General features: G+C 49.5%; 1 protein-coding gene across 1 annotated transcript; it reads right to left on the bottom strand.

Moving 5' to 3' along the window:
- Positions 1-30714: 30714 nt before the first annotated feature.
- Positions 30715-111694, bottom strand: LOC144497597 (netrin-G1-like). The gene is made up of 3 exons (XM_078219042.1): positions 111452-111694; positions 62370-63013; positions 30715-30895 (listed from the first exon to the last, which is right to left on the bottom strand). The coding sequence occupies exons 1-3, from the start codon at positions 111692-111694 to the stop codon at positions 30715-30717; spliced, it is 1068 nt and encodes a 355-aa protein (XP_078075168.1).
- Positions 111695-144179: the final 32485 nt, after the last annotated feature.

Here is a 144179-nt window from a genome sequence, read left to right as displayed (position 1 = left end):
TGTTCACAACTATACCAGTTCACATTCACTCCCTGTTCACAACTATACCAGTTCACACTCACTGCGTGTTCACAACTATACCAGTTCACTCTCACTCCCTGTTCACAACTAAACCAGTTCACACTCACTCTGTGGTCACAACTATACCAGTTCACACTCACTCCCTGTTCACAACTAAACCAGTGCACACTCTGTGTTCACAAGTATACCAGGTCACACTCACTCCCTGTTCACAACTATACCAGTTCACACTCACTCCCTGCTCACAGCTATACCAGTTCACACTCCCTGTTCACAACTATACCAGTTCACACTCATTCTGTGTTCACAACTATACCAGTTCACACTCACTCCCTGTTCACAACTATACCAGTTCACACTCACTCCCTGTTCACAACTATACCAGTTCACAATCACTCTGTGGTCACAACTATCCCAGTTCCCACGCACACCCTGCTCACAACTAGACCAGTTCACACTCATGCCCTGTTCACAACTATACCCATTCACACTCACTCTGGTTCACAACTATACCAGTTCACACACACACCCTGCTCACAACTTTACCAGTGCACATTCACTCTGTGGTCACAACTATACCAGTTCACACTCACTCCCTGCTCACAACTATACCAGTTCACACTCACTCCTTCTTCACAACAATACCTGTTCAGACTTACTCTGTGTTCACAACTATACCAGTTTACACTCACTCTATGTTCACAACTATACCAGTTCACACTCTACCCTGTTCACAAATATACCAGTTCACAATCACTCTGTGGTCACAACTATACCAGTTCACACTCACTCTGTGTTCACAACTATACCAGTTCACACTCACTCCCTGCTCACAGCTATACCAGTTCACACTCCCTGTTCACAACTATACCAGTTCACACTCATTCTGTGTTCACAACTATACCAGTTCACACTCACTCCCTGTTCACAACTATACCAGTTCACACTCACTCCCTGTTCACAACTATACCAGTTCACAATCACTCTGTGGTCACAACTATCCCAGTTCCCACGCACACCCTGCTCACAACTAGACCAGTTCACACTCATGCCCTGTTCACAACTATACCAATTCGCACTCACTCTGGTTCACAATTATACCAGTTCACACACACACCCTGCTCACAACTATACCAGTGCACACTCACTCTGTGGTCACAACTATACCAGTTCACACTCACTCCTTCTTCACAACAATACCTGTTCAGACTTACTCTGTGTTCACAACTATACCAGTTTACACTCACTCTATGTTCACAACTATACCAGTTCACACTCTACCCTGTTCACAAATACACCAGTTCACAATCACTCTGTGGTCACAACTATACCAGTTCACACTCACTCTGTGTTCACAACTATACCAGTTCATACACACTCTGTATTCACAACAGTACCAGTTCACACTCATACCCTCCTCACATCGATACAAGTTAACACTCACACCCTGTTCACAACTATGCCAATTCACACTCACTCTGGTTCACAACTATACCAGTTCACACGCACACCCTGCTCACAACTATATCAGTGCACACTCACTCTGTGTTCACAACGATGCCAGGTCACACTCACTCCCTGTTCACAACTATACCAGTTCACACTCACTCCCTGCTCACAACTATACCAGTTCACACTCATTCTGTCTTCACAACTATACCAGTTCACACTCACTCCTTGTTCACAACTATGCCAGTTCACATTCACTCCCTGCTCACAACGATACCAGTTCACATTCACTCCGTGTTCACAACTATACCAGTTCACTCTCACTCCCTGTTCACAACTAAACCAGTTCACACTCACTCTGTGGTCACAGCTATACCAGTTCACACTCACTCCCTGTTCACAACTATACCATTTCACACTCACTCCCTGTTCACAACTATACCATTTCACACTCACTCCCTGTTCACAACTATACCAGGTCACACTCACTCCCTGTTCACAACTATACCATTTCACACTCACTCCCTGTTCACAACTATACCAGGTCACACTCACTCCCTGTTCACAACTATACCAGTTCACACTCACACCCTGCTCACAACTATACCAGTTCACACTCCCTGTTCACAACTATACCAGTTCATACTCATTCTGTGTTCACAACTATACCAGTTCACACTCACTCCCTGTTCACAAATATACCGGTTCAGACTCACTCCCTGTTCACAACTATACCAGTTCACAATCACTCTGTGGTCACACCTATACCAGTTCACACTCACTCCCTGTTCACAACTATATCAGTTCACAATCAGTCTGTGGTCACAACTATACCAGTTCACACTCACTCCCTGTTCACAACTATACCAGTTCACACTCACTCCCTTTTCACAACTATACCAGTTCACACTCACTCCCTGTTCACAACTATATCAGTTTACAATCACTCTGTGGTCACAACTATACCAGTTCACACTCACTCCCTGTTCACAACTATCCCAGTTCACAGGCACACCCAGCTCACAACTATACCAGTTCACACACACTCTGTATTCACAACAGTACCGGTTCACACTCATACCGTCCTCACATCGATACCAGTTCACACTCACTCCCTGTTCACACTCACTCCCTGTTCACCCCTACACCTGTTCACACTCACTCCATGTTCACACCTACACCTGTTAACATTCACTCCCTGTTCATTCCTACACCTGTTCACACTCACTCCCTGTTCACTCCTGCACCTGTTCACACTCACTCCCTGTTCACTCCTACACGTGTTCACACTCACTCCCTGTTCACACTCACTCCCTGTTCACTCCTACACCTGTTCACACTCAGTCCCTGTTCACCCCTACACCTGTTCACACCTCACTCCCTGATCACTCGTGCACCTGTTCACACTCACTCCCTGTTCTCTCCTACACCTGTTCACACTCACTCCCTATTCACACTCACTCCCAGTTCACCCCTGCACCTGTTCACACTCACTCCCTGTTCACACCTACACCTGTTCACACTCAGTCCCTGTTCAATCCTACACCTGTTCACACTCACTCCCTTTTCACACTCACTCCCTTTTCACTCCTACACCTGTTCACACTCACTCCCTTTTCACACTCACTCCCTGTTCACTCCTGCACCTGTTCACACTCACTCCCTGTTCAATCCTACACCTGTTCACACTCACTCCCTGTTCACACTCACTCCCTTTTCACACTCACTCCCTGTTCACTCCTACACCTGTTCACGCTCACTCCCTGTTCACTCCTGCACCTGTTCACACTCACTCCCTGTTCACTCCTGCACCTGTTCACACTCACTCCCTGTTCACTCCAACACCTGTTCACACTCACTCCCTGTTCACTCGTGCACCTGTTCACACTCACCCCCTGTTCACTCCTACACCTGTTCACACTCACTCCCTGTTCACCCCTACACCTGTTCACACCTCACTCCCTGTTCACTCGTGCACCTGTTCACACTCACTCCCTGTTCACTCCTGCACCTGTTCACACTCATTCCTTGTTCACTCCTGCACCTGTTCACACTCACTCCCTGTTCACTCCTACACCTGTTCACACTCATTCCTTGTTCACTCCTGCACCTGTTCACACTCACTCCCTGTTCACTCCTACACCTGTTCACACTCATTCCTTGTTCACTCCTGCACCTGTTCACGCTCACTCCCTTTTCACTCCTACACCTGTTCACACTCACTCCCTTTTCACACTCAATCCCTGTTCACTCCTACACCTGTTCACGCTCACTCCCTGTTCACTCCTGCACCTGTTCACACTCACTCCCTGTTCACTCCTGCACCTGTTCACACTCACTCCCTGTTCACTCCTACACCTGTTCACACTCACTCCCTGTTCACTCGTGCACCTGTTCACACTCACTCCCTGTTCACTCCTACACCTGTTCACACTCACTCCCTGTTCACTCCTACACCTGTTCACACTCATTCCTTGTTCACTCCTGCACCTGTTCACACTCACTCCCTGTTCACTCCTACACCTGTTCACACTCACTCCCTGTTCACTCCTGCACCTGTTCACACTCACTCCCTGTTCACTCCTACACCAGTTCACACTCAGTCCCTGTTCACTCCAACACCTGTTCACACTCACTCCCTGTTCACACTCACTCCCTGTTCACTTGTGCACCTGTTCACACTCTCTCCCTGTTCACCCCTACACCTGTTCACACTCACTCACTGTTCACAACTATACCAGTTCCGACTCACTCTGTGTTCACACCTATACCAGTTCACCCTCACTCCCTGGTCACTCATGCACCTATTCATACTCACTCCCTGTTCACACTCACTCCCTGTTCACACTCACTCCCTGATGCCTCCTGCACCTGTTTACACTCACTCCCTGTTCACTCCAACACCTGTTCACACTCACTCCCTGTTCACTCCTGCACCTGTTCACACTCATTCCTTGTTCACTCCTGCACCTGTTCACACTCACTCCCTGTTCACTCCTGCACCTGTTCACACTCACTCCCTGTTCACTCATGCACCTGTTCACACTCATTCCTTGTTCACTCCTGCACCTGTTCACACTCACTCCCTGTTCACTCCTGCACCTGTTCACACTCATTCCTTGTTCACTCCTGCACCTGTTCACACTCACTCCCTGTTCACACTCACTCCCTGTTCACTCCTGCACCTGTTTACACTCACTCCCTGTTCACTCCTGCACCTGTATACATGTAATGATGGAGGTTTGAGGTGATCATTTGGTTCCCAATACAGGAATGGATTCTGGGTCAGCAGGTTACAGGTCAAAGATCGTTGGTTTTACTTACGGCCACTCGTGTTGGTGTCAGGATGGCCTGGAGAGGGAAACAGAAACACAAAGAGTTCGAGAGACACCTGATTAACAATCTTTATTTTTAAACACAGTGATGCAAGCAAACAGAAGGAGAGCCGCCAGATTCAAACTCAAAAACCTCATCAGATATGAACTTGCTGCAGCCTCTGAGAGGTAGCAGCAGCTCAGGGTGAGATGGAGTAGGGCCCATTAGGGCCAAGGGGGCAATCAGTGCGTGGAGCCGGAGAGCATTGGGTCGGGGGTGAAATGAGAAATTCACGTCTGTCCTCACTCAGGGGAAGGAGGATATAGGTATAGAATTCAGAGAGAGGGACTGTGAGGCTCTGGAACAATTTGACAGAGGGAGTGAGGAGATAATGGAAGTTTAGGCAGATTAAAAATGGACAGAACCCCAGGTCTGGATGAGTTGTGTCTCAGACTGCTGTGGGAGGCAAAGGAGAGAATTACAAGGACTCTGACCCAAAGTTTTAATTCCTCTGTGGCCACAGGGAAGGTGCCAGTGGATTGGAGGATGGCTAATGTGCGATTGAAGAAGGGTGGGACAGATAATTCAGGGGATCTCACATCAGCGGCAGGGAAACTATTGGAGAAACTTCTGAAGGAGAGAATCTATCTCCACTTGGAAAGGTGAGGTTTGACCAGGAATAGTCAGCATGACTTTGTCAGAGGGAGGCTGTGACGGAGGTCATGCCTAACAAATTTGGTTGAATGTTTTGAAGAGGTGATCTGGTGTGTAGACGAGGGGAGTGCAGTTGATGCAGTTTATATGGATTTCCGTGAAGTTTTCGACAATGTCCCACATGGGAACTTATAAAGAAGGTTGAAGCACATGGGATCCAGCGTAACTTGGCAGGTTGGATCCAAACTGGCTTACTGGTAGGAGACCAATAGGAAGTGGACGGTAGGAGGTGGTTGGTAGAAGACTGTTTGTGTGAGTTGGGGCAGGTGTCTGGTGGTGTACCACAGGGATCAATACTAAATCACTTATTGTTTGTGATATATATAAATGATATCGATGAGAATGTTGTGGGTGGGGGAGTGGGGGCAGGGGGATGATAAGTAAGTTTGCAGATGACACAAAGGTTGGTGGGGTAATTAATAGCGAGGAAGAAGGTCTTAGGTTGCAGGAAGATATAGATGGGTTGGTCAGATGGGTAGATCAGTGGCAGATGGAATTTAACCCAGAAAAGTGCAAGGTGCATGTGAGGACGTTCCCGCTCCGTGTGATTAGCGTGTGAGTACATTCCCACTCCGTGTGATTAGCGTGTGAGTACATTCCCACTCTGTGTGATTAATGTGTGAGGACATTCCCACTACATGTGATTAGTGTGTGAGGATGTTCCCACTTCATGTGGTTAGCGTGTGAGGATGTTCCCACTCCGTGTGATGAGTGTGTGAGGATAAAGCCGAGCTTTATCTGAAACCAAGATCAAGCTATCCCACTCCCTACCATCCTGGTGTGCTCCATGTGCCTATCCAATAACCGCTTAAATGTTCCTAAAGTGTCTGACTCCACTATCACTGCAGGCAGTCCATTCCACACCCCAACCACTCTCTGCGTAAAGAACCTACCTCTGATATCCTTCCTATATCTCCCACCACGAACCCTATAGTTATGCCCCCTTGTAATAGCTCCATCCACCCGAGGAAATAGTCTTTGAACGTTCACTCTATCTATCCCCTTCATCATTTTATAAACCTCTATTAAGTCTCCCCTCAGCCTCCTCCGCTCCAGAGAGAACAGCCCTAGCTCCCTCAACTTTTCCTCATAAGACCTACCCTCCAAACCAGGCAGCATCCTGGTAAATCTCCTCTGCACTCTTTCCAGCGCTTCCACATCCTTCTTATAGTGAGGTGACCAGAACTGCACACAATATTCCAAATGTGGTCTCACCAAGGTCCTGTACAGTTGCAGCATAACCCCACGGCTCTTAAACTCCAACCCCCTGTTTATAAAAGCCAGCACACTATAGGCCTTCTTCACAGCTCTATCCACTGGAGTGGCAACCTTTAGAGATCTGTGGATATGGACCCCAAGATCCCTCTGTTCCTCCACAGTCTTCAGAACCCTACCTTTGAACCTGTAATCCACATTTAAATTAGTCCTACCAAAATGAATCACCTCACATTGAACAGTGGGAAGCTTTTTCCCAGGTCGGACGTGACGTTCACGAGGGGTCACGGGCTCAAGGTGAGAGGGGCGAGGTATAACTCAGATATCAGAGGGACGTTTTTTACACAGAGGGTGGTGGGGGCCTGGAATGCGCTGCCAAGTAGGGTGGTGGAGGCAGGCACGCTGACATCGTTTAAGACTTACCTGGATAGTCACATGAGCAGCCTGGGAATGGAGGGATACAAACGATTGGTCTAGTTGGACCAAGGAGCGCCACAGGCTTGGAGGGCCGAAGGGCATGTTTCCTGTGCTGTACTGTTCTTTGTTCTTTGTATTTGTCAGGGTTAAACTCCATTTGCCATTTTTCAGCCCAGCTTTGCATCCTATCTATGTCTCTTTGCACCCTACAACAGCCCTCCACCTCATCCACTACTCCACCAATCTTGGTGTCATCAGCAAATTTACTGATCCACCCTTCAGCCCCCTCCTCTAAGTCATTAATAAAAATCACAAAGAGCAGAGGACCAAGCACTGATCCCTGTGGCACTCCGCTAGCACCCTGCCTCCAATCCGAAAATTTTCCATCCACTCTCGGTCAGTGTGTTAAGTTACGGTCACTCTCGGTCAGTGTGTGAGTTATGATCACTCTCAGTCAGTGTGTGAGTTACGGTCACTCTCGGGCAGTTTGGGGGTTACGGTCACTCTCGGTCAGTGTGAGAGTTACGGTCACTCTCGGTCAGTTTGCGAGTTACGGTCACTCTCAGTCAGTTTGAGAGTTACGGCCACTCTCGGTCAGTTTGAGAGTTACGGTCACTCTCGGTCAGTGTGTGAGTTACGGTCACTCTCGGTCAGTTTGCGAATTACGGTCACTCTCGGTCAGTTTGGGGGTTACGGTCACTCTCGGGCAGTTTGGGAGTTACGGTCACTCTCGGTCAGTTTGGGAGTTACGGTCACTCTCGGTCAGTTTGGGGGTTACGGTCACTCTCGGTCAGTTTGGGAGTTACGGTCACTCTCGGTCAGTTTGGGAGTTACGGTCACTCTCGGTCAGTGTGTGAGTTACAGTCACTCTCGGTCAGTTTGGGGGTTACGGTCACCCTCGGTCAGTTTGGGGGTTACGGTCACTTTCGGTCAGTTTGGGGGTTATGGTCACTCTCGGTCAGTGTGCGAGTTACGGTCACTCTCGGTCAGTTTGGGGGTTACAGTCACTCTCAGTCAGTGTGCGAGTTACGGTCACTCTCGGTCAGTTTGGGGGTTACGGTCACTCTCGGTCAGTGTGAGAGTTACGGTCACTCTCGGTCAGTTTGGGGGTTATGGTCACTCTCGGTCAGTTTGGGGGTTACAGTCACTCTCAGTCAGTGTGCGAGTTACGGTCACTCTCGGTCAGTTTGGGGGTTACGGTCACTCTCGGTCAGTGTGCGAGTTACGGTCACTCTCGGTCAGTTTGGGGGTTATGGTCACTCTCGGTCAGTGTGTGAGTTACGGTCACTCTCGGTCAGTTTGGGGGTTATGGTCACTCTCGGTCAGTTTGGGGGTTACGGTCACTCTCGGTCAGTTTGGGGGTTATGGTCACTCTCGGTCAGTGTGTGAGTTACGGTCACTCTTGGTCAGTTGGATATGGATTTGGGGAGGTCAATGTGTGGATAGTTTGGGATGAATTGGGCAGCATGCGAAGGGTGAATAAACAGGAATTAAAGGTGAGCAGATTGAGACCCGAGTTACTCACCCAGATCCCATTCCTGTACCTGGGATATCGAGATTACAACAGGATCCCACTGATCCTGGACTCAGCCTTTCCACAAACATTCCCTCCACTTCCCACTGAATGTTTTCCGTGAGAGCCAGTTCAGAAACTTTTTCCTCTCAGCTAAAATGTGAATTGTCAATAATATAAATTCCTTGCTTCATATCTGCTGCTTTGTTTGACTAGCTTCTACTCGACCCCAGAGTAAATCAAACCTCAGACCCTGTTCACAACTATACCAGTTCACACTCACTCCCTGTTCACAACTATACCAGTTCACACTCACTCCCCGTTCACAACTATACCAGTTCACACTCACTCCCTGCTCACAACTATACCAGTTCACACTCACTCCCTGTTCACAACTATACCGGTTCACACTCACTCCCTGTTCACAACTATACCAGCTCACACTCACTCCCTGTTCACAACTGTACCAGTTCACACTCACTCTGTGGTCACAACTATATCAGTTCACACTCACTCCCCGTTCACAACTATACCAGTTCACACTCACTCTGTGTTCACAACTATACCAGTTCACACTCACTCTGTGTTCACAATTATACCAGTTCACACTCACACCCCGTTCACAACTATACCAGTTCACACTCACTCTGTGTTCACAACTATACCAGTTCACACTCACTCCCTGTTCACAACTATACCAGTTCACACTCACTCACTGTTCACATCTATAACAGTTCCGACTCACTCTGTGTTCACACCTATACCAGTTCACCCTCACTCCCTGGTCACTCATGCACCTATTCATACTCACTCCCTGTTCACACTCACTCCCTGTTCACACTCACTCCCTGATGCCTCCTGCACCTGTTTACACTCACTCCCTGTTCACTCCAACACCTGTTCACACTCACTCCCTGTTCACACTCACTCCCTATTCACCCCTACACCTGTTCACACTCACTCCCTGTTCACACTCACTCCCTGTTCACTCCTACACCTGTTCACACTCACTCCCTGTTCACTCTTGCACCTGTTCACACTCACTCCCTGTTCACTCGTGCACCTGTTCACACTCACTCCCTGTTCACTCATGCACCTGTTCACTCATGCACCTGTTCACACTCACTCCCTGTTCACACTCACTCCCTGTTCACTCGTGCACCTGTTCACACTCACTCCCTGTTCACACTCACTCCCTGTTCACTCCTGCACCTGTTCACACTCACTCCCTGTTCACTCGTGCACCTGTTCACACTCACTCCCTGTTCACTCCTGCACCTGTTCACACTCACTCCCTGTTCACTCCTGCACCTGTTCACACTCACTCCCTGTTCACTCGTGCACCTGTTCACACTCACTCCCTGTTCACTCGTGCACCTGTTCACACTCACTCCCTGTTCACTCCTGCACCTGTTCACACTCACTCCTTGTTCACTCCTGCACCTGTTCACACTCACTCCCTGTTCACTCCTGCACCTGTATACATGTAATGATGGAGGTTTGAGGTGATCATTTGGTTCCCAATACAGGAATGGATTCTGGGTCAGCAGGTTACAGGTCAAAGATCGTTGGTTTTACTTACGGCCACTCGTGTTGGTGTCAGGATGGCCTGGAGAGGGAAACAGAAACACAAAGAGTTCGAGAGACACCTGATTAACAATCTTTATTTTTAAACACAGTGATGCAAGCAAACAGAAGGAGAGCCGCCAGATTCAAACTCAAAAACCTCATCAGATATGAACTTGCTGCAGCCTCTGAGAGGTAGCAGCAGCTCAGGGTGAGATGGAGTAGGGCCCATTAGGGCCAAGGGGGCAATCAGTGCGTGGAGCCGGAGAGCATTGGGTCGGGGGTGAAATGAGAAATTCACGTCTGTCCTCACTCAGGGGAAGGAGGATATAGGTATAGAATTCAGAGAGAGGGACTGTGAGGCTCTGGAACAATTTGACAGAGGGAGTGAGGAGATAATGGAAGTTTAGGCAGATTAAAAATGGACAGAACTCCAGGTCTGGATGAGTTGTGTCTCAGACTGCTGTGGGAGGCAAAGGAGAGAATTACAAGGACTCTGACCCAAAGTTTTAATTCCTCTGTGGCCACAGGGAAGGTTATGATGTGGAGATGCCGGCGTTGGACTGGGGTAAACAAGTAAGAAGTCTCACAACACCAGGTTAAAGTCCAACAGGTTTATTTGGTAGCAAATACCATAAGCTTTCGGAGCTTGCTTACAGGGAAGGTGCCAGTGGATTGGAGGATGGCTAATGTGCGATTGAAGAAGGGGTGGAGAGATAATCCAGGGGACCTCACATCAGTGGCAGGGAAACTATTGGAGAAACTTCTGAAGGAGAGAATCTATCTCCACTTGGAAAGGTGAGGTTTGACCAGGAATAGTCAGCATGACTTTGTCAGAGGGGGGCTGTGACGGAGGTCATGCCTAACAAATTTGGTTGAATGTTTTGAAGAGGTGATCTGGTGTGTAGACGAGGGGAGTGCAGTTGATGCAGTTTATATGGATTTCTGTGAAGTTTTCGACAATGTCCCACATGGGAACTTATAAAGAAGGTTGAAGCACATGGGATCCAGCGTAACTTGGCAGGTTGGATCCAAACTGGCTTACTGGTAGGAGACCAGTAGGAAGTGGACGGTAGGAGGTGGTTGGTAGAAGGCTGTTTGTGTGAGTTGGGGCAGGTGTCTGGTGGTGTACCACAGGGATCAATACTAAATCACTTATTGTTTGTGATATATATAAATGATATCGATGAGAATGTTGTGGGTGGGGGAGTGGGGGCAGGGGGATGATAAGTAAGTTTGCAGATGACACAAAGGTTGGTGGGATAATTAATAGTGAGGAAGAAGGTCTTAGGTTGCAGGAAGATATAGATGGGTTGGTCAGATGGGTAGATCAGTGGCAGATGGAATTTAAGATGTGGAGATGCCGGCGTTGGACTGGGGTAAACACAGTAAGAAGGTTAACAACACCAGGTTAAAGTCCAACAGGTTTATTTGGTAGCAAAAGCCACACAAGCTTTCGAAGCTCTAAGTCCCTTCTTCAGGTCAGGTTAACCCAGTGAACACACACACTCATCACACAGAGTGGGAACATCCTCACACACTCATCACACGGAGTGGGAACAGCCTCACACACTCATCACACGGAGTGGGAATGTACTCACACACTCATCACACGGAGTGGGAATGTACTCACACACTCATCACACGGAGTGGGAACAGCCTCACACACTCATCACACGGAGTGGGAATGTACTCACACACTCATCACACGGAGTGGGAATGTACTCACACACTAATCACACGGAGTGGGAACATCCTCACACACTCATCACACGGAGTGGGAATGTACTCACACACTCATCACACGGAGTGGGAATGTACTCACACACTAATCACATGGAGTGGGAATGTACTCACACACTCATCACACGGAGTGGGAATGTACTCACACACTAATCACATGGAGTGGGAACATCCTCACACACTCATCACACGGAGTGGGAACATCCTCACACACTAATCACACGGAGTGGGAACATCCTCACACACTCATCACACGGAGTGGGAACATCCTCACACACTAATCACACGGAGTGGGAACATCCTCACACACTAATCACACGGAGTGGGAACAGCCTCACACACTCATCACACGGAGTGGGAACATCCTCACACACTAATCACACGGAGTGGGAACATCCTCACACACTAATCACACGGAGTGGGAACATCCTCACACACTAATCACATGGAGTGGGAACAGCCTCACACACTAATCACACGGAGTGGGAACATCCTCACACACTAATCACACGGAGTGGGAACATCCTCACATGCTAATCACATGGAGTGGGAACAGCCTCACACACTAATCACACGGAGTGGGAACAGCCTCACACGCTAATCACACGGAGTGGGAACAGCCTCACACACTAATCACACGGAGTGGGAATGTACTCACACGCTAATCACATGGAGTGGGAATGTACTCACACGCTAATCACATGGAGTGGGAACATCCTCACACAGTAATCACACGGAGTGGGAACAGCCTCACACACTAATCACACGGAGTGGGAACAGCCTCACACACTAATCACACGGAGTGGGAACATCCTCACACACTAATCACACGGAGTGGGAACATCCTCACACACTAATCACATGGAGTGGGAACATCCTCACACAGTAATCACACGGAGTGGGAACAGCCTCACACACTAATCACACGGAGTGGGAACAGCCTCACACACTAATCACACGGAGTGGGAACATCCTCACACACTAATCACACGGAGTGGGAACATCCTCACACACTAATCACACGGAGTGGGAACAGCCTCACACACTAATCACACGGAGTGGGAACAGCCTCACACACTAATCACACGGAGTGGGAACAGCCTCACACACTAATCACACGGAGTGGGAACAGCCTCACACACTAATCACACGGAGTGGGAACATCCTCACACACTAATCACACGGAGTGGGAACATCCTCACACACTAATCACACGGAGTGGGAACAGCCTCACACACTAATCACACGGAGTGGGAACAGCCTCACACACTAATCACACGGAGTGGGAACATCCTCACACACTAATCACACGGAGTGGGAACAGCCTCACACACTAATCACACGGAGTGGGAACATCCTCACACACTAATCACACGGAGTGGGAACATCCTCACACACTAATCACACGGAGTGGGAACAGCCTCACACACTAATCACACGGAGTGGGAACAGCCTCACACACTAATCACACGGAGTGGGAACATCCTCACACACTAATCACACGGAGTGGGAACATCCTCACACACTAATCACACGGAGTGGGAACAGCCTCACACACTAATCACACGGAGTGGGAACATCCTCACACACTAATCACACGGAGTGGGAACATCCTCACACACTAATCACACGGAGTGGGAACAGCCTCACACACTAATCACACGGAGTGGGAACAGCCTCACACACTAATCACACGGAGTGGGAACAGCCTCACACACTAATCACACGGAGTGGGAACAGCCTCACACACTAATCACACGGAGTGGGAACAGCCTCACACACTAATCACACGGAGTGGGAACTTCTTACTGTGTTTACCCCAGTCCAACGCCGGCATCTCCACATCTTAAATTCCCTGAAGAAGGGGCTTAGATCTTCGAAAGCTTGTGTGGCTTTTGCTACCAAATAAACCTGTTGGACTTTAACCTGGTGTTGTTAAACTTCTTACAGATGGAATTTAACCCAGAAAAGTGCAAGGTGCATGTGAGTACATTCCCACTCCGTGTGATTAGCGTGTGAGTACATTCCCACTCCGTGTGATTAGCGTGTGAGTACATTCCCACTCCGTGTGATTAGCGTGTGAGTACATTCCCACTCCGTGTGATTAGCGTGTGAGTACATTCCCACTCCGTGTGATTAGCGTGTGAGTACATTCCCACTCCATGTGATTAGTGTGTGAGTACATTCCCACTCCGTGTGATTAGCGTGTGAGTACATTCCCACTCCATGTGATTAGCTTGTGAGTACATTCCCACTCCGTGTGATTAGCGTGTGAGTACATTCCCACTCCGTGTGATTAGCGTGTGAGTACATTCCCACTCCGTGTGATTAGCGTGTGAGTACATTCCCACTCCATGTGATTAGTGTGTGAGTACATTCCCACTCCGTGTGATTAGCGTGTGAGTACATTCCCACTCCATGTGATTAGCGTGTGAGGATGTTCCCACTCCGTGTGATGAGTGTGTGAGGATGTTCCCACTCCATGTGGTTAGCGTGTGAGGATGTTCCCACTCCGTGTGATTACTGTGTGAGGATGTTCCCACTCCGTGTGATGAGTGTGTGAGGATGTTCCCACTCCATGTGGTTAGCGTGTGAGGATGTTCCCACTCCGTGTGATTACTGTGTGAGGATGTTCCCACTCCGTGTGATTACTGTGTGAGGATGTTCCCACTCCCGTGATGAGTGTGTGTGTTCACTGGGTTAATAGATAAGGGTGTCTGTATTCACATCAACCCCTCGTCAATGTCTCTTCCTGTCATTATCTGTTTTCTGATCTTGGACAATCCACAAAATTGACTATAAATGTCTCTCACAACCTTCACATCCTGACCTGCTTCAGATATTTATTACAGGGAAGTTGATTCACCTCCCACCCTCCCCAGCTGTTACCCAGATGTTCATTCAGCTATTAACATTCTATTCACAGCCCTGTCACCAGCTCACTGCTGCCTCTCTATCTGTGTGTGTGGTACAGAGAGAGATTTCATCACATTTAACACACACATCGATTCTAATCTCATTCTCTACATAACGCCAGCAAATGCACCTTACTCACTGACTCCAACATTACACAGATAAAAGAGTTCAAATGATTGAGGAGTTTAGATAGAGTAATTCAGGAGAAAGTGTTTCTAGTGACAGGAGGGTGGGTAACCAGAGGGACACAGATTGAAGAGAATCGGGAAAAGAAGGAGGGGTGGATGGAGCGCCTAATCCCACCTGAGAAGCTGGCAACAGACTGCTGAGGGGCCAGAGCGCATGCACCGACCTCCCAATATACTGGGAGATCCAGTAGAGGCGGCTGAGGGACTTCACTGGTGCATTCTGGGAGAAGTCAGACCAGCAACATCTACCAAGAAGTGGGAAGCGGAAGATCGGGTGTCAAGGATCGGGAAGCCCGAAACACGACATCAGTGTTTCCCACCCTCCCTCCTCCTCTGACCAGAAAAAAAGCCACTGTGAGAAGGTAAAAGTGAAGGTAAGAGTTTTATAAATTTTTCAAATAATTTAATTGGTGCTGGAAATGTCGGTCGGTGGGGTTAAGTGTTGCATTTGTGAGATGTGGGAGATCCGTGATGCTTCCAGCGTCTCGGACGACTATGTCTGCAGGAAGTGCACCCAATTGCAGCTCCTTACAGACCGCATGGATAGGTTGGAGCAGCAGCTGGATGCATTTAGGAGCATGAATGAGGCAGGAAGTGTCATAGATAGGAGCTGTAGAGACGTGGTCACACCCAAGGTTACTTCCACTCTTGGCAGAGTGGAAGATCAGAAGGATCTTGGGGTCCGAGTTCATAGGACGCTCAAAGCAGCTGTGCAGGTTGAGGCTGTGGTTAGGAAGGCGTATGGTGTACTGGCCTTCATCAATCGAGGGATTGAGTTTAGGAGTCGTGAGATAATGTTGCAGCTAGTGGTTTTAGCTGGGGGAAGGGTAATTATGAGGCTATTAGGAGAGAATTAGGAAACATAGGTTGGACTAGGAGATTACAGGGACTGGGAACGTCCGACATGTGGAGTTTTTTCAAGGAGCAGCTACTGCGAGTCTGTGATAGGTATGTCCCTGTCAGGCAAGGAGGAATTGGTAGGGCTAGGGAACCGTGGTGCACCAAAAAAGTTTCTTTGTTGGTTAAAAAGAAAAAGGAGGCTTATGTTCGGATGAGACGTGAGCACTCGGGTAGTGCACTAGAAAGCTTTAGATTGGCTAAGAGGGAGTTGAAGAGCGAGCTTAGAAGGGCTAAAAGGGGACATGAGAAGACTTTGGCGGATAGGGTTAAAGAGAATCCTAAGGCGTTCTATAGGTATGTCAAGAACAGAAGGTTGGTTAGGGCAAGTTTAGGGCCAGTTATAGATGGCAGAGGGAAGTTATGTGTGGAACCGGAGGAGATTGGTGAAGCATTGAACCAATATTTCTCTTCGGTGTTCACGCAAGGGGACATGAATATAGCTGAGGAGGACACTGGGTTGCAAGGGAGTAGAATAGACAGTATTACAGTTGATAAGGAGGATGTGCAGGATATTCTGGAGGGTCTGAAAATAGATAAATCCCCTGGTCCGGATGGGATTTATCCAAGGATTCTCTGGGAGGCAAGAGAAGTGATTGCAGAGCCTCTGGCTCTGATCTTCAGGTCGTCGTTGGCCTCTGGTATAGTACCAGAAGATTGGAGGTTAGCGAATGTTGTCCCATTGTTTAAGAAGGGGAACAGAGACTTCCCCGGGAATTATAGACCGGTGAGTCTCACTTCTGTTGTCGGCAAGATGTTGGAAAAAATTATAAGGGATAGGATTTATAGTTATTTGGAGAGTAATGAATTGATAGGTGATAGTCAGCATGGTTTTGTGGCAGGTAGGTCGTGCCTTACTAACCTTATTGAGTTTTTTGAGAAAGTGACCAAGGAGGTGGATGGGGGCAAGGCAGTGGACGTGGTATATATGGATTTTAGTAAGGCGTTTGATAAGGTTCACCATGGTAGGCTTCTGCAGAAAATGCAGATGTATGGGATTGGGGGTGATCTAGGAAATTGGATCAGGAATTGGCTAGCGGATAGGAAACAGAGGGTGGTGGTTGATAGTAAATATTCATCATGGAGTGCGGTTACAAGTGGTGTACCTCAGGGATCTGTTTTGGGGCCACTGCTGTTTGTAATATTTATTAATGATCTGGATGAGGGTATAGTTGGGTGGATTAGCAAATTTGCTGATGACACCAAAGTCGGTGGTGTGGTAGACAGTGAGGAAGGGTGTCGTAGTTTGCAGGAAGACTTAGACAGGTTGCAAAGTTGGGCCGAGAGGTGGCGGATGGAGTTTAATGCGGAGAAGTGTGAGGTAATTCACTTTGGTAGGAATAACAGATGTGTTGAGTATAGGGCTAACGGGAGGACTTTGAATAGTGTGGAGGAGCAGAGGGATCTAGGTGTATGTGTGCATAGATCCCTGAAAGTTGGGAATCAAGTAGATAAGGTTGTTAAGAAGGCATATGGTGTCTTGGCGTTTATTGGTAGGGGGATTGAATTTAGGAGTCGTAGCGTTATGTTGCAACTGTACACAACTCTGGTGCGGCCGCACTTGGAGTACTGTGTGCAGTTCTGGTCCCCACATTACAGGAAGGATGTGGAGGCTTTGGAGAGGGTGCAGAGGAGGTTTACCAGGATGTTGCCTGGTATGGAGGGGAGATCCTATGAGGAGAGGCTGAGGGATTTGGGATTGTTTTCGCTGGAAAGGCGGCGGCTAAGAGGGGATCTTATTGAAACATATAAGATGATTAGAGGTTTAGATAGGGTGGATAGTGATAGCCTTTTTCCTCTGATGGAGAAATCCAGCACGAGGGGGCATGGCTTTAAATTGAGGGGGGGTAGTTGTAGAACCGATGTCAGGGGTAGGTTCTTTACCCAGAGGGTGGTGAGGGATTGGAATGCCCTGCCAGCATCAGTAGTAAATGCGCCTAGTTTGGGGGCGTTTAAGAGATCCGTAGATAGGTTCATGGACGAAAAGAAATTGGTTTAGGTTGGAGGGTCACAGTTTTTTTTTTTAACTGGTCGGTGCAACATCGTGGGCCGAAGGGCCTGTTCTGCGCTGTAATGTTCTATGTTCTATGTTCTATGTTCTATATAGGACCCTGGTCAGACCCCACTTGGAGTACTGTGCTCAGTTCTGGTCGCCTCATTACAGGAAGGATGTGGAAGCCATAGAAAGGGTGCAGAGGAGATTTACAAGGATGCTGCCTGAGTTGGGGAGCACGCCTTATGAGGATAGGTTGAGTGAGCTCGGCCTTTTCTCCTTGGAGAGACGAAGGATGAGGGGTGACCTGATAGAGGTGTATAAGATGTTGAGAGGTATTGATCGAGTGGACAGTCAGAGGCTTTTTCCCAGGGCTGAAATGGTTGCCACAAGAGGTCACAGGTTTAAGGTGCTGGGGAGTAGGTACAGAGGAGATGTCAGGGGTAAGTCTTTCACTCAGAGGGTGGTGGGTGCGTGGAATGGGCTGCCAGCAACGGTGGTGGAGGCGGATTCGATAGGGTCTTTAAGAGACTTTTAGATAAATACATGGAACTTAGTAAGATAGAGGGTTATAGGTAAGCCTAGTAATCGCTAAGGTAGGGACATGTTCGGCACAACTTTGTGGGCTGAAGGGCCTGTATTGTGCTGTAGTTTTTCTATTTTTCTAAGGTGCAGGCAGATAGATGGGTGACCGCTAGAAGGGGCAGGCAGTCAGTGCAGGAATCCCCTGTGGCCATCCCCCTCTCTAACAAGTATACCATTTTGGATACTGTTGGGGGAGATGGGCTATCAAGGGATAACAGCAGCAGCAGCCAAAGCAGTGGCACCATGGCTGGCTCTGTTGTTAAGCAGGGAGGGACAAAGAGCACCAGAGCAATAGTTATACGGGACTCTATAGTTGGGGGTGCAGATAGATGCTTCTGTGGATGTGAAAGAGACTCCAGGATGGTCTGTTGCCTCCCTGGTGCCAGGGTCCAGGATGTCTCTGAACGGACAGAAAGCATTCTGAAGGGAGAGGGTGAACGGCCAGAGGTCGTGGTACATATTGGTACTAACGACATAGGCAGGAAGAGTGATGAGGTCCTGCAGCAGCAGTTTAGGGAGTTAGGTAGAAAGTTAAAAAGCAGGACCTCTAGGGTTGTAATCTCAGGATTACTCCCTGTGCCACGTGCCAGTGAGGCGAGGAATAGGCAGATAGTGCAGCTCAACACGTGGCTAAACAGCTGGTGTAGGAGGGAGGGTTTCAGATATCTGAACCATTGGGGTCTCTTCCGGGGCAGATGGGACCTGTACAAGAAGGACGGGTTGCATCTAAACTGGAAGGACATAAATATTCTGGCCGGGAGGTTTGCTAGTGTCACACGGGAGGATTTAAACTAGTTTGGCAGGGAGGTGGGAACCAAAGCAAAGGTGAATTAGCTGAAGGGGAACCAGAGAGTCGGGCCAGTAAGACTCAGAGAAACAGCAGGCAGAGTGGGATTGCTAATCAGAGAGGGTCTGGTGAACTGAAGTGCATGTGTTTCAATGTGAGAAGTGTAACGGGTAAGGCAGATGACCTTAGAGCTTGGATTAGTACCAGGAACTACGATGTTGTTGCCATTACAGAGACTTGGTTAAGGGAAGGACAGGATTGGCAGCTTAACATTCCAGGATACAGATGTTTCATAGAAAACTAAAACTAAACTAAAACTACAGCACAAAACAGGCCCTTCGGCCCCACAAGTTGTGCCGAACATATCCCTACTTTTTAGGCCGACCTATAACCCTCCATCCTGTTAAGTCCCATGTACTCATCCAGGAGTCTCTTAAAAGACCCTATTGTGTTTGCCTCCACCACCACTGACGGCAGCCGATTCCACTCGTCCACCACCTTCTGTGTGAAAAACTTCCCCCGAACATTTCCCCTGTACCTACCCCCCAGCACCTTAAACCTGTGTCCTCTCATAGCAGCCATTTCCACCCTGGGAAAAAGCCTCTGAGAGTCCACCCGATGTATGCCTCTCAACATCTTATACACCTCTATTTGGTTTCCTCTCATCCTACGTCTCTCCAAGGAGAAAAGACCGAGCTCCCTCAGCCTATCCTCATAAGGCATGCCACTCAATCCAGGCAACATCCTTGTAAATCTCCTCTGCACCCTTTCAATCTTGTCCACATCCTTCCTGTAATGAGGCGACCAGAACTGAGCACAGTACTCCAAGTGGGGTCTGACGAGGGTCTTATATAGCTGCATCATTATCCCCGGACTCCCTCGATTGATAAAGGCCAGCACACCATACGCCTTCTTAACCACCTCCTCCACCTGCGGGGCCGATTTTAGAGTCCTATGGACCCGGACCCCAAGGTCCTTCTGATCCTCGACAGTACTAAGAGTCTTTCCCTTTATATTGTACTCCTTCATTCCATTTGACCTGCCAAAATGGACCACTACGCATTTATCTGGGTTGAAGTCCATCTGCCACTTCTTCGCCCAGTCTTGCATCCTATCTATGTCCCTCTGTAACTTCTGACATCCCTCCAGACTATCCACAACCCCACCAACCTTCGTGTCGTTGGTAAAATTACCAACCCATCCCTCCACTTCTATAGGTATGTTCTATAGGTATGTCAAGAACAGAAGGTTGGTTAGGGCAAGTTTAGGGCCAGTTATAGATGGCAGAGGGAAGTTATGTGTGGAACCGGAGGAGATTGGTGAAGCATTGAACCAATATTTCTCTTCGGTGTTCACGCAAGGGGACATGAATATAGCTGAGGAGGACACTGGGTTGCAAGGGAGTAGAATAGACAGTATTACAGTTGATAAGGAGGATGTGCAGGATATTCTGGAGGGTCTGAAAATAGATAAATCCCCTGGTCCGGATGGGATTTATCCAAGGATTCTCTGGGAGGCAAGAGAAGTGATTGCAGAGCCTCTGGCTCTGATCTTCAGGTCGTCGTTGGCCTCTGGTATAGTACCAGAAGATTGGAGGTTAGCGAATGTTGTCCCATTGTTTAAGAAGGGGAACAGAGACTTCCCCGGGAATTATAGACCGGTGAGTCTCACTTCTGTTGTCGGCAAGATGTTGGAAAAAATTATAAGGGATAGGATTTATAGTTATTTGGAGAGTAATGAATTGATAGGTGATAGTCAGCATGGTTTTGTGGCAGGTAGGTCGTGCCTTACTAACCTTATTGAGTTTTTTGAGAAAGTGACCAAGGAGGTGGATGGGGGCAAGGCAGTGGACGTGGTATATATGGATTTTAGTAAGGCGTTTGATAAGGTTCACCATGGTAGGCTTCTGCAGAAAATGCAGATGTATGGGATTGGGGGTGATCTAGGAAATTGGATCAGGAATTGGCTAGCGGATAGGAAACAGAGGGTGGTGGTTGATAGTAAATATTCATCATGGAGTGCGGTTACAAGTGGTGTACCTCAGGGATCTGTTTTGGGGCCACTGCTGTTTGTAATATTTATTAATGATCTGGATGAGGGTATAGTTGGGTGGATTAGCAAATTTGCTGATGACACCAAAGTCGGTGGTGTGGTAGACAGTGAGGAAGGGTGTCGTAGTTTGCAGGAAGACTTAGACAGGTTGCAAAGTTGGGCCGAGAGGTGGCGGATGGAGTTTAATGCGGAGAAGTGTGAGGTAATTCACTTTGGTAGGAATAACAGATGTGTTGAGTATAGGGCTAACGGGAGGACTTTGAATAGTGTGGAGGAGCAGAGGGATCTAGGTATATGTGTGCATAGATCCCTGAAAGTTGGGAATCAAGTAGATAAGGTTGTTAAGAAGGCATATGGTGTCTTGGCGTTTATTGGTAGGGGGATTGAATTTAGGAGTCGTAGCGTTATGTTGCAACTGTACACAACTCTGGTGCGGCCGCACTTGGAGTACTGTGTGCAGTTCTGGTCCCCACATTACAGGAAGGATGTGGAGGCTTTGGAGAGGGTGCAGAGGAGGTTTACCAGGATGTTGCCTGGTATGGAGGGGAGATCCTATGAGGAGAGGCTGAGGGATTTGGGATTGTTTTCGCTGGAAAGGCGGCGGCTAAGAGGGGATCTTATTGAAACATATAAGATGATTAGAGGTTTAGATAGGGTGGATAGTGATAGCCTTTTTCCTCTGATGGAGAAATCCAGCACGAGGGGGCATGGCTTTAAATTGAGGGGGGGTAGTTATAGAACCGATGTCAGGGGTAGGTTCTTTACCCAGAGGGTGGTGAGGGATTGGAATGCCCTGCCAGCATCAGTAGTAAATGCGCCTAGTTTGGGGGCGTTTAAGAGATCCGTAGATAGGTTCATGGACGAAAAGAAATTGGTTTAGGTTGGAGGGTCACAGTTTTTTTTTAACTGGTCGGTGCAACATCGTGGGCCGAAGGGCCTGTTCTGCGCTGTAATGTTCTATGTTCTATGTTCTACTTCCTCATCCAGGTCATTTATGAAAATGACAAACAGCAAGGGTCCCAGAACAGATCCCTGGGGCACACCACTGATGATCGACCTCCAATTGGAAAAAGACCCATCTATACACACTCCCTGCCTCCTTTGGGCAAGCCAGTTCTGGATCCACAGGGCAGCAGCCCTTGGATCCCATGCCCTCTCACTTTTTCTAGAAGCCTTGCATGGGTGACCTTATCGAACGCTTTGCTAAAATCCATATAAACCACATCTACCACTTTCCCTTCGTCAATGTGTTTAGTCACATTTTCGAAGAACTCCACCAGGCTCGTAAGGCACGATCTGCCTTTGACAAAGCCATGCTGAGTATTCTTGAGCATACTAAACCTCTCTAAATGCTCATAAATCTTGTCCCTCAGGATCTTCTCCATCAGCTTACCAACCACTGAGGTTAGACTCACCGGTCAGTAATTTCCTGGGCTATCCCTATTCCCCTTCTTGAAAATAGGAACCACATCCGCAATCCTCCAATCCTCCGGCACCTCTCCCGTGTCCATCGACGACGCAAAGATCATCGCCAGAGGCTCTGCAATCTCTTCCCTCGCCTCCCACAGAAACCTGGGGTACATCCCATCCAGACCCGGCGACTTATCTATCTTGATGCCATTCAAAGATTCCAGCACAACCTCTCTGTTAAAGTCCACATACTCAATCTTTTCAGTCCACCACAAGCCCCCAGTACATCCACCCATGTCCTTCTCCTCTGGCGGGATAGAGGGGGATGTAAAAGGGGTGGGGGAGTTGCACTACTGGTTAAGGAGAATATCACAGCTGTACTCCGGGAGGACATCTTGGAGGGCTCATACAGAGAGGCAACATGGGTAGAGCTCAGGAATAGGAAAGGTGTAGTCACAATGTTCGGGGTGTAGTCACAATGTGAGTGGAGGGAGCATTAAGCACAGGTTAAAGAGATGTGTATTGAAATGCAATACACTCACATTGTCTGTATCTTTAAGATCTGGCTGGCTGTAGGGATTTGCATTCTAATCAGTATTCTGTAACTTGATTTCTGTCTCTGTGCCCTGTCTGAGAGCAGATTTCCACTCCATCTGATGAAGGAGCAGCGCTCCGAAAGCTAATGGTATTTGCTACCAAATAAACCTGTTGGACTTTAACCTGGTGTTGTGAGACTTCTTACTGTGTTTACCCCAGTCCAACGCCGGCATCTCCACATCATGACGACAGGGGAGGTTCCAGAGGATTGGAGAATAGCCAATGTTGTTCCTTTGTTTAAGAAGGGTAGCAAGAATAATCCAGGTAATTACAGGCCGGTGAGCCTTACATCAGTGGTAGGGAAATTATTGGAGAGGATTCTTCGAGACAGGATTTATTCCCACTTGGAAATAAGTGGACGTATTAGTGAGAGGCAACATGGTTTTGTGAAGGGGAGGTCGTGTCTCACGAACTTGATCAGGTTTTTCGAGGAAGTGATGAAGATGATTGATGAGGGTAGGGCAGTGGATGTTGTATATATGGACTTCATTAAGGCCGTTGACAAGGTCCCTCATGGCAGACTGGTGCAGAAGGTGAAGTCGCATGGGATCAGAGGTGAGCTGGCAAGGTGGATACAGAACTGGCTCGATCATAGAAGACAGAGGGTAGCAGTGGAAGGGTGCATTTCTGAATGGAGGGCTGTGACAAGTGGCGTTCCTCAGGGATCAGTGCTGGGATCTTTGCTGTTTGTAATATATATAAATGATTTGGAGGAAAATGTAACTGGATTGATTAGTAAGTTTGCGGACGACACAAAGGTTGGTGGATTTGCGGATAGTGATGAGGACCATCAGAGGATACAGCAGGATATAGATCAGTTGGAGACTCGGGCGGAGAGCTGGCAGATGGGGGCGGCACGGTAGCACAGTGGTTAGCACTGCTGCTTCACAGCTCCAGGGACCTGGGTTTGATTCCTGGCTCGGGTCACTGTCTGTGTGGAGTTTGCACATTCTCCTTGTGTCTGCGTGGGTTTCCTCCGGGTGCTCCGGTTTCCTCCCACAGTCCAAAGATGTGCGGGTTAGGTTGATTGGCCATGCTAAAATTGCCCCTTAGTGTCCTGAGATGCGTAGGTTAGAGGGATTAGCGAGGGATATGGGAGTAGGGCCTGGGTGGGATTGTGGTCGGTGCAGACTTGATGGGCCGAATGGCCTGTTTCTGCACTGTAGGGTTTCTATGATTCTATGGAGTTTAATCTGGACAAATGTGAGGTAATGCATTTTGGAAGATCTAATACAGATAGGAAATATACAGTAAATGGCAGAACACTCAAGAGTATTGATAGGCAAAGGGATCTGAGTGTACAGGTGCACAGGTCACTGAAAGTGGCAATGCAGGTGGAGAAGGTAGTCAAGAAGGCATACAGCATGGTGACCTTCATTGGCCGGGCATTGAGTTTAAAAGTTGGCAAGTCATGTTGCAGCTTTATAGAACCTTAGCTCGGCTGCACTTGGCATATAGGGTTCAATTCTGGTCGCCACACTACCAGAAGGATGTGGAGGCTTTGGAGAGGGTACAGAAAAGATTTACCAGGATGTTGCCTGGTATGGAGGGCTTCAGCTATGAGGAGAGGTTGGAGAAACTTGGTTTATTCTCACTGGAGCGACGGAGGTTGAGGGGAGACCTGATAGAAGTCTACAAGATTATGAGAGGCATGGACAGAGTGGATTGTCAAAAGCTTTTTCCCAGGGTGGAAGAGTCAATTACTCGGGTGCAAGGGTTTAAGGTGCGAGGGGCAAGGTTTAAAGGAGATGTACGAGGCAGATTTTTTACACAGAGAGTAGTGGGTGCCTGGAACTCACTGCCGGGGGAGGTAATGGAAGCGGATACGGTAGTGAGTTTTAAGGGGCGTCTTGACAAATACATGATTAGGATGGGAATAGAGGTATACGTCCCCGGAAGGGTCGGGGGTTTTCGTTGAGTCGGGCAGCACGGTCGGTGCAGGCCTGGAGGGCCGAAGGGCCTGTTCCTGTGCTGTAATTTTCTTTGTTCTTTGTTCTTTGTTATCAGTTGACATGAGCGTCAACCGCCCCCCCCGGAGATCGCTGGCCCCCTGATCGCCAGTCCCGAACCTCCCTCCAATTGCCCAACTGCCGGCCCTGAACTCCCCCTCCAGTCGCCGGCCTCGAACCCTGCCCCACCCCCCCGTCCGTGGTCCCAAACAACTCAGACACCGGTCGCGATTCCTGAATTTGGCAACGCGCTGACATTTCCCAGCCCGCTATGCTCCTTGAGCAATGCAGCGGGCCGGGAAAATCACACCCCAGTTATCCTGCCACAGGAGGAGGTTCTTCAGCCCATTGTGTCCATGCAAACTCGCTGTAGAACAATCCATCTCGATTCCATTCTCTGCTCTATCCCTGAAATCTGCTGGTTAATTCCTGTCAATTTCCAATCGAATTTCCTTTTGAAATCATTGACTGTCTCCACTTCCATCTCCAAATAATTCAATCTTTGTGGGGCTATGGGGGAAGGAGCAGGAGGGCTGGGACTAACTGGATAGCTCTTTCAAAGAGCTGGCCGAGATACGATGGGCTGAATGGCTGTAAGATTTGATGATTCTGGGTGAGTACAAGTTCTCATTGTTCCACTGGAGCAAGCTGAGAGGGAGTGATTGGAGGCAGCAGTGCTGGTGAGAGATTAATTGAATTGTTTATTTATTTAATTAGTCAGCTAGTGTGTGGTTTTTTTTGGCCTTTACTTTTGCAGTAGAATTTTAAGTTTAAAGTGAAAACTGGAAGTGGGCTGCTAAGGAGTCTGGGAAGGGTTTTTTAAGCGCGTGAAGTATAAAAGGTAGGCTGCAGTATACAGCGGGCAGCGTCGGGAGCGGGCAGGGGAGTGTGTGGGAAGCAGAGTGTGAGCTATAAGGCTTTGGCTCACAGGGCTTAGGCAGTAAGGGCGAGCAGGGGTGAGTTTAATTCATTTCTGCACTTTCTACCTGGTACTGGCAAGGTATCTAGAGGGGATGGGTGTGCAGGCAGTGCTATGTTCCTCTTGCACTATGTTTGAGGTGAGGGACGACGACAGTGTCCCTGCTGATTACACCTGTGGGAAGTGCACCCATCTGCAGCTCCCCCAAAACCATGTTAGGGAACTGGAGCTGGAGTTGGATGAACTTAGGATCATTAGGGACGCAGAGGTGGCCATAGACAGAAGCTTTAGGGATACAGTTACTCCGAGGAATGAAAACAGATGGGTGACAGTGAGAGGGGCTGGGAGGAAGCAGTCCAAAGTTTAACAACACCAGGTTAAAGTCCAACAGGTTTATTTGGTAGCAAAAGCCACACAAGCTTTCGGAGCTGCAAGCCCCTTCTTCAGGTGAGTGGGAATTCTGTTCACAAACAGAGCATATAAAGACACAAACTCAATTTACATGAATAATGGTTGGAATGCGAATACTTACAACTAATCAAGTCTTTAAGAAACAAAACAACGTGAGTGGAGAGAGCATCAAGACAGGCTAAAAAGATATGTATTGTCTCCAGACAAGACAGCCAGTGAAACTCTGTGGGGGTTACAAATAGTGTGACATGAACCCAATATCCCAATATCACGGAAGCAGTCCGTGCAGGGATCCCCGGTGGTCGTTCCCCTTAGCAACAAGTATTCCGCTTTGGATACGGTTGAGGGGGATGACATACCAGTGGTGAGCCGCAGTGAGAGGATCTCCAGCACTGTGTCCGTCTCTGTGGCTCGGGAGGGTAAGGGGCAGAGCGGGAGGGCAATAGTTATTGGGGACTCGTTAGTTAGAGGGATAGATAGGAGGTTCTGTGGCAGCAAAAGAGACTCATGGATGGTATGTTGCCTCCCGGATGCCAAGGTCCGTGACGTCTCAGACCGTGTTTTCCGGATTCTGAAGGGGGAGGGGAAACAGTCACAAGTCGTGGTACACATTGGTACCAATGACATAGGTAAGTGAAGGGACGGGGATTTAAAGCAGGAATTTCTGGAGCTGGGCTGGAAGCTGAGAGCCAAGACAAAACATGTGGTCATCTCTGGTACGTTGCCGGTGCCACCTGATAGTGAGTTGAGGAACAGGGAGAGAGTGCAGATAAACATGTGGTTGCAGGGATGGTGTAGGAGGGAGGGTTTCAGATACGTGGATAATTGGAACACATTCTGGGGAAGGTGGGACCTGTACAAACAGGACGGGGTGCACCTGAACCAGAGGGGCACCAATATCCTAGGAGGGAAATTTGTTACGGCTCTTCAGGGGGTTTAAACTAATTTGTCAGGGGAGTGGGGAAAGGAGTTGTAGTCCAGAAGTCAGTGAGGGTGGTGAGGTATTGGGGAAGGTATCAGGGTCAAGGGTGGGTACCGGTAGACAGGAAGGTGTGTTGAAGTGTGTCTACTTCAATGCAAGGAGCATCCGGAACAAGGTAGATGAACCTGGGGTGTGGATTGGTACTTGGGACTACGATGTTGTGGCCATTACGGAGACGTGGGTAGAACAAGGACAGGAATGGTTGTTGGACGTTCTGGGGTATAGATGTTTCACTAAGTATAGGGAAGCTGGTAAAAGAGGTGGAGGAGTGGCATTGTTAGTCAAGGATGGTTTAACGGCTGCGGAAAGGCACTTCGAGGGGGATCTGCACACTGAGGTAATATGGGCTGAGGTGAGAAATAGGAAAGGAGCGGTCACGTTGTTAGGAGTTTACTATAGGCCCCCAAATAGTAATAGAGATGTGGAGGAAGAAATTGCTAAGCAGATTATGGATATGTGGAGGGGTCACAGGGTAGTTGTCATGGGGGACTTTAACTTTCCAAATATTGATTGGAGCCTTTGTAGGTCAAATAGTTCGGATGGGGCAGTTTTTGTGCAGTGTGTGCAGGAGGGTTTCCTGACACAATATGTGGATAGGCCGAAAAGAGGTGAGGCCACATTGGATTTGGTACTGGGAAATGAACCGGGCCAAGTGTTAGATTTGGTTGTGGGAGAGCACTTTGGAGATAGTGACCACAATTCGGTGTCTTTTGTTATTGCAATGGAGAGGGATAGGGCCGTACGGCAGGGCAAGGTATACAATTGGGGGAGAGGTAATTATGATGCGATTCGGCAAGAATTAGGGGGCATAAGTTGGGAACAGAAACTGTCAGAGAAAGGAACTAATGAAAAGTGGAACTTTTTCAAGGAACAAATACTGGATGTCCTTGATAGGTATGTCCCTGTCAGGCAGGGAGGAAATGGCCGAGTGAGGGAACCATGGTTCACGAAAGAGGTGGAATGTCTTGTGAAAAGGAAGAGGGAAGCTTATGTAGGGATGAGGAAACAAGGTTCAGATGGCTCGATTGAGGGTTACAAGTTAGCAAGGAATGAGCTGAAAAAGGGGCTTAGGAGAGCTAGGAGGGGACACGAGAAGTCCTTGGCGGGTCGGATCAAGGAAAACCCCAAGGCTTTTTACTCTTATGTGAGGAATAAAAGAATGACCAGGGTGAGGTTAGGGCCGGTCAAGGACAGTAGTGGGAACTTGTGTATGGAGTCAGTAGAGATAGGCGAGGTGATGAATGAATACTTTTCTTCAGTGTTCACCAAGGAGAGGGGCCATGTTTTTGAGGAAGAGAAGGTGTTACAGGCTAATAGGCTGGAGGAAATAGATGTTCGGAGGGAGGATGTCTTGGCAGTTTTGAATAAACTGAAGGTCGATAAGTCCCCTGGGCCTGATGAAATGTATCCTCGGATTCTTTGCGAGGCAAGGGATAAGATTTCAGAGCCTTTGGCTTTGATCTTAGGGTCCTCGCTGTCCACGGGGATGGTGCCAGAGGACTGGAGAATGGCGAATGTTGTTCCTCTGTTTAAGAAAGGGAATAGAAATGACCCTGGTAATTATAGACCGGTTAGTCTTACTTCGGTGGTTGGTAAATTGATGGAATAGGTCCTTAGGGATGGGATTTACGACCATTTAGAAAGATGCGGATTAATCCGGGATAGTCAGCACGGATTCGTGAAGGGCAAGTCGTGCCTCACAAATTTGATAGAATTTTTTGAGGAGGTAACTAAGTGTATTGATGAAGGTAGGGCAGTTGATGTCATATACATGGATTTTAGTAAGGCGTTTGATAAGGTCCCCCATGGTCGGCTTATGATGAAAGTGAGGAGGTGTGAGATAGAGGGAAAGTTGGCCGATTGGTTAGGTAACTGGCTGTCTGATCGAAGACAGAGGGTGGTGGTGGATGGAAAATTTTCGGATTGGAGGCAGGTTGCTAGCGGAGTGCCGCAGGGATCAGTGCTTGGTCCTCTGCTCTTTGTGATTTTTATTAATGACTTAGAGGAGGGGGCTGAAGGGTGGATCAGTAAATTTGCTGGTGACACCAAGATTGGTGGAGTAATGGATGAGGTGGAGGGCTGTTGTAGGCTGCAAAGAGACATAGATAGGGTGCAAAGCTGGGCTGAAAAATGGCAAATGGAGTTTAACCCTGATAAATGTGAGGTGATTCATTTTGGTAGGACTAATTTAAATGTGGATTACAGGGTCAAAGGTAGGGTTCTGAAGACTGTGGAGGAACAGAGAGATCTTGGGGTTCATATCCACAGATCTCTAAAGGTTGCCACTCAAGTGGATAGAGCTGTGAAGAAGGCCTATAGTGTGTTAGCTTTTATTAACAGGGGGTTGGAGTTTAAGAGCCGTGGGGTTATGCTGCACCTGTACAGGACCTTGGTGAGACCACATTTGGAGTATTGTGTGCAGTTCTGGTCACCTCACTATAAGAAGGATGTGGAAGCGCTGGAAAGAGTGCAGAGGAGATTTACCAGGATGCTGCCTGGTTTGGAGGGTAGGTCTTATGAGGAAAAGTTGAGGGAGCTAGGGCTGTTCTCTCTGGAGCAGAGGAGGCTGAAGGGAGACTTAATAGATGTTTATAAAATGATGAAGGGGATAGATAGAGTGAACGTTCAAAGACTATTTCCTTGGGTGGATGGAGCTATTACAAGGGGGCATAACTATAGGGTTCGTGGTGGGAGATATAGGAAGGATATCAGAGGTAGGTTCTTTACGCAGAGAGTGGTTGGGGTGTGGAATGGACTGCCTGCAGTGATAGTGGAGTCAGACACTTTAGGAACATTTAAGCAGTTATTGGATAGGCACATGGAGCACACCAGGATGATAGGGAGTGGGATAGCTTGATCTTGGTTTCAGATAAAGCTCGGCACAACATCGTGGGCCGAAGGGCCTGTTCTGTGCTGTACTGTTCTATGTTCTATGTTCTCACTGACACACTCTGTTTGTAACACAATCAGGAAGTTTCATTGGGGTGTAATTTGGAAACGATGTGTTGGAAACAATGAGAATGGAATATGAAATGCATCTTGTGTTGACTTTGGGCTGTGCCAGACAAGCACTCGTTACTCACAGACATTGGCTGTCCCTTTGGGGATTGGGAGGTACGAGCCTGCTCTCCATGGTCGCCCTTGAAAACCTTTCTTGCATCTCTCACAGTCCAGCCCTGTCGTGTTGTGCTCACACTCACAACTCAGCTTCCCATTTTCCAAGACACAGTCGTTAGCGTGAAGATTACACCTACACCTGGGAACAGACAACAGCAAACTCATTTGAAAACACCGGGGAACTCTGTTCAATCCCAGATTTTCTGCTCAGGAATATTCAGCAAATGAGAAGCAGAAGGAGGCCATTCAGCCCCTCAGGCCCACTCTGCTATTTCACCAGATGATGGCTGATCTATCTCCACACTGTCTTCCCACACCATCCCCGTATCCTTTCATGTCATGGATATCCAGAAATCTATCGACTTCGGCTTTGAACATACTCAATAACTGAAGCTCTACAAGCCTCTGGGGTGGAGAATTCCAAGGATTCCCACCCTCTGAGTGAAGGAATTCCTCCCCATCTCCGTCCCCAATGACCTGCCCCTTATTCTCAGTTAATGGGAACATAAAAACTGACTGTAAAGGTTGCTATAGCTGTGTGAGGAGACGAAAATTGGTGAAGACAAATGAAGGTCCCTTACATTCAGAAACAGGGGAATTTACAATGGAGCAGAAAGAAATGGCTAACAAGTTGAATACATATTTTGATTCTGTGTCCAAAAAGGACACAAATAAAATACCAGAAGTGTTGGGAAGACAGGGTTTAGTGAGGCCGCACCTGGAATATTGTCTATAGTTAAATTTAAAATGCAGATGGAGCGTGAGAAGGTAAAATCCAATACCAGTGTCTTGTGCTTAAACAAAGGAGACTACAAAGGGATGAGGGAGGAGTTGGCGAAGGTAGACTGGGAGCAAAAACTTTATGGTGGGACAATTGAGGAGTGGAAGAGTTTCAAAGTGATCTTTCACAGTGCTCAGCAAAAGTATATACCAGTGATAAGGAAGGACTGTAGAAAAAGAGATGATCACCATGGATACAACAAAGAACAAAGAACAGTACAGCACAGGAAACAGGCCCTTCGGTCCTCCAAGCCTGTGCCGCTCCTTGGTCCAACTAGACCAATCGTTTGTATCCCTCCATTCCCAGGCTGCTCATGTAACTATCCAGGTAAGTCTTAAACAATGTCAGTGTGCCTGCCTCCACCACCCTACTTGGCAGCGCATTCCAGGCCCCCACCACTCTCTGTGTAAAAAACATCCCTCCGATATCTGAGTTATACTTCGCCCCTCTCACCTTGAGCCCGTGACCCCTCGTGATCGTCACCTCCGACCTGGGAAAAAGCTTCCCACCGTTCACCGTATCTATCCCCTTCATAATCTTGTACACCTTGATTAGATCTCCCCTCATTCTCCGTCTTTCCAGGGAGAACAACCCCAGTTTACCCAATCTCTCCTCATAGCGAAGATCCTCCATACCAGGCAACATCCTGGTAAACCTTCTCTGCACTCTCTCTAACGCCTCCACGTCCTTCTGGTCGTGCGGCGACCAGAACTGGACGCAGTACTCCAAATGTGGCCTAACCAGCGTTCTATACGGCTGCATCATCAGACTCCAGCTTTTATACTCTATACCCCGTCCTATAAAGGCAAGCATACCATATGCCTTCTTCACCACCTTCTCCACCTGTGTTGCCACCTTCAAGGATTTGTGGACTTGCACACCTAGGTCCCTCTGTGTTTCTATACTCCTGATGACTCTGCCATTTATTGTATAACTCCTCCCTACATTATTTCTTCCAAAATGCATCACTTCGCATTTATCTGGATTAAACTCCATCTGCCACCTCTCCGCCCAATTTTCCAGCCTATCTATATCCTGCTGTATTGCCCGACAATGCTCTTCGCTATCCGCAAGTCCAGCCATCATCGTGTCATCTGCAAACTTGCTGATTACACCAGTTACACCTTCTTCCAAATCATTTATATATATCACAAATAGCAGAGGCCCCAGTACAGAGCCCTGCGGAACACCACTGGTCACAGACCTCCAGCCAGAAAAAGACCCTTCGACCACTACTCTCTGTCTCCTATGGCCAAGCCAGTTCTCCACCCATCTAGCCACTTCTCCTTGTATCCCATGAGCCTTAACCTTCTTAACCAACCTGCCATGAGGGACTTTGTCAAATGTCTTACTGAAATCCATATAGACGACATCCACGGCCCTTCCTTCATCAACCGTTTTTGTCACTTCCTCAAAAAACTCCACCAAATTTGTAAGGCACGACCTCCCTCTTACAAAACCATGCTGTCTGTCACTAATGGGATTGTTCCGTTCTAAATGCACATACATCCTGTCTCTAAGAATCCTCTCCAACAACTTCCCTACCACGGACGTCAAGCTCACCGGCCTATAATTTCCTGGGTTATCCCTGCTACCCTTCTTAAACAACGGGACCACATTCGCTATCCTCCAATCCTCAGGGACCTCACCCATGTCCAAAGAAGCGACAAAGATTTCCGTCAGAGGCCCAGCAATTTCATCTCTCGTCTCCCTGAGCAGTCGAGGATAGATGCCATCAGGCCCTGGGGCTTTGTTAGTTTTAATGTTCCCTAAAAAACCTAACACTTCCTCTCTTGTAATGGAGATTTTCTCTAACGGGTCAACACCTCCCTCCGAGACACTCCCGGTTAACACACCCCTCTCCTTCGTGAATACCGATGCAAAGTATTCATTTAGGATCTCCCCTATTCCCTTGGGTTCTAAGCATAATTCCCCTCCTTTGTCCCTGAGAGGTCCGATTTTCTCCCTGACAACTCTTTTGTTCCTAACGTATGAATAGAATGCCTTAGGATTCTCCTTAATCCTGCCTGCCAAGAACATTTCGTGACCTCTTTTTGCCCTTATAACTCCCCGTTTGAGTTCTTTCCTACTCTCTCTGTATTCCTCCAGAGCTCCATCTGTTTTCAGTTGCCTGGACTTAACGTACGCCTCCCTTTTCATTTTAATCAGATCCTCAATTTCCCTGGTTGTCCACGGCTCTCGAATCCTACCTTTCCTATCTTTCCTTTTTACAGGCACATGCCTATCCTGCAGCCTTATCAATAGTTCCTTAAAAGACTCTCACATGCCAGACGCGGACTTACCCTCGAACATCCTCTCCCAATCAACATCCACCAATTCCTGCCTAATCCGGCTCTAGTTAGCCTTCCCCCAATTTAGCACCCTGCCCGTAGGACAGCACTCATCCTTGTCCATTACTATCTTAAAGTTAACAGAGTTGTGGTCACTATTTGCCACATGTTCCCCTACCGAAACTTTGACGACCTGACCGGGCTCATTTCCCAGAACTAGGTCCAGTATAGCCCCCTCTCTAATCGGGCTATCTACATACTGTTCCAAAGTACCTTCCAGTACGCATTTTACAAATTCCTCCCTGTCCGGACCCCCAGCTCTAAGCACTTTCCAGTCTGTGCCAGGGAAATTAAAGTCCCCCACTACAACAACCCTATTTTTTCTGCACCTATCCAGAATCTCCTGACATATCCTTTCCTCCACTTCCCGTGGGCTGTTGGGTGGTCTGTAGTACACCCCCAGCATAGTGACTGCACCCTTCCTGTTTCTGCGTTCCACCCACAGCGACTCAGTACATGACCCCTCTAAGTTCTCTACCCTCTGCACCGCGGTAATATGCTCCTTAACTAATATCGCTACTCCCCCACCTTTTTTAGCCCCTCCTCTGTCTCGCCTAAAACACTTATACCCCGGAATATTCAGCTGCCAGTCCTGTCCTTCTTTTAACCAAGTTTCTGTCACCGCAACCACATCCAAATTCCGCATAAGCATTAAGGCCCTAAGTTCGTCTGTTTTACCCGTTACACTCCTCGCATTGAAGCAGATGCACTCCAGACTTCCAGGCCCACTCAGGTCATCCTCCTCCAGAGTGCTCCTCTTCTTAGCTAGCCTTGCCCTGGCCCCCAGCTCAACCCCGGCCTTTACTGACCTACTGTTTTGTTCCCCACCCCCCTGCCACACTCGTTTAAATCCTGCCGAAACACTCTAGCAAAACTCCCAGCCAGGATATTTGCTCCCTTCCAGTTAAGGTGTAACCCATCCTTTCTGTACAGTTGCCATCCTGACTTGAAGATTTCCCAGTTATCTATGAATTTAAAACCCTCCCTCTTGCACCAGTCCTTTAGCCACGCGTTCAACTGTAGAATCTCCCTGTTCCGAGCCTCATTTGCACTCGACACTGGGAGCAGTCCAGAGATTGCTACCCTGGTGGCCTTACTTTTTAGCCTCGCACCCAACTCCCTGAATTTCTCTCGTATGACCCCCCTGCTCTTCCTACCTACATCATTTTCACCAATGTGTATAATCACATCCATTTGACTACCTTCCTTTTTAAATATGCTTCCTACCCTCTCGGAGACATCCAGTACCCCGGCACCAGGGAGGCAGACTACCATCCTGGATTCTCGTTCACTCCCACAGAACTGTCTGTCCGTGCCTCTAACCATTGCGTCCCCCACAACTATCGCTCTCCTAAACCCCTTCTATCCCTTCCGGACCCCTGACCCTGTCTCCGTGGAGGCGATCTGGTCTTCGTGGCTTACCCCTGGAGGGTCATCCCCCTCCACAGAATCCAAAACAATATACCTATTTTGGAGGGGGACAACCACAGGGGATCCCTCCACAGACTGCTCACTCCCTTCCCTTCTCCCATCTGTTGCCCATCCCTTTCTTTTATGGGAGACTGCCACTGGGGTACTTTCTGGCACATCACCCTTCTGACTATTACCTAAGGAAATAAAGGAGGGTATCAAATTGAAAGAAAATGCATACAAAATGGCAAAGATTAATGGGAATCAAGAGGATTGGGAAATCTTTAAAGGTCAGCAGAAAGCCACAAAAAAAGCTATAAAGAAAAGTACGATGGATTATGAGAATAAACTAGCTCGGAATATAAAAACAGATAGCAAAAGTTTCTACAAATATATAAAACGAAAAAGAGTGGCGAAAGTAAACATTGGTCCTTTAGAGGATGAGAAGGGGGATGTAATAACTGGAAATGAGAAAATGGCTGAGGCATTGAACAGGTATTTTGTGTCGGTCTTCACAGTGGAAGACACAAATAACATGCCAAACATTGATGACAGGAAGGCTATGGCAGGTGAGAACCTAGAAACTATCATTATCATGAAAAAGGTAGAGTTGGGCAAGTTAATGGGGCTAAAGGTAGACAAGTCTCCTGGTCCTGATGGAATGCATCCCAGGGTACTGAAAGAGATGGCGGGGGAAATAGCAAATGCACTAGTGGTAATTTACCAAAATTCGCTGGACTCTGGGGTGGTTCCCGCAGATTGGAAAACAGCAAATGTGAAGCCACTGTTTAAAAAGGAGGTAGACAAAAGGCAGGTAACTATAGGCCGGTTAGCTTAACTTCTGTAGTAGGGAAAATGCTTGAATCTATCATCAAGGAAGAAATAGCGAGACATTGGGATATAAATTGTCCCAATGGTCAGACGCAGCATGGGTTCATGAAGGGCAGGTCATGTTTGACTAATTTGGTGGATTTCTTTGAGAACATTCCATGTGCAGTGGACAATGGGGAACCTGTGGATGTGATGTATCTGGATTTCCAGAGGCATTTAACAAGGTGCCGCACCAAAGACTGTTACATAAGATAAAGGTGCACAGTGTTACGGGTAATGTATTAGCATGGATAGAGGATTGGTTAACTAACAGAAAGCAAAGAGTAGGGGTAAATGGGTGTTTGTCTGGTTGGTGATCAGTGACTAGTGGTGTGCCTCAGGGATCAGTGTTGGGACTGCAATTGTTTACAATGTGCATAGATGATTTGGAGTTGGTGACCAAGTGTAGTGTGTCAAAATCCGCAGATGACACTAAGATGGGTGGCAGAGCAAAGTGTGTAGAGGACGCTGAAAGTCTGCAAAGGGATATAGATAGTCTAAGTGAGTGGGCGAGTGTCTGGCAGATGGAGTACAATGTTGGTAAATGTGAGGTCATCCATTTTGATAGGAATAACAGCAAAATGGGCTATTATTGAAATGGTAAAAAATTGCAGCATGCTGCTGTGCAGAGGGACCTGGGTGTCCTTGTGCAGGAATTGCAAGAAGTTGGTTTGCAGGTGCAGCAGGTAATTAAGAAGGCAAATGGAATTTTGTCCTTCATTGCTAGAGGGATGGAGTTTAAAAACAGCGAGGTTATGTTGCAGCTGTATAAGGTGCTGGTGAGGCCACACCTGGAGTATTGTGTACAGTTTTGGTCTCCTTACTTGAGAAAGGATATACTGGCACTGGAGGGGGTGCAGAGGAGATTCACTAGGTTGATTCCGGAGTTGAGAGGGTTGGCTTATGAGGAGAGACTGAGTAGACTGGGGCTATACTCATTGGAATTCAGAAGAATGAGGGGAGATCTTATAGAAACATACATAAGATTATGAAGGGAATAGATAAGATAGAAGCAGGGAAGTTGTTTCCACTGGCGGGTGAAACCAGAACTGGGGAGCATAGCCTCAAAATAAGGGGGAGCAGATTTAGGACTGAGTTGAGGAGGAACGTCTTCACACAAAGGGTTGTGAATCTATGGAATTCCCTGCCCAGTGAAGCAGTTGAGGCTGCCTCATTGAATGTTTTTAAGGCAAGGATAGATAAATTTTTGAACAGTAAAGGAATTAAGGGTTACGGTGAGTGGGCGGGTCAGTGGAGCTGAGTCCACAAAACGATCATCCATGATCTTATTGAATGATGGAGCAGGCTCGTGGGGCCAGATGGCTGACTCCTGCTCCTAGTTCTTATGTTCTTATTATGTCAGTTTTGGTCTCTTTATCTGAGGAAGGATGTTCTTGCTACAGAGGGAGTACAGCGAAGGTTTACCAGGCTGATTCCTGGGATGGCGGGTCTGTGGTATGAGGAGAGACTCAGTCGGTTAGGATTATATTCACTGGAGTTTGGAAGAGTGAGGGGGGATCTCATAGAAACATATAAAATTCTAACATTACTGGACAGGGGAGATGCAAGTAGGATGTTCCTGGTGTTGGGGGTGAGTGGTTCCAGGGGTCACATTCTGAGGATACAGGGTAGACGGTTTAGGACAGAGGTGAGGAAACATTTCTTCATCCAGAGAGTGGTCAGTCTGTGGAATTCACTACAACAGAAAATATTTGATGCCAAAACGTTGAATGTTTTCAGGAAGCAGTCAGATATAACTCTTGGGGTGAAGCGGATCAAAGGATTTGGGGGAAAGGTGGGATCAGACTATTGAATTGGATAATCAGCCATGATCATAATGAATGGTGGAGCAGGTTTGAGGGACTGAATGGCCAACTCCTATTTACTACGTTTCTATCCCCCTACTCATACTGTCCACAACTACCACTCCATTCCTGTTACCTCACCCTGCTTGAATGGGCTTCCTGTACCAAGGTGCCATGGTCTATTCACTCATCCACTCTGCAGCCACCACACTCATCTGTCCAGGCTGCCAGAACCTCAAACCAGCTGCTCACTTACAATGGCTGAGGTTTCTCCACTTCTACCTTCTCGACTCCCACCCTGCCTCACTCACACCTTCCTGTGCCTGACCAGTGGCAAACTCAGAACCCTTATCCTAAAGAGTGTGACTGCCTCCTGGAACAAGCTTTCCTGCTTCCTGATGTGTCACAGTGTCTGCAGCTCAGCCTCCAGCTCAGTGGCTGTAGACATACTTACCCTGGCTCATAGGACCATGAGACCATAAGACATAGGAGCAGAATTAGGCCACTCGGCCCATCGAGTCTGCTCCGCCATTCAACCATGGCTGATATTTTTCTCATCCCCATTCTCCTGCCTTTTCCCCATAATCCTCTGATCCCCTTATTAATCAAGAACCGATCTATCTCTGTCTTAAAGACACTCAATGACCCGGCCTCCACAGCCTTCTGCGGCAAAGTGTTCCACAGATTCACCACTTTCTGCTGAAGAAATTGCTCCTCATCTGTTTTAAAGGATCGTCCCTTCAGCCTGAGTTGTGCCCTCTGCTTCTCGCTTTTCCGACGAGTGGAAGCATCCTCTTCACGTCGCAATATTATCCGGGAGTTCCCACATCCTCCAGCCGAAACACATCACCAGCCCTGCCACGGTTATTATATCTTAATGAAGTAACTTGTTAATTATTTCCTTAATTAATTTTGGATCAGATTAATGCATCTGCTCAGCACAACTTGTGATACTAATTGAAACCTGAGAAATGCAATGAATTCTCTGATTTCGGAATATAATAAATAATGAACTCAGTAATTTCCCAATTTTCCTCTTCTCCTGTCTCTGAATTATTCAGTGTTATTTAAAATATTTACAACTCTCTCAATTCCAGTTCTTTAGACATTTCCTAAAGCAGCCAATCACCTTACAACTTTCCTGTAATATCACCGTTCACCTTTTTCTTAAAATCAAGGATTTCTCTCAACCTCCCTCACTCCCTCTCTCTCTCTTTGTCTCTCTCTCTCTGTCTCGCTGTCTCTCTCTCTCTCTCTCTGTCTCACTCTCTCTGTCTCTCTCTCTCTCTGTCTCTCTCTCTGTCTCTCTCCCTCTCTCTCTCTCTATCTCTCTCTCTGTCTCTCTCTCTCTGTCTCTCTCTCTCTCTCTCTGTCTCTCTCTCTCTCTCTCTGTCTCTCTCTCTCTGTCTCTCTCTCTCTCTGTCTCTCTCTGTCTCTCTCTCTCTGTCTCGCTCTCTCTCTCTTTCTCTGTCTCTCTCTTCTTTCTCTGTCTCTCACTTTCTTTCTCTACCTCTCTTTCTCTATCTCTCTCTCTCTTTCACTGTCTCTCTCCATCTCTCTCTCCATCTCTCTCTCCATCTCTCTCTCCGTCTCTCTCTCTGTCTCTCTCTCTGTCTGTCTCCGTGTCTCTCTGTCTCTCTCTCTATCTCTCTCTCTGTCTCTCTCTCTATCTCTCTCTCTGTCTCTCTCTCTATCTCTCTCTCTGTCTCTCCCTCTCTGTCTCTCTCCATCTCTCTCTCTGTCTCTCTCTCTATCTCTCTCTCTGTCTCTCTCTCTGTCTCTCTCTCTCTCTGTCTCTCTCTCTCTGTCTCTCCATCTCTCTCTCTGTCTCTGTCTCTCTCTGTCTCTCTCTCTCTCTCTGTGTCTCTCTCTCTGTCTCTCTCCGTCTCTCTCTCTCTCTCTCTGTCTCTCTGTCTCTCTCTCTGTCTCTCTCTGTCTCTCTCTCTATCCCTCTCTCTGTCACTCTCATAGAACATAGAGCATTACAGCGCAGTACAGGCCCTTCGGCCCTCGATGTGAAACCAATCGAAAGCCCATCTAACCTACACTATTCCAATATCATCCATATGTTTATCCAATAACCAGTTAAATGCCCTTAATGTTGGTGAGTCCACTACTGCTGCAGGCAGGGCATTCCACGCCCTTACTACTCTCCGAGTGAAGAACCTACCTCTGACATCTGTCCTATATCTATCACCTCTCAATTTAAAGCTATGTCCCCTTGTGCTAGCCATCACCATCCGAGGAAAAAGGCTCTCACTATCCACCCTATCTAATCCTCTGATCATCTTGTATGCCTCTATTAAGTCACCTCTTAACCTTCTTCTCTCTAACGAAAACAGTCTCAAGTCCCTCAGCCTTTCCTCATAAGACCTTCCCACCATACCAGGCAACATCCTGGTAAATCTCCTCTGCACCCTTTCCATCATTATTTATTTCCCCAAATTCCCTAACATCCATGCTTTTCTCAACAGTAAATACTGATGAGAAATATTCATTTAACAAAGAACAAAGAACAAAGAAAATTACAGCACAGGAACAGGCCCTTCGGCCCTCCAAGCCTGCACCGACCATGCTGCCCGACTTAACTAAAACCCCTACCCTTCCGGGGACCATATCCCTCTATTCCCATCTCATTCATGTGCTTGTCAAGACGCCCCTTAAAAGTCACTACCGTATCCGCTTCCACTACCTCCCCCGGCAACAAGTTCCAGGCACCCACCACTCTGTGTGTAAAAAATCTGCCTCGTACATATCTTTTAAACCTTGTCCCTCGCACCTTAAACCCATGCCCCCGAGTAATTGACTCTTCCACCCTGGGAAAAAGCTTCTGACTATTCACTCTGTCCGTGCCTCTCATAATCTTGTCGACTTCTATCAGGTCTCCCCTCAACCTCCGTCGTTCCAGTGAGAACAAACCAAGTTTCTCCAACCTCTCCTCATAGCTAATACCCTCCATACCAGGCAACATCCTGATAAATCTTTTCTGTACCCTCTCCAAAGCCTCCACATCCTTCTGGTAGTGTGGCGACCAGAATTGAACACTATACTCCAAGTGCGGCCTAACTAAGGTTCTATAAAGCTGCAACATGACTTGCCAATTTTTAAACTCAATGCCCCGGCCGATGAAGGCAAGCATGCCGTATGCCTTCTTGACTACCTTCTCCACCTGCATTGCCACTTTCAGTGACCTGTGTACCTGTACATCCAGATCCCTTTGCCTGTCTATACTCTTAAGGGTTCTGTACCTTTTTACTGTATATTTACTGTATATTACCTATCTGTATTAGACCTTCCGAAATGCATTACATCACATTAGTCCAGATTAAACTCCATCTGCCATCTCTCCACCCAAATCTCCACTGATCTATATCCTGCTGTATCCTCTGATGGTCCTCATCGCTATCCGCAAATTGAGACAAACTTGGTTTGTTTTCACATGAATGTCAGAGGCTGAGGGGTGACCTGACAGAAGTTTACAAAATGATGAGAGGCACGGACAGAGTGGATAGCCGGGGTCTTTTCCCAGGGTAGAAATGTCAGTTATGAGGGGACAGAGGTTTAAGGTAAAAGGGGGAAAGTTTAAAGGAGATGTGAGAGGCTGGTTTTTTACACAGAGAGGGGTAAGTGCCTGGGATGTGCTGCCAGAGGAGGGGGTAGAAGCAGATACAATAACAACGTTTAAGAGGCATCTCGACAGATCCGTGAATAGGCAGCAAATAGAGGGATAGGGACCGCGTAGAGGCAAAAGGTCTTTGGTTTAGAAAGGTGTCATGTGTCAGCATAGGCTTGGAGGGCCGAAGGGCCTGTTCCTGTGCTGTACTGTTCTCTGTTCTTTGTTCTATTGGGGAAGGAAGGTCAAAGGGATATTGTCAAAATGTCCATAAATTCCCCAGTGTGGATTGGAATGCTGCTGATCTATGATCCGAATTTAGGGCGGCACGGTGGTACAGTGGTTAGCACTACTGCCTCACAGCGCCAGGGACCCAGGTTCAATTCCTGGCTTGGGTCACCGTCTGTGTGAAGTTTGCACATTCTCCCTGTGTTTGCGTGGGTTTCCTCCCACAGTCCAAAGATGTGCATGTTAGATGGATTGGCCATGCTAAATTCTCCCTCAGTGTACCCAAACAGGCGCCAGAGTGTGGCGACTGGGAGATTTTCGCTGTAACTTCATCACAGTGTGAATGTAAGCTTTACTTGTGACTAATAATTAAACTTTTTAACTTTAAAATGTTTACACAGTGTGCAGAGCTATCGGCCAAAAACCTCCCACCTACGATCTCATCCGAGCGAGGCTATAAAATCCTGCCCATCAAATCTTAATCCAAGTGTGTCTGAAGCAGCAATCGGGAGTGAAGGTCCACATGGCTGAACATGTCAGGATTAACAGCAGAGGAGAAAAGGATTCCCAAAAGACAAGGACTACAGCGGAAAACTGGTTCAGAATCAGGTTAATTTTCCATATTCCAGTTATAGTTCATGTCATACTGATAGCAGCAATAGAATCGACAGACCACTCAGCACAGACAGTGACCCAAGCCAGGATTCGAACCTGGGTCCCTGGCGCTGTGAGGCAGCAGTACTAAGCACTGTGCCACTGTGCTGCCAATAGAATCTACAGACCACTCCATCAGCAGATGCAGAGTAAAGGGTACGGACTGTGATCGTTCACACATACCGCTCACAGACTCAATCATTGAGTGGCTGATCACATTCACTCTCATGGAAACTTTCCAGAAAGATCTGCTACACAAGCCCAAGATGTAGAGGATTGAAGAGCGACTGAAGGATGGACATGAGTACGGAGCAGTCCTTGTGGGTTAACAAAGCTTAAAGGGCACTTTCCTTGGAGCTGCAACGTTACGCTTGCAGGAAAATGCAGGTCCGTCAGTTGATCTGATACATCCTGCACAACAACAATGCTACAGGGAGAAACGACAAAACATTCCACAGTGCAGAAACCGTGGAAAACCATTCGTAAAGGTCAGATTCAATGCAGCATGTCCACGAACACGTGAGACAATTTTGATCTGATCAGGTGGAGCTGGATGCCAGCTGGGGAGCCATTTTTAAAGACAGGTTGGTCATCATGTGCAATCTGATATTCTTCAACAACTTCATCACTCTCACAGGGCCATGGATCAGACAGGAAGACTCACAGAGAGACAGTCTATTGTCCTGGTATGAACAACGACAGGAAATTGTCAAGATCATTTGCCAAGTCAGCACAAAAAACAATTGATTCCACATGACGTTCCTGTCCATCCAGAGCCCAAAATCACATCTGACCTCCTTCACGTCCGTGGCACTGACTTCATCATCATCTTCCACTCCTTCCCAAGAATCCCGTTATTCAGCGATTGTACAATACCTCAAGCACATTTCTGACACACTCTAAAGGCTATTTTCAGTTTATTTGCTTTGTCTCAAAGAGATCATTATCGATAATGATTCACTGTTTTGTTGTGAGTGATGTGAAGTTGGGAAGAGTAGTTGTAGACTGGTGTTTGCGACATTGTAAAAGGCTCAGGGGGAAAAGGCATCGCGTGGTCCCTTTAAAACATTGTAAAATGCTCAGGGGGAAAAGGCATTGCGTGGTCCCTTTAAAACATTGTAAAAGGCTCAGGGGGAAAAGGCATCGCGTGGTCCCTTTAAAACATTGTAAAATGCTCAGGGGGAAAAGGCATTGCGTGGTCCCTTTAAAATATTGTAAAATGCTCAGGGGGAAAAGGCATCGCGTGGTCCCTTTAAAAGGTGGTGCTTTTTCTGTGCTTAGAATGTTAAAAAATTCAAGAAAACAGAAAACCCAGACTGAAACAATTAGAGTCACAGAGTCATAGAGGTTTACAGCATGGAAACAGGCCCTTCGGCCCAACTTGTCCATGCCGCCCCTTTTTTTTGAAACCCCTATGCTAGTCCCAATTGCCCACATTTGGCCCATATCCCTCTATACCCATCATACCCACGTAACTATCTAAACGCTTTTTAAAAGACAAAATTGTACCCGCCTCTACTACTACCTCTGGCAGCTTGTTCCAGACACTCACCACCCTCTGCATGAAAAAATTGCCCCTCGAGACCCTGTGGTGAACCATAGATGGTTACCACTATGGGTACTGAACCATAGATGGTGATCACTAGGGGTACCTGTACATATGTTACTCTTGTTACTGTTGGGGTGTTCCACCTGTTGGTATTGTTCTGTGGGGTACACTCCGGTTGGCTCAGCCTTCCTATAGGAGTATAAAGGTCACTGCACTGCCTAGTGACCCTTTAGTCTGGGATTGTATTGTTAAGCAGTATGCTCCATTCTTGTTACTAATAAAAGCCTTTATTTCCCGGGTACGATCCAGCCTCTCGAGTGATTTAATCGCACATCAATTTTATTAGTAACAAATTTTGGTTGAAAAAAAAACCATGGAGCAAATGTTAAAACTCGATCGGCTTACCTTAGATTCGCGTGCCGCTGGAGCGTCGAACACTTTCGACCATTGGTTGAAGTGTTTTCAAGATTATGTCGATGCCTCAACTGCCATTCAAAACGACGCTGATAGACTGCGGGTCCTCCACGCAAGGGTAAGCGACACTGTGTATGCAACAATCCGTGATTCCCAAGACTACAAAGGGGCCATCGAACTACTTAAGAAACTGTACAACAAACTGCCAAACGAGATTCATGCTCGGCACCTTCCAGCCAATCGACGGCGGCAGCTCGGCAAAACGACAGGACAGTACCTGCGCGAACTTCAGCAGCTAGCCAGAGCCTGCAATTGCAAGCCAGTGTCGGCGGTCCAGTATACTAACGATTTGATCCGAGATGCGTTCGTGGCGGGAATCGGCTCATCCTATATTCGCCTGCGGCTGCTAGAGCAAGGTAACTTAGACCTAGCTAAGATGGTGGAATTGGCTGATGCGATGGAAACGGCCTCCAGAAGTCTTGAAACTTACCCCACCGACCACGTGGGAACATCGTGGCAAATACAGCCACTAACTTAACTCTACCCAGCGGCTCCTAGGAACTGCGCGATTGTGCTTTCAACCTCGGACCTGACGGCGGCGGCAGCTCCAGGTGGCCCGCGGTGCTATTTCTGTGGATTGGCGAAACACCCTTGGCAGCGATGTCCGGCCAGAACGGTATTTTGCTCCGCGTGTGGGTAGAAAGGGCACTATGCTAAAGTGTGCCGAGCTAAACCACCTTCGAAGCCGAGCAGTGCGACGTGTGACTCTCCAGGATCTGTCTCCTCGTCTCCGGCTCCGTCGAGGTCTTCCACCACGTGTGATTCACGAGCGCCGCCATTCCTGAGGACGACGACGCAAGACTCGTGCGACCTGCAAGTGCCGCCACTTTCAACGCCATCGACCACGTGCGATCCATGGGCGTAACCATTTTGGTCAACACCGACTGCAGACGACCAGCAGGGGTCCTCATCATCGACCATCTCTGCTGCCTGCAGTTGCACTCGGGATGCAACAGTGGCGTCAATCATCCTGGACCAGGCCAAGCCTCACAGACTCGACAAGTCCATGATGGACATAGAGGTAAACGAACGCCATATTCATTGTTTGTTTGACAGCGGGAGAACGGAGAGCTTCATTCATCCTGACACCGTGAAACGGTGCGGTCTCCGAGTACAGACTGTCAGACAGACAATTTCTATGGCGTCGAGGTCCCAATCTGTTACCGTTCTTGGGAGCTGAGTGGTAAACCTAACGGTGCAAGGCACAGTTTACGAGAACTTCAGGCTCCTCGTGTTACCGCACCTTTGCGCTCCGATACTCCTGGGGCTAGACTTTATGGTCCACCTGAAGAGTGTGACCCTGCAGTACGAGGGGCCACTCCCTCCACTTTCAGTGGGAGAACGGCAGCCTCCAAATTGCCCAGCGCGCTCCACATGTAGCCTCTCGACACTCAGAATCACCCCACCATCTTTATTCGAGAATCTTGTGCCAGGCTGCAAGCCCATCGCAACCAAGAGCTGGTGTTACAGCGCTGAGAATCGGATCTTTATTCGATCTGAGGTTCAGCGGCTCCTCAGGGAAGGGATCATTCAACCTAGCAGTAGCCCATGGAGAGCACAAGTCATGGTGGTTAAATCTGGAGACAAGCCCCGGATGGTCATAGACTATAGTCAGACCAGTAATAGGTACACGCAGCTGGACGCGTACCCTCTCCCGCGCATATCTGACATGGTCAACCAGACTGCGCAGTACCGGGTGTTCTCCACCATTGACTTGAAGTCAGCCTATCACCAGCTCCCCATTCGCCCAGAGGACCGGAAATATATGGCCTTTGAGGCGGATGGTCGTCTCTACCACTTCTTAAGGGTCCCTTTTGGCGTCACGAATGGGGTCTCGGTCTTCCAGCGTGCAATGGACCGAATGGTGGACCAAAACGGGCTATGGGCTACCTTCCCGTACCTGGATAACGTCACTATCTGCGGCCATGACCAGCAGGACCACGATGCCAATCTCCTAAAGTTTTTACGCACTGCGTCTCGCCTGAATCTGACCTATAACAGGGAGAAGTGTGTATTTAGCAAGCGCCGCCTAGCAATTCTCGGATACGTGGTGGAAAACGGGGTCCTTGGCCCTGATCCAGACCATATGCGTCCCCTCCTTGAACTTCCCCTGCCCACTAGCATCAAAGCACTGAGAAGATGCTTAGGCTTCTTTTCGTATTACGCACAGTGGGTTCCCAATTATGCGGACAAAGCCCATCCGCTCATAAAGTCTACCTCTTTTCCCCTGGCAGCAGAGGCTCACTTAGCCTTTGAAGGGATAAAAGCTGACATCGCAAAAGCCACGATGCACGCTGTCGATGAGTCCATCCCCTTCCAGGTGGCAAGTGATGCATCTGATTTCGCCCTGGCCGCCACACTTAACCAGGCGGGCAGGCCCGTCGCCTTTTTCTCTCGCACCCTCCAAGGCCCTGAAATTCGGCACTCCACTGTGGAAAAAAAGGCTCAGGCCATTGTGGAGGCCATCCGGCATTGGCGCCATTACTTGGCGGGAAAACGATTCACCCTGCTCACGGACCAGCGGTCCGTGGCGTTCATGTTCAACAACACGTTGAAGGGTGAGATCAAAAATGATAAAATCTTGAGGTGGAGAATCGAACTCTCCACCTACAACTATGATATCATGTACCGTCCGGGGAAGCCCAATGAGCCCTCAGATGCCCTGTCGCGTGGAACATGTGCCAGTGTGCAGGAGGACCGGTTACAGGCCCTCCACAATGATCTCTGCCATCCGGGGATCACTCGGCTCTTCCATTTTGTAAAGGCTCGGAATCTGCCCTACTCCATAGAGGATGTCAGGTCGATAACTCGAAGCTGCCAGGTATGTGCTGAATGCAAACCGCACTTCTACCGACCTGACAGGGCACATCTCATTAAAGCCACTCGCCCTTTTGAAAGACTGAGTGTTGATTTCAAGGGCCCCCTTCCTTCGACAGATCGGAATGTGTACTTCATCAACGTGGTTGACGAGTACTCCCGATTCCCTTTTGCCATTCCCTGTTCAGACATGTCCGCTGCCACAGTTATCAAAGCATTGCGGGATCTTTTCACCCTGTTTGGTTACCCCAGTTATATCCACAGTGATAGGGGTTCGTCGTTTATGAGCGACGACTTGAGGCAATACCTGCTCTCAAAGGGGATTGCCTCAAGTAGGACTACGAGTTACAACCCCAGGGGTAACGGGCAGGTAGAAAGAGAAAACGCTACAGTCTGGAAGGCTGTTTTACTGGCGTTGAGGTCTAAGGGTCTTCCAGTCTCCCGTTGGCAAGAGGTACTTTCTGATGCGCTCCATTCAATCCGGTCCCTCCTGTGTACGGCAACCAACACTACCCCACATGAGCGGATGTTTACCTTCCCTAGGAAGTCTTCCTCTGGGACCTCACTGCCGTCTTGGTTGACGTACTCAGGACCTGTCCTCCTGCGGCGGCATGTTAGGGCCCGCAAGTCCGACCCTTTGGTTGAACAGGTCCAACCCTCAATATGCCTATGTGGCATATCCTGACGGGCGAGAGGACACGGTCTCTATTCAAGATCTGGCGCCTGCAGGGGACCTGGAAACCCCCGTCGCTCCCGCACCCCTGGTTAGGGACCCCTTGCCCTTTATCTCCCCTCCTGACACGGCGCGGGCAGTATCGGGACCACCACTTAATCCTCGTACTCCTGTGTACAGCTTGCCTGAGTCCAGGAGATTGTCGCGACCTCGAGGCGTTCCTGAGTCCAGGAGATTGTCGCCACCTCGAGGCGTTCCTGAGTCCAGGAGATTGTCGCCACCTCGAGGCGTTCCTGAGTCCAGGAGATTGTCGCCACCTCGAGGCGTTCCTGAGTCCAGGAGATTGTCGCCACCTCGAGGCGTTCCTGAGTCCAGGAGATTGTCGCCACCTCGAGGCGTTCCTGAGTCCAGGAGATTGTCGCCACCTCGAGGCGTTCCTGAGTCCAGGAGATTGTCGCCACCTCGAGGCGTTCCTGAGTCCAGGAGATTGTCGCCACCTCGAGGCGTTCCTGAGTCCAGGAGATTGTCGCCACCTCGTGGTCCACCCGTCCGTGAGGAACTGGAGGAGTCACTGGACACCGCTTTGGAGAGAGGGTCATCACGGTCACCAGAACCGGCGCTACCGCCAGTGTTGAGGAGGTCGCAGAGACGGTGCGGCGATCCGATACGACTGAACTTGTGAATATATGGACAGTTCGTACTGTTTTTTTGCCCCACCGGCCTTTGTTTTTAAAGGAGGGGTGAATGTGGTGAACCATAGATGGTTACCACTATGGGTACTTGTACATATGTTACTCTTGTTACTGTTGGGGTTAGGGTTGGGGTGTTCCACCTGTTGGTATTGTTCTGTGGTACACTCCGGTTGGCTCCGCCGCCGACCTGTAGGAGTATAAAGGTCACTGCACTGCCTGGTGACCCTTTAGTCTGGGATTGTATTGTTAAGCAGTATGCTCCATTCTTGTTACTAATAAAAGCCTTTATTTCCCGGGTACGATCCAGCCTCCCGAGTGATTTAATCGCGCATCAGACCCTTTTGTATCTCTCCCCTCATCTTAAACCTATGCCCTCTAGCTTTAGACTCCCCTCCCTTTGGGAAAAGATGTTGACTATCTAGCTGATCTGTGCCCCTCATTATTTTATGGACCTCTATAAGATCACCCCTCAGCCTTCTATGCTCCAGAGAAAAAAGTCCCAGTCTATCCAGCATCTCCTTATAACTCAATCCATCAAGTCCCGAGAGCATCTGAGTAAATCTTTTCTGCACTCTTTCTAGTTTAATAATATCCTTTCTATAATAGGGTGACCAGAACTGTACACAGTATTCCAAGTGTGGCCTTACCAATGTCTTGTACAACTTCAACAAGACGTCCCAACTCCTGTATTCAATGTTCTGACCAATGACCGATTGTATTGGAAGACCGATGCAAAACAGCAGGGTTACCAAGGCAACAGGCTTTCAGGCTTTTGAATTTCGCCAATCAATTTGAATTAGCCACTTAGATACTGAACACCTATTAAATTTAAACCTGATGGTTTTGGCAACCTCGGACCAATCCGATTGTGGGGGATATTGATATGTCATCACAGGTACAAAAGAAGGGAGGCAGTGGGACAAAAGGCAGAGAGAAACTGCCAGAGTAACAGCTCTCAGCTCTCGGCTCTCGGCTCTAGAGAGGGAGAACTGCTGGCTCTCATAGCCTCATTTATGTCTTAAGAGAAAGCACCATCTCGACAGCGAACGTACCAAAGAAGACAGGTGTCCCAGAAAGAAGAAGCAAAAGAGAAAGGCCTGGAATATCCTAGAAGATGCCAAACCTGGATGTAATTTAGTGAGTGACTAAAATTCTAATTGTTGTTAGTGAGTAGGAGTTGTATTTATCTGAACAGCATTCCATTAGAATTATGTTTTATTTGATTTGTTAATAGTTTAGTTAATTTGTCCACTGTTAGATAAATAAAGTGTTATTTGTTGCTTTTAGACAGAGTCTCTGGGAGTTATTTTGATTGAACCACGAAAAGTTGCTGAAGAGCAGATCGTCCCACTTCACACTCTCACTTTAACAGATTATGAGGTGAAGTACTCCTCTTTGAGTGGTGAGGTGTTAGTTCTCGGAGGGGGGATCCACCTCCGCACCATAACAGTAAGCTATTTCAGGATCTGTGTGAGAAGTGGAATATCGATCACACTACTTCTTCTCCTTGTTACCTGAGATTTAACGGCCTAGCTGAGCAAATGACTCACACAGTGAAATCCTAAATTCTTAGATGTAAACAGACCAAGCAAGATCCACACGTTGCAATGTTACATCAGGGAGTGACACCTCCAGTGCGACCAATTCATCACCAGTGGAGCTCATGGCTGGAATTTTACCACCACGCAGACGCTGGAATTGGGGCGAGCGCGGCTCACAGAATGGAATTCTCTTTTGGGCTTGGGCGGGATTTTATGAGCCTTGCCCAAGCGGGGTTGTAAAATACCAGCACATGTTTGGCAATCCCGCGGGTTACAATCTATCTTCTTCTCCCCATTCTGCTCTCTCAGAAAACACACACAAACTTTGTGAACGACAGGAGATGGTGATCAAAGTACAGAATAGAGCAGTGGGCACAGAACTGCCACGTTTACAGTATGGACAATACGTCTACGTGCAGGATCCCACAGAAAGTACGTGGCAACCGGTGCAAGTGACAGGGATTTACTCAGAACCAGGATCCTATCAAGTTATTACACAAAGTTGTCATGTGAGGCGTAACCGAGAACAAATCCGATCCATTCCAGCTCCTCAGCCACTGAACACCCCGATTGTACAGAGGACAATTTCCCAAATGAAAGCAGAGCCAGCATCCCAGAATGACAATCCCACAGAACACAGCGAGCAATTCTCGAAACCTCCAGATAGCGTCACCATTAAACTGTCTGGGCACAGTAACAGATTACCCCCATACACGAGAGACTCAGAATGGCCAATGCTGTGCTGTCACAGAGAGGAGGGGGGAGATGGGGGAGAGAGGGAGATAGGGGGAGAGGTTTACAGGGGTTAGTGTTCAGGCAGTGAAAGATGTGACTGTCAATTGGGGATCGATGGAATCTCGGTCAATGTGATTGTCTCCTTTCAAACAATAAAACATTGGAATATTTCACAATGGAATTTCCCAGGCTGCTGCTGCGAGGTCAGAATCCCCTTTCAGATTTCCATTGTCTCCTTAAGCGGCTCTGGGTCACAGCTGTGTCTGATTAACGCTCCTCTGAAGCTGCATGGGACATTTTACTCTGTTAAAGGTGCTACATCAATGCAGATGGTTGTTTAATAAATGTGATTTAGTGAGGTGCAAAGTGTTGCAATGTGAGTGCGGTGCTCTGTGTCTGTGCTGACAGTGTCGAGTTTGTCTTCAACTCACTCTAAAGGTGGAGATTCCTCATCTGCAGATTTTACCGTGTACATTTTGCAAATTGGCAGTTCTGGGCACATTTTAGTAAAGTAAGCAAAACGCAGAGAGTTCCTTAGAGACAATTGAAAGGCAGCATAAACATTTTGCTGCTCCTGTTCTCCAATTAGTGTTTGAAGATTCTCCTGCACTTAAAGCTCGAGTGAGTCTCCCAGAAGCTGAGTCTAGAATAATGAGGTAATGGTTACGAACCCTGGAGATTGTGTGATGGGAAAAAGGGAACTCGCTGTTCCAGACTGAATATAGATTGAACAAGAAGGAAGCAATCAGTCAGAATAATTCATAAAATCATGTGTGGCTTTGATAGATTAAATAGGAACAAAGTGTTTGCAGTGACAGGATGGTGGGTTACCAGAGGGACACAGATTGAAGAGAATCGGGAAAAGAACCAGAGGGTGAGATGAGGGGAATTTATTTGACACAGTGAGTTGTTGTGATCTGGAATGTGCTGCCTGAAAGGGCGGTGGAAGCAGATTCAATAATAACTTTCAAAAGGGAATTGGGGAGATATCTGAAGGAGAAATACAGGATTCTGGGGGAAGAATGGGGGGAGTGGGATTAATTGGATAGCTCGTTCACAGAGCCAACACAGACATTCTATCCACACTAATACGCCTTTGCACCAGCAGCTCTAATATTGCTCGGAACCTTTAATGTGGCAACTTGTCAAATGCATTCTGGAAATCTAAGTACAGCACATCCACAGGTTCCCCTTTATCCACCTTGCCTTGTTACTGCTTCAAAGAACCCAAATAAATTAGTCAAACAACATTTCCCTTCCACAAAACCAAGTTGATTCTGCTTCATTCACGAGAGGACACAGGCTCAAGGTGAGGGGCAGGAGGTTTTGGGGGGATGTGAGGAAAAACTGTTTTACCCAGAGGATGGTGAGGGTCTGGAATGCACTGTCTGGGAGGGTGGTGGAGAAGGGATGCCTCACATCCTTTACAACGAGCACTCGGCACATCAGAACATTCAGGGCTATGGGCCAAGTGCTGGCAGATGGGATTACATAGAAACAGAGAAAAACGACAGCACAATACAGGCCCTTCAGCCCACAAAGTTGTGCCGAACATGTCCCTACCTTAGCGATTACTAGGCTTGCCTATAACCCTCTATCTTACTAAGTTCCATGTATTTATCGAAAAGTCTCTTAAAAGACCCTATCGAATCCGCCTCCACCACCGTTGCTGGCAGCCCATTCCACGCACCCACCACCCTCTGAGTGAAAAACTTACCCCTGACATCTCCTCTGTACCATCTCCCCAGCACCTTAAACCTGTGTCCTCTTGTGGCAACCATTTCAGCCCTGGGAAAAAGCCTCTGACTGTCCACTCGATCAATACCTCTCAACATCTTACACACCTCTATCAGGTCACCCCTCATCCTTTGTCTCTCCAAGGAGAAAAGGCCGAGCTCACTCAACCTATCCTCATAGAAATCATAGAAACCCTACAGTGCAGAAGGAGGCCATTCGGCCCATCGAGTCTGCACCGACCGCAATCCCACCCAGGCCCTACCCCCACATATTTACCCACTAATCCCTCTCACTTACGCATCCCAGGACTCTAAGGGGCAATTTTTAACCTGGCCAATCAACCTAACCCGCACATCTTTGGACTGTGGGAGGAAACCGGAGCGCCCGGAGGAAACCCACGCAGACACGAGGAGAATGTGCAAACTCCACACAGACAGTGACCCGAGCCGGGAATCGAACCCGGGACCCTGGAGCTGTGAAGCAGCAGTGCTAACTACTGTGCTACCGTGCCGCCCCAAGGCATGCTCCCCAACCCAGGCAACATCCTTGTAAATCTCTGCACCCTTTCTATGGCTTCCACATCCTTCCTGTAATGAGGCGACCAGAACTGAGCACAGTACTCCAAGTGGGGTCTGACCAGGGTCTTATAAAGCTGCATCATTATCCCCGGACTCCTAAACTCAATCCTTCGATTGATAAAGGCCAGTACACCATACGCCTTCTTAACCACCTCCTCTACCTGCACAGCTGCTTTGAGCGTCCTATGAACCCCAAGATCCTTCTGATCTCCCACACTGCCAAGAGTCCTACCAATATTATATTCCACCATCCTATTTGACCTGCCAAAATGAACCACCTCACACTTATTGGTGTGATTAGTTGGGAGTTCAGGTGTTTCTAATGTGTCAGTGCAGACTCGATGGGCTGAAGGGCCTCTTCTGCACTGTATGATTCAATGATTCACTTGAGATTTTCTAAGTGCCCTGTATCACCTTCAGAATAGATCCCAGCAGTTTCCCTGTGACAGATATTAAACTAACTGCCTGCGGTTTCCTGCTTTCTGTCTCCTTCCGATGTTGTTTCAAGGAGTCACATTCGTTATTTTCCAATCTGATGGCAGCTTCCCAGAATCGAGGGAAAGTTTGGAAAATTAAAACCAGTAAATTCCACTATCTGAGCAGCCACTTCTTTGAAGACTCAGGAATGAAGTCCATTCGGCCCCGGGGAAGAGTCAGCTTTTCGCTGTAATCATTTTCTCAATATCCTATCCAGTGTAATTATTTTAAGTTCTGCTCTCCCTTTCACATCCTGGTTCACGATTATTTCTGGAATGTTATTTATATCCTTTACAGTGAACATAGAACATAGAACACTACAGGCCCTTCGGCCCACGATGTTGTGCCGAATCTTTTCCGAAACCAAGATCAAGCTATCCCACTCCCTATCATCCTGGTGTGCTCCATGTGCCTATGCAATAACCGCTTGAAAGTTCCTAAAGTGTCCGACTCCACTATCACTGCAGGCAGTCCATTCCACACCCCAACCACTGTCTGAATAAAGAACCTACCTCGTACATCCTTCCTATATCTCCCCCCATGAACCCTATAGTTATGCCCCCTAGTAACAGCTACATCCACCCGAGGAAATAGTCTCTGAACGTCCACTCTATCTATCCCCCTCATCATCTTATAAACCTCTATTAAGTCACCTCTCAACCTCCTCTGCTCTGAAGAGAAAAGCCCGAGCTCCCTCAATCTTTCCTCATAAGACCTACCCTCCAAACCAGGCAGCATCCTGGTAAATCTCCTTTGAACTCTTTCCAGTGCTTCCACATCCTTCTTATAGTGAGGTGACCAGAACTGCACACAATATTCCAAATGTGGTCTCACCAAGGTCCTGTACAGTTGCAGCATAACCCCATGGCTTTTAAACTCAAACCCCCTGTTAATAAACGCTAACACACTACAGGCCTTCTTCACGGCTCTATCCACTTGAGTGGCAACCTTCAGAGATTTGTCGATATGAACCCCAAGATCTTTCTGTTCCTCGATATTCCTCAGAACCCTACCTTTGACCTTGTAATCCGCATTCAAATTTGTCCTTCCAAAATGAATCACCTTGCACTTATCAGAGTTAAACTCCATCTGCCATTTTTCGGCCCAGCTCTGCATCCTATCAATGTCACTTTGCAGTCGACAACAGCCCTCCACCTCATTCACTACTCCACCAATCTTGGTGTCATCTGCAAATTTACTGATCCACCCTTCAGCCCCCTCCTCCAAGTCATTGATAAAAATCACAAATAGCAGAGGACCCAGCACTGATCCCTGTGGTACACCGTTGGTAACTGGTCTAAAGTCTGAAAATTTTCCATCCACCACCACCCTCTGTCTTCGATGAGATAGTAAGAAGTTTAACAACACCAGGTTAAAGTCCAACAGGTTTATTTGGTAGCAAAAGCCACACAAGCTTTCGGAGCTGCAAGCCCCTTCTTCAGGTGAGTGGGAATTCTGTTCACAAACAGAGCATATAAAGACACAGACTCAATTTACATGAATAATGGTTGGAATGCGAATACTTACAACTAATCAAGTCTTTAAGAAACAAAACAACGTGAGTGGAGAGAGCATCAAGACAGGCTAAAAAGATGTGTATTGTCTCCAGACAAGACAGCCAGTGAAACTCTGTGGGGGTTACAAATAGTGTGACATGAACCCAATATCCCGGTTGAGGCCATCCTCGTGTGTGCGGAACTTGGCTATCAGTTTCTGCTCAGCGACTCTGCGCCGTCATGTGTCGCGAAGGCCGCCTTGGAGAACGCTTACCCGAATATCAGAGGCCGAATGCCCGTGACCGCTGAAGTGCTCCCCCACAGGAAGAGAGCAGTCTTGCCTGGTGATTGTCGAGCGGTGTTCATTCATCTGTTGTCGCAGCGTCTGCATAGTTTCCCCAATGTACCATGCCTCGGGACATCCTTTCCTGCAGCGTATCAGGTAGACAACGTTGGCCGAGTTGCAAGAGTATGTACCGTGTACCTGGTGGATGGTGTTCTCACGTGAAATGATGGCATCTGTGTCGATGATCCGGCACGTCTTGCAGAGGTTGCTGTGGCAGGGTTGTGTGGTGTCATGGTCACTGTTCTCCTGAAGGCTGGGTAGTTTGCTGCGGACAATGGTCTGTTTGAGGTTGTGCGGTTGTTTGAAGGCAAGAAGTGGGGGTGTGGGGATGGCCTTGGCGAGATGTTCGTCTTCATCAATGACATGGTGAAGGCTCCGGAGGAGATGCCGTAGATTCTCCGCTCCGGGGAAGTACTGGACGACGAAGGGTACTCTGTCCACTGTGTCCCGTGTTTGTCTTCTGAGGAGGTCGGTGCGGTTTTTCGCTGTGGCACGTTGGAACTGTTGATCGATGAGTCGAGCGCCATATCCTGTTCTTATGAGGGCATCTTTCAGGGTCTGGCGGTGTCTGTTGCGATCCTCCTCATCCGAGCAGATCCTGTGTATACGGAGGGCTTGTCCGTAGGGGATGGCTTCTTTTACGTGTTTAGGGTGGAAGCTGGAGAAGTGGATCATCGTGAGGTTATCCGTGGGCTTGCGGTACAGTGAGGTGCTGAGGTGACCGTCCTTAATGGAGATGCGTGTGTCCAAGAATGCAACCGATTCCGGAGAATAGTCTATGGTGAGTCTGATGGTGGGATGGAACTTGTTGATGTCATCATAGAGTTGTTTCAGTGATTGTTCACCATGAGTCCAAAGGAAGAAAATGTCATCGATGTATCTAGTGTATAGCATCGGTTGAAGGTCCCGTGCGGTGAAGAAGTCTTGTTCGAACCTGTGCATGAAGATGTTGGCATATTAAGGTGCGACTTTGGTCCCCATGGCTGTTCCGTGTGTCTGGATGAAGTTTGTTCTTCCTGTTGGGGAGCACTTCAGCGGTCACGGGAATTCGGCCTCTGATATTCGGGTAAGCGTTCTCCAAGGCGGCCTTCGCGACACACGACGGCGCAGAGTCGCTGAGCAGAAACTGATAGCCAAGTTCCGCACACACGAGGATGGCCTCAACCAGGATATTGGGTTCATGGCACACTATTTGTAACCCCCACAGAGTTTCACTGGCTGTCTTGTCTGGAGACAATACACATCTTTTTAGCCTGTCTTGATGCTCTCTCCACTCACGATGTTTTGTTTCTTAAAGACTTGATTAGTTGTAAGTATTCGCATTCCAACCATTATTCATGTAAATTGAGTCTGTGTCTTTATATGCTCTGTTTGTGAACAGAATTCCCACTCACCTGAAGAAGGGGCTTGCAGCTCCGAAAGCTTGTGTGGCTTTTGCTACCAAATAAACCTGTTGGACTTTAACCTGGTGTTGTTAAACTTCTTATTGTGTTTACCCCAGTCCAACGCCGGCATCTCCACATCATGACTTCTATGAGATAGCCAGTTACTTATCCAAAGACAGATGCAAAATATCCATTCACTTCATCCGCCAGGCAGAACCCTTAGGAGTATTGATAGGCAGAGGGATCTGGGTGTACAGGTACACAGGTCACTGACAGTGGCAATGCAGGTGGAGAAGGTTTTCAAGAAGGCATACGGCATGCTTGCCTTCATCGGCCGGGGTATTGAGTTTAACAATTGGCAAGTCATGTTGACGCTTTATAAAACTTTGTGAGGCCGCATTTGGAATATAGTGTTCAATTCTGGTCGCCACACGACCAGAAGGATGTGGAGGCTTTGGAGAGGGTACAGAAAAGATTTACCAGGATGTTGCCTGGTATGGAGGGCATTAGCTATGAGGAGAGGTTGGAGAAACTTGGTTTGTTCTCACTGGAGCGACGGAGGTTGAGGGGAGACCTGATAGAAGTCTACAAGATTATGAGGAGCATGGACAGAGTGGATAGTCAGAAGCTTTTTCCCAGGATGGAAGAATCAATTACTGGGGGGCATAGGTTTCAGGTGCGAGGGGCAAGGTTTAAAGGAGATGTACAAGGCAGATTTTTTACACAGAGAGTAGTGGGTGCCTGGAACTTGTTGCCGGGGGAGGGAGTGGAAGCGGATACGGTAGTGACTTTTAAGGGGCGTCTTGACAAGTACATGAATAAGATGGGAATAGAGGGATATGGTCCCCGGAAGGGTAGGGGGTTTTAGTTCAGACAGGCAGCATGGTCAGTGCAGGCTTGGAGGGCCGAAGGGCCTGTTCCTGTGCTGTAATTTTCTTTGTTCTTTGTTCTTTGCCATTTCCTCATTTTCCGCGATTAATTCCCCAGACTCATTGTGTAAAGGAACGATTATTGACCATGGAGACATTGGGTCCAATGAGCTGCAGCTACAGATAGCCACCGGAATATGATGCTGTGGTGATAACAGAGACCGAGGACCGGGTACTGAATATTCCTGGATCAAGGAGTTCAGGGAAGATAGAGCAGGGAAGATAGGAAAAGAGGTCGAGATATTGACTAAGGAAAATGTTACAGTGATGGGGAGGACATCCTCGAGGGGTCAAGGACAGAGTCTATTTAGTTTGAACAATCGAGATAACATTATACGGCTGGCCGTTTTCTATTAACCAATGAGTGGGAAGGAAAAAGAGAAACTAATTTGCAGGGACATTACAGAGAGGAGAGTAGTTAAACCTCAGAAACACTTTGATATTTAATCCTCCTCTGAAGCACATGGAGACATTTTATGACATTAAACGGACTTTAATTATCCGACCACAGACTGGGATAGTCATGGTGTAAAGAACAGAGAGGGGCGAGATTTCCGAGAGTGTATTCACGAGAATTTTCGACAGCCATCTGTGTCCAGTTCAATGAAGCGGGAGGTGCCACTGGCCCTGGTACTTGGGAATGAGTGGGGGAACCAAGTGGACCAAATGACAGCAGGAGAACACTTTGGGGACAGTGATTATTGTCTCATTGACTATGGAAAAAGGATCAGGGGCAATCCCGAGTTCGAATCATTCACTGGTGGAGGGAGCATGTCAATGTGGTGAGTATGGATCTGGTCCAGATAAACTGGAATCAAAGATTGGCAGCAAAACTGTCATGAAACAATGGAATGCCTTTAACGAGGAGAGCGACAGAGAGGGATGTTGGTGGAGAGGCCGACATGGGGGGAGGGAGGTCCTGCCAGGGGGGATTCCTGAGGTTAAAATGGCACTGTTAATGGAGGCTCACGACCCTCTGAGAGAAAAATTCTCCTCATCTCCGTCCTAAATGGATGACCCCTTATTTTTAAACAGTTCAGGAGGGTGACTCAGCTCATTCCAGGAATGAGGGGCTTATCTTATGAAGAAAGATTGAACAGATTGGGCCTAAACCCATTGGAGTTGAGAAGAATGAAAGGTGGTCTCACTGAAACAGATTAAGATCTTGAGGATCTCAACAGGGTGGATGCTGGGAGGATGTTTCCTCTTGTGGGGGAGACAAGAACTCAGGGACACAGTTTCAGTGTAATAGTCCCACAGTTTAAGACAGAGATGAGAATCATTTTCTTCAGAGGGTCGTGAATCTGTTGAATTCTCATCTGAAAGTAGTGGGGGATGGGTCATTGAATATTTTCAGCACAGAGTTAGACTGATTTCATTTTCTTTTCAATAAGAACACGTTTTTTGAAGGGGTAACCAAGAAGGTAGATGAGGGCAGTGCAGTTGATGTTGTCTACATGGACTTTAGCAAGGCCTTTGACAAGGTACTGCATGGTAGGTTGTTGCATGAAGTTAAATGTCACGGGATCCAGGGTGAGGTATCTAAATGGATACAAAATTGGCTTCTTGACAGATCATGATGTGGAGATGCCGGCGTTGGACTGGGGTAAGCACAGTAATAAGTCTCACAACACCAGGTCCAACAGGTTTATTTGGTAGCAAATACCATAAGCTTTCGGAGCGCTTCCCCTTCGTCAGATGGAGTGAAAATCTGTTCTCCAACAGTGCACAGAGACACGACATCAAGTTACAGAATACTAATTAGAATGCAAATCTCTACAGCCAGCCAGGTCTTAAAGGTACAGATAATGTGGGTGGAGGGAACATTAAACACAGGTTAAAGAGATGTGTATTGTCTCCAGACAGAACAGCTAGTAAGATTCTGCAAGATCAGGAGGCAAGCTGTGGGGGTTACTGATAATGTGACATAAATCCAACATCCCGGTTTAGGCCGTCCTCATGTGTGCGGAACTTGGCTATCAGTTTCTGCTCAGTGACTCTGCGCTGTCGTGTGTCGTGAAGGCCGCCTTGGAGAACGCTTACCTGAAGATCCAAGGCTGAATGCCCGTGACTGTTGAAGTGCTCCCCCACAGGAAGAGAACAGTCTTGCCTGGTGATTGTCGAGGGTGTTCATTCATCCGTTGTCGTAGCGCCAAGGCCATCCCCACACCCCCACTTCTTGCCTTCAAACAACCGCACAACCTCAAACAGACCATTGTCCGCAGCAAACTACCCAGCCTTCAGGAGAACATGACACCACACAACCCTGCCACAGCAACCTCTGCAAGACGTGCCGGATCATCGACACGGATGCCATCATCTCACGTGAGAACACCATCCACCAGGTACACGGTACATACTCTTGCAACTCGGCCAACGTTGTCTACCTGATACGCTGCAGGAAAGGATGTCCCGAGGCATGGTACATTGGGGAAACCATGCAGATGCTACGACAACGGATGAATGAACACCTCTCGACAATCACCAGGCAAGACTGTTCTCTTCCTGCGGGGGAGCACTTCACCAGTCACGGGCATTCAGCCTTGGATCTTCAGGTAAGCGTTCTCCAAGACGGCCTTCACGACACACGACAGCGCAGAGTCGCTGAGCAGAAACTGATAGCCAAGTTCCGCACACATGAGGACGGCCTAAACCGGGATGTTGGATTTATGTCACATTATCAGTAACCCCCACAGCTTGCCTCCTGATCTTGCAGAATCTTACTAGCTGTTCTGTCTGGAGACAATACACATCTCTTTAACCTGTGTTTAATGTTCCCTCCATCCACATTATCTGTACCTTTAAGACCTGGCTGGCTGTAGAGATTTGCATTCTAATTAGTATTCTGTAACTTGATGTTGTGTCTCTGTGCACTGTTGGAGAACAGATTTTCACTCCATCTGACGAAGGGGCAGCGCTCCAAAAGCTTATGGTATTTGCTACCAAATAAACCTGTTGGACTTTAACCTGGTGTTGTGAGACTTCTTACTGTTCTTGACAGATGCCAGAGGGTGGTTGGAGAGAGTTCTTTTTCAAACTGTTATTTGTCATTTATATTAATGATTTGGATGAGAATAGAGGGGGCATGGTTAGTAAGTTTGCAGATGACACCAAGATTGGTGGCATGGTGGACAGTGAGGAAAGTTATCCCCAATTGCAGCGGGATCTTGATCAATTGGGCCTGTGGGCTGACGAATGGCAGATGGAGTTTAATTTAGACAAATGCGAGGTGATGCATTTTGGTAGATTGAACCAGGGCAGGACTTACTCAGTTAATGGTAGGGCATTGGGAAGAGTTACAGAACAAAGAGATCTGGGGGTACATGTTCATAGCTCCTTGAAAGTGGAGTCACAGGTGGACAGAGTGGTGAAGAAAGCATTCGGCATGCTTGGTTTCATTGGTCAGAACATTGAATACAGGAGTTGGGACGTCTTGTTGAAGTTGTACAAGACATTGGTAAGGCCACACTTGGAATACTGTGTACAGTTTTGGTCACCCTATTATAGAAAGGATATTATTAAACTAGAAATTGTGCAGAAACGATTTACTAGGATACTACTGAGACTTGATGGATTGAGTTATAAGGAGAGGCTGAATAGACTGGGACTTTTTTCTCTGGAGCGTAGGTGGCTGAGGGGTGACCTTATAGAGGTCTATAAAATAATGAGGGGCACAGACAAGGTAGATAGTCAATATCTTTTCCCAAAGGTAGGGGAGTCTAAAACTAGAGGGCATGGGTTTAAGGTGAGAGGGGAGAGATACAAAAGTGTCCAGACGGGAAATTTTTTCACACCGATGGTGGTGAGTGTCTGCAACAAGCTGCCAGAGGTAGTAGTAGAGGCGGGTACAATTTTATCTTTTAAAAAGCATTCAGATAGTTACATGGGTCCGATGGATATGGGCCAAATGCGGGCAATTGGGATTAGTTTAGGGGTTTTACAAAAAGGACGGCATGGATAAGTTGGGCCAAAGGGCCTGTTTCCATGCTGTAAACCTCTATGACTCTAGGAGATGTGGGTGTCACTGGTTAAAGGACATGAGTGAATCAGATGTGTTTTACCACATTTGACAATGGTTTCATAGTCATCATCAGGCTTTTAATTCCAGATTTTCACTGAATTCTTATTTCACCATCCGCCGTGGTGGGATTCAAACCCGGGTCCCCAGAACATTACCCTGGGTCTCTGGATTGCTAGTCCAGTGAGAAAATCACTTTGCCATTGCTTCCCCAATAGACAAGGGAGTCGAGCGTTATGGGGGACAGAAGGGAAGGTGGAGTTGAGAAACAACAAGATCAGCCATGATCTTATTGACATGGTGGAACAGGTTCGAGGGGCCGAATGGCCTATTTCTGTTCCTCAGTACTAAATCTTAATTTCCCACGGTTGTAATACTATGTTGGCTGGACAGAGTGTCCCTGGGTGTGTGGTGTGGTCAGTAACTCAGTGTCGAAAGGTTGGGAATCTCTCACCGCCCCCTGATGTCCAGATTGGAGATGGCGTAGAAATATTTAGACAGGTTGAGTGGGTCAACTCTGGTGGGTCCAGTGGCCGGACGGAGCAGTCTGAGCCGCAGGTCAGTCAGGGTGAAGAAGTCCCTCAGGTCCTTTGTGGTGTCCAGTCGGCCGTACAGTGAGGCCATGTCACGGAGAAGGGGTCCCCCGAACAAGGCAAAACGTTCCTGGATCTCAAATCGGACCGTGTTCTCCAGCTTCCACACGTAACCCCTGGAATATTCCTCGGTGCAGATGATGTCCAAAACGGAGGCAGGCCTCAGATCGCTGGCACTTCTGGGTTCCATCCCAAAGGAGTTGAGGCAGTCGGCTGCGTAGAACTGATAGGGCTGCCAAGTCCGCCCATGGTCCAGAGATTTCTCCAGAATCATCTGCTCAGGACGGCCTGACTCGAAGGTGATGACAATGTCCTCAGTCAGCTCGATGCTCTTACCCCAGGACAGAGTGATGTTGACCAGGAGAGGATCTGGGAAACGTTTCCAAGACACACTTTGCCAAAAGGTGTTGGGAACCCGTCCCTCACCATCCAGCATCAGCTCAGGCGGGTGAGCGAGCTCGGGTGTGCGAGCGTCACACTCATTGTTGCACATGTATGGATTCTCCTTCAAACAGAAAACAGAACAACACAGGGTTAGATACACAGTAAATTCCCTTTACACATCCTCATCAAACACTCCCAGGACAGGTACAGCACGGGGTTAGACACACAGTAAACTCCCTCTGCACATCCTCATCAAACACTCCCAGGACAGGTACAGCACGGGGTTAGATACACAATAAACTCCCTCTGCACATCCTCATCAAACACTCCCAAGACAGGTACAGCACGGGGTTAGATACACAGTAAACTCCCTCTACACATCCTCATCAAACACTCCCAGGACAGGTACAGCACGGGGTTAGATACAGAGTAAAGCTCCCTCTACACATCCTCATCAAACACTCCCAGGACAGGTACAGCACGGGGTTAGATACACAGTAAACTCCCTCGACACTTTCCCCATCAAACACTCCCAGGATAAGTACAGCACGGGTTAGATACACAGTAAACTCCATCTACACAGTCTCCATCAAACACTCCCTGGACAAGTACTGCACGGGGTTAGATACAAAGTAAACTCCCTCCACACTGTCCCCATCGAACACTCCCAGGACAGGTACAGCACGGGGTTAGATACAGAGTAAAGCTCCCTCTACACTCTCCTCATCAAACACTCCCAGGACATGTATAGCAGGGGGTTAGATACATAGTAAACTCCCTTTCCCCTGCCCCATGAAACACTCCCAGGACAGGTACAGCATGGGGTTAGATACACAGTAAACTCCCTCTACACATCCTCATCAGACACTCCCAGGACAGGTACAGCACGGGGTTAGATACAGAGTAAATCTCTCTCTGGGATTCCAGGAATATTCATGCACTGTAATGATCTCTGGAACAATTCTGAATCAGTCTGTGCGATCCATCACACCGCACTCTCCACTGAGCAGTTACACAGCTAAATCATTATGTTGCTGGAGGGTTGGAGAATGATGTTATGTGTCAAATTTGATGTGTCAAACCATCATGTATTTATAGACAGGAATTATAAATCAGCTCAACATTTGGAAACAACTGAAAAATCTCATGTCATTCTCACTGGGAGTGATTCCCCCGTCAGTGGGAGTGATTCCCCCGTCAGTGGGAGTGATTCCCCCGTCAGTGGGAGTGATTCCCCCGTCAGTGGGAGTGACCCCCCGTCACTGGGAGTGACCCGCCGTCAGTGGGAGTTGAAGTGGGGAAAAACATAAAATGGCTGCCTGGCACATAAAAAGGTCATGATGTGGAGATGCCGGCGTTGGACTGGGGTAAGCACAGTAAGAAGTCTCACAACACCAGGTTAAAGTCCAACAGGTTTATTTGGTAGCAAATGCCACTAGCTTTCAGAGCGCTGCCCCTTCGTCAGATGGAGTGGTCTCTGTTCTCCAACAGTGCACAGACACAGAAATCAAGTTACAGAATACTAATTAGAATGCAAATCTCTACAGCCAGCCAGGTCTTAAAGGTACAGATAATGTGGGTGGAGGGAACATTAAACACAGGTTAAAGAGATGTGTATTGTCTCCAGACAGAACAGCTAGTGAGATTCTGCAAGACCATGGGCAAGCTGTGGGGGTTACTGATAATGTGACATAAATCCAACATCCCGGTTTAGGCCGTCCTCATGTGTGCGGAACTTGGCTATCAGTTTCTGCTCAGCGACTCTGCGCTGTCGTGTGTCGTGAAGGCCGCCTTGGAGAACGCTTACCTGAAGATCAGAGGCTGAATGCCCGTGACTGCTGAAGTGCTCCCCCACAGGAAGAGAACAGTCTTGCCTGGTGATTGTCGAGCGGTGTTCATTCATCCGTTGTCGCAGCGTCTGCATGGTTTCCCCAATGTACCATGCCTCGGGACATCCTTTCCTGCAGCGTATCAGGTAGACAACGTTGGCCGAGTTGCAAGAGTATGTACCGTGTACCTGGTGGATGGTGTTCTCACGTGAGATGATGGCATCCGTGTCGATGATCCGGCACGTCTTGCAGAGGTTGCTGTGGCAGGGTTGTGTGGTGTCATGGTCACTTTTCTCCTGAAGGCTGGGTAGTTTGCTGCGGACAATGGTCTGTTTGAGGTTGTGCGGTTGTTTGAAGGCAAGAAGTGGGGGTGTGGGGATGGCCTTGGCGAGATGTTCGTCTTCATCAATGACATGTTGAAGGCTCCGGAGGAGATGCCGTAGCTTCTCCGCTCCGGGGAAGTACTGGACAACGAAGGGTACTCTGTCCATCGTGTCCCGTGTTTGTCTTCTGAGGAGGTCGGTGCGGTTTTTTGCTGTGGCGCGTCGGAACTGTTGATCGATGAGTCGAGCGCCATATCCTGTTCTTATGAGGGCATCTTTCAGCGTCTGGAGGTGTCTGTTGTGATCCTCCTCATCCGAGCAGATCCTGTGTATACGGAGGGCTTGTCCGTAGGGGATGGCTTCTTTAACGTGTTAAAAAGTTTAAAAAGCTGCCTGGTGTACTGCGGAGTGCCAGTGCCTTTCTCCACGAAGCTTCATCAAATAAAACTGTATTGTTGAACCTCCAGTCTGACTCCGGTGGCAGTTTTCCCACAACAGAGTGATTCCCCGTCACTGGGAGTGATTCCCCGTCACTGGGGTTGATTCCCCGTCACTGTGAGTGATTCCCGTCACTGGGAGTGATTCCTGGCACTGGGAGTGATTCCCCGTCACTCTGGGGTTGATTCCCCGTCACTCTGGGGTTGATTCCTGACCCTGGGAATGACACAATTCCAAGTCTGGATGGAGAGTGTTTAGTGGGAAGTTGCAGGTTGTGGTTTTCCCAGGTATCTGCTGCCGTAGTTGTTCAGGGTGGTGAAGGTGACGGGTTTGGGAGGAGATGTTGGAGTATCCTTGGCGAATTGCTACACTGCGATGATAGATTGAGTGTGGCTCAGACACTGGAAGAAGCTTCTTCAGGAACAGACACATTACTGATCGACCTGAGATCAGTAAGACTGAATCGGCTGAAACTCCTTTTGTAAATGATCAGAGTACCAGCCTTTCAGGCTGAATCTGTGGGAAGGGATTGTTGTCGTGATCAATAAAACTAAAGCTGGTGATAAAGGTGGAGATTGTGGCAATATACAGAGATAATGGAGATTAATGAATCTACAATTGTCACAGCATCGACTAAAGGCATTAACTAAAGCTGCATATTGCAATAGATTATTTTTAATTCTGTGTAAATCGAATCGAGTGAACATTAGTAACAGAATCCGTAAGCTGAGTAAAGTATGAATGAATAATCAAACAGTACAGATGTTAAGTGCTCCTGAATTACCTGTGCCCTCTGTGAATAATGAACAGCTCTGAGTCCCAGAGCTGGAATCAGTGGTTCAATGAAATGATGTTGTGTAAACGGTGTGAATTCCCCAGGAGAATGGCTGGCTGGGTGTTCAGTGTGAAAGAACATTGAGGGAGTGGTGAGAGACAGAGACACTATCTCACTGTCTCACTCCAACATTCCCTCAAACTCTCTCTTATTCTCAATCGCTAACACTGACACACTTCTCCACCTGGTTTCTTGTTTATTGTCCCAGTGGAACTTGCAGATAGTGAGGAACATTGTCAGAGGCTACAGAAGGATATAGATAGGCTGGAAATTTGGGCAAGGAAATGGCAGATGGAGTTCAATCCTGATAAATGCGAAGTGATGCATTTTGGTGGGAATAATGTAGGGAGGAGCTACACGATAAATGGAAGAACCATAAAGGGTGTAGAGTCGCAGAGGGACCTGGGTTTGCAAGTCCACAGATCTTTGAAGGTGACGTCACAGGTGGAGAAGGTGGTGAAGAAGGCATATGGCATGCTTGCCTTTATAGGACGGGGCATAGAGTATAAGAGTTGGGGTCTGATGTTGCAGATGTATAGAACGTTGGTTCGGCCGCATTTGGAATACTGCGTCCAGTTCTGGTCGCCACACTACCAGAAGGACGTTGAGGCTTTGGAGAGAGTACAGAGGAGGTTTACCAGGATGTTGCCTGGTATGGAGGGGCTTGGTTATGAGGAGAGATTGGGGAAACTGGGGTTGTTCTCCTTGGAAAGACGGAGGATGAGGGGAGACTTAATAGAGGTGTATAAAATTATGAAAGGCATAGATAGGGTGAACGGTGGGAAGCTTTTCCCCGGGTCGGTGGTGACGTTCACGAGGGGTCATAGGTTCAAGGTGAAGGGGGGGAGGTTTAACACAGATATCAGAAGGACATATTTCACACAGAGGGTCGTGGGGGCCTGGAATGTGTTGCCGGGCAAGGTGGTGGAGGCGGACACACTGGGAACGTTTTAGACTTATCTAGACAGCTATATGAACGGAGTGGGAATGGAGGGATACAAAAGAGTGGTCTAGTTTGGACCAGGGAGTGGCGCGGGCTAATTGTTCCTTGTTTCTCGTTTCATGGCTTCATTCTATGATCATCTTGCTGGTGCCAGTACAGAGCGAGACTGCGGATAGTTGGGAACCTGTCTCGGGGGCAGGGAATTCATATGGTGTTCGTGGAAGTGGCAATGACTAGGGTTGGGAAGCATTTTCCGATCAGGGCCATTGTGATCTCCTGGACTCGTTTCGATCGCCTCAGGGGGTCGGAGAGGAATTTCCCAGATTTATTTTCCCCATATTGGCCCTGGGGTTTTCACTCTGGGTTTTCGCCTCTCCCTGGAGATCACATGGTCTGGAATGGGGGTTGGGGGTGAGTTAATAGGTTGTGATGAACAAAGCATCGTAGCTGTGAGGGACAGCTCAGTGGATAGGATATTGGTATGTAGATAGGCTGGAAAATTGGGCGGGGATCCTGGATTCAGGATTCAATCCTGGACCGGGGAGCGGCGCGGGCTTGGAGGGCCGAAGGGCCTGTTCCTGTGCTGTATTGTTCTTTGTTCTTTGTTGGAACAATCTGTGTCTGTGTCGCCTCCAGGCCCGACTATTCCAATATTCTCCGAACTGAGTCTCCAATCTCCATCCGACAAAAACTTCAGCTCCTCCCAAACTCTCTTGTGTGTATCCCACGTCCTGTACCCCCCACCCCCTGTGTTCACTGACCCACACTGCCTTCTGGTTCCCCCCCCCCAACCCCCTGTGCCCACTGACCCACACTGCCACAGAGGGTCAGTACTGAGGGAGTGCTGCACTGTCAGAGGGTCAGTACTGAGGGAGTGCTGCACTGTCAGAGGGTCAGTACTGAGGGAGTGCCGCACTGTCAGAGGGTCAGTACTGAGGGAGTGCTGCACTGTCAGAGGGTCAGTGCTGAGGGAGTGCTGCACTGTCAGAGGGTCAGTACTGAGGGAGTGCCGCACTGTCAGAGGGTCAGTGCTGAGGGAGTGCTGCACTGTCAGAGGGTCAGTACTGAGGGAGTGCCGCACTGTCAGAGGGTCAGTACTGAGGGAGTGCTGCACTGTCAGAGGGTCAGTACTGAGGGAGTGCCGCACTGTCAGAGGGTCAGTACTGAGGGAGTGCCGCACTGTCAGAGGGTCAGTACTGAGGGAGTGCTGCACTGTCAGAGGGTCAGTACTGAGGGAGTGCCTCACTGTCAGAGGGTCAGTACTGAGGGGTTGGATAAAACTGGGGAGTCAGTTCACTCCTGCTCAACCAGCAGTGAACAATGTGGGGCTATCTCGTCCCGTGAAAAACTGGGTGGCCTTACCCAAGGACTGGTTGGAACAGAAGTTTGTCTTTATTTAAAATATGAAATCTTGTGGTGGAATGCTGTTCATTACTGGGGGTTCACATTCCTCTTTAAATGTTAAACATCTCTAACAGGATTGTAACAATGATGTGGATTGTAACACATCAGGTTCTCTCACTCCTTAATCTCAGGATTTTGTTCTATTACCCTCACCCTGTTGGAATGTAACTGGCTTTTCCTTAACGATCACCCATTGCTCTGTTACAGATTTTCCGATCCGCTTGTGGCTCAATCCCTTTCCATTCCATTGAAATCAACCCTCTTCCAAATGAGACATTCTATTTTAGATTAAGAACAATACAGCACAGGAACAGGCCCTTCGGCCCTCCAAGCCCGCGCCGCTCCCTGGTCCAAACTAGACCATTCTTTTGTATCCCTCCATTCCCACTCCGTTCATGTGGCTATCTAGATAAGTCTCAAACATTCCCAGTGTGTCCGCCTCCACCACCTTGCCCGGCAGCGCATTCCAGGCCCCCACCACCCTCTGTGTAAAATACGTCCTTCTGATATCCGTGTTAAACCTCCCCCCCCTCACCTTGAACCTATGACCCCTTGTGAACGTCACCACCGATCTGGGAAAAAGATTCCCACCGTTCACCCTATCTATGCCTTTCATAATTTTATACACCTCTATTAAGTCTCCCCTCATCCTCCGTCTTTCCAGTGAGAACAACCCCAGTTTACCCAATCTCTCCTCATAACTAAGCCCTTCCATACCAGGCAACATCCTGGTAAACCTCCTCTGCACTCTCTCTAAAGCCTCCACATCCTTCTGGTAGTGTGGCGACCAGAACTGGGCGCAGTATTCCAAATGCGGCCGAACCAACGTTCTATACATCTGCAACATCAGACCCCAACTTTTATACTCTATGCCCCGTCCTATAAAGGCAAGCATGCCATATGCCTTCTTCACTACCTTCTCCACCTGTGACGTCACCTTCAAGGATCTGTGGACTTGCACACCCAGGTCCCTCTGCGTATCTACACCCTTTATGGTTCTGCCATTTATCGTATCGCTCCCCCCTACGTTAGTTCTACCAAAATGCATCACTTCGCATTTATCTGGATTGAACTCCATCTGCCATTTCTTTGCCCAAATTTCCAGCCTATCTATATCCTTCTGTAGCCTCTGACAATGTTCCTCACTATCTGCAAGTCCAGCCATTTTTGTGTCGTCCGCAAACTTACTGATCACCCCAGTTACACCTTCTTCCAGATCGTTTATATAAATCACAAACAGCAGAGGTCCCAACACAGAGCCCTGCGGAAATTGATTGTTCCTTGTTCTTCTGCATTCCCAGTCTAAACCTGCTCCTATTCCTGATGTTCTCAGTTAGGAAGGTTCCCCACCATCTCCTTCGAGTAACTCAGGATGGACGATAAACACTGGCCATGTCGGTGACGCCCACATTCCAAGAATTGATTTGATAAATGAACGGCAGGTTGAAGCTGACATCTTGCCAGGAAACTCGATGGGATTTGCAGCTTTGAAATTTAATTAGAAAGAATCTGAGTTGGCAGAAATGAATGTTTGTTCAAGTTAATGAAACCCAGAACTCTGCACCTGGTGTTTGTGTCTAAACATTTCAGTAATGAGCCGACCAGAGGGAGGCTTCAGAGAACCGAAAAAAGATTGGAGAAAGAATGAGAATCTCCAGTAAATCTTCAACAAGCAGTGCTTCATCCTCCATTATTGACAGGGCCCTGTGTAAATCTGTCCTTATAGATTACAATCACATTTCATTACACAGTCTGCTTCCAATTTTCAACCCTCCTTCCTCAATGGCTGACCTCCTACTGATGAAAGGGCTCCAATAAAGGGACTTCTCCCCAAGTGAATCCCCCTCAGAGTCCCCGGCTCACACAGACACAGAGCTGTGAATGTGTGTTCCAGAATTCCTTTGTCTGTGAAATCAGGAAAAAGACCAGACGGAATGTCAAAATATCAACAAATACAATCAAGAAAAACCAAAATGCCTTTTATAGAATCACCGCAGTGCAGAAGAAGGCCAGTCAGCCCATCGAGTCTGCACTCACTCTCCAACAGAGCATCCCACCCAAACCCTATCCCACAGGCCCACATATTTAATATCCCCCTAACCTACACATCTTTGGACATCAAGGGTAATTTAGCATAGGCAGTCCACCTACCCTGGACTGTGGGAGGAAACCGGAGCACCCGGGGGAAACCCACGCAGACACGAGGAGAACGTGCAGAGACAGTGACCCAAGCTAGGAATTGAAGCCGGGTCCCTGGCGCTGTGAGGCAGCGGTGCTCACCGTGTGACACTGTGCCACAGTGCCGCCTGTGTTATACAAACATCAGAAACAAGAGGGTAACGAAGGAAAGAGTGGGACCGAAGAGACCAGATAATTAACTTGTGTCTGGAATGAAGACATGAGCATTGGTCACAATTAATACTTTGCTTTTGTCTTCACGGAGAGAGGGATGAGGCAGACACTGCAGTGGAGGAGGAGGAATATGGAATATTGATGAGAGAGGGAATGTGGAGATGTTTAGCTGATGTGAGGAATCAGAGGAATAGAGAACGGTTATCATCGCGCCATAGGGTGTCACGGTGTCACAGTGGTTAGCACTGCTGCCTCACAGTGCCAGGGACCTGGGTTTGATTCCCGGCTTGGGTCGCTGTCTGTGTGGAGACTGCACGTTTTCCCTGTGTCTGTGTGGGTTTCCTCCGGGTGCTCCAGTTTCCCCCCACAGTCCAAAGATGTGTGGGTTAGGTGGATTGACCATGCTAGTGTCGGGGGACTAGCGAGGGTAAATGCATGGGTTTATGGGGTTAGGGTCTGGGTGGAATTGTGGTTGGTGCAGACTCGATGGGCCGAATGGCCTCCTTCTGCAATGTAGGATTCTATGATTCATTGTTAGAGAGGGAGAAGGGGACAGACTGAGTGATTCCGGGTCAGTGAGAGAGAGACCGAGTGATTCCGGGTCAGTGAGAGAGAGACCGAGTGATTCTGGGTTAATCAAAGACAATGTGGATTTGTTGAGGGAAGGTTCTGAGTGACTAATATAAATGAATATATTGAGGAGGTAACAAGGAGGGCTAATGAGGGGAATGTGTTTGATGCAGTTTATATGGATTTTAGCAAGGTTTTGGATAAGGTTCCACACGACAGACTGGTCAGAAAATTAATTACACATCACAAAGTTTCAATTTGGATCCAAAATTGTCTCAGAGACAGGGGGTAAAGGGTAAAAATCGAGGGGTGTTCCTGTGACAGGAAGACTGTTTGCAGTGAGGGGTTCAGAGAGCTCAGTACTGGAGCACACACTGCACATCATTGATATCAGTGATTTAGATTGAAATATAGGGGGTGTGATTAAGAGGGTATGGAGCAGATTTATGAGGATGTTGTGGGAACGGAGAATTGTAACTCTGAGGAATGATTGGAGAGGTTGGGGTGGATTTCTGTGGAACCGGTGAGTGTGAGGAGAGATCACATTGAGGTGAATAAAATGATGAGGGGCCTGGATAGAGAGGATGGGAAGGCCCTGTTTCCATTGGCAGACAGGCCAATAGCACAGAGGAATAGATTAAAGTCATTGGTAGAAGGATTGATGGGAAGTTGAAGAGAAATATTTGGGTCAGGAATTCATTGGCTGAAAGGGTGGGAGAGACGGAGACCCGTTGGACATTTAAAAACCACTGGGATTTACACAGGAGGTTCTGGAAGCGACAGAGCTGTGGATCACAAGCTGGGCGGTGGGATGAGACCAGGAACTGTTTGTAAACCAGCGCAGACATGATGGTCTGGCTGCTTTTTATTCATCTTGTTCCCAGTTGGAATAAGGACACTGAAGTGGCATGGTGGCACAGTGGTTAACACTGCTATCTCACAGCGCCAGGGACCCGGGTTCAATCCCTGGCCTTGGGTGATTATGTGGAGTTTGCACGTTCTCCCCGTATCTGTGTGGGTTTCCTCCGGGTGCTCCAGTTTCCTGCCACACTCCAAAGATATGCAGGTTAGGTGGATTGGCCAATGCTAAATTGTCCCTCAGTATCCCAAGATGTTTAGTTTAGATGGATTAGCCATGGTGTGGGGTTATAGGAGTAGTGGCGGGAGAGTGTCTGGGTAAGGTACTCAGTCAGAGAGTCATTGCAGACTCGATGGGCCGAATGGCATCTTCTGCACAGCAGGGGTTCTATGATTCTATGTTAATATCCTGATGACATCATCACTCGTTTGGGTGGGTGAACGGGCGGTCTATCCGAACAGCCCGGAGAGTAAATATCTTTCCAATAAAGCTTTGTATTTGTACTTTGTGGTCTGTTAGCCAATCCTTTAAAAAAAAACACAAAGAAAACTGGCGACGAGGTGGTTGATCCACAAAGCAAACACCCGGAAAAGAATCCGTCTACGTTCAGATACCGAGTGAGACTTAAGTTAAAAAACACTGCTGCACTGGAGCTGGCGATGGAGGGGTGCCGGATAACCGGAGCAGCCATTAAAGAAACTGAAATTTAAACAAAGATTTCAGAGAAACAACATTGAAAAGAAGCTCGTCACACGCGGTGCTCGGAAAGATCTGGAACAGGGCAGGGAGTGTTGCCGGGAGGTTTTGGCACCGTGAGATTGTACGATGAGAACACAGAGCAGTGAAGCTCACACACTGAAAGATTCAAATACTTTATCCAAATGAACTAATTTGTAGCGGACATTGTAGTCTCAATTGTCCTGAGTACAATGGCGGGGGGGGGGGGTGGGGGGGGCGGGGAGGTGCGGGGGGAGAAACATTCAGCCTCCTGGGAAGTCTGGTGCAGCTGGAAAAGCCAGTCTGGAAAACCTATAATGAGATTGTGGAGATTCTCATCTGAACCTTTGGTCATCTTCCAGGGTCAAGAAATAGAACCAACCAGAAGGTGAATCATTCACACGGTTCAGAGCAACTTTGAAGAGGTTATCTGAACACTGTGAATTTGGGAATGTCTTGAATGACACCATTAGAGACAGACTAGTGTGGGGTTCAAGAAATGAAGCGATCTAAAAGCAATAATTAACAGGGAGCAACTTTAAAAAGTTATTTTTATTTATTTTATGGGATGTGGGCATCGATAACGAGCCCAACATTTATTACCCGGTCCTAAACTGCCCTCCATTTCAGAGAGCAATTCAGAGTCACCCACAATCCTGTGGGTCTGGAGTCACATGGAAGCCAGAGCGGGTAACGACACCAGTCTTTCCCTAAAGGAAATGAGCAAACCAGATCGGTTTATCGGGAAATCACAAACGGTTTCAAGGTCATCATTAGACTTTTCATTCCATATTTTATTGAATTCAAAATCTGTCAAGCTCGGATTCGAACCCGGACCACCCAGAACGTAACACTGAGTCTCTGGGTCACGAGTCCAGTGATAATACCATGATGCGACTGCCTCCCCTCAGCACTGACCCCCTGACAGTGCGGCACTCCCTCAGTACTGACCCTCTGACAGTGCGGCACTCCCTCAGTACTGACCCCCTGACAGTGCGGCACTCCCTCAGTACTGACCCCCTGACAGTGCGGCACTCCCTCAGTACTGACCCTCTGACAGTGCGGCACTCCCTCAGTACTGACCCCCTGACAGTGTGGCACTCCCTCAGTACTGACCCTCTGACAGTGCGGCACTCCCTCAGTACTGACCCTCTGACAGTGCAGCACTCCCTCAGTACTGACCCTCTGACAGTGCGGCACTCCCTCAGTACTGACCCTCTGACAGTGCGGCACTCCCTCAGTACTGACCCTCTGACAGTGCGGCACTCCCTCAGTACTGACCCTCTGACAGTGCGGCACTCCCTCAGCACTGACCCTCTGACAGTGCGGCACTCCCTCAGTACTGACCCTCTGACAGTGCGGCACTACCTCAGTACTGACCCTCTGACAGTGCGGCACTCACTCAGTACTGACCCTCTGACAGTGCGGCACTCACTCAGTACTGACCCGCTGACAGTGCAGCACTCCCTCAGTACTGACCCTCTGACAGTGCGGCACTCCCTCAGTACTGACCCTCTGACAGTGCGGCACTCCCTCAGTACTGACCCTCTGACAGTGCAGCACTCCCTCAGTACTGACCCTCTGACAGTGCGGCACTCCCTCAGTACTGACCCCCTGACAGTGCGGCACTCCCTCAGTACTGACCCTCTGACAGTGCGGCACTCCCTCAGTACTGACCCCCTGACAGTGCGGCACTCCCTCAGTACTGACCCTCTGACAGTGCGGCACTCCCTCAGCACTGACCCTCTGACAGTGCAGCACTCCCTCAGTACTGACCCCCTGACAGTGCGGCACTCCCTCAGTACTGACCCTCTGACAGTGCGGCACTCCCTCAGTACTGACCCCCTGACAGTGCGGCACTCCCTCAGTACTGACCCTCTGACAGTGCGGCACTCCCTCAGTACTGACCCCCTGACAGTGCGGCACTCCCTCAGTACTGACCCTCTGACAGTGCGGCACTCCCTCAGTACTGACCCCCTGACAGTGCGGCACTCCCTCAGTACTGACCCTCTGACAGTGCGGCACTCCCTCAGTACTGACCCCCTGACAGTGCGGCACTCCCTCAGTACTGACCCCCTGACAGTGCGGCACTCCCTCAGCACTGACCCTCTGACAGTGCGGCACTCCCTCAGTACTGATCCTCTGACAGTGCGGCACTCCCTCAGTACTGACCCTCTGACAGTGCGGCACTCCCTCAGTACTGACCCCCTGACAGTGCGGCACTCCCTCAGTACTGACCCTCTGACAGTGCGGCACTCCCTCAGTACTGACCCCCTGACAGTGCGGCACTCCCTCAGCACTGACCCTCTGGCAGTGCGGCACTCCCTCAGTACTGACCCTCTGACAGTGCGGCACTCCCTCAGTCCTGACCCTCTGACAGTGCGGCACTCCCTCAGTACTGACCCCCTGACAGTGCGGCACTCCCTCAGTACTGACCCCCTGACAGTGCGGCACTCCCTCAGCACTGACCCTCTGACAGTGCGGCACTCCCTCAGTACTGACCCTCTGACAGTGCAGCACTCCCTCAGTACTGACCCTCTGACAGTGCGGCACTCCCTCAGTACTGACTCTCTGACAGTGCAGCACTCCCTCAGTACTGACCCTCTGACAGTGCGGCACTCCCTCAGTACTGACTCTCTGACAGTGCAGCACTCCCTCAGTACTGACCCTCTGACAGTGCGGCACTCCCTCAGTACTGACCCTCTGACAGTGCAGCACTCCCTCAGTACTGACCCTCTGACAGTGCGGCACTCCCTCAGTACTGACCATCTGACCGTACGGCACTCCCTCAGTACTGACCCTCTGACAGTGCGGCACTCCCTCAGTACTGACCCCCTGACAGTGCGGCGCTCCCTCAGTACTGACCCCCTGACAGTGCGGCACTCTCTCAGTACTGACCCTCTGACAGTGCAGCACTCCCTCAGTACTGACCCTCTGACCGTGCAGCACTCCCTCAGCACTGACCCTCTGACAGTGCAGCACTCCCTCAGTACTGACCCCCTGACAGTGCGGCACTCTCTCAGTATTGACCCTCTGACAGTGCAGCACTCCCTCAGTACTGACCCTCTGACCGTGCGGCACTCCCTCAGCACTGACCCTCTGACAGTGCAGCACTCCCTCAGTACTGACCCTCTGACAGTGCGGCACTCTCTCAGTACTGACCCTCTGACAGTGCGGCACTCCCTCAGTACTGACCCTCTGACAGTGCGGCACTCCCTCAGCACTGACCCTCTGACAGTGCAGCACTCCCTCAGTACTGACCCTCTGACAGTGCGGCACTCCCTCAGTACTGACCCCCTGACAGTGCGGCACTCCCTCAGTACTGACCCTCTGACAGTGCGGCACTCCCTCAGCACTGACCCTCTGACAGTGCAGCACTCCCTCAGTACTGACCCCCTGACAGTGCGGCACTCCCTCAGTACTGACCCTCTGACAGTGCGGCACTCCCTCAGTACTGACCCCCTGACAGTGCGGCACTCCCTCAGTACTGACCCTCTGACAGTGCGGCACTCCCTCAGTACTGACCCCCTGACAGTGCGGCACTCCCTCAGTACTGACCCTCTGACAGTGCGGCACTCCCTCAGTACTGACCCCCTGACAGTGCGGCACTCCCTCAGTACTGACCCTCTGACAGTGCGGCACTCCCTCAGTACTGACCCCCTGACAGTGCGGCACTCCCTCAGTACTGACCCCCTGACAGTGCGGCACTCCCTCAGCACTGACCCTCTGACAGTGCGGCACTCCCTCAGTACTGACCCTCTGACAGTGCGGCACTCCCTCAGTACTGACCCTCTGACAGTGCGGCACTCCCTCAGTACTGACCCCCTGACAGTGCGGCACTCCCTCAGTACTGACCCTCTGACAGTGCGGCACTCCCTCAGTACTGACCCCCTGACAGTGCGGCACTCCCTCAGCACTGACCCTCTGACAGTGCGGCACTCCCTCAGTACTGACCCTCTGACAGTGCGGCACTCCCTCAGTACTGACCCTCTGACAGTGCGGCACTCCCTCAGTACTGACCCCCTGACAGTGCGGCACTCCCTCAGTACTGACCCCCTGACAGTGCGGCACTCCCTCAGCACTGACCCTCTGACAGTGCGGCACTCCCTCAGTACTGACCCTCTGACAGTGCAGCACTCCCTCAGTACTGACCCTCTGACAGTGCGGCACTCCCTCAGTACTGACTCTCTGACAGTGCAGCACTCCCTCAGTACTGACCCTCTGACAGTGCGGCACTCCCTCAGTACTGACTCTCTGACAGTGCAGCACTCCCTCAGTACTGACCCTCTGACAGTGCGGCACTCCCTCAGTACTGACCCTCTGACAGTGCCGCACTCCCTCAGTACTGACCCTCTGACAGTGCGGCACTCCCTCAGTACTGACCCTCTGACCGTACGGCACTCCCTCAGTACTGACCCTCTGACAGTGCGGCACTTCCTCAGTACTGACCCCCTGACAGTGCGGCGCTCCCTCAGTACTGACCCCCTGACAGTGCGGCACTCTCTCAGTACTGACCCTCTGACAGTGCAGCACTCCCTCAGTACTGACCCTCTGACCGTGCAGCACTCCCTCAGCACTGACCCTCTGACAGTGCAGCACTCCCTCAGTACTGACCCCCTGACAGTGCGGCACTCTCTCAGTATTGACCCTCTGACAGTGCAGCACTCCCTCAGTAATGACCCTCTGACCGTGCAGCACTCCCTCAGCACTGACCCTCTGACAGTGCAGCACTCCCTCAGTACTGACCCTCTGACAGTGCGGCACTCTCTCAGTACTGACCCTCTGACAGTGCGGCACTCCCTCAGTACTGACCCTCTGACAGTGCGGCACTCCCTCAGCACTGACCCTCTGACAGTGCAGCACTCCCTCAGTACTGACCCTCTGACAGTCCGGCACTCCCTCAGTACTGACCTACTGACAGTGCGGCACTCCCTCAGTACTGACCGTCTGACAGTGCAGCACTCCCTCAGCACTGACCCTCTGACAGTGCGGCACTCCCTCAGTACTGACCCTCTGACAGTGCGGCAGTCCCACAGCACTGACCCTCTGACAGTGCGGCACTCCCTCAGTACTGACCATCTGACAGTGCAGCACTCCTTCAGTACTGACCCTCTGACAGTGCGGCACTCCCTCAGTACTGACCCTCTGACAGTGCAGCACTCCCTCAGTACTGACCCTCTGACAGTGCGGCACTCCCTCAGCACTGACCCTCTGACAGTGCGGCACTCCCTCAGTACTGACCCTCTGACAGTGCAGCACTGCCTCAGTACTGACCCTCTGACAGTGCGGCACTCCCTCAGTACTGACCCTCTGACAGTGCCGCACTCCCTCAGTACTGACCCTCTGACAGTGCAGCACTCCCTCAGTACTGACCCTCTGACAGTGCGGCACTCCCTCAGTACTGACCCTCTGACAGTGCTGCACTCCCTCAGTACTGACCCTCTGACAGTGCAGCACTCCTTCAGTACTGACCCTCTGACAGTGCAGCACTCCCTCAGTACTGACCCTCTGACAGTGCGGCACTCCCTCAGTACTGACCCTCTGACAGTGCAGCACTCCCTCAGTACTGACCCTCTGACAGTGCGGCACTCCCTCAGTACTGACCCTCTGACAGTGCGGCACTCCCTCAGTACTGACCCTCTGACAGTGCGGCACTCCCTCAGTACTGACCCCCTGACAGTGCAGCACTCCCTCAGTACTGACCCTCTGACAGTGCGGCACTCCCTCAGTACTGACCCTCTGACAGTGCGGCACTCCCTCAGTACTGACCCCCTGACAGTGCGGCACTCCCTCAGCACTGACCCTCTGACAGTGCGGCACTCCCTCAGTACTGACCCCCTGACAGTGCGGCACTCCCTCAGCACTGATCCTCTGACAGTGCAGCACTCCCTCAGTACTGACCCTCTGACAGTGCGGCACTCCCTCAGTACTGACTCTCTGACAGTGCGGCACTCCCTCAGTACTGACCCTCTGACAGTGCAGCACTCCCTCAGTACTGACACTCTGACAGTGCGGCACTCCCTCAGTACTGACCCTCTGACAGTGCAGCACTCCCTCAGTACTGACCCTCTGACAGTGCAGCACTCCCTCAGTACTGACCCCCTGACAGTGCAGCACTCCCTCAGCACTGACCCCCTGACAGTGCCGCGCTCCCTCAGTACTGACCCTCTGACAGTGCGGCACTCCCTCAGTACTGACCTTCTGACAGTGCGGCACTCCCTCAGTACTGACCCTCTGACAGTGCGGCACTCCCTCAGTACTGACCCTCTGACAGTGCGGCACTCCCTCAGTACTGACCCCCTGACAGTGCAGCACTCCCTCAGTACTGACCCTCTGACAGTGCGGCACTCCCTCAGTACTGACCCTCTGACAGTGCGGCACTCCCTCAGTACTGACCCCCTGACAGTGCGGCACTCCCTCAGCACTGACCCTCTGACAGTGCGGCACTCCCTCAGTACTGACCCCCTGACAGTGCGGCACTCCCTCAGCACTGATCCTCTGACAGTGCAGCACTCCCTCAGTACTGACCCTCTGACAGTGCGGCACTCCCTCAGTACTGACTCTCTGACAGTGCGGCACTCCCTCAGTACTGACCCTCTGACAGTGCAGCACTCCCTCAGTACTGACTCTCTGACAGTGCGGCACTCCCTCAGTACTGACCCTCTGACAGTGCAGCACTCCCTCACTACTGACCCTCTGACAGTGCAGCACTCCCTCAGTACTGACCCCCTGACAGTGCAGCACTCCCTCAGTACTGACTCTCTGACAGTGCGGCACTCCCTTAGTACTGACCCTCTGACAGTGCAGCACTCCCTCAGTACTGACCCTCTGACAGTGCAGCACTCCCTCAGTACTGACCCTCTGACAGTGCAGCACTCCCTCAGTACTGACCCTCTGACAGTGCAGCACTCCCTCAATACTGACTCTCTGACAGCGCGGCACTCCCTCAGTACTGACCCTCTGACAGTGCAGCACTCCCTCAGTACTGACCCTCTGACAGTGCAGCACTCCCTCAGTACTGACCCTCTGACAGTGCGGCACTCCCTCAGTACTGACTCTCTGACAGTGCGGCACTCCCTCAGTACTGACCCTCTGACAGTGCAGCACTCCCTCAGTACTGACCCTCTGACAGTGCAGCACTCCCTCAGTACTGACCCTCTGACAGTGCAGCACTCCCTCAGTACTGACCCTCTGACAGTGCCGCGCTCCCTCAGTACTGACCCCCTGACAGTGCGGCACTCCCTCAGTACTGACCCTCTGACAGTGCCGCACTCCCTCAGTACTGACCCTCTGACAGTGCCGCACTCCCTCAGTACTGACCCCCTGACAGTGCGGCACTCCCTCAGTACTGACCCTCTGACAGTGCCGCACTCCCTCAGTTCTGACCCTCCGACAGTGCCGCACTCCCTCAGTACTGACCCTCTGACAGTGCCGCGCTCCCTCAGTACTGACCATCTGACTGTGCGGCACTCCCTCAGTACTGACCCTCTGACTGTGCGGCACTCCCTCAGTCCTGACCCTCTGACGCTGTGGCACTCCCTCAGTACTAACCCTCTGACAGTGCAACACTCCCCCAGTACTGACCCTCTGACAGTGCAGCACTCCCATAGTACTGACCCTCTGACAGTGCAGCACTCCCTCAGTATTGACCCTCTGACAGTGCGGAAAAGCCTCAGTACTGACCCTCTGAAGGTTCGGCACTCCCTCAGTACTGATCCTCTGACAGTGCAGCACTCCCTCAGTATTGAACCTGTGACAGTGCGGCACTCCCTCAGTACTGACCCACTGACAGTGCGGCACTCCCTCAGTACTGACCCACTGACAGTGTGGCACTCCCTTAGTACTGACCCTCTGACAGTGCGGCACTCCCTCAGTTCTGACCATCTGACTGTGCGGCACTCCCTCAGTACTGACCCTCTGACACTGTGGCACTCCCTCAGTAATGACACTCTGACAGTGCGGCACTCCCTCAGTACTGACCCTCTGACAATGCAGCGCTCCCTCAGTACTGACACTCTGACAGTGCGGCACTCCCTCAGTACTGACCCTCTGACAGTGCAGCACTCCCTTGGTACTGACCCTCTGACAGTGCAGCACTCCCTCAGCACTGACCCTCTGACAGTGCAGCACTCCCTTAGTACTGACCCTCTGACAGTGCAGCACTCCCTCAGTACTGACCCTCTGACAGTGCGGCACTCCCTCAGCACTGACCCTCTGACAGTGCAGCACTCCCTTAGTACTGACCCTCTGACAGTGCGGCACTCCCTCAGCACTGACCCTCTGACAGTGCAGCGCTCCCTCAGTACTGACCCTCTGACAGTGCAGCACTCCCTCAGCACTGACCCTCTGACAGTGCAGCACTCCCTTAGTACTGACCCTCTGACAGTGCGGCACTCCCTCAGTACTGATCCTCTGACAGTGCAGCACTCCCTTAGTACTGACCCTCTGACAGTGCGGCACTCCCTCAGTACTGACCCTCTGACAGTGCAGCACTCCCTCAGCACTGACCCTCTGACAGTGCGGCACTCCCACTGTACTGACCCTCTGACAGTGCGGCACTCCCACTGTACTGACCCTCTGACAGTGCGGCACTCCCTCAGTACTGACCCTCTGACAGTGCGGCGCTCCCTCAGCACTGACCCTCCGACAGTGCAGCACTCCCTCAGTACTGACCCTCTGACAGTGCGGCACTCCCTCTGTACTGACCCTCTGACAGTGCGGCACTCCCTCTGTACTGACCCTCTGACAGTGCGGCACTCCCTCAGCAGTGACCCTCTGACAGTGCAGCACTCCCTCAGTACTGACCCTTTGACAGTGCGGTGCTCCCTCAGCACTGACCCTCTGACAGTGCGGCACTCCCTCAGTACTGACTCTCTGACAGTGCGGCGCTCCCTCAGTACTGACTCTCTGACAGTGCGGCGCTCCCTCAGTACTGACCCTCTGACAGTGCGGCACTCCCTCAGTACTGACCCTCTGACAGTGCGGCACTCCCTCAGTACTGATCCTCTGACAGTGCGGCGCTCCCTCAGCTTTTCCCTGGATTGTCAGTTTCTATGCTCAGATTTGTGAACAGTGACTTGAACCCTTGACTTTGCCGGTTTGTCTCTATTGGTGTTTAGAATTAAATATGTGGGTGGATAATACAGGGAATACAAAACACAGTAACAGGAATTGGAACCGAGAGTCCTCATCATTCAAACTGTTCGATTGAAAAATCCAACCATTGTCGTCAGGGCCAGCGGCTAATCAGTTGTTGCCACAACAGGAATAAATATTTCTTTGAGTTCCTCCTCTCCTCACTGCAAGGTGATTGGAATATCCCAGAGGGAATAGTTTACTGGGGGATTCTGATCCGGGAATAACGAGTCTGGAAAGGTTAATGGACAGTCGGGTTTACTGGATAGTGAACAGCGAGTGAGATATTTCTAAGAGTCAGGATTAATGGGGTTAAAGTCTACAATCTCAACTTTAATCCACTGGCTCAAGTCTCTCCTGGGCCCTTGGTTTTCAGCTGGAATATGAAGGGTTTTGTCAGAAATCCAGTGGACTCTGATATTCCAGAAGTAACATGTGCCTTTCCCAGTTGGAAATCCCAGCTACTGCTGAACATAAACTCCCTGAGATTGGGAAAATAGCATCTTCCAAACAGAGGAGGCTATTCAGCCCCATTTTTTTCAAATTAAAGTCCTTTGAAACAGGGGAAAAGTTTCAGGGTCTTGGGTAAAAATGAGAGAAGTTGGATAATTGGATAGATTTTTCAAAGAGCCGGCATGGGCACAATGGGCCGAATGGTCTCCTGTGCTGTAAGATGGTATTAACAGCTGACAGAGGAATGAATGCTGGATATTAATATTGCTAAAAGCATCTGCTTCTTATCGGATTGACTGGAAGAATCTTTCTCATTTGCCCACTGCATTTTCTGCATAATAAAACTGAGTGGAGCTGATAATCAGTTCATTGTTTGGAAGTTGCTTTGGGACATCACAAGGTAATGGATGCTGCTATAGAAATGGAAGTCTTTGTTTGAAAGATGAGACCCAGAAACTCCAACATTCACCAGCTGTCACGACTCAATTGGATTCTCATAATTGGTGCTGGGATTCAGAAATAATTGGTTGTCAGACTTTTAGCCGAGCAAGTCACAGACTGTGTTTCTACAGAAGTAGTGATGATCCTCCCTTTAAGTCGACAGTTCCAGTGAGCCGCACAACACGTGTAGTGAAATCGCTGAGACAAGAGTTTCTGCTTAACCACATCCTCCTTCAAACTGACAGACAGCGAGTGAATTTAAAGGAAGTAAAATAGTGAGATAATAATGAGAGGAGAGGGGAGTGTGCAGCGGGACCGAGTCTCCTCCTGCACCAGTCACTGACGGTAAGCGCGCAGGTACAGCAGGCCGTAAAGAAGGAAAATGGTATGTTGGCCTTCATAGCGGGAGGATTCGAGTACAGGAGCAGCGATGTCTTGCTGCAATTGTGCAGGGTGTTGGTGAGGCCAGACCTGGAATATTCACCGGAATTCTACCGCACTAGCCCGTCACGGAATCAGAACTGGCCAAGGGCGGAAAATGGAAACGTCTGTTGATCTCGGGCGGGATTTTCCAGTTTCGGGTTGAGCGAGGTCATAAAATCCCACCCATTGTGGGCAGTTTTGGTCTCCTGATCTGAGGAAGGATATTCCTGCTCCAGAGGGAGTGCAGAGGTGGTTTACCAGGCTGATTCCTGGGATGGCAGGACTGTCATATGAGGAGAGATTCAGTCAATTAGGATTGTATTCACTGGAATTTAGAGTGAGAGGGGATCTCATAGAAACCAATAAAATTCTAACAGGACTGGACAGGATAGATACAGGAAGGATGTTCCTGATGGGGTATCCAGAACCTGGGGTCACAGTCTGAGGATTCAAGGTAGACGGTTTAGGACGGAGATGAGGAGACATTTCTTCACCCAGAGAGTGGTGAATGTGTGGAATTCACTCCCACAGAAAGCAGCTGAGGCTAAAACATTGAATGTTTTGAAGGAGTGAGATGTCGCTCTGGGGGTGAAGGGGGTTGAAGGATACGGGGTGAAGGCGAGATCAGGACATTCAGTTGGATGATTAGACGTGATGATAATGAATGGCGGAGCAGGTTCAAAGGGCCGAATGGATGTTATCTATCTTGACTTCCAAAAGGCCTTTGACAAGGTGCCTCACGGGAGACTGCTGAGTAAAATAAGGGCCCATGGTATTCGAGGCAAGGTACTAACATGGATTGACGATTGGCTGTCAGACAGAAGGCAGAGAGTTGGGATAAAAGGTTCTTTCTCAGAATGGCAACCGGTGACAAGTGGTGTCCCGCAGGGTTCAGTGTTGGGGCCACAGCTGTTCTCTTTATATATTAACGATCTAGATGACGGGACTGGGGGCATTCTGGCCAAGTTTGCCGATGATACAAAGATAGGTGGAGGGGCAGGTAGTATTGAGGAGGTGGGGAGGCTGCAGAAAGATTTAGACAGTTTAGGAGAGTGGTCCAAGAAGTGGCTGATGAAATTCAACGTGGGCAAGTGCGAGGTCGTACACTTTGGAAAAAAGAATAGAGGCATGGACTATTTTCTAAACGGTGACAAAATTCATAATGCTAAAGTGCAAAGGGACTTGGGAGTCCTAGTCCAGGATTCTCTAAAGGTAAACTTGCAGGTTGAGTCCGTAATTAGGAAAGCAAATGTAATGTTGTCATTTATCTCAAGAGGCTTGGAATACAAAAGCAGGGATGTACTTCTGAGGCTTTATAAAGCACTGGTTAGGCCCCATTTGGAGTACTGTGAGCAATTTTGGGCCCCACACCTCAGGAAGGACATACTGGCACTGGAGCGGGTCCAGCGGAGATTCACACGGATGATCCCAGGAATGGTAGGCCTGACATACGATGAACGTCTGAGGATCGTGGGATTATATTCATTGGAGTTTAGGAGGTTGAGGGGAGATCTGATAGAAACTTACAAGATAATGAACGGCTTAGATAGGATGGACGTAGGGAAGTTGTTTCCATTAACAGGGGAGACTAGGACGCGGGGGCACAGCCTTAGAATAAAAGGGAGTCACTTTAGAACAGAGATGAGGAGAAATTTCTTCAGCCAGAGAGTGGTGGGTCTGTGGAATTCATTGCCACAGAGGGCTGTGGAGGCCGAGACGTTGAGCGTCTTCAAGACAGAAATTGATAAATTCTTGATTTCTCGAGGAATTAAGGGCTATGGGGAGAGAGCGGGTAAATGGAGTTGAAATCAACCATGATTGAATGGTGGAGTGGACTCGATGGGCCGAATGGCCTTACTTCCGCTCCTATGTCTTATGGTCTTATGGTCTAATGGCCTCCTCCTGCTCCTATTTTCTGTGTTTCTCGAACTCAGGTGAACACAAGGATGGCAGACAGTGAAGGAGATGGACCTTGGCTCTGTTATTATCCAATTATTCCTGTGGGAAATCATTGAACCAATCCCGGGAAACAGAAATAGAGTCACAGAGGTTTACAGCATGGAAACAGGCTCTTCCGCCCAACTTGTCCATGCCGTAACCTTTTTTTAACCCCGAACCCCCAGGGACAGGAATGGTTGTTGCAGGTTCCGGGGTTTAGATGTTTCAGTAAGTGCAGGGAAGGTGGTAAAAGAGGGGGAGGTGTGGCATTGTTAGTCAAGGACAGTATTACGGTGGCAGAAAGGATATTTGATGAGGACTCGTCTACTGAGGTAGTTTGGGCTGAGGTTAGAAACAGGAAAGGAGAGGTCACCCTGTTGGGAGTTTTTTATAGACCTCCGAAAAGTTCCAGAGATGGAGAGGAAAAGATTGCAAAGATGATTCTTGATAGGAGCGAAAGTAACAGGGTAGTTGTACTGGGGGACTTTAACTTTCCAAATATTGACTGGAAAAGCTGTAGTTCAAGTACTTTAGAGGGGTCAGTTTTTGTCCAATGTGTGCAGGAAGGCTTCCTGACGCAGTCTGTAGATAGACCAACAAGAGGCGAGGCCACATTGGATTTGGTACTGGGTAATGAACCAGGCCAGGTGTTAGATTTGGAGGTAGGTGAGCACTTTGGTGACAGTGACCACAATACGATTACGTTTACCTTGGCAATGGAAAAGGATAGGTATATACCAAAGGGCAAGAGTTATAGCTGGGGGAAAGGAAATTATGATGCGATTAGGCGAGATTTAGGATGCATAGGTTGGGGAAGGAAACTGCAGGGGATGGGCACAATTGTAATGTGGAACTTGTTCAAGAAACAGCTACTACACGTCCTTGATAAATATGTACCTGTCATGCAGAGAGGAAGCAGACGTGTGAGAGAACCGTGGTTTGCTAAGGAGGTTGAATCTCTTGTGAAGAGGAAGAAGGAGACTTGTGTTAAGATGAGACGTGAAGGCTCAGTTAGGGCACTTGAGTGTTACAAGTTAGCCAGGAAGGACCGAAAGAAAGAGTTAAGAAGAGCCAGGAGGGGACATGAGAAGTCTTTGGCAGGTAGGATCAAGGAAAACCCTAAAGCTTTCTATAGGTATGTCAGGAGTAAAAGAATGACTAGGGTAAGATTAGGGCCAGTCAAGGACAGTAGTGGGAAGTTGTGCGTGGAGTCTGAAGAGATAGGAGAGGAACTAAATGAATATTTTTCGTCGGTATTCACACTGGAGAGGGACAGTGTTGTTGAGGGGAGTACTGAGATGCAGGCTGTTGGACTGGACGGGATTGATGTTCATAAGGAGGAGGCGTTAGCAATTCTGGAAAGGGTAAAAATAGATAAGTCCCCTGGGCCGGATGGGATTTATCCTAGGATTCTCTCGGAGGCTAGGGAGGAGATTGCAGAGCCTTTGGCTTTGATCCTTGTGTTGTCATTGTCCACAGGAACAGTGCCAGAAGACTGGAGGATAGCAAATGTTGTCCCCTTGTTCAAGAAGGGGAGTAGAGACAACCCTGGTAATCATAGACCGGTGAGCCTTACTTCTGTTGTGGGCAAAGTATTGGAAAGGATTATAAGAGATAGGATTTATAATCACCTCGAAAGGAATAATTTGATTAGGGATAGTCAGCATGGTTTTGTGAAGGGTAGGTCGTGCCTCGCAAACCTTATTGAGTTCTTTGAGAAGGTGACCAAAGAGGTGGATGAGGGTAAAGCGGTTGATGTGGTGTATATGGATTTCAGCAAAGCGTTTGATAAGGTTCCCCATGGTAAGTTTTTGCAGAAAATACGGACACATGGGATTGAGGGTGATTTAGTGGTTTGGACCAGGAATTGGCTAGCTGGAAGAAAACAGAGGGTGGTGGTTGATGGGAAATATTCATCCTGGAGTTCAGTTACGAGTGGTGTACCGCAAGGATCTGTTTTGGGACCTCTGCTGTTTGTCATTTTTATTAATGACTTGGATGAGGGTGTGGAAGGTTGGATTAGTAAATTTGCAGATGACACTAAAGTCGGTGGAGTTGTGGACAGTGCAGAAGGATGTTGCAGGTTTCAGAGGGACATAGATAAGCTGCAGAGCTGGGCTGAGAGGTGGAAAATGGAGCTAAATGCGGAAAAGTGTGAGGTGATTCACTTTGGAAGGAGTAACAGGAATACACAGTACTGGGCTAATGGTAAGATACTTGGTAGTGTGGATGAACAGAGGGACCTGGGTGTCCATGTGCATAGATCCCTGAAAGTTGGCACCCAGGTTGATAGGGTTGTTAAGAAGGCATACGGTGTGTCAGCTTTTATTGGTAGAGGGATTAAGTTTCGGATCCAGGAGGTCATGCTGCAATTGTACAAAACTCTGGTGCGGCCGCATTTGGAGTGTTACGTACAGTTCTGGTTGCCGCATTATAGGAAAGATTTGGAAGTGTTGGAAAGGGTGTAGAGGAGATTTACCAGGATGTTGCCTGGTATGGTGGGAAAATCGTATGAGGGAAGGCTGAGGGGCTTGAGGTTGTTTTTGTTAGAGAGAAGAAGGTTAAGACGTGTCTTAATAGAGGCATACAAGATGATCAGAGGATTAGATAGGGTAGATAGTGAGAGCCTTTTTCCTCGGATGGTGATGGCTAGCACGAGGGGACATAGCTTTAAATTGAGGGGTGAGAGATATAGGACAGATGTTAGAGGTAGGTTCTTTACTCAGAGAGTAGTAAGGGCGTGGAATGCCCTGCCTGCAGCAGTAATGGACTCGTCAACATTAAGAGCATTCAAATGGTTATTGGATAAACATATGGATGATATTGGAATCGTGTAGATTAGAGGGGCTTTAGATTGGTTCCACTGGTCGGTGCAACATCGAGGGCCGAAGGGCCTGTACTGCGCTGTTATGTTCTATGTTCTATGTTCGAAGCCAATCCCAATTGCCCACATTTGGTCCATATCACTCTATACCCATCTTACCCATGTAACTGTCTAAACGCTTTTGAAAAGATAAAATTGTACCCGCCTCTACTACTACCTCTGGCAGTTTGTTCCATTTACTCACCACCCTCTGAGTGAAAAAATTGCCCCTCTGAATAATTTTGTATCTCTCCCCTCTCACCTTAAACCTATGCCCCCTCGTTTTAGACTCCCCTACCTTTGGGAAAAGATATTGACTTTCTACCTTGTCTATGCCCTCATTATTTTATCGACCATAGAACCATAGAACCATAGAAAATTACAGCTCAGAAACAGGCCTTTTGGCCCTTCTTGTCTGTGCCGAACCATTTTTTGCCTAGTCCCACTGACCTGCACCTGGACCATATCCCTCCACACCCCTCTCATCCATGATGCTGTCCAAGTTTTTCTTAAATGTTAAAAGTGACCCCGCATTTACCACTTTATCCAGCAGCTCATTCCACACTCCCACCACTCTCTGCGTGAAGAAGCCCCCCTAATATTCCCTTTAAACTTTTCTCCTTTCACCCTTAACCCATGCCCTCTGGTTTTTTTCTCCCCTCGCCTCAGCGGAAAAAGCCTGCTTGCATTCAATCTATCTATACCCATCAAAATCTTATACACCTCTATCAAATCTCCCCTCAATCTTCTACGCTCCAGGGAATAAAGTCCCAACCTATTCAATCTCTCTCTGTAACTCAGCTTCTCAAGTCCCGGCAACATCCTTGTGAACCTTCTCCACACTCTTTCAATCTTATTTCCATCCTTCCTGTAACTAGATGACCAAAACTGTACACAATACTCCAAATTCGGCCTCACCAATGCCTTATATAACCTTACCATAACACTCCAACTTTTATACTCGATACTCCGATTTATAAAGGCCAATGTACCAAAGGCACTCTTTATGACCCTATCCACCTGTGACGTCACTTTTAGGGAATTCTGTACCTGTATTCCCAGATCCCTCTGTTCAACTGCACTCTTCAGAGTCCTACCATTTACCCTGTACGTTCTTCTTTGGTTTGTCCTTCCAAAGTGCAATATCTCACACTTGTCTGCGTTAAATTCCATTTGCCATTTTTCAGCCCATTTTTCTAGTTGGTCCAAATCCCTCTGCAAGCTTTGAAAACCTTCCTCACTGTCCACTACACCTCCAATCTTTGTATCATCAGCAAACTTGCTGATCCAATTTACCACATTATCATCGAGATCATTGATATAGATGACAAACAACAATGGACCCAACACCGATCCCTGTGGCACACCACTAGTCACAGGCCTCCACTCAGAGAAGCAATCCTCCACAACCACTCTCTGGCTTCTTCCATTGAGCCAGTGTCTTATTCCAATTTACTACCTCCCCATGTATACCTAGCGACTGAACCTTCCTAACTAACCTCCCATGAGGGACCTTGTCAAAGGCCTTGCTGAAATCCAGGTAGACAACATCCACCGCCTTCCCTTCATCCACTTTCCTGGTAACCTCCTCGAAAAACTCTAATAGATTGGTCAAACATGACCTACCACGCACAAAGCCATGTTGACTCTCCCTAATAAGTCCCTGTCTATCCAAATATTTGTAGATCCTATCCCTTATCACACCTTCCAATAACTTGCCCACCACCGACGTCAAACTTACTGGCCTATAATTTCCTGGATTTCTGTTGGAACCTTTTTTAAACAACGGAACAACATGAGCCACCCTCCAATCATCCGGCACCTCCCCCGTGAATACTGACATTTTAAATATGTCTGCCAGGGCCCCTGCAAGTTCAACACTAGCTTCCCTCAAGGTCTGTGGGAATACCCTGTCCGGTCCTGGGGATTTATCCACTCTGATTTGCCTCAAGACAGCGAGCACCTCCTCCCCTTTAATCTGTAAAGGTTCCATGGCCTCCCTACCAGTTTGCCCTATTTCCGTAGACTCCATGCCCGTTTCCTCAGTAAATACGGATGCAAAAAAACCATTTAGTATCTCCCCCATCTCTTTTGGTTCCATACACAGTGTACCACTCTGGTCTTCAAGAGGACCAATTTTATCCCTCACTATCCTTTTGCTCCTAACATACCTATAGAAGCTCTTTGGATTTTCCTTCACTCTGTCTGCCAAAGCAACCTCATGTCTTCTTTTAGCCCTCCTGATTTCCCTCTTAAGTAGCTTCTTGCACCTTTTATACTCCTCGAGCATCTGATGTGTTCCTTGCTGCCTGTACATTTCATACAACTCTCTCTTCCTCTTAATCAGTGTTACAATCTCCCTCGAGAACCAAGGTTCCTTATTCCTATTTACTTTGCCTTTAATCCTGACAGGAACATACAAACTCTGCACTCTCAAAATTTCTCCTTTGAAGACCCCCCACTTTCCATTTACATCCCTACCAGAGAACAGCCTGTGCCAATCCACACTTCCCAGATCCCTTCTCATTTCATCAAATTTGGCCTTTTTCCAGTTCAGAACTTCAACCCGAGGACCAGATCTATCCTTATCTGCGATCAGGTTGAAACTAATGGCATTATGATCACTGGATCCAAAGTGTTCCCTCACACTCACATCCAGCACCTGCCCTAACTCATTTCCCAATAGGAGATCCAATATTGCATCCTCTCTAGTTGGCACCTCTATATACTGATGTAGAAAATTCTCCTGAACACATTTTACAAACTCTACCCCGTCTAAACCTTTAACAGTATGCGAGTCCCAATCTATATGTGGAAAATTAAAATCCCCTACTATCTTCACCACTCTGTCCACCTGTGACTCCACTTTCAAGGAGCTATGAAGATGTACCCCTAGATCTCTTTGTTCTGTAACTATCCCCAACGCCTTACCATTATGAACATCTGGAGAGGAATAGTATGATCAGAACTAGCCAGCACGACTTTGTCCAAGGCAGATCATGCCTTACGAGCCTCTATAAGGTCACCCCTCAGCCTCCAACGCTCCAGAGAAAAAAGTCTCAGTCTATCCAACTTCTCCTTATAACTCAATCCATCAAGTCCTGGTCACATCCTAGTAAATCTTTTCTGCACTCTTTCTAGTTTAATAATATCCTTTCTATAATAGGGTGACCAGAACTGTACACAGTATTCCAAGTGTGGCCTTACCAATGTCTTGTCCAACTTCAACAAGACGTCCCAACTCCTGTATTCAATGTTCCGACCGATGAAACCAAGCATGCCGAATGCCTTCTTCACCACTCTGTCCACCTGTGACTCCACTTTCAAGGAGCTATGAAGATGTACCCCTAGATCTCTTTGTTCTGTAACTATCCCCAACGCCCTACCATTAACTGAGTAAGTCCTGCCCTAGTTCAATCTATCAAAATGCATCATCTTGCATTTATCTAAATTAAACTCCATCTGCCATTCGTCAGCCCACTGGTCCATAGAAACAGAGAAAAACTACAGCACAATACAGGCCCTTCAGCCCACAAAGTTGTGCTGAACATGTCCCTACCTTAGCGATTACTAGGCTTACCTATAACCCTCTATCTTACTAAATTCCATGTACTTATCTAAAAGTCTCTTAAAGACCCTATCGAATCCGCCTCCACCACCGTTGCTGGCAGCCCATTCCACGCACCCACCACCCTCCGAGTGAAAAACTTACCCCTGACATCTCCTCTGTACCTACTTCCCAGCACCTTAAACCTGTGACCTCTTGTGGCAACCATTTCAGCCCTGGGTAAAAGCCTCTGAGAATCCACTCTATCAATACCTCTCAACATCTTATACACCTCTATCAGGTCACCTCTCATCCTTTGCCTCTCCAAGGAGAAAAGACCTAGCTCTCTCATCCTATCCTCATAAGGCATGCCACCTAATCCAGGCAACATCCTTGTAAATCTCCTCTGCACCCTTTCTATGGCTTCCACATCCTTTCTGTAATGAGGCGACCAGAACTGAGCACAGTACTCCAAGTGGGGTCTGACCAGGGTCTTATATAGCTGCAACATTATCTCACGACTCCGAAACTCAATTCCTCGATTGATGAAGGCCAGTACACCATACGCCTTCTTAACCACAGCCTCAACCTGCACAGCTGCTTTGAGCGTCCTATGAATTCGGACCCCAAGATCCTTATGATCTTCCACTCTGCCAAGAGTCCTACCATTAATATTATATTCCGCCATCCTATTTGACCTGCCAAAATGAACCACCTCACACTTATCTGGGTTGAACTCCATCTGCCACTTCTCCGCCCAGTCTTGAATCCTATCAATGTCTTGCTGTAACTTCTGACATCCCTCCACACTATCCACAACACCTCCAACCTTTGTGTCATCAGCAAACCTACCAACATATCCCTCCACTTCCTCATCCAGATCATTTATAAAAATCCCAAAGAGTGAAGGTCCCAGAACAGATCCCTGGGGCATTCCACTGGTGACCGACCTCCATGCAGAATATGACCCATCTATAACCACTCTTTGCCTTCTGTGGGCAAAGAACAAAGAACAATACAGCACAGGAATAGTCCCTTCGGCCCTCCAAGCCTGCGCCGCTCATGTGCCCACTAGACCATTCTTTTGTATCCCTCTATTCCCAGTCTGTTCATGTGGCTATCTAGATAAGTCTTATACGATCCCAGCGTGTCCGCCTCAATCACCTTGCTTGGCAGCGCATTCCAGGCCCCCACCACCCTCTGTGAAAATACGTCCCCCTGACATCTGTGTTGAACCTTGCGCCCCTCACCTTGAACCCATGACCCCTTGTGTTCGTCACCTCCGACCTGGGAAAAAGCTTCCCACCATTCACCCTATCTATGCCCTTCATAATTTTATACACCTCTATTAGGTCGCCCCTCATCCTCCGTCTTTCCAGGGAGAACAACCCCAGTTTACCCAATCTCTCCTCATAGCTAAGACCCTCCATACCAGGCAACATCCTGGTAAACCTTCTCTGTACTCTCTCCAAAGCCTCCACATCCTTCTGGTAGTGCGGCGACCAGAACTGGACGCAGTATTCCAAATGTGGCCTAACCAGCGTTCTATACAGCTGCAACATCATATGCCAGCTTTTATATTCTATGCCCCGTCCAATAAAGGCAAGCATGCCATATGCCTTCTTCACCACCCTCTCCACCTGTGCTGCCGCCTTTAAGGATCTGTGGACTTGTACACCCAGGTCCCTCTGTGTGTCTAAACTCCTGATGGTTCTGCCATTTATTGTGTAGCTCCCCCTTACATTAGATCTCCCGAAATACATCACTTTGCATTTATCTGGATTAAATTCCATCTGCCATTTCTCCGCCCAATGTTCCAGCCTATCTATATCCTGCTGTATTCTCTGACAATGTTCATCACTATCTGCAACTCCAGCAATCTTCGTGTCGTCCGCAAACTTACTGATCACACCAGCTACATCTTCCTCCAAATCATTTATATATCTCACAAACAGCAGAGGTCCCAGTACAGAGCCCTGCGGAACTCCACTAGTCACAGACCTCCATCCGGAAAAAGACCCCTCCACTGCTACCCTCTGTCTTCTATGGCTAAGTAAGAAGCTTAACAACACCAGGTTAAAGTCCAACAGGTTTATTTGGTAGCAAAAGCTGTTAATAAACCTGTTGGACTTTAACCTGGTGTTGTTAAACTTCTTACTGTCTTTACCCCAGTTCAACGCCGGCATCTCCACATCATGACTCCTATGGCTAAGCCAGTTCTCCACCCATCTCGCTAGCTCACCTTTTATCCCGTGAGATTTAACCTTTTGCACCAGCCTGCCATGAGGGACCTTGTCAAACGCTTTACTAAAATCCATCTCGACGACATCCATGGCCCTTCCCTCGTCAATCGTTTTTGTCACCTCCTCAAAAACCTCAATCAAATTTGTGAGGCATGACCTCGCTCGAACAAAACCATGCTGTCTATCGCTAATGAGATGATTCAGTTCTAAATGCGCATATATCCTATCTCTAAGAATCTTCTCCAACAATTTCCCTACCACGGATGTCAAACTCACAGGCCTATAATTACCCGGGTTATCCTTGCTACCCTTCTTAAATAACGGGACCACATTTGATATCCTCCAATCCTCTGGGACCTCACCTGTGAGAGTTTTAACAACACCAGGTTAAAGTCCAACAGGTTTATTTGGTAGCAAATGCCATTAGCTTTCGGAGCGCTGTTCCTTCGTCAGATGGAGTGGAAATCTGCTCTCAAACAGGGCACAGAGACACAAAATCAAGTTACAGAATACTGATTAGAATGCAAATCTCTACAGCCAACCAGGTCTTAAAGATACAGACAATGTGAGTGGAGGGAGCATTAAGCACAGGTTAAAGAGGTGTGTATTGTCTCCAGACAGGACAGTGAGTTCCGCACACATGAGGACGGCCTAAACCGGGATGTTGGCTTTATGTCATACTATCAGTAACCCCCACAGCTTGCCTCCTGGACTTGCAGATTCTCACTGGCTGTCCTGTCTGGAGACAATACACATCTCTTTAACCTGTGCTTAATGCTCCCTCCATTCACATTGTCTCTATACTTATTTTGGAGGGGGACAACCAAAGGGGATACCATCACTGACAGCAAGCCAGTTGTGGATCCACAAAGCAATGGCCCCTTGGATCCCATGCCCCCTCACTTTCTCAATAAGCCTTGCATGGGGCACCTTATCAAATGCCTTGCTGAGGTCCATATATACTACATCTACTGCCCTTCATAGAAAGCCACAGCACAAACAGGCCCTTCGGCCCACAAGTTGCGCTGATCATATCCCTACCTCTAGGCCTATCTATAGCCCTCAATCCCATTAAATCCCATGTACTCATCCAGAAGTCTCTTAAAAGACCCCAACGAGTTTGCCTCCACCACCACCGACGTCTGCCGATTCCACTCACCCACCACCCTCTGAGTGAAAAACTTACCCCTGACATCTCCTCTGTACCTATCCCCCAGCACCTTAAACCTGTGTCCTCTCGTAGCAAGGGCCATTTCAGCTCTTGGAAATAGCCTCTGAGAGTCTACCCTATCCAGACCTCTCAACATCTTGTAAACCTCTATCAGGTCACCTCTCATCCTTCGTCTCTCCAGGGAGAAGAGACCAAGCTCCCTCAACCTATCCTCATAAGGCATGCCCCCCAATCCAGGCAACATCCTTGTAAATCTCCTCTGCACCCTTTCAATGGCTTCAACATCTTTCCTGTAATGAGGTGACCAGAACTGCGCGCAGTACTCCAAGTGGGGTCTAACCAGGGTCCTATAAAGCTGCAGCATTATCTCCCGACTCCTAAACTCAATCCCTCGATTAATGAAGGCTAGTACGCCATACGCCTTCTTGACCGCATCCTCCACCTGCGAGGCCGATTTAAGAGTCCTATGGACCCGGACCCCAAGGTCCTTCTGATCCTCTACACTGCTAAGAATGGTACCCTTCATATTATACTGCTGCTTCATCCCATTGGATCTGCCAAAATGGATCACTACACACTTATCCGGGTTGAAGTCCATCTGCCACTTCTCCGCCCAGTCTTGCATTCTATCTATGTCTCGCTGCAACTTCTGACATCCCTCCAAACTATCCACAACACCACCTACCTTGGTGTCGTCAGCAAACTTACCAATCCATCCCTCCACTTCCTCATCCAGGTCATTTATGAAAATGACAAACAGCAAGGGTCCCAGAACAGATCCCTGGGGCACTCCACTGGTCACTGACCTCCATTCAGAGAAAGACCCCTCCACAGCCACTCTCTGCCTTCTGCAGGCAAGCCAGTTCTGGATCCACAAGGCAACAGCCCCTTGGATCCCATGCCCTCTCACTTTCTCAAGAAGTCTTGCATGGGGGACCTTATCGAACGCCTTGCTGAAGTCCATATAGACCACATCCACCGCTCTTCCTTCGTCAATGTGTTTGGTCACATTTTCAAAGAACTCAACCAGGCTCGTAAGGTGCCTCACAAAAGGTTGCTGCAGAATATTGGGGTACACGGAGTTAGGGGTAAGGTGTTGGCGTGGATTGGGGATTGGCTATCTAACAGGAAGCAGAGAACTGGGATAAATGGGTGCTTTTCTGGTTGGCAGTTGGTGACCAGTGGCGTGCCGCAGGGATCGGTGCTGGGGCCTCAATTGTTTACCATTTACATAGATGATCTGGAGGAGGGGACTGAATCTAGGGTATTCAAGTTTGCTGATGACACGAAGGTGAGTGGGAAAGCGAATTGCGTGGAGGACGTGGAAAGTCTGCAGAGAGATTTGGATAGGCTGAGCGAGTGGGCGAGGATCTGGCAGATGGAATATAACGTTAGGTACAGAATTCCCTAAAAGTGATGTCACAGGTGGATAGAGTCGTAAAGAGTGCCTTTGGTACATTGGCCTTTATAAATCGGAGTATCGAGTATAAAAGTTGGAGTGTTATGGTAAGGTTATATAAGGCATTGGTGAGGCCGAATTTGGAGTATTGTGTACAGTTTTGGTCACCTAGTTACAGGAAGGATGTAAATAAGATTGAAAGAGTGCAGAGAAGGTTCACAAGGATGTTGCCGGGACTTGAGAAGCTGAGTTACAGAGAGAGATTGAATAGGTTGGGACTTTATTCCCTGGAGCGTAGAAGATTGAGGGGAGATTTGATAGAGGTGTATAAGATTTTGATGGGTATAGATAGAGTGAATGCAAGCAGGCTTTTTCCGCTGAGGCGAGGGGAGAAAAAAACCAGAGGGCATGGGTTAAGGGTGAAAGGAGAAAAGTTTAAAGGGAATATTAGGGGGGGCTTCTTCACGCAGAGAGTGGTGGGAGTGTGGAATGAGCTGCCGGATAAAGTGGTAAATGCGGGGTCACTTTTAACATTTAAGAAAAACTTGGACGGGTTCATGGATGAGAGGGGTGTGGAGGGATATGGTCCAAGTGCAGGTCAGTGGGACTAGGCATAAAATGGTTCAGCACAGACAAGAAGGGCCAAAAGGCCTGTTTCTGAGCTGTAATTTTCTATGGCTCTATGGTTCTATGGTTAGAAAATGTGAGGTTATCCACTTTGGAAGAAATAATAGTCAATTGGAATATTATTTAAATGGAGAAAAATTACATCGTGCGACTGTGCAGAGGGACCTGGGGGTCCTTGTGCACGAATCGCAAAAACTCAGTCTGCAGGTGCAGCAGGTGATCAAGAAGGCTAATGGAATGTTGGCCTTTATCGCGAGGGGGATAGAATATAAAAGCAGGGAGGTCTTGCTGCAACTATACAAGGCACTGGTGAGGCCGCAACTGGAGTACTGTGTGCAGTTTGGGTCCCCTTATTTGCGAAAGGATATATTGGCCTTGGAGGGAGTGCAGAGAAGGTTCATCAGGTTGATACCGGAGATGAGGGGTGTTGCTTATGAGGAGAGATTAAACAGATTGGGTCTGTACTCGTTGGAGTTTAGAAGGATGAGGGGTGATCTTATAGAGACATATAAGATAATGAAGGGGCTGGATAGGGTAGAGGTGGAGAGATTCTTTCCACTTAGAAGGGAAACCAGAACTAGAGGGCACAGCCTCAAAATAAGGGGGGGCCGGTTCAGAACAGAGTTGAGGGGGAACTTCTTCTCTCAGAGGGTTGTGAATCTCTGGAATTCTCTGCCCATTGAAGTGGTGGAGGCTTCCTCGTTGAATATGTTTAAATCACGGGTAGATAGTTTTCTGATCGATAAGGGAATTAGGGGTTATGGGGAGCAGGCGGGTAAGTGGAACTGATTCGCTTCAGATCAGCCATGATCTTGTTGAATGGCGGGGCAGGCTCGAAGGGCTCGATGGCCTACTCGTGCTCCTATTTCTTATGTTCTTATGTTCTTATGAGTATACGGCTTGTAGGAAGGGACTTAAGAAAGAAATTAGGAGAGCCAGAAGGGGTCACGAGAAGGCCTTGGCAGGTAAGATTAAGGAGAACCCTAAGGCGTTCTATAAATATGTGAAGAGTAAAAGGATGAGATGTGAAGGAATAGGACCTATAAAATGTGAAGGTGAGAAAGCCTGTACAGAACCGGAAGAAATAGCAGAGGTGCTTAATTAATATTGTACCTCGGAATTCATGGTGGAAAAAGACCTGGGTGGTTGTACTACAGGATTGAGGTGGACTGAAAAGATTGAGTATGTGGACATCAAGAAAGAGGATGTGTTGGAAACTTTGAACAGCATCAAGATAGATAAGTCGCCGGGACCGGATGGGATGTACCCCAGGTTACTGTGGGAGGCGAGGGAAGAGATTGCAGAGCCTCTGGCGATGATCTTTGCATCGTTGATGGAGACGGGAGAGGTTCCGGAGGATTGGAGGATTGCGGATGTGGTTCCTATATTCAAGAAAGGGAATAGGGATAGCCCAGGAAATTACCGAGCGGTGAGTCTAACCTCAGTGGTTGGTAAGTTGATGGAGAAGATCCTGAGGGACAGGATTTATGAACATTTAGAGAATTTAGTATGCTCAAAAGTAGTCAGCACGTCTTTGTCAAAGGCAAATCGTGCCTTACCAGCCTGGTGGAGTTCTTTGAAAATGTGACTAAACACATTGACGAAGGATAAGCGGCAGAAGGCAGAGAGTGGTTGTAGATGGGTCTTTTTCTGAATGCAGGTCGGTCACCAGTGGAGTGCCCCAGGGATCTGTTCTGGGACCCTTGCTGTTTCTTATTTTCATAAATGACCTGGATGAGGAAGTGGAGGGATGGGTTGGTAAGTTTGCCGACAACACGAAGGTTGGTGGTGTTGTGGATAGTTTGGAGGGATGTCAGAAGCCGCAGCGTGACATAGATAGGATGCAAGACTGGGCGGAGAAGTGGCAGATGGACTTCAACCCGGATAAATGTGTCGTGGTCCATTTTGGCAGGTCAAATGGGATGAAGGAGTATAATATCAAGGGTAAGACTCTTAGCAGTGTAGAGGATCAGAAGGACCTTGGGGTCCGGATCCATAGGTCTCTTAAATCGGCCTCGCAAGTAGAGGAGGTGGTTAAGAAGGCGTATGGTGTGCTGGCCTTCATCAATCGAGGGATTGAGTTTAGTAGTCGGGAGATAATGATGCAGCTTTATAAGACCCTCGTCAGACCCCACTTAGAGTACTGTGCTCAGTTCTGGTCGCCTCATTACAGGAGGGATGTGGAAATTATTGAAAGGGTACTGAGAAGATTTACAAGTATGTTGCCTGGATTGGTTGGCATGCCTTATAAGGATAGGCTGAGGGAGCTCGGTCTTTTCTCCTTGGAGAGACGAAGGATGAGAGGTGACCTGATAGAGGTGTACAAGATGTTGAGAGGCATAGATTGGGTGGATTCTCGGAGGCTTTTTCCCAGGGTTGAAATGGCTGCTACGAGAGGACACAGGTTTAAAATGCTGGGGAGTAGGTGCAGAGGAGTTTTCAGGGGTAAGTTTTTCACTCAGAGGGTGGTGGGTGAGTGGAATCGGCTGCCGTCAGTGGTGATGGAGGCAAACTCGATAGGGTCTTTTAAGAGACTTCCCAGAGGATTGGAGGATAGCCAATGTGGTCCTGTTATTTAAGAAGGGTAGGAAGGATAACCCGGGTAATTATAGGCCGGTGAGCTTGACGTCCGTGGTGGGGAAGTTGTTGGAGAAGATTCTTAGAGATAGGATGTATGCGCATTTAGAGAGGAACAAACTCATTAACGATAGTCAGCATGGTTTTGTGAGAGGGAGGTCATGCCTCACTAACCTGGTGGTGTTTTTTGAAGAAGTGACCAAAATGGTTGACGAAGGAAGGGCCGTGGATGTTGTCTATATGGACTTTAGTAAAGCGTTTGACAAAGTCCCTCATGGTAGGCTAGTGAAAAAGGTTGGATCCCATGGGATAAAGGGGGAGGTGGCTAGATGGGTGGAGAACTGGCTTGGTCATAGAAGACAGAGGGTGGTAGTGGAAGGGTCTTTTTCCGGCTGGAGGCCTGTGACTAGTGGTGTACCGCAGGGCTCTGTATTGGGACCTCTGCTGTTTGTGATTTATATAAATGATCTGGAAGAAGGAGTAACTGGGGTGATCAGTAAGTTTGCGGACGACACAAAACTGGCAGGACTTGCAGATAGTGAGGAACATTGTCAGAGGCTACAGAAGGATATAGATAGGCTGGAAATTTGGGCAAGGAAATGGCAGATGGAGTTCAATCCTGATAAATGCGAAGTGATGCATTTTGGTGGGAATAATGTAGGGAGGAGCTACACGATAAATGGAAGAACCATAAAGGGTGTAGAGACGCAGAGGGACCTGGGTGTGCAAGTCCACAGATCTTTGAAGGTGACGTCACAGGTGGAGAAGGTGGTGAAGAAGGCATATGGCATGCTTGCCTTTATAGGACGGGGCATAGAGTATAAGAGTTGGGGTCTGATGTTGCAGATGTATGGAACGTTGGTTCGGCCGCATTTGGAATACTGCGTCCAGTTCTGGTCGCCACACTACCAGAAGGACGTGGAGGCTTTGGAGAGAGTACAGAGGAGGTTTACCAGGATGTTGCCTGGTATGGAGGGGCTTGGTTATGAGGAGAGATTGGGGAAACTGGGGTTGTTCTCCTTGGAAAGACGGAGGATGAGGGGAGACTTAATAGAGGTGTATAAAATTATGAAAGGCATAGATAGGGTGAACGGTGGGAAGCTTTTCCCCGGGTCGGTGGTGACGTTCACGAGGGGTCATAGGTTCAAGGTGAAGGGGGGGAGGTTTAACACAGATATCAGAAGGACATATTTCACACAGAGGGTCGTGGGGGCCTGGAATGTGTTGCCGGGCAAGGTGGTGGAGGCGGACACACTGGGAACGTTTAAGACTTATCTAGACAGCTATATGAACGGAGTGGGAATGGAGGGATACAAAAGAGTGGTCTAGTTTGGACCAGGGAGCGGCGCGGGCTAATTGTTCCTTGTTTCTCGTTTCAAGGCTTCATTCTATGATCATCTTGCTGGTGCCAGTACAGAGCGAGACTGCGGATAGTTGGGAACCTGTCTCGGGGGCAGGGAATTCATATGGTGTTCGTGGAAGTGGAAATGACTAGGGTTGGGAAGCATTTTCCGATCAGGGCCATTGTGATCTCCTGGACTCGTTTCGATCACCTCAGGGGGTCGGAGAGGAATTTCCCAGATTTTTTTTCCCATATTGGCCCTGGGGTTTTCACTCTGGGTTTTCGCCTCTCCCTGGAGATCACATGGTCTGGAATGGGGGGGTGGAGGTGAGTTAATAGGTTGTGGTGAACAAAGCATCGTAGCTGAGAGGGACAGCTCGGTGGATAGGATTGGTATGTAGATAGGCTGGAAAATTGGGCGGGGATCCTGGATTCAGGATTCAATCCTGGACCGGGGAGTGGCGCGGGCTTGGAGGGCCGAAGGGCCTGTTCCTGAGCTGTATTGTTCTTTGTTCTTTGTTCTTTGTTCTGGATGAGTACATGGTACTTAATAGGATTGAGGGTTATAGGTAAGCCTATATATAAGCCTAGGTAGGTAGGGACATGACCGGCGCAACTTGTGGGCCGAAGGGCCTGTTTGTGCTGTATTTTTTCTATGTTCTATATTCTATATAACAGCAAACACTCTACAAGTGAGTGTGAGGGTGAGTGAGTGTGAGCGTGAGTGAGTGTGAGGGTGAGTGAGTGAGAGCGTGAGTGAGTGTGAGGGTTAGTGAGTGTGAGGATGAGTGAGTGTGAGGGTGAGTGAGTGTGAGCATGAGTGAGTGTGAGCATGAGTGAGTGTGAGGGTTAGTGAGTGTAAGTGTGAGTGAGTGTGAGGGTGAGTGAGTGTGAGCGTGAGTGAGTGTGAGCGTGAATGGGTGTGAGGGTGAGTGAGTGAGAGCGTGAGTGAGTGTGAGGGTTAGTGAGTGTGAGGATGAGTGAGTGTGAGGGTGAGTGAGTGTGAGCATGAGTGAGTGTGAGCATGAGTGAGTGTGAGGGTTAGTGAGTGTAAGTGTGAGTGAGTGTGAGCATGAGTGAGTGTGAGGGAGAGTGAGTGTGCAGGTGAGTGTGAGGGTGAGTGAGTGTGAGGGTGAGTGAGTGTGAGGGTGAGTGAGTGTGAGCATGAGTGAGTGTGAGGGAGAGTGAGTGTGCAGGTCAGTGTGAGGGTGAGTGAGTGTGAGCGTGAGTGAGTGTGAGGGAGAGTGAGTGTGCAGGTGAGTGTGAGGGTGAGTGAGTGTGAGGGTGAGTGAGTGTGAGGGTGAGTGAGTGTGAGCATGAGTGAGTGTGAGGGTCAGTGAGTGTGCAGGTGAGTGTGAGGGTGAGTGAGGGGAGTGAGTGTGAGGGTGAGTGAGTGTGAGGGTGAGTGAGTGTGAGGATTAGTGAGTGTGAGGGTTAGTGAGGGTGAGTGAGTGTGAGGGTTAGTGATTGTGAGGGTGAGTGAGTGTGAGTGTTAGTGAGTGTGAGGGTGAGTGAGTGCGAGGGTCAGTGAGTGTGAGCGTGAGTGAATGTGAGGGTGAGTGAGTGTGAGGGTGATATTGTGTGAGGGTGAGTGAGTGTGAGCGTGAGTGAGTGTGAGGGTTAGTGAGTGTGAGGGTGAGTGAGTGTGAGGGTTAGTGAGTGTGAGGGTGAGTGAATGTGGGGGTGAGTGAGGGTGAGTGAGTGTGAGCGTTAGTGAGGGTGAGTGAGTGTGAGGGTAATGAGTGTGAGGGTGAGTGAGTGTGAGGGTAAGTGAATGTGATGATGAGTGAGGGTGAGTGAGTGTGAGGTTAAGTGAGTGTGAGCGTGAGTGAGTGTGAGAGTTAGTGAGTGTGAGGGTGAGTGAGTGTGAGGGTTTGTGAGGGTGAGTGAGTGTGAGGGTGAGTGAGTGTGAGGGTGAGTGAGTGTGAGGGTGAGTGAGTGTGAGGGTGAGTGAGTGTGAGGGTTAGTGAGTGTGAGGGTGAGTGAGTGTGAGGGTTAGTGAGTGTGAGGGTGAGTGAGTGTGAGGGTGAGTGAGTGTGGGCGTTAGTGAGTGTGAGGGTGAGTGAGTGTGAGGGTGAGTGAGTCTGAAGGTGAGTGAGTGTGAGGGTGAGTGAGTGTGAGGGTTAGTGAGTGTGAGGTTGAGTGAGTGTGTGGGTGAGTGAGTGTGAGGGTTAGTGAGTGTGAGGGTGAGTGAGTGTGAGGGTGAGTGATTGTGAGGGTGAGTGAATGTGAGGGTGAGTGAGTGCGAGGGTGAGTGAGTGTGAAGGTGAGTGAGTGTGAGGGTGAGTGAGTGTGAGGGTTAGTGAGTGTGAGGTTGAGTGAGTGTGTGGGTGAGTGAGTGTGAAGGTGAGTGAGTGTGAGGTTGAGTGAGTGTGAGGGTTAGTGAATGTGAGGGTGAGTGAGTATATGCATGCGTGAGTTTATTTATTGGTATCACAAGTCGGCTTACATTAACACTGCAATGAAGTTACTGTGAAAAGCCCCTGTTACCGCACTCCGGTACCTGTTCGGGTACACTGAGGGAGAATTTATCATGGCCTAATGTACGTCTTTTGGATTGTGGGAGGAAACCGGAGCATCCGGAGCAAACCCACGCAGACACGGGGAGAACGTGCAGACACCGCACAGACAGTGACCCAAACCAGGAATTTAACCTGGGTCCTTGGCGCTGTGAGGCAGAGGCGCTAACCACTGAGTGTGCGAGCGAGTGAGTGCGTGAGTGAGTGAGTGAGTGAGTGAGTGAGTGAGTGAGTGAGTGAGTGTGTGAGTGAGTGAGTGAGTGTGAGTGAGTCAGTGAGTGAGTGAGTGAGCGAGCGAGCGAGTGAGTGAGTGAGTGAGTGAGTGTGAGTGAGTGAGTGAGTCAGTGAGTGAGTGAGTGTGAGTGAGTGAGTGAGTGAGTGAGCGAGTGAGTGAGTGAGTGTGAGTGAGTGAGTCAGTGAGTGAGTGAGTGTGAGTGAGTGAGTGAGTCAGTGAGTGAGTGAGCGAGCGAGCGAGTGAGTGAGATGGGTCAGTCAGTGAGTGAGTGAGTGTGTGAGTGAGTCAGTGAGTGAGTGAGTGAGACGGGTCAGTGAGTGAGTGAGTGAGTGAGTGAGTGAGTGAGTGAGTGAGTGAGTCAGTCAGTGAGTGAGTGAGTGAGTGAGTAAGCGAGCGAATGAGTGAGTGAGTGAGATGGGTCAGTGAGTGAGTGAGTGAGTGAGTGAGTGAGTGAGTGAGTCATTGAGTGAGTGAGTGAGCGAGCGAGCGAGTGAGTGAGTGAGACGGGTCAGTGAGTGAGTGAGTGAGTGAGTGAGTGAGTGAGTGAGTGAGTGAGTGAGCGAGATGGGTCAGTGAGTGAGTGATTGAGTGAGACGGGTCAGTGAGTGAGTGAGTGAGTGAGTCAGTGAATGAGTGAGTGAGCTAGCGAGTGAGTGAGTGAATCAGTGAGTGAGTGAGATGGATCTGTGAGTGAGTGAGTGAGTGAGTGAGTGAGTGAGTGAGTGAGTGAGTGAGCGAGCGAGCGAGCGAGTGAGTGAGTGAGTGAGTGAGTGAGATGGGTCAGTGAGTGAGTGAGTGAGTGAGATGGGAGGAGAGATTGAGTCAGGGAGACAGGTAGGCCCCAACCTGATCTTTGAATTCTTGTCAATGCTGGAGTGGGAAAGCAGGGTTTGTGTTGGAAAGTGTTGTGTGCTCAGATAAGGTGTATAAAATTATGAAAGGCATAGATAGGGTGAACGGTGGGGAGCTTTTCCCCAGGTCGGTGGTGATGTTCACGAGGGGTCATAGGTTCAAGGTGAAGGGGGGGAGGTTTAACACGGATATCAGAAGGACATATTTTACACAGAGGGTGGTGGGGGCCTGGAATGCGCTGCCGGGCAAGGTGGTGGAGGCGGACACACTGGGAACGTTTAAGACTTATCTAGACAGCCATATGAATGGAGTGGGAATGGAGGGATACAAAAGAATGGTCTAGTTGGACCAGGGAGCGGCACGGGCTTGGAGGGCCGAAGGGCCTGTTCCTGTGCTATATTGTTGTTCTAAGGTTGTCAGAGAGGAATGAACAGGGCGACTGGCCGAACAGCAGAATCTGCCGTATCTCCCTCAACCCAGTCTCAACCTTCATGGTGGGATTTGAACTCCTGTTCTCTGGATTACTGCTGTTGCAACATAACCTCTCCAGCACCGTAGCCGGTACATGACATCACCACAGCATCTGTGCAGGAATTGATTTATTTGCAGCAATGTTACAGTCACAGTCTGAATACATTCTCACCCTGAAGACTTTCCGGCTCACTCACCCACTCATATTGAATACAGACTCAGAGAACAGAAGCTTAGGAGACGGAACAGATTGGGAAATGAGAGAGCAAGTAAATGTGTAAAAAAAACAGCTACATATTCAAACATGCAAATGATCAGAAAAAGGCTGATAAATTCCTGCAGGATTTTCAGGCACTGACTGATTAAATGGCAGCAAGAAGCAAATATTTATCTCTTAACCAAGATGAACTGGGCACAGATTAGCTGGCCCATGGGATCTTGCTGTGCACAAAGTGGCTGATCTGTCTCCTACATGACTAATTACTGACTGGCTGGGAAGTGTTAGAGACCACCCTGAGCTGGGGATGCTGACACGACAACATTTAATCTGCTCTGACTGGATCCACTCAATGTTTCAGACACAGCTCCAACAGTGGAATATGGAACTGCTCACAGACTGTGATTGTTTCTAAAACAGTTCATTAATTGACTGAGAGAATAATTCCCTCTGATAAACTACATGTTCTGCAATAAATTATACATTTTTAATTATTGGTAAAACATATGGCTGATTACTAAATCAGGAGTATTCCCCAAGCAATGATGTAGGAACCAGTTATGCTGCCGAGATAATGAACAGAATGAGCAGATAATTCATACCCCCACACAGAGCGGAATTTACAACAATACCATTGCAGGACACTTTGTAACAGACTGAGATCAGAGCAGATTCTCACACAAGGTGACATGAGAATAACATGAATTGGGGCCAATCTGGTGCTACTTGTGCTCAGTCAGCACCTTGTGAAATGAAACATCTCCAAACAGCTCAATCGAGAATAAACATTACAAACAACAGTCAGATACACAACAGCAAACACTCCCCACTGGAGATATCGGCCAGTCAGATACACAACAGCAAACACTCCCCACTGGAGATATCGGCCAGTCAGATACACAACAGCAAACACTCCCCACTGGAGATATCGGCCAGTCAGATACACAACAGCAAACACTCCCCACTGGAGATATCGGCCAGTCAGATACACAACAGCAAACACTCCCCACTGGACATATCGGCCAGTCAGATACACAACAGCAAACACTCCCCACTGGACATATCGGCCAGTCAGATACACAACAGCAAACACTCCCCACTGGACATATCGGCCAGTCAGATACACAACAGCAAACACTCCCCACTGGAGATATCGGCCAGTCAGATACACAACAGCAAACACTCCCCACTGGAGATAGCAGCCATTACGGAGACTTGGGGACAGGGACAGGACTGGATACTTCAGGTGCCGGGTTTCAGATGTTTCAGAAAGGACAGAGAGGGAGGCAAAAGAGGAGGGGGGGGGGAGTGGCACTGCTGATCAGGGAGAGTGTCACAGCTGTAGAGAAGGTGGAAGCCATGGGGGGATTGTCTATGGAGTCTCTGTGGGTGGAAATCCGGAGCGGGAAGGGGTCGATAACTTTGCTGGGTGTTTTCTACAGGCCGCCCAATAGTAACAGGGATGTTGAGGAGCAGATAGAGAAACAGATCCTGGAGAGACGTAGTAATAACAGGGTTCATAGGATCATAGAAACCCTACAGCACAGAAAGAGGCCATTCGGCCCATCGAGTCTGCACCGACCACAATCCCACCCAGGCCCTACCCCCACATCCCTACATATTTACCCGCTAATCCCTCTAACCTACACATCTCAGGACACTAAGGGCAATTTTAGTATGGCCAATCAACCTAACCCGCACATCTTTGGACTGTGGGAGGAAACCAGAGCAAACCCACGCAGACACAAGGAGAATGTGCAAACTCCACACAGACAGTGACCCAAGCCGGGAATCGAACCCAGGTCCCTGGAGCTGTGAAGCAGCAGTGCTAACCACTGTGCTACCGTGCCGCCCTGTTGTCGTGATGGGAGACTTTAATTTCCCAAACATCGATTGGAATATCCCTGGGGTAAGGGGTTTGGATGGGGAGGAGTTTGTTAGGTGTGTTCAGGAGGGTTTCCTGACACAGCATGTGGATAAGCCTACAAGAGGAGAGGCTGTACTCGATCTGGTACTGGCAAATGAGCCTGGACAGGTGTTGGATCTCTCAGTGGGGGAGCATCTTGGGGATAGTGATCATAACTCTATCTCCTTTACGCTAGCATTGGAAAGAGTTAGGATCAGGCAAGCTAGGAAAGTGTTTATCTGGAGTAAGGGGGAATATGAAGCCATCAGGCAGGAGATTAGAGGCGTAAATTGGAAGGAGGTATTCTCGAGAAAAAGTGCCGAAGTAAGGTGGCAGATTTTCCAGGAATGTTTGTCTGGAGTTCAGCATGACAACGTTCCGATGAGACAGGGAGGTTTTGGTAGGTTACGGAAACCGTGGTGCACGAAAGCTGTGCTGAACCTAGTCAAAAAGAAAAGGAAAGCGTACAAAAGGTTCAGAGAGCTAGGCGATGATAGGGATCTAGATGAGTATACGGCTTGTAGGAAGGGACTTAAGAAAGAAATTAGAAGAGCCAGAAGGGGTCACGAGAAGGCCTTGGCAGGTAAGATTAAGGAGAACCCTAAGGCGTTCTATAAATATGTGAAGAGTAAAAGGATGAGATGTGAAGGAATAGGACCTGTAAAATGTGAAGGTGAGAAAGCCTGTACAGAACCGGAAGAAATAGCAGAGGTGCTTAATGAATATTGTACCTCGGAATTCACGGTGGAAAAAGACCTGGGTGGTTGTACTACAGGATTGAGGTGGACTGAAAAGATTGAGTATGTGGACATCAAGAAAGAGGATGTGTTGGAAACTTTGAATAGCATCAATATAGATAAGTCGCCGGGACCAGATGGGATGTACCCCAGGTTACTGTGGGAGGCGAGGGAAGAGATTGCAGAGCCTCTGGCGATGATCTTTGCATCGTTGATGGAGACGGGAGAGGTTCCGGAGGATTGGAGGATTGCGGATGTGGTTCCTATATTTAAGAAAGGGAATAGGGAAAGCCCAGGAAATTACCGAGCGGTGAGTCTAACCTCAGTGGTTGGTAAGTTGATGGAGAAGATCCTGAGGGACAGGATTTATGAACATTTAGAGAAGTTTAGTGTGCTCAAAAGTAGTCAGCACGGCTTTGTCAAAGGCAAATTGTGCCTTACCAGCCTGGTGGAGTTCTTTGAAAATGTGACTAAACACATTGACGAAGGATAAGCGGTAGATGCGGTTTACATAGACTTCCGCAAGGCGTTCGATAAGGTCCCCCATGCAAGACTTCTCGAGAAAGTGAGAGGGCATGGGATCCAAGGGGCTGTTGCCTTGTGGATCCAGAACTGGCTTGCCTGCAGAAGGCAGAGAGTAGTTGTAGATGGGTCTTTTTCTGAATGCAGGTCGGTCACCAGTAGAGTGCCCCAGGGATTTGTTCTGGGACCCTTGCTGTTTCTTATTTTCATAAATGACCTGGATGAGGAAGTGGAGGGATGGGTTGGTAAGTTTGCCGACAACACGAAGGTTGGTGGTGTTGTGGATAGTTTGGAGGGATGTCAGAAGCTGCAGCGTGACATAGATAGGATGCAAGACTGGGTGGAGAAGTGGCAGATGGACTTCAACCCGGATAAATGTGTAGTGGTCCGTTTTGGCAGGTCAAATGGGATGAAGGAGTATAATATCAAGGGTAAGACTCTTAGCAGTGCAGAGGATCAGAAGGACCTTGGGTCCGGATCCATAGGTCTCTTAAATCGGCCTCGCAAGTAGAGGAGGTGGTTAAGAAGGTGTATGGTGTGCTGGCCTTCATCAATCGAGGGATTGAGTTTAGGAGTCGGGAGATAATGATGCAGCTTTATAAGACCCTCGTCAGACCCCACTTAGCGTACTGTGCTCAGTTCTGGTCGCCTCATTTCAGGAGGGATGTTGAAATTATTGAAAGGGTACAGAGAAGATTTACAAGTATGTTGCCTGGATTGGTTGGCATGCCTTATGAGGATAGGTTGAGGGAGTTCGGTCTTTTCTCCTTGGAGAGACGAAGGATGAGAGGTGACCTGATAGAGGTGGACAAGATGTTGAGAGGCATAGATTGGGTGGATTCTCGGAGGCTTTTTCCCAGGGCTGAAATGGCTGCTACGAGAGGACACAGGTTTAAAATGCTGGGGAGTAGGTACAGAGGAGGTGTCAGGGAGAAGTTTTTCACTCAGAGGGTGGTGGGTGAGTGGAATCGGCTGCCGTCAGTGGTGATGGAGGCAAACTTGATTGGGTCTTTTAAGAGACTTCTGAATGAGTACATGGGACTTAATAGGATTGAGGGTTGTAGGTAAGCCTATATATAAGCCTCGGTAGGTAGGGACATGACCGGCGCAACTTGTGGGCCGAAGGGCCTGTTTGTGCTGTATTTTTTCTATGTTCTATATTCTATATAACAGCAAACACTCCCCACTGGAGATATCAGCCTGTCAGATACACAATTGGACTCATTCCCCACTGGAGATATTGGACCACAAGACCATAAGACACAGGAGCAGAATTAGGCCACTCGGCCCATCGAGTCTGCTCCGCCATTCAATCATGGCTGATATTTTTCTCATCCCCATTCTCCTGCCTTTTCCCCAAACACCTGATCCCCTTATTAATCAAGAACCTATCTATCTCTGTCTTAAAGACACTCAATGACCCGGCCTCCACAGCCTTCTGCGGCAAAGTGTTCCACAGATTCATCACTCTCTGGCTGAAGAAATTCCTCCTCATCTCTGTTTAAAGAAGCGTCCCTTTAGCCTGAGGTTGTACCCTCTGGTTAAATTTTTTCCAACTCGTGGAAACATCCTCTCCACAACCACTCAATCCAGGCCTCACAGTATCCTGTAAGTTTCAATAAGATCCCCCCTCATCCTTCTAAACTCCAACGAGTACAGACCCAGAATCCTCAACCGTTCCTCATACCACAAGCTCTTCAATCCAGGATAATTCTTGTAAACCTCCTCTGGACCCTTTCCAAGGCCGGCACATATTGGGCCCAAGACTGCTCACAATACTCCAAATGGGGTCTGACCAGAGCCTTATCCAGCCTCAGACGTACATCCCTGCTCTTGTATCTTGACTGCTCTTGGACAGTCAGATACAGAAAAGGACACACTCCCAACTGGAGATATCTGCCAGTCAGAGACACAATGGGACTCATTCCCCACTGGAGATATCGGCCAGTCAGATACACAATTGGACACATTCCCCACTGGAGATATCGGCCAGTCAGATACACAATTGTACACATTCCCCACTGGAGATATCGGCCAGTCAGATACACAATTGGACTCATTCCCCACTGGAGATATCGGCCAGTCAGATACACAACAGCAAACACTCCCCACTGGAGATATCGGCCAGTCAGATACACAATTGGACATGTTCCCCACTGGAGATATCGGCCAGTCAGATACACAATTGGACACACTCCCCACTGGAGATATCGGCCAGTCAGATACACAATTGGACATGTTCCCTTCCAATACTGGACCCTCCTGCGAATGAAACATTTCTATTTTTGCAATTTTAAAAATTGGCAATTTTGAACATCGGAATTACATCTCTCCTTAACCTTCTCTGCTCTCAGGGGAACAATCCCAGTTTCTTCAGTCTCTCCACAATCACTGAAGTCCCTCATCCCTGGGAACATTCTCGTAAATCCCCCACTCTCTCTCCAAGGCCCTGACAGCCTTCCTAAAGTGTGGAACTCAGAATTGGACCCAATCCTCCAGCTGAGGTCTAACCAGTGATTTATAAACATTGACCACTGTATCCGAGTTCTTGCATTCACTGTGTCTGTTATTAACTCCAGTGTCGGAGCTTGAAGGGAATTCACTTTGTTAAAACCATTCAGTGCTTGTCCATTCACACAAGAGTGGCTGATTCAGAAAGGACTATACTCACCAGCGTGCAGTACATCTCCGGGGGCTCTCCACACGTACTGTTGGGGGGATCCAACCTGATCTTGAGGAACCTGGTGAGGAGAGCAGCCTCAGGCTGACAGGCCATGTAATCCCAACTGACCCCCTGATCCCAGTGAACCTGAGTCTTACACAGGTCATAGTGTCCCCAGGATGGGAAATGCTGGGCAGTGAGAGACAAGCTCACCCAAAGGGCCTGAAGAGGCAACAAACTCAACACGCTCATCACTTTGATTGGATCCTACTCAGAGAGGGAAGATCTCAGTCTGTCTGGCGATGATTCAGGGGGTCTCCACTCTGACTGGATTCTCACTCAGAGAGGAAGGAACTCAGTGTGTGCTGGTGTTCAGGGTTAATATTCCAATTGCTTTTCCCAGTGTTGGTGAGGGCGCTCCAGGTAATGGGAATTCTAGCTGTTTTTCCCAGAATTGGTGACGGTGTTCCAGATGTTAGTATTCCAGCTGTTTTCAGAGTGTTGGTGGGGATATTCCAGGTTTTTGGAATTCCAGCTGTTTTTCAAGTGTTGGTGGGGATGTTGGAATTCCAGCTGTTTTCCAGTGTTGTTGGGGATATTCTGGGTGTTGGGAATTCCAGCTGTTTTTCCCAGTGTTTGCTGCAGCAGACAGATGTTCTGATTGGCTAATCAGTCAGTATTGGGAGCCAATGTGATGCCGATCACCTGACAGAGTTGGTTTTCCATCGATTTCCTTTTCCTTCTGGGATCAGCTCCCTGTCAGGAGAGAAATGAAATCAGTGATTTTGGAATAGTTGCTGCTTCTGACCTTCGACCTTGACCCTGAGTCTCCTCCTCCAATCAGCTGCAACGTGAGAGGGAAAGAAAGACCGATCGGGAAACTCAACAGCCAATGGGAGGTCAATGAGGCATGGAAAGATCCCAAATGAGAGAGAAGCTTTTCTCCGCCCTCCATCATCTGAATCCAAACTCAGCAGCATCTCAAACTGAAAAAAACAACAAATTATTCCCACTTTTACACAAATTTCTGACTCTGCTAAACAAAAATTCAGAGTTTGGTGACCCAACCCACAATCTGTTTTACAACACAAGGTGATACTCTGCGTAGTGACTGATATACAGACTTAGATAGAGATATTTATACACACATTTTGTATCATAAATACTACAGGATTTTATAAACTGCTACACAGCAAACAGAAATAGTCTCTGAAAGTCTCACAAACTCCCACGTAATTCTGTTCCCCATCAGAGCGAACGTCACAATCCGCACACACCTTCTGGAGATCAATGTGATTCCAATGCTCAAAACCCCCCAACATACACTCACCCTCTCCGATCCCCAACACACACTCACCCTCTCCAATCCCCAACACACACTCACCCTCTCCAATCCCCCCAACACACACTCACCCTCTCCAATCCCCAACACACACTCACCCTCTCCAATCCCCCTGACACACACTCACCCTCTCCAATCCCCCCGAAACACACTCACCCTCTCCAATCCCCAACACACACTGACCCTCTCCAATCCCCAACACACACTCACCCTCTCCAATCCCCCCGACACACACTCACCCTCTCCAATCCCCCCGAAACACACTCACCCTCTCCAATCCCCAACACACACTCACCCTCTCCAATCCCTCCAACACACACTCACACTCTCCAATCCCCCCAACACACACTCACCCTCTCCAATCTCCAACACACACTCACACTCTCCAATCCCCAACACACACTCACCCTCTCCAATCCCCCCAACACACACTCACCCTCTCCAATCCCTCCAACACACACTCACCCTCTCCAATCCCTCCAACACACACTCACCCTCTCCCAATCCCCCCAACACACACTCACCCTCTCCAATCCCCAACACACACTCACCCTCTCCAATCCCCCTGACACACACTCACCCTCTCCAATCCCCCCGAAACACACTCACCCTCTCCAATCCCCAACACACACTCACCCTCTCCAATCCCCAACACACACTCACCCTCTCCAATCCCCCCGACACACACTCACCCTCTCCAATCCCCCCGAAACACACTCACCCTCTCCAATCCCCAACACACACTCACCCTCTCCGATCCCCAACACTCACTCACCCTCTCCAATCTCCAACACACACTCACCCTCTCCAATCCCCAACACACACTCACCCTCTCCAATCCCCAACACACACTCACCCTCTCCAATCTCCAACACACACTCACCCTCTCCAATCCCCAACACACACTCACCCTCTCCAATCCCCCCAACACACACTCACCCTCTCCAATCCCTCCAACACACACTCACCCTCTCCAATCCCTCCAACACACACTCACCCTCTCCCAATCCCCCCAACACACACTCACCCTCTCCAATCCCCCCAACACACACTCACCCTCTCCAATCCCTCCAACACACACTCACCCTCTCCCAATCCCCCCAACACACACTCACCCTCTCCCAATCCCCCCAACACACATTCACCCTCTCCAATCCCCAACACACACTCACCCTCTCCAATCCCCAACACACACTCACCCTCGCCAATCCCCCCAACACACACTCACCCTCTCCAATCCCCCCAACACACACTCACCCTCTCCAATCCCCCCAACACACACTCACCCCCTCCAATTTCCAACACACACTCACCCTCTCCGATCCCCAACACACACTCACCCTCTCCAATCCCCAACACACACTCACCCTCTCCAATCCCCCCAACACACACTCACCCTCTCCAATCCCCAACACACACTCACCCTCTCCAATCCCCCTGACACACACTCACCCTCTCCAATCCCCCCGAAACACACTCACCCTCTCCAATCCCCAACACACACTGACCCTCTCCAATCCCCAACACACACTCACCCTCTCCAATCCCCCCGACACACACTCACCCTCTCCAATCCCCCCGAAACACACTCACCCTCTCCAATCCCCAACACACACTCACCCTCTCCAATCCCTCCAACACACACTCACACTCTCCAATCCCCCCAACACACACTCACCCTCTCCAATCTCCAACACACACTCACACTCTCCAATCCCCAACACACACTCACCCTCTCCAATCCCCCCAACACACACTCACCCTCTCCAATCCCTCCAACACACACTCACCCTCTCCAATCCCTCCAACACACACTCACCCTCTCCCAATCCCCCCAACACACACTCACCCTCTCCAATCCCCAACACACACTCACCCTCTCCAATCCCCCTGACACACACTCACCCTCTCCAATCCCCCCGAAACACACTCACCCTCTCCAATCCCCAACACACACTCACCCTCTCCAATCCCCAACACACACTCACCCTCTCCAATCCCCCCGACACACACTCACCCTCTCCAATCCCCCCGAAACACACTCACCCTCTCCAATCCCCAACACACACTCACCCTCTCCGATCCCCAACACTCACTCACCCTCTCCAATCTCCAACACACACTCACCCTCTCCAATCCCCAACACACACTCACCCTCTCCAATCCCCAACACACACTCACCCTCTCCAATCTCCAACACACACTCACCCTCTCCAATCCCCAACACACACTCACCCTCTCCAATCCCCCCAACACACACTCACCCTCTCCAATCCCTCCAACACACACTCACCCTCTCCAATCCCTCCAACACACACTCACCCTCTCCCAATCCCCCCAACACACACTCACCCTCTCCAATCCCCCCAACACACACTCACCCTCTCCAATCCCTCCAACACACACTCACCCTCTCCCAATCCCCCCAACACACACTCACCCTCTCCCAATCCCCCCAACACACATTCACCCTCTCCAATCCCCAACACACACTCACCCTCTCCAATCCCCAACACACACTCACCCTCGCCAATCCCCCCAACACACACTCACCCTCTCCAATCCCCCCAACACACACTCACCCTCTCCAATCCCCCCAACACACACTCACCCCCTCCAATTTCCAACACACACTCACCCTCTCCAATCCCCAACACACACTCACCCTCTCCAATCCCCCCAACACACACTCACCCTCTCCAATCCCTCCAACACACACTCACCCTCTCCAATCCCCCCGACACACACTCACCCTCTCCAATCCCCAACACACACTCACCCTCTCCAATCCCCCCAACACACACTCACCCTCTCCAATCCCTCCAACACACACTCACCCTCTCCCAATCCCCCCAACACACACTCACCCTCTCCAATCCCCCAACACACACTCACCCTCTCCAATCTCCAACACACACTCACCCTCTCCAATCCCCCCAACACACACTCACCCTCTCCAATCCCCAACACACACTCACCCTACCAAATCCCCCCAACACACACTCACCCTCTCCAATCCCCCCAACACACACTCACCCTCTCCAATCCCCCCAACACACACTCACCCTCTCCAATCCCCCCAACACACACTCACCCTCTCCAATCCCCAACACACACTCACCCTCTCCAATCCCCAACACACACTCACCCTCTCCAATCCCCAACAAACACTCACCCTCTCCAATCCCTCCAACACACACTCACCCTCTCCAATCCCCAACACACACTCACCCTCTCCAATACCCAACACACACTCACCCTCTCCAATCCCCAACACACACTCACCCTCTCCAATACCCAACACACACTCACCCTCTTCAATCCCCAACACACACTCACCCTCTCCAATCCCCAACACACACTCACCCTCTCCAATCCCCAACACACACTCACCCTCTCCAATCCCCAACACACACTCACCCTCTCCAATCCCCAACAAACACTCACCCTCTCCAATCCCCCCAACACACACTCACCCTCTCCAATCCCCCCAACACACACACACCCTCTCCAATCCCCAACACACACTCACCCTCTCCAATCCCCCCAACACACACTCACCCTCTCCAATCCCCCCAACACACACTCACCCTCTCCAATCCCCAACACACACTCACCCTCTCCAATCCCCAACACACACTCACCCTCTCCAATCCCCCCAACACACACTCACCCTCTCCAATCCCCCCAACACACACTCACCCTCTCCAATCCCCCCAACAAACACTCACCCTCTCCAATCCCCTCAACACACACTCACCCTCTCCAATCCCCCCAACAAACACTCACCCTCTAGTTTAAATCTCCAAGAACATTGTGCATTTAGATAGCAGCCTAATGGGTAAAATACAGCAAGGTATCTCCCCACAGCATGGTCTGACACCAACTGACACTGAGCCAAGTGAACAGAGAATTGCAGAGATGGTTTGAATTTCGTTGCTGAGAATGGTTTTAATGTGTAGGGAGTGTGAGAGGTTGAGATAGTTTGAAAATCGTTAATTTCTATTTGGTATCATTTTGTATTTTGATTTACTCTGTTAAGAAACATAGAAAGAGTTTTAACAACACCAGGTTAAAGTCCAACAGGTTTATTTGGTAGCTAATGCCATTAGCTTTCAGAGCGCTGCTCCTTCGTCAGATGGAGTGGAAATCTGCTCTCAAATTCGACTCCATCTTATGAAGGAGCAGCGCTCCGAAAGCTAATGGCATTTGCTACCAAATAAACCTGTTGGACTTTAACCTGGTGTTGTTAAAACTCTTACTGTGTTCACCCCAGTCCAACGCCGGCATCTCCACATCAAGAAACATAGAAAAACTACAGCACAATACAGGCCCTTCAGCCCACAAAGTTGTGCTGAACATGTCCCTACCTTAGCGATTACTAGGCTTACCTATAACCCTCTATCTTACTAAGTTCCATGTATTTATCTAAAAGTCTCTTAAAGACCCTATCGAATCCGCCTCCACCACCGTTGCTGGCAGCCCATTCCACGCACCCACCACCCTCCGAGTGAAAAACTTACCCCTAACATCTCTGTACCGTCTCCCCAACACCTTAAACCTGTGTCCTCTTAGAATATAGAACATAGAAAAGTACAGCACAGAACAGGCCCTTCGGCCCACGATGTTGTGCCAAGCTTTATCTGATCAAGATCAAGCTATCCCACTCCCTATCATCCTGGTGTGCTCCATGTGCCTATCCAATAACCGCTTAAATGTCTCCACTATCACTGCAGGCAGTCCATTCCACACCCCAACCACTCTCTGAGTAAAGAACCTACCTCGGACATCCTTCCTATATCTCCCACCATGAACCCTATAGTTATGCCCCCTTGTAATAGCTCCATCCACCCGAGGAAATAGTCTTTGAACGTTCACTCTATCTATACCCTTCATCATTTTATAAACCTCTATTAAGTCTCCGCTCAGCCTCCTCCGCTCCAGAGAGAACAGCCCTAGCTCCCTCAACCTTTCCTCATAAGACCCACCCTCCAAACTAGGCAGCATCCTGGTAAATCTCCTCTGCACTCTTTCTAGCGCTTCCACATCCTTCTTATAGTGAGGTGACCAGAACTGCACACAATATTCCAAATGTGGTCTCACCAAGGTCCTGTACAGTTGCAGCATAACCCCACGGCTCTTAAACTCCAACCCCCTGTTAATAAAAGCTAACACACTATAGGCCTTCTTCACAGCTCTATCCACTTGAGTGGCAACCTTCAGAGATCTGTGGATATGGATCCCAAGATCTCTCTGTTCCTCCACAGTCTTCAGAACCTTACCTTTGACCCTATAATCCATATTTAAATTAGTCCTACCAAAATGAATCACCTCACATTTATCAGGGTTAAACTCCATTTGCCATTTTTCAGCCCAGCTTTGCATCCTTTACAGTCTCTTTACAGTCTACAACAGCCCTCCACCTCATCCACTACTCCACCAATCTTGGTGTCATCAGCAAATTTACTGATCCACCCTTCAGCCCCTCCTCTAAGTCATTAATAAAAATCACAAATAGCAGAGGACCCAGCACTGATCCCTGCGGCACACCGCTAGCAACCTGCCTCCAGTCCGAAAATTTTCCATCGACCACCACCCTCTGTCTTCAATCAGATAGCCAGTTACCTATCCAATCGGCCAAATTTCCCTCTATCCCACACATCCTCACTTTCATCATAAGCCGACCATGGGGGAACTTGTCAAACGCCTTACTAAAATCCATGTATATGACATCAACTGCCCTACCTTCATCAACACACTCAGTTACCTCCTCAAAAAATTCTATCAAATTTGAGAGGCACGACTTGCCCTTCACGAATCCGTGCTGACTATCCCGGAATAATCCGCATCTTTCTAAATGGTCGTAAATCCCATCACTAAGGCCCTTTTCCATCAATTTACCAACCACCGAAGTAAGACTAACCGGCCTATAATTACCAGGGTCATTTGTATTCCCTTTCTTAAACAGAGGAACAACATTCGCCACTCTCCAGTCCTCTGGCACCATCCCCGTGGACAGTGAGGACCCAAAGATCAAAGCCAAAGGCTCTGCAATCTCATCCCTTGCCTCCCAAAGAATCCTAGGATATATTTCATCAGGCCCAGGGGATTTACCGACCTTCAGTTTATTCAAAACTGCCAGTACATCCTCCCTCCGAACATCTACTTCCTCCAGCCTATTAGCCTGTAACCACTTCTCTTCCTCAAAAACATGGCCCCTCTCCTTGGTGAACACTGAAGGAAAGTATTCATTCATCGCCTCTCCTATCTGTACTGACTCCATACACAAGTTCCCAGTAATGTCCTTGACCGGCCCTAACCTCACCCTGGTCACTCTTTTATTCCTCACATAAGAGTAAAAAGTCTTGGGGTTTTCCTTGATCCGACCTGCCAAAAACTTCTCATGCCACCTCCTAGCTCTCCTAAGCCCCTTTTTCAGCTCATTCCTTGCTAACTTGTCAACTTCAATCGAGCCATCTGAGCCTTGTTTCCTCATCCCTACATAAGCTTCCCTCTTCCTTTTTACAAGACATCCCACCTCTTTTGTGAACCATGGTTCCCTCACTCGGCCATTTCCTTCCTGCCTGACAGGGACATACCTATCTTGTGGCAACCATTTCAGCCCTGGGAAAAAGCCTCTGACTATCCACTGGATCAATACCTCTCAACATCTCATACACCTCTATCAGGTCACCCCTCATCCTTCGTCTCTCCAAGGAGAAAAGGCCGAGCTCACTCAACCTATCCTCAAAAGGCATGCTCCCCAACCCAGGCAACGTCCTTGTAAATCTCCTCTGCACCCTTTCTTTGGCTTCCACATCCTTCCTGTAATGAGGCGAACAGAACTGAGCACAGTTCTCCAAGTGTGGTCTGACCAGGGTCTTATATAGCTGCAACATTATCTCACGACTCCTAAATTCAATTCCTCGATTGATGAAGGCCAGTACTCCATACGCCTTCTTAACCACAGCCTCAACCTGTACAGCTGCTTTGAGCGTCCTATGAACTCGGACCCCAAGATCCTTCTGATCTTCCACTCTGCCAAGAGTCCTACCATTAATATTATATTCCGCCATCCTATTTGACCTGCCAAAATGAACCACCTCACACTTATTTGGGTTCAACCCCATCTGCCACTTCTCCGCCCAGTCTTGCATCCTATCAATGTCTCGCTGCAACTTCTGACATCCCTCCACACTATCCACAACACCTCCAACCTTTGTGTCATCAGCAGACGTACCAACCCATCCCTTCACTTCCTCATCCAGCTCATTTATAAAAATCACAAAGAGTAAGGGTCCCAGAACAGATCCCTGGGGCACTACACTGGTGACCGACCTCCATGCAGAATATGACCCATCTATAACCATTCTTTGCCTTCTGTGGGCAAGTCAGTTCTGGATCCATAAAGCAATGACCCCTTGGATCCCATGCCCCCTCACTTTCTCAATAAGCCTTGCATGGGGCACCTTATCAAATGCCTTGCTGAAGTCCATATATACTACATCTACTGCTCTTCCTTCATCAATGTGTTTCGTCACATCCTCAAAAAATTCAATCAGGCTCGTAAGACATGATCTGCCTTTGACAAAGCCATGCTGACTATTCTTAATCATATTATACCTCTCCAAATGTTCATAAATCCTGCCTCAGGATCTTCTCCATCAACTTACCAACCACTGAGGTTAGACTCACTGGTTTATAATTTCCAGGGCTATCTCTACTCCCTTTCTTGAATAAAGGAACAACATCCGCAATCCTCCAATCCTCCAGAACCTCTCCCGTTTCCATTGATGATGCAAAGATCATCGCCAGAGGCTCAGCAATCTCTTCCCTCGCCTCCCACAGTAACCTGGGGTACATCTCATCCGGTCCCGGCGACTTATCTAACTTGATGCTTTTCAAAAGCTCCAACACATCCTCTTTCCTAATATCTACATGCTCAAGCTTTTCAGTCCACTGCAAGTCTGCACTACAACCACCAAGACCCTTTTCCATAGTGAATACTGAAGTAAAGTATTCATTAAGTTCCTCTGCTATTTCTTCCGGTTCCATACAAACTTTCCCACCGTCACACTTGATAGGTCCTATTCTTTCATGTCTTATCCTCTTGCTCTTCACATACTTGTAGAATGCCTTGGGGTTTTCCTTAATCCTGCCTGCCAAGGCCTTCTCATGACCCCTTCTGGCTCTCCTCATTTCCTTCTTAAGATCCTTCCTATTAGCCGTATACTCTTCTAGATCTCTAACATTACCTAGCTCCCTGAACCTTTTGTAAGCTTTTCTTTTCTTCTTGACTAGATTCATTACAACCTTTGTACACCATGGTTCCTGTAACCTACCATAACCTCCCCGTCTCATTGGAACGTTGCTATGCAGAACACCAGACAAATATTTCCTGAAAATTTGCCACATTTCTTCCGTACATTTCCCTGAGAAAACCTCTTTCCAATTTAAGCCTCCAATTTCCTGCCTGATAGCCTCATAATTCCCCTTACTCCAATTAAACTCTTTTCTAACTTGTCTGATCCTATCTCTCTCCAATGCTATTGTAAAGGAGATAGAGTTATGATCACTATCTCCAAAATGCTCTCCCACTGAGTGATCTGACACCTGACCAGGTTCATTTCCCAATACCAAATCAAGTACAGCCTCTCCTCTTGTAGGCTTATCGACATGTTCTTAAGAATTTTGTGCTGAAATTGTCGGTAGTCATTTCAATAAATCAAAGCCAGTTACTGCAAACCAGGCTGATTAGTTAATTAGACAGCCTTAATTGTGAGATAATTAAAGAATAAGTAATTCATTTATAGATATGTTCGAAAGGATGGAAATCTAATTTGAAACACAAATGCTTTTAACTTTTATAATTATAAACATATTCTTAACAATTGATGATGAATACCGACCCTTATGGTGCTGTGGGAATAAGGTTATTGTTTATTTCTCAGGCCACAGAATAAAGAGATAACATAAACGTTAGCTCTGACTCGGAGAGTCCAATAGGCCCTTGGCTAAGGAGCCTCAACTCCAAATGGCAGACAGCTATGTTGACCAATGATTGTTCGAGACCCAGCCTACCTCAAGGTAAGAGATTTTAGTTTGAGAAGAAGCATTTCCTGAAAGCTGAGACAACACGTGTAATTAGCTAAAAACCAATGGACTCATTCTGATTTCATTATTGACAACTTAGAGAACAATTCACCATTTTTCCAACAATTGGTTAATGTTCAATATTTGAAGGTGGAACAAACGGGATCTCGAGCAGCCATTGTGGGTGAGGGTGGATAGAAAGACAGAGAGAGATGTGAAGAGAAAGATGTGGGTCACCATGGAAGGGACAGATATATATACAGGAAGCTAAACCAGCAAAAGAGAGATGGAGAGAGTGTGAAACGTATGGAGACAGGCTGAGAGCTGTTTCCCATGATGTTTATGACTTGGTCTGATAAAACAAACAAAGAATAAAGAACAATACAGCACAGGAACAGGCCCTTCGGCCCTCCAAGCCTGTGCCGCTCATGTGCCCACGAGACCATTCTTTTGTATCCCTCTATTCCCAGTCTGTTCATGTGGCTATCTAGATAAGTCTTAAATGATCCCAGCGTGTCCGCCTCAATCACCTTGCTTGGGAGTGCATTCCAGGCTCCCACCACCCTCTGTGTAAAATACGTCCCCCTGACATCTGTGTTGAACCTTGCCCCCCCTCACTTTGAACCCGTGACCCCTTGTGTTTGTCACCTCTGACCTGGGAAAAAGCTTCCCACTGTTCACCCTATCTATGCCCTTATAAGGGTAGTGAGATGTCTGTTCAAAGTTAAGCTCTCTCCTCTTACTGTTAGTTACTGCTAATTACTGTTAATTAACACTGTGTCTTATCTTTATGACTTGTTACCTTTCACTTGATTTGATTTATGATTGTCACATGTATTAACATACAGTGAAAAGTGTTTCTTGCGCGCTATACAGACAAAGCATACTGTTCATAGAGAAGGAAACAAAAGAGTGCAGAATGTATTGTTACAGTCATAGCTAGGGTGTAGAGAAAGATCAACTTAATGCGAGGTAGGTCCATTCAAAATTCTGACAGCAGCAGGGAAGAAGCTGTTCTTGAGTCGGTTTGTCCGTGTCCTCAGACTTTTGTAGCTTTTTCCCGACGGAAGAAGGTGGAAGAGAGAATGTCCGGGGTGCGTGGGGTCCTTAATTATGCTGGCTGCTTTGCCGAGGCAGCAGGAAGTGTAGACAGAGTCAATGCATGGGAGGCTGGTTTGCGTAATGGATTGGGTTACTGTGGTGAACCATAGTTGGTTACCACTATGAGTGCTGAGCCATGGATGGTCAGCACTATGGGTATTTGTAGATATGTTACTGTAGTTGCTGTTGGGGTTAGGGTTGGGCTGTTCTACCTGTTGATATTGTTCTGTGGTACACTCCAGTTGGCTCCGCCTACCTGGGGAAGTATAAAGGTCACTGCACTGCCTGGTGACCCTTTAGTCTGGGATTGTATTGTATATAGTGTGTTCCATTCTTGTTAGTAATAAAAGCCTTTTTTTCCCGGGTACAATCTAGCCTCCTGAGTGATTTAATCGCGCATCAATTTTATTACTAACAAAATTTTGGTAAAAAAAAAACCATGGAGCAAATGTTGAAACCCGATCGGCTTACACTAGATCCACGTGCGGCAGGAGCGTCGAACACTTTCGACCATTGGTTAAAGTGTTTTCAAGACTACATCGATGCCTCAACAGCCATTCAAAACGACGCCGATAGACTGCGGGTCCTCCACGCGAGGGTAAGCGACACCGTATACTTATCAATCCACGATGCCCAAGACTACAAAGGGGCCATCGAACTACTTAAGAAGCGGTACAACAAACCGCCAAACGAGATCCATGCTCGACACCTTCTAGCCACTCGACGGCGGCAGCCCAGCGAAACGACAGGACAGTACCTGGGTGAACTTCAGCAGCTAGCCAGAGCCTGCAACTGCAAGCCAGTGTCGGCGGCCCAGTATTTTCCAGCGACTTGATCCGCGATGCGTTCGTGGCGGGAATCGGCTCGTCGTATATTCGCCTTCGGCTGCTAGAGCAAGGTAATCTAGACCTCGCTAAGACAGTAGAATTGGCTGACACTATGGAAACGGCCTCCAGAAGTCTAGAAACGTACCCCATCGACCACGTGGGAACATCGTGGCAAGTACAGCCACCGACTCTACTTTATTCAGCGGCTCCGAAAAACTGCGCGATTGTGTTTCCAACCTCGGACCTGACGACGGCGGCAGCTCCAGGAGGCCCGCGGTGTTACTCCTGTGGATTGGTGAAACACCCTCGGCAGCGATGTCCAGCTAGAACGGTATTGTGCTCCGCGTGTGGAAAGAAAGGGCATTATGCCAAAGTCTGCAGGACCAAACCACCCTCCAAGCATAGCAGCGCGGCGTGTGATTCTCCAGAGCCTGTCTCCTTGTCTCTAGCTTCTTCGAGGTCTTCCACCACGTGCGATTCCAGAGCGCCGCCATTCCTGACGACGGAGATGCAAGACACGTGCAACCTGCAGGGGCCGCCACTTTTAGCGCTACCGACCACGTGCGATCCATGGGCGCAGCCATTTTGGTCGGCACCGACCGCAGATGACCAGCAGGGGTCATCATCATCAACCATCTCAGCTGCCTGCAGTTGCACCCAAGACCCAACGGTGGCATCAATCATCCTGGACCAGGCCAAGCCTCACAGACTCGACAAGTCCATGATGGGCATAGAGGTAAATGGACGCCAAATTCATCGTTTGTTTGACAGCGGGAGCACGGAGAGTTTCATTCACCCTGACACCGTGAAACGGTGCGGTCTCCGAGTACGGACTGTCAGACGGACAATTTCGATGGCGTCAAGGTCCCGGTCTGTTACCATGCTAGGGAGCTGCGTGGTCAACCTAACGGTGCAGGGCACAGTTTACGAGAACTTCAGGCTCCTCGTGTTACCGCACCTTTGCGCTCCGATACTCCTGGGACTAGACTTTATGGTCCACCTGAGGAGTGTACCCCTGCAGTACGATGGGCCACTCCCTCCACTTTCAGTGGGAGCACAGCAGCCTCCAAATTGCCCAGCGTGCCCCACGTGTAGCCTCTCGACACTCAGAATTACCCCACCATCTTTATTCGAGAATCTCGTGCCAGGTTGCAAGCCCATCGCAACCAAGAGCAGGCGTTACAGCGCTGAGGATCAGATCTTTATTCAATCTGAAGTTCAGCGGCTCCTCAGGGAAGGGATCATCCAACCTAGCTCTAGTCCATGGAGAGCGCAACTCGTGGTGGTTAAAACTGGAAACAAACCCCGGATGGTCATAGACTATAGTCAGATCATTAATAGATACACGCAGCTGGATGCGTATCCTCTCCCGCGCATATCTGACATGGTCAACCAGATTGCGCAGTACCGGGTGTTCTCCACCATTGACTTGAAGTCAGCTTACCACCAGCTCCCCATTCACCCAGAGGACCGAAAATACACGGCCTTTGAGGCGGATGGTCATCTTTACCACTTTTTAAGGGTTCCTTTTGGCGTCACGAATGGGGTCTCGGTCTTCCGGCGTGCAATGGACCGAATAGTGGACCAGAACGGGCTGCGGGCTACCTTCCCGTACCTGGATAACGTCACTATCTGCGGCCATGACCAGCAGGACGACGATGCCAACCTCCTTAGATTTTTACGCACTGCGTCTCGCCTGAATCTGACCTACAACAGGGAGAAGTGCGTATTTAGCAAGCGCCGCCTAGCAATTCTCGGATACGTGGTGGAAAACGGGGTCCTTGGCCCTGATCCAGACCATATGCGTCCCCTCCTTGAACTTCCCCTGCCCACTAGTATCAAAGCACTGAGAAGATGCTTAGGCTTCTTTTCATACTATGCACAGTGGGTTCCCAATTATGCAGACAAAGCCCGTCCGCTCATCAAGTCTACCTCCTTTCCCCTAGCAACAGAGACTCGCTTAGCGTTTGAAGGGATAAAAGCCGACATCGCGAAAGCCACGATGCACGCTGTTGATGAGTCCATCCCCTTCCAGGTGGAGAGTGATGCATCTGATTTCGCCCTGGCCGCCACACTTAACCAGGCGGGCAGGCCCATCGCCTTTTTCTCTCGCACCCTCCAAGGCCCTGAAATTCGACACTCTGCGGTGGAAAAAGAGGCCCAGGCCATTGTGGAGGCCGTTCGGCATTGGCGCCATTACTTGGCAGGAAAACGATTCAGGCTGATCACGGACCAGCAGTCCGTGGCGTTCATGTTCAACAACACGTTACAGGGTAAGATCAAAAATGATAAAATCTTGAGGTGGAGAATCGAACTCTCCACCTACAACTATGATATCATGTACCGTCCGGGGAAGCTCAATGAGCCCTCAGACGCCCTGTCGCGTGGAACATGTGCCAGTGTGCAGGAGAATCGATTACAGGCCCTCCACAATGATCTCTGCCATCCGGGGATCACTCGGCTCTTCCATTTCGTAAAGGCCCGGAATCTACCCTACTCAGTGGATGATGTCAGGTCCATAACCCGAAGCTGCCAGGTATGTGCTGAATGCAAACCGCAGTTCTACCGACCTGACAGGGCACACCTCATTCAGGCCACTCGCCCTTTTGAAAGACTGAGTGTGGACTTCAAGGGCCCCCTTCCTTCGACAGATCGGAACGTGTACTTCCTCAATGTGATTGACGAGTACTCACGATTCCCTTTTGCCATTCCCTGTTCAGATATGACCGCTGCCACGGTTATCAAAGCATTATGGGATCTTTTCACCCTGTTCGGTTACCCCAGCTATATCCACAGTGATAGGGGCTCGTCATTTATGAGTGACGACTTGAGGCAATACCTGCTCTCAAAAGGGATTGCCTCAAGTAGAACTACGAGTTACAACCCTAGGGGTAACGGACAGGTTGAACGAGAAAATGCTACAGTCTGGAAGGCTGTCTTACTGGCGTTGAGGTCTAAAGGTCTTCCAGTCTCCCGTTGGCAAGAGGTACTTTCTGATGCGCTCCATTCTATCCGCTCACTCCTGTGTACAGCAACCAACGCTACTCCACATGAGAGGATGTTTTCCTTCCCTAGGAAGTCTTCCTCTGGGACCTCATTACCGTCTTGGTTGACGTACTCAGGACCTGTCCTCCTGCGGCGGCATGTTAGGACCCACAAGTCCGACCCTTTGGCTGAACAGGTCCATCTCCTCCACGCCAACCCTCAATATGCCTATGTGGCATAGCCTGACGGGCGAGAGGACACGGTCTCTATTAGAGATCTGGCGCCTGCAGGGGACTTGGAAACCCCAGTCGCTCCCACATCCCTAGTTAGGGACCCCCTGACCTTTATCTCCCTTCCTGACACGACGCGGGCAGTATCGGGACCACCACTTAATCCTCTTACTCCCGTGTACAGCTTGCCTGAGTCCAGGAGATTGTCACCACCTCGAGGCGTGCTCGAGTCCAGCAGATTGTCGCCACCTCGTGGTCCACCTGTCCGTGAGGAACTGGAGGAGTCACTGGACACCGCCTTGGAGAGAAGGTCACCACGGTCACCAAAACCGGCGTTACCGCCAGTGTTGAGGAGGTCGCAGAGACGGTGCGGTCCTCCAATACGACTGAACTTGTGAATATATGAACAGTTGTTCTGTTTTTTTTTGCCCCACCGGCCTTTGTTTTAAAGGAGGGGTGAATGTGGTGAACCATAGTTGGTTACCACTGTGGGGTTATTCCTATGTTACTGTTGGGTTAGGGTGTTGCCACTGTGGGGGTTGTATAATGTTGTTGGGTTAGGGTGTTTACCTGTGGTAGATGTTGTTATGGCACATCCCGGTCGGGCCCTGCCTCCTGGGGAGAGGTATAAGACCCTCTGCTCAGGCGGGACCCCTCCAGTCTGAATTGGTGTACTCGTGTTAGTTAGTTCCATTGTTTGATAATAAAAGCCTTCAATAGCTGAAGCCTTGTACCTCGTGCTTGATTGTCGCGCATCAATTTTATTAGCAAACATAAAACTCTCGACAGTAAAGGGAGTATGGAACAAATACTAAAACCAGAGTGTCTGACGCTGGACCCACGTGCGGTCGGTGCCGCTAACACCTTCGACCACTGGTGGAAGTGTTTCGAGGACTACCTGGCAGCCTCTGCAGCTGTTACTACGGACGACGACAAACTCCAGGTCCTCCACGCGAGGGTAAGCGACACGGTCTATCTTGCGATTCGTGCGGCCACCACTTACCCGAGGGCCATCGAGCTCTTGAAGAAACGATTCACGAGACCACCCAACGAGATTCACGCTCGTTACCTCCTCGCTACACGACGTCGGCAGTCGGGCGAAACCATGGAGGACTACGCCAATGAGCTCTTGCAGCTTGCCAGGGGCTGCGACTGCAAAGATGTGTCGGCAGAGCAATATATGTACGACCTCGCCCGAGATGCGTTCGTAGCTGGGGTAGGGTCCTCGTACATCCGGCTTAAGCTATTAGAGAAAGGGAACCTCAACTTGACCCAAGCGATGGAGATGGCTGAGATGCTGGAGGCAGCGTCGAAAAGCTTGGCTCTGTACCCCGAAGACCACGTGGAGACAACGTGGCAGGAGCAAGCACAAATCCCTCCTCGCCCCACGGGCTCGCGCTCCCATATCGATCCGACGACGGCGGCAGCTCCAGGCGGCCAGCGATGCTATTTTTGCGGCGGAGCCAAGCATCCACGACAACAGTGTCCTGCAAAAACGGCGATCTGCAGTCAGTGCGGTAAAAAGGGACACTATGCTAAAGTTTGCAGGTCGAAGCCCAAGAACGGCTGTGCAGCCTGTGACCCTCCAGAGCGGAGACAATCTCCTTCGACGTCGTGGTACCCGCGAGGCCCGACCACGTGCAAATCCAGGACGGCGCCATCGTGGCTGACGGAGGAGGAGGAAGACCACCAGGAGTCGCTACGCTTGGCGCCCTCACCCACGTGCGATTCATGGGGGCGGCCATCATGGTCGACGACGACTAGGAGCGACCAGCAGGGGTCCTCAGTATCAACCTCGGCTGCATGCAGTGACGCCCGGGGGCCAACGGTGGCGTCGATCTCTCTGGACCAGACAAAGCATCACAGGCTTGACAGTTCCATGATGAACATCAAGGTAAATGGTCGTACTGTTTATTGTCTGTTTGACAGTGGGAGCACCGAGAGTTTTATTCACTCTGACACTGCAAAAACAGACAATTTCCATGGCATCACGGTCCCGGTCTGTACCGATCCAAGGACGTTGTATGGTAACCCTAGAGGTGCAGGGCACAATGTACGAGCGATACAGGCTCCTTGTGTTACCGCACCTTTGTGCGCCAATTCTCCTTGGACTAAACTTTATGGTCCACATGAAGAGTGTGATCCTACAGTACGGTGGGCCACTCCCTTCGCTGGCAGTAGGGAATCAGCCGCAGCCTCCAATTTGCCCAAAGCGCCCCGCATGCAATCTCTCCACACTAAAAATCACCACACCTTCTTTATTTAAGAATCTGGTACCAGGCTGCAAGCCCATCGCTACTAAAAGTAGGCGTTACAGCGCTGAAGACCGGATCTTTATCAGATCTGAGGTTCAGCGGCTCCTCAAAGAAGGGATCATACAGGCCAGTGCTAGTCCGTGGAGAGCGCAGGTCATGGTGGTTAAAAGCGGGAACAAACCTCGGATGGTCATCGGCTACAGTCAGACCATTAATCGTTATACGCAGCTGGATGCGTATCCTCTCCCGCGCATATCTGATATGGTCAATCAGATTGCGCAGTACTAGGTGTTCTCCACCATAGACCTTAAGTCCGCCTACCATCAATTCCCCATCCACCCAGAGGACCGACAATACACGGCTTTTGAGGCGGATGGTCGTCTATACCAGTTTCTTAGGGTTCCATTTGGTGTCACCAATGGGGTCTCGGTCTTCCAGCGTGCTATGGACCGAATGGTGGACCAGAACGGGTTGCGGGCTACCTTCCCGTACCTGGATAACGTCACCATCTGCGGCCATGACCAGCAGGACCATGACACGAATCTTCAAAACTTTCTGCGCACTGCATCTCGCCTGAATCTGACCTATAACAGGGAGAAGTGTGTATTCCGTACGCGCAGGTTAGCTATCCTTGGATACGTGGTGGAAAACGGGGTCATCGGCCCTGATCCAGACCGTATGCGCCCCCTTACTGAACTTCCCTTGCCCGCTAGCACAAAAGCACTGAGGAGATGCCTCGGCTTCTTTTCGTATTATGCGCAGTGGGTCCCCAACTACGCGGACAAAGCCCGTCCGCTCATCAAGTCCACGACCTTCCCACTCACACCGGAGGCCCAATTGGCCTTCAAGGCTTTGAAAAGCGACATTGCGAAAGCCACGATGCACGCGGTGGATGAATCCATCCCTTTTCAGGTGGAAAGTGATGCATCGGATTTCGCCCTGGCCGCCACACTAAACCAGGCAGGCAGGCCCGTCGCGTTTTTTTCCCGCACCCTTCAAGGTCCCGAAATTCGGCACTCAGCGGTGGAGAAGGAGGCTCAGGCCATTGTGGAGGCCATCAGACACTGGCGCCATTACCTGGCGGGGAAGCGGTTCACCCTGATCACGGATCAACAATCTGTGGCGTTTATGTTCAGTAACACGCAGAGGGGCAAGATCAAGAATGATAAGATCTTGCGGTGGAGAATTGAGCTCTCCACCTATAATTACGATATTATTTATCGTCCAGGGAAGCTCAATGAGCCCTCGGATGCCCTCTCGCGCGGAACATGCGCCATCATGCAGGAGGACCGCTTCAAGGCCCTCCACAATGACCTGTGCCATCCTGGAGTCACCCGATTCTACCACTTCGTAAAAGCCCGCAACCTGCCCTACTCGGTGGAGGATGTCAGGTCAGTAACAAGAAGCTGTCGGATTTGCGCGGAATGCAAACCGCACTTTTATCAACCGGACCGGGCACAATTGGTCAAGGCCACTCGCCCCTTCGAGAGGCTGAGTGTGGATTTTAAGGGCCCCCTTCCCTCAACGGACCGGAATGTCTATTTTCTCAATATAATAGATGAATACTCCCGGTTCCCGTTTGTTGTCCCCTGTGCGGACACGTCGACTGCCACAGTGATTAAGGCATTCAGTGATCTTTTTACCCTGTTCGGGTACCCCTGCTACATACATAGCGACAGGGGCTCGTCGTTCATGAGTAACGACTTGAGGCAATTCCTGCTCTCATACGGGATTGCCTCTAGTAGAACCACGAGCTACAACCCTAGGGGTAACGGACAGGTGGAGAGGGAGAATGCTACAGTCTGGAAGGCTGTCCTACTGGCGCTGAAATCCAGGGGCCTTCCAGTCTCCCGTTGGCAGGAGGTCCTTCCAAATGCGCTTCATTCCATTCGCTCCCTCCTGTGTAAGGCAACCAATGCTACTCCCCACGAGAGGATGTTCTCATTCCCTCGGAAGTCGTCCTCGGGGATCTCCTTACCAGCCTGGTTGACGTACCCAGGACCCGTCCTTCTGCGGCGACATGTGAGGGCCCGCAAGTCCGACCCCTTGGTCGAACCGGTCCAACTCCTCCACGCCAACCCTCAGTATGCCTATGTGGCATATCCTGACGGGCGAGAGGACACAGTCTCGATTCGAGACCTGGCGTCCGCAGGGGACGTAGCAACTCCTGTCGCTCCCATACCCCCTGTCACGAATCCCCTATCACTTATTTCTTCCCCAGACGTGGCGCGGTCAGCACCGGGACCAGTGCATAACAGTTATACTCCCATGTACAGCTTGCCTGAGACTCGGAGATCGGCGCCACCACAGAAGGTTCCAGGATCCCCTGCACCATCGCCTCACCAGGGTCAACCAGCCCGGGAGTCCTCGAGGGGACAGCCGGACGCTGTTTTGGAGAGAACGCCACCGCAAGCACCTGCTCCGGTGTCGCAACCGGTGTTGAGGAGATCACAGCGACGGTGCGGTCCTCCAGACCGTCTGGACTTGTGAATTTTGTATATATGTGACCTGTTTTCGCACCCCGCCGGCCTTTGATTTTAAAGGAGGGGTGAATGTGGTGAACCATCGTTGGTTACCACTGTGGGGTTATTCCTGTGTTACTGTTGGGTTAGGGGGTTGCCACTGTGGGGGTTGTATAATGTTGTTGGGTTAGGGTGTTTACCTGTGGCAGATGTTGTTATGGCACATCCCGGTCGGGCTCCGCCTCCTGGGGAGAGGTATAAGACCCTCTGCTCAGGCGGGACCCCTCCAGTCTGAATTGGTGTACTCGTGTTAGTTAGTTCCATTGTTTGCTAATAAAAGCCTTCAATAGCTGAAGCCTTGTTCCACGTGCTTGATTGTCGCGCATCAGTGGTGAACCATAGTTGGTTACCACTATGAGTGCTGAGCCATGGATGGTCAGCACTATGGGGTTTGTAGATATGTTACTGTAGTTGCTGTTGGGGTTCGGGTTGGGCTGTTCTACCTGTTGATATTGTTCTGTGGTACACTCCAGTTGGCTCCGCCTACCAGGGGAAGTAGAAAGGTCACTGCACTGCCTGGTGACCCTTTAGTCTGGGATTGTATTGTATATAGTGTGCTCCATTCTTGTCAGTAATAAAAGCCTTTATTTCCCGGGTACAATCTAGCCTCCCGAGTGATTTAATCGCGCATCAGTTACATTCACAACCTTTTGTAGTTCCTTGTGGTCTGAGGCAGAGCAGTGGGGGTGGGGGGGAATGGGAGCCACACCAAGCTGTGATACAACCAGAAAGAATGCTTTCTATGGTGCATCTGTGAAAGTTGGTGAGAGTCGTAGCTGACATGCCAACTTTCCTTCGTCTTCTGAAAAAGTAGAGGCGTTGGTGGGGCTTTCTTAACTATCGTGTCAGCATGGGGGGACCAGGACAGGTTGTTGGTGATCTGGACACCTAAAAACCTGAAAACTTTCAAACCTTTCCACTTTTCTTGCCATGTGGTGACCATGCCTCCCATTCCCCCCCGCCCCCCCGTGCTCACTGACCCACACTGCCCCCCATTCCCCTCCGCCCCCCCGTGCTCACTGACCCACACTGCCTCCCATTCCCCCCCGCCCCCCCGTGCTCACTGACCCACACTGCCTCCCATTCCCCCCCGCCCCCCCGTGCTCACTGACCCACACTGCCCCCCATTCCCCCCCGCCCCCCCGTGCTCACTGACCCACACTGCCTCCCATTCCCCCCCGCCCCCCCGTGCTCACTGACCCACACTGCCTCCCATTCCCCCCCGCCCCCCCGTGCTCACTGACCCACACTGCCCCCCATTCCCCCCCGCCCCCCGTGCTCACTGACCCACACTGCCTCCCATTCCCCCCCGCCCCCCGTGCTCACTGACCCACACTGCCCCCCATTCCCCCCCGCCCCCCTGTGCTCACTGACCCACACTGCCTCCCATTCCCCCCCGCCCCCCCGTGCTCACTGACCCACACTGCCCCCCATTCCCCCCCGCCCCCCTGTGCTCACTGACCCACACTGCCTCCCATTCCCCCCCGCCCCCCCGTGCTCACTGACCCACACTGCCTCCCATTCCCCCCCGCCCCCCGTGCTCACTGACCCACACTGCCCCCCATTCCCCCCACCCCCGTGCTCTCTGACCCACACTGCCCCCCATTCCCCCCACCCCCTGTGCTCACTGACCCACACTGCCCCCCATTCCCCCCCGCCCCCCGTGCTCACTGACCCACACTGCCCCCCATTCCCCCCACCCCACCCCTGTGCTCACTGACCCACACTGCCTCCCATTCCCCCCCGCCCCCCTGTGCTCACTGACCCACACTGCCTCCCATTCCCCCCCGCCCTCCGTGCTCACTGACCCACACTGCCTCCCATTCCCCCCCGCCCCCCGTGCTCACTGACCCACACTGCCTCCCATTCCCCCCCGCCCCCCGTGCTCACTGACCCACACTGCCTCCCATTCCCCCCCGCCCCCCCGTGCTCACTGACCCACACTGCCTCCCATTCCCCCCCGCCCCCCGTGCTCACTGACCCACACTGCCTCCCAGCCCCCAACTCCACTACTTTAAAATCTCAATTTGTTTTCAAATCCCCTCCAGCTCCTACACCCCCTCCCTATCTCTGTAACCTCCTCCAACCCCTACCCCCCTCCCTATCTCTGTAACCTCCTCCAGCCCCTACCCCCCTCCCTATCTCTGTAACCTCCTCCAACCCCTACCCCCCTCCCTATCTCTGTAACCTCCTCCAGGCCCTAGACTCCTCCCTATTTCTGTAACCTCCTCCAGCCCCTACACCCCCTCCCTATCTCTGTAACCTCCTCCAACCCCTACCCCCCTCCCTATCTCTGTAACCTCCTCCAGCCCCTACCCCCCTCCCTATCTCTGTAACCTCCTCCAGCCCCTACCCCCCTCCCTATCTCTGTAACCTCCTCCAGCCCCTACCCCCCTCCCTATCTCTGTAACCTCCTCCAACCCCAACACCCCTCCCTATCTCTGTAACCTCCTCCAGCCCCTACACCCCTCCCTATCCCTGTAACCTCCTCCAGCCCCTACACCCCTCCCTATCTCTGTAACCTCCTCCAGCCCCTACCCCCCTCCCTATCTCTGTAACCTCCTCCAACCCCATTGATCCACTGGAGCAAGCTGAGAGGGGTGTTTGAAAGCAGCAGTGCTGGTAAGAGATTAATTGGATTAATTGAATTGTTTATTTATTTAATTAGTCAGCTAGTGTGTGTATTTTTTTGGCCTTTACTTTAACAGCAGTTTTTCAAGTTTAAAGTGAAAACTAGAAGTGGGCAGCAAAGGAGTTTGGGAAGGGTTTTTTAAGCGCGTGAAGTATAAAAGGTAGGCTGCAGTATACAGCGGGCAGCGTCGGGAGCGGGCAGTGGAGTGTGTGGGAAGCAGAGTGTGAGCTATAAGACTTTGGCTCACAGGGCTTGAGTGTGTGGGAAGCAGAGTGTGAGCTATAAGACTTTGGCTCACAGGGCTTAGGCAGAAAGGGCGAGCAGGGGTGAGTTGAATTCATTTTTGCACTTTCTACCTGGTACTGGCAAGGTATCTCGAGGGGATGGGTGTGCAGGCAGTGCAATGTTCCTCTTGCACTATGTTTGAGGTGAGGGACGACGACAGTGTCCCTACTGATTACACCTGTGGGAAGTGCACCCATCTGCAGCTCCTCCAAAACCGTGTTAGGGAACTGGAGCTGGAGTTGGAGGAACTTAGGATCATTAGGGACGCAGAGATGGCCACAGACACAAGCTTTAGGAATACAGTTACTCCGAGGATTGAAAACAGATGGGTGACGGTGAGAGGGGCTGGGAGGAAGCAGTCCGTGCAGGGATCCCCGGTGGTCGTTCCCCTTAGCAACAAGTATTCCGCTTTGGATACGGTTGAGGGGGATGACATACCAGTGGGGAGCCGCAGTGAGAGGATCTCCAGCACTGTGTCCGTCTCTGTTGGCTCGGGAGGGAAAGGGGGAGAGCGGGAGGGCGATAGTTATTGGGGACTCGTTAGTTAGAGGGATAGATAGGAGGTTCTGTGGCAGCAAAAGAGACTCACGGATGGTATGTTGCCTACCGGATGCCAAGGTCCGTGATGTCTCAGACCGTGTTTTCCAGATTCTGAAGGGGGAGGGGAAACAGTCACAAGTCGTGGTGCACATTGGTACCAATGACATAGGTAAGAGAAGGGACGGGGATTTAAAGCAGGAATTTCTGGAGCTGGGCTGGAAGCTGAGAGCCAAGACAAAACATGTGGTCATCTCTGGTACGTTGCCGGTACCACGTGATAGCGAGTTGAGGAACAGGGAGAGAGTGCAGTTAAATATGTGGTTGCAGGGATGGTGTAGGAGGGAGGGTTTCAGATACGTGGATAATTGGAACACGTTCTGGGGAAGGTGGGACCTGTACAAACAGGACGGGGTGCACCTGAACCAGAGGGGCACCAATATCCTCGGAGGGAAATTTGTTACGGCTCTTCAGGGGGGTTTAAACTAATTTGTCAGGGGAGTGGGAAAGGGAGTTGTAGTCCAGAAGTCAGTGAGGGTGGTGAGGTATTGGGGAAGGTATCAGGGTCAAGGGTGGGTACTGGTAGACAGGAAGGTGGGTTGAAGTGTGTCTACTTCAATGCAAGGAGCATCCGGAACAAGGTAGATGAACTTGGGGCGTGGATTGGTACTTGGGACTACGATGTTGTGGCCATTACGGAGACGTGGGTAGAACAAGGACAGGAATGGTTGTTGGACGTTCCGGGGTATAGATGTTTCACTAAGTGTAGGGAAGCTGGTAAAAGAGGTGGAGGAGTGGCATTGTTAATCAAGGATAGTTTAACGGCTGCGGAAAGGCACTTCGTGGGGGATCTGCACACTGAGGTAATATGGGCTGAAGTTAGAAATAGGAAAGGAGCGGTCACGTTGCTAGGAGTTTACTATAGGCCCCCAAATAGTAATAGAGATGTGGAGGAAGAAATTGCTAAGCAGATTATGGATATGTGTGGGGGTCACAGGGTAGTTGTCATGGGGGACTTTAACTTTCCAAATATTGATTGGAACCTTTGTAGGTCAAATAGTTTGGATGGGGCAGTTTTTGTGCAGTGTGTGCGGGAGGGTTTCCTGACACAATATGTGGATGGGCCGACTAGAGGTGAGGCCACATTGGATTTGGTACTGGGAAATGAACCGGGCCAAGTGTTAGATTTGGTTGTGGGAGAGCAATTTGGTGATAGTGACCACAATTCGGTGTCTTTTGTTATTGCAATGGAGAGGGATAGGGCCGTACGGCAGGGCAAGGTTTACAATTGGGGGAGGGGTAATTATGATGCGATTAGGCAAGAATTAGGGGGCATAAGTTGGGAACAGAAACTGTCAGAGAAAGGAACTAATGAAAAGTGGAATTTTTTCAAGGAACAAATACTGGATGTCCTTGATAGGTATGTTCCTGTCAGGCAGGGAGGAAATGGCCGAGTGAGGGAACTATGGTTCACAAAAGAGGTGGAATGTCTTGTGAAAAGGAAGAGGGAAGCTTATGTAGGGATGAGGAAACAAGGTTCAGATGGCTTGATTGAGGGTTACAAGTTAGCAAGGAATGAGCTGAAAAAGGGGCTTAGGAGAGCTAGGAGGGGACATGAGAAGTCCTTGGCGGGTCGGATCAAGGAAAACCCCAAGGCTTTTTACTCTTATGTGAGGAATAAAAGAATGACCAGGGTGAGGTTAGGGCCGGTCAAGGACAGTAGTGGGAACTTGTGTATGGAGTCAGGAGAGATAGGCGAGGTGATGAATGAATACTTTTCTTCAGTGTTCACCAAGGAGAGGGGCCATGTTTTTGAGGAAGAGAAGGTGTTACAGGCTAATAGGCTGGAGGAAATAGATGTTCGGAGGGAGGATGTCTTGGCAGTTTTGAATAAACTGAAGGTCGATAAGTCCCCTGGGCCTGATGAAATGTATCCTAGGATTCTGTGGGAGGCAAGGGATGAGATTGCAGAGCCTTTGGCTTTGATCTTTGGGTCCTCGCTGTCCACGGGGATGGTGCCAGAGGACTGGAGAATGGCGAATGTTGTTCCTCTGTTTAAGAAAGGGAATACAAATGACCCTGGTAATTATAGACCGGTTAGTCTTACTTCGGTGGTTGGTAAATTGATGGAAAGGGTCCTTAGGGATGGGATTTACGACCATTTAGAAAGATGCGGATTAATCCGAGATAGTCAGCACGGATTCGTGAAGGGCAAGTCGTGCCTCACAAATTTGATAGAATTTTTTGAGGAGGTAACTAAGTGTGTTGATGAAGGTAGGGCAGTTGATGTCATATACATGGATTTTAGTAAGGCGTTTGATAAGGTCCCCCATGGTCGGCTTATGATGAAAGTGAGGAGGTGTGGGATAGAGGGAAAGTTGGCCGATTGGATAGGTAACTGGCTGTCTGACCGAAGACAGAGGGTGGTGGTCGATGGAAAATTTTCGGATTGGAGGCAGGTTGCTAGCGGTGTGCCGCAGGGATCAGTGCTTGGTCCTCTGCTCTTTGTGATTTTTATTAATGACTTAGAGGAGGGGGCTGAAGGGTGGATCAGTAAATTTGCTGATGACACCAAGATTGGTGGAGTAGTGGATGAGGTGGAGGGCTGTTGTAGGCTGCAAAGAGACATAGATAGGATGCAAAGCTGGGCTGAAAAATGGCAAATGGAGTTTAACCCTGATAAATGTGAGGTGATTCATTTTGGTAGGACTAATTTAAATGTGGATTACAGGGTCAAAGGTAGGGTTCTGAAGACTGTGGAGGAACAGAGAGATCTTGGGGTCCATATCCACAGATCTCTAAAGGTTGCCAGTCAAGTGGATAGAGCTGTGAAGAAGGCCTATAGTGTGTTAGCTTTTATTAACAGGGGGTTGGAGTTTAAGAGCCGTGGGGTTATGCTGCAACTGTACAGGACCTTGGTGAGACCACATTTGGAATATTGTGTGCAGTTCTGGTCACCTCACTATAGGAAGGATGTGGAAGCGCTGGAAGGAGTGCAGAGGAGATTTACCAGGATGCTGCCTGGTTTGGAGGGTAGGTCATATGAGGAAAGGTTGAGGGAGCTAGGGCTGTTCTCTCTGGAGCGGAGGAGGCTGAGGGGAGACTTAATAGAGGTGTATAAAATGATGAAGGGGATATATAGAGTGAACGTTCAAAGACTATTTCCTCGGGTGGATGGAGCTATTACAAGGGGGCATAACTATAGGTTTCGTGGTGGGAGATACAGGACGGATATCAGAGGTAGGTTCTTTACGCAGAGAGTGGTTGGGGTGTGGAATGGACTGCCTGCAGTGATAGTGGAGTCAGACACTTTAGAAACATTTAAGCGGTTATTGGATAGGCACATGGAGCACACCAGGATGATAGGGAGTGGGATAGCTTGATCTTGGTTTCAGATAAAGCTCGGCACAACATCGTGGGCCGAAGGGCCTGTTCTGTGCTGTACTGTTCTATGTTCTACACCTCCCTATCTCTGTAACCTCCTCCAGCTCCTACACCACCTCCCTATCTCTGTAACCTCCTCCAGCCCCTACCCCCTCCCCATCTCTGTAACCTCCTCCAGCCCCTACACCCCTCCCTATCTCTGTAATCTCCTCCAGCCCCTACACCCCTCCCTATCTCTAACCTCCTGCAGCCCCTACACCCCCTCCCTATCTCTGTAACCTCCTCCAGCCCTGACACCCTTCCCTATCCCTGTAAGCTCCTCCAGCCCTTACACCCCTCCCTATCTCTGTAACCCCCTCCAGCCCCTACACCCCCTCCCTATCTCTGTAATCTCCTCCAGCCCCCTACACCCCTCCCTATCCCTGTAACGTTCTCCAGCCCCTTCACCCCTCCCTATCTCTGTAACCTCCTCCAGCCCCGACACCCCTCCCTATCTCTGCAACCTCCTCCAGCCGCTACAACCCTCTCTATCTCTGAAACCTCCTCCAGCCCCTACAGCCCTCCCTATCACTGTAACCTCCTCCAGCCCCCTACACCCCTCCCTATCTTTGCAACGTCCTCCAGCCCCTACACCCCTCCCTATCTCTGTAACCTCCGCCAACCCCTACACAACTCCCTATCTCTGTAACCTCCTCCAGCCGCTACACCCCCTCCCTATCTCTGTAATCTCCTCCAGCTCATTCACCCCTCCCTATCTCTGTAACTTCCTCCAGCACCTACACCTCTCCATATCGCTGTAACCTCCTCCAGCCCCTACACCCCTCCCTATCTCGGTAACCTCCTCCAGCCCCCTACACCCCTCCCTATCTTTGTAACCTCCTCCAGCCCCTACACCCCTGCCTCTCACTGTAACCTCCGCCAACCCCGACACCCCTCCCTATCTCTGTAACTCCTCCAGCCCCTACACCCCTCCCTATCTCTGTAACCTCCTCCAGTCCCCCTACACCCCTTCCCTATCTCTGTAACCCCCTCTAGCCCCTACACCCCTCCCTATCTCTGTAACCTCCTCCAGTCCCCCTACACCCTCTCCCTATCTCTGTAACCACCTCCAGCCCCTACTCCCCTCCCTATCTCTGTAATCTCCTCCAGCCCCTACACCCCCTCCCAATCTCTGTTACCTCCTCCATCCCTACACCCCTCCCTTTCTCTGTAACCTCCCCCAGCCACTCCCTATCTCTGTAACCTCTTCCAGTCCCTACACCCCTCCCTATCTCTGTAACCACTTCCAGCCCCTACTCCCGTCCCTATCTCTGTAATCTCCTCCAGCCCCTACACCCCCTCCCTATCTCTGTAACCTCCTCCAGCCCCTAGACCCCTCCCTATCTCTGTAACCTCCTCCAGCCCCGACACACCCTCCCTATCTCTGTAACCTCCTCCAGCCCCACACTCTCTCCCTATCTCTGTAACGTCCTCCAGCCCCTACACCCATCCCTATCTCTGTTATCTCCTCCAGCCCCTACACCCTCTCCCTATCTCTGTAATCTCCTCCAGCCCCTACACCCCCTCCCTATCTCTGTAACCTCCTCCAGCCCCTACACCCTCTCTCTATCTCTGTAACCTCCTCCAGTCCCCCTACACCCTCTCCCTATCTCTGTAATCACCCCCAGCCCCTACTCTCCTCCCTATCTCTGTAATCTCCTCCAGCCCTACACCCCCTCCCTATCTCTGTAACCTCCTCCAGCCCCTAGAACCCTCCCTATCTCTGTAACCTCCTCCAGCCCCGACACACCCTCCCTATCTCTGTAACCTCCTCCAGCCCTTACACCCCTCCCTATCTCTGTTATCTCCTCCAACCCCTACACCTTCTCCCTATCTCTGTAACCTCCTCCAGTCCCCCTACACCCTCTCCCTATCTCTGCAACCACCCCCAGCCCCTACTCTCCTCCCTATCTCTGTAATCTCCTCCAGCCCCTACACCCTCTCCCTATCTCTGTAACCTCCTCCAGCCCCTACACCCCTCCCTATGTCTGTAACCTCCTCCAGCCCCTACACCCCTCCCTATCTCTGTTACCTCCTCCAGCCCCTACACCCCTCCCTTTCTCTGTAACCTCCTCCAGCTCCTACACCCCTCCCTATCTCTGTAACCTCCTCCAGCCCCTACACTCCTCCCTATCTCTGTAACCTCCACCAGCCCCTACACCCCTCCCTACCTCTGTAACCTCCTCCAGCCCCTACACCCCCTCCCTATCTCTGTAACCCCCTCCTGTGTATCTCACTTACTCTGCCATTAACGTAAGTTCTTTGTGTTAAACTGTTCCACAACAGTTCCCCGTTTCCTAATGAACCCCATCATTTACTCCCAGCCTTCTCATTATTATTCATCATTAATGTTCGAGAGGTTTGAATCCAGACTGGAACCAGAGTTAACGAGGAATCGAGTTTAAGAAATAATGTAAACAGTGAAAGGGATTCTCTCCCAGTAACTGCTGCTCACACTTCCCCCAAGAAACAGGAGATCAACAATTAATGTGTCAGTTTTATAAACCCCAGAACAACACAAGCAATAACTCGCGATTTATTTGTGTTTAGAAAGAGTTCAGTAACCTGATCCTTCGATTAGATTTAAAAGATATCTGAGGGAAAAGGAATCGATCAAAGTATAAACAGTGCTTTGAAATCCCAGCTCTGCTCTCACAGAAACAAAACCAGGGTCGCTGCGTTGTTCCACATCTGACCTCGTTCACATCCTGATTTAATCACTCCATCATTGGCTGGGTGTTCAGTGTGAAACCACATTGAGGGAGTGGTGAGAGACAGAGACACTATCTCACTGTCTCACTCCAACATTCCCTCAAACTCTCTCTTATTCTCAATCGCTAACACTGACACATTTCTCCACCTGGTTTCTTGTTCATTGTCCCAGTGGAACAATCTGTGTCTGTGTCGCCTCCAGTCCCGACTATTCCAATATTCTCCGAACTGAGTCTCCAATCTCCATCCGACAAAAACTTCAGCTCCTCCAAAACTCTCCTGGGAGTACCCCACATCCTGTACCCCCCACCCCCTGTGCCCACTGACCCCCACTGCCCCCCATTCCCCCCCACCCCCTGTGCCCACTGACCCCCACTGCCCCCCATTTCCCCCCCCACCCCCTGTGCCCACAGACCCCCACTGCCCCCCATTCCCCCCCACCCCCTGTGCCCACTGACCCCCACTGCCCCCCATTCCCCCCCACCCCCTGTGCCCACTGACCCACACTGCCCCCCATTTCCCCCCCACCCCCTGTGCCCACAGACCCCCGTTACCCCCCATTCCCCCCCAAGCCCTGTGCCCACTGACCCACACTGCCCCCCATTCCCCCCCACCCCCTGTGCCCACTGACCCACACTGCCCCCCATCCCCCCCACCCCCTGTGCCCACTGACCCACACTGCCCCCCATTCCCCCCACCCCCTGTGCCCACTGACCCACACTGCTCCCCATTCTCCGCCACCCCCCACCCCCTGTGCTCAGTGACCCACACTGCCCCCCATTCCCCCCTGTGCCCACTGACCCACACTGCCGCCCCCCCTGTGCTCAGTGACCCACACTGCCCCCCCCCACCCCCTGTGCTCAGTGACCCACACTGCCCCCCCCCCCGCCCCCCCCTGTGCTCAGTGACCCACACTGCCCCCCATTCCCCCCCACCCCCTGTGCCCACTGACCCACACTGCCGCCCCCCCCTGTGCTCAGTGACCCACAGTGCTGGGCCTATTGCTGTTTGTTATCTATATCAAAAGAATTCTCATTCATTTGGATGGGAATGTACAAGGCGTGACCAGTAAAGTTGCAGATGCTCTGAAATAGGTATGACTGAAGGAGGCACAGTAAGAAATCTCACAACATCGGGTTAAAGTCCATCGGGAATCAAGTAGATAAGGTTGTTAAGAAGGCATATGGTGTCTTGGCGTTTATTGGTAGGGGGATTGAATTTAGGAGTCGTAGCGTTATGTTGCAACTGTACACAACTCTGGTGCGGCCGCACTTGGAGTACTGTGTGCAGTTCTGGTCCCCACATTACAGGAAGGATGTGGAGGCTTTGGAGAGGGTGCAGAGGAGGTTTACCAGGATGTTGCCTGGTATGGAGGGGAGATCCTATGAGGAGAGGCTGAGGGATTTGGGATTGTTTTCGCTGGAAAGGCGGCGGCTAAGAGGGGATCTTATTGAAACATATAAGATGATTAGAGGTTTAGATAGGGTGGATAGTGATAGCCTTTTTCCTCTGATGGAGAAATCCAGCACGAGGGGGCATGGCTTTAAATTGAGGGGGGGTAGTTATAGAACCGATGTCAGGGGTAGGTTCTTTACCCAGAGGGTGGTGAGGGATTGGAATGCCCTGCCAGCATCAGTTGTAAATGCGCCTAGTTTTGGGGGCGTTTAAGAGATCCGTAGATAGGTTCATGGACGAAAAGAAATTGGTTTAGGTTGGAGGGTCACAGTTTTTTTTTTAACTGGTCGGTGCAACATCGTGGGCCGAAGGGCCTGTTCTGCGCTGTAATGTTCTATGTTCTATGTAGGTTTATTTGGAATCATGGGCTTTCGGAGCACTGCTCCTTCATCAGGTGTGGGCAGCAGCGCCCTGAAAACTCGTGACACCAAATAAACCTGTTGGAATTTAACCTGGTGTTGTGAGACTTCTTACTGTGTTAACAGGGGAAAGAATTAATGGGAACCTGAGGAGCAACTTTTTTGCACAGAGGGTGGTACGCATAGAAACATAGAAACACCGAAACATCGAAGATAGGAGCAGGCCATTCGGCCCTTCGAGCCTGCTCCGCCATTCATCACCATCATGGCTGATCATCCAACTCAATAGCCTAATCCTGCTTTCTCCCCATAACCTTTGATCCCATTCGCCCCAAGTGCTGTATCCAGCCGCCTCTTGAATACATTCAATGTTTTGTCATCAACTACTTCCTGTGGTGATGAATTCCACAGGCTCACCACTCTCTGGGTGAAGAAATGTCTCCTCACCTCCGTCCTAAATGATCTACCCTGAATCCTCATACTGTGACCCCTGGTTCTGGACTCCCCCCACCATCGGGAACATCCTCCCTGCATCTACCCTGTCCAGTCCTGTTCAAACGTTCTTCGTCTCTATGATACCCCCCCCTCATTCGTCTGAACTCCAGTGAAAACAATCCTAACCTAGGCAATCTCTCCTCATACATCAGTCCCGCCATCCCCGGAATCAGCCTGGTAAACCTTCGCTGCATTCCCTCGACGGCAAGAACATCCTTCCTCAGAAAAGGAGACCAAAATTACACACAATACTCTAGGTGTGGCCTCACCAAGGCCCTGTATAATTGCAACAACACATCCCTGCCCCTGTACTCGAAACCTCTCGCAATGAAGGCCAACATACCATTTGCCTTCTTTACCGCCTGCTGCACCTGCATGCTTACCTTCAGTGACTGGTGCACAAGGACACCCAGGTCCCGCTGCACACTCCCCTCTCCCAATTTACAGCCATTCAGGTAATAATCCGCCTTCTTGTTTTTGCTTC

This window comes from Mustelus asterias, chromosome 8 (genome assembly GCF_964213995.1).
Source record: "Mustelus asterias chromosome 8, sMusAst1.hap1.1, whole genome shotgun sequence".
Taxonomy (NCBI): Eukaryota; Metazoa; Chordata; class Chondrichthyes; order Carcharhiniformes; family Triakidae; genus Mustelus; species Mustelus asterias.
This window is presented reverse-complemented; position numbering and strand designations above follow the sequence as displayed.

What these genes read in the sequence shown, in the direction of transcription:
- LOC144497597 (XM_078219042.1), bottom strand. Translation starts at nt 111,694, where the DNA reads ATGAGCGTGTTGAGTTTGTTGCCTCTTCAGGCCCTTTGGGTGAGCTTG. An exon ending in CGGAGATGTACTGCACGCTG is followed by an intron (nt 63,014 to 111,451) that starts GTGAGTATAGTC and finishes TTCTGTTTGAAG; the next exon opens with GAGAATCCATACATGTGCAA. An exon ending in AATCTGGACATCAGGGGGCG is followed by an intron (nt 30,896 to 62,369) that starts GTGAGAGATTCC and finishes GTCTGTTCCCAG; the next exon opens with GTGTAGGTGTAATCTTCACG.